General features: G+C 39.3%; 1 protein-coding gene and 1 non-coding gene across 2 annotated transcripts; both read left to right on the top strand.

The window, feature by feature from the left end:
• The first annotated feature begins 30,129 nt into the window (after positions 1-30,129).
• LOC122550239 (cysteine-rich hydrophobic domain-containing protein 2) lies at positions 30,130-92,255 on the top strand. The gene is made up of 6 exons (XM_043690998.2): positions 30,130-30,290; positions 53,211-53,265; positions 66,367-66,522; positions 84,466-84,522; positions 84,701-84,760; positions 89,744-92,255. The coding sequence occupies exons 1-6, from the start codon at positions 30,145-30,147 to the stop codon at positions 89,792-89,794; spliced, it is 525 nt and encodes a 174-aa protein (XP_043546933.1). The 5' UTR covers positions 30,130-30,144; the 3' UTR covers positions 89,795-92,255.
• Positions 92,256-98,180: 5,925 nt separating this feature from the next.
• LOC122556016 (U6 spliceosomal RNA) lies at positions 98,181-98,284 on the top strand. Its single transcript, XR_015758831.1, has one exon. It is a non-coding gene; the product is annotated as a U6 spliceosomal RNA (small nuclear RNA).
• The last annotated feature ends 45,895 nt before the right edge of the window (positions 98,285-144,179 follow it).

The following is a 144,179-nucleotide window of genomic DNA, read 5'->3' as shown; positions in this document are numbered from 1 at the left end:
CGCTGTACAACTTTAGTCTATTCGATTGACAGCAAACACTCAATACAAATTGTCATTTGTAATCTTAACTAGTGACTTTAACATTTATTATAACACAGCTTTTCAAATAATCGAGTTAATATTAAAGCTGACAACGGTGATACTTTAAATAGTTATAATTTATTTCAACAAGAAGAACACACACCATATAGGAACTTCATTTATGGTCGACAATTCACTTTTTATGAATTAGCAGTGTAAATGATGATTGCACTATTTGTTTGTGATTATCATTCAATTAATAAGTGTTTATCAGGCCCCGGATTAGTGTATGTTAACAAGCAATTAAATATCCTAGCAATGCGTTAATCCTAGATCTTGTGACAATAATTAACGATTTTGGTCTGCGCCAGGGACCTCACGGGTCAACCTGGGGCTTTACACGGCTTTTCTGAAAGGACCTTCAGACTGAAATTCTGCGATTGGCTAAAATGTAGGTCTACAATCTGAAAGTCATCATGGTCGAAATCAGGTTCTTGCTCGATTACATTTAAATCGATGTGCTAATTGCATTTTGGAGCTCACTACAAAATGATGTACTCATTTTGTAATGTTTTCATTTTAATCAGGTTCACACTTTTGTGTATCCCAAGCCCTTAAGTGCAACCTCACAGCTTCACAACATTCAATAATGCTGCTTTAAACACGTTCTTAATTCTCAAACTAGTTTTAAGATGTTGTCATAATCCGTGCGTAACATATTCATGGCAATAATTTAACATTACCACCACTTGCTACCATTTCAATCCTGTCACTAAGATCCGATTTAGTCAATGCATCTTTCAAACCTCCCACCTCCCTGAGACAAGGTCCATGTGATTTCTCGCCGGTTTGAACGCCCCAAAGTATTGTTCAGCGTTTCCTCAAAAGAAGTCAACAGCAGGCAGGTTTGTTCTCGGGTCAATTTCATTCATTGCCCTTGACATCAAAGTAAGACCAGAAGGTACCTCATCCAGGTATAAATAGTAGATCTGGGCTTTGGTATACCTCGAAGCAGAATTAGCTCGGCCTAGTTATGCCTCCTTAAACATGTACTACTTTATTCCTCAGGTATGATAAGCATAATGTGTGTTAATATTTATTTCCATCTCAGATTACCTGAACTCCTTAAAGGGGTGGTGTGGTGTGGGGTGGGGGCAGGGAGCAGCAGAAAAAGTCACTCAAAAGGGCCCGGAGCCTGTGCAATAAAACGTAAAGCTGGAAAGTTCTTCAGCCTTTGAGCTGAACGGAGGTCAGGCAGCCTCAATCACATCACCAAGCAGCTTTGTAATTGTACTAATAAAGCGAGTGAACGATATTACAGAAGCAGGGAGCCAGGAAAAAAAGGAGCCAGTGATTCCAATGAAACAAAATGAAAGAATGTCTCAGCCAAGCGGAATGATGCAAGGCGCGCGCCCACATCGCATGGCCCTCGTTACAATATGATTTTCGATAATTATGACCAATAAAATTTCATTGTTCATGTAGTAATCCTGGGAATGAGAGTGGTTATGAGCCTATAATGAGGTCAAATTGCTTCGACTAGCCGAGGCACGTGTAAGGATTTAAGAGGTATTAAGCGGCTGGGTACAGAGCGCCGACTGTTACCTGAACATTACTTTCATAATTCAAGTATAAAATCAGTCCATTGAAGGGAAATCATTGGAATCCGTTTATTCTACTCGGGTGACAAAGTGCCTTGTCTATGTTGCTTAAGTCCGTGTAAAAAAATGCGAATGTAACAAAATTGCTCTTTTGTGATTCCAGTTTCTAAAGAGCAACAGACAACAATAGTGTGCGACACTGGCCTCGTCTGCCGGCTATTTTGGAGAACCATTTTCCTTGTTTTCTATGCATTCTAAATAATCGGTCCAAAACCAGGAAAACAACTCACGCAATCTTGGATAATCTCTCTTGAAGGAGAGATTTAGAACACATCCATATGCTAGTGCAAAGTGTTGCGTGTGACTCCCATTCGGAATCAAATGCATTACATTGAAGTAAAATCGTAATACAAATTATTTTTGCTCCAAGAGATCACTGATGTTTGCCCTGCTTGTAATTCCAACTCCTGATTCGGGGATGAAGCTGCCAGATAGAAACTAGGATGATGGGGAGTTTTCTTTTTCCCTCGTTTAAGTTTGCACTTAATTGTGATTTTTTTTAAAAAAAGTCTCTACAGGATTTTGGAAACATTTGCCAAAAAGAAAAACAAAACAAGATACTTGTGGGAGACCTGATAGTTTGGTATCTCCCCATTCTGCACATTGCCACCGTGATCTATTACCACAGTAGAAGTATATAATGGAATACTCAGTTAAAGCCATTGTATATGACACCAAGACTAGTCTGTTGACTTTGTAATAGCCTATCAGAGTCACAGTTTATAAAAAGAACTTAGTTTAATATGAACATGATACTAAGAAAAACACAACGCTATTCGGTGAAATTTCTGTTTGGAATGATTGAATGCACTAACACGTGTAATTTAATGAAACTGTCTCCAATCACTAATTTGTCTTGTTCAGTATACGTTGCTCGAGCTGAACAGAGGAATGGACGTCATTAATTTGTATCGGACTATTAAAAAAAGTTCTCAATGATACACTGGAATATTCCCGATTAACGCAAATTACACTTGTGATTTGTCGAGTATTTGTTACCAGGCAACAGTCCTTGAATAACAAAAAGTGAAAAGGACCGCTCTGTCTGCTGTCCTTTAAACTTCAAAAAAGTCTTCAATAATAGTGGAAAAGGACAATGATGGAAGAGACAACAAAATGCCACTGGGGTGACTTTTCACAAGCAATTATTCTTCATTTACCCATTCAGAAAAAGCAGCTCCCATATTATTATTTTTGTTTTATTTATTATGTTCTCCACTAGTCATCTGCGTGAAGAAAATGGTGTTTGGGTAATAAAGTTTCAGATTTGCACATCAACATACTAGTACGGGCAGAATATGGGCATTAAGGCTTGTTTGAAGTGTAATTAAGATCGAAAATATGAAGTCAGGCGTTATGGGATCTGTCCTGAAGTGTCAACGTTGGGCGGATCGTCCATTGAAACTTTTCAAAAGAATCACGAAACAAACGAAGTGGAGAGCGCGTGACACAGGGAACGGTTGTAAATGTGTTAATTTCAGACAGCTCATTTTTGGAAAGAAGTGAGATCTCTTTCCCTTCCCCCATGAAATGTGTTTGTAAACCATACTTAATTGCTTTAAAAAGGAACGTGGATAACGAAACGTGTGAAATCATAATCTCCCTGTTTTGTAGACATCAATTGCAGTGTTAAATTTGGTTGCATCTTATTTCAACTACCAGAATGTTTCCATAGGTTCAGAATAAACTGTCGCTTTATTTGGCATTGCCGAGACCAGCAAAACCAAAACATTAACTCCAACACCAGCTCACAATTGTTAAGAGCATATCCACAGCAATATCATCACAATGTCAAATGTCCTGCATGAGAAACGATATACACACTTTGATTCCATGGGAGTTTAATTCACTTGCCGTCATTCCTCCTGATATAGTTGCTTCAAAATCATTGCTTATATATTACATCTAAATAAGTTCAAAGATTAAAGTCCGAAATTTTGTACAACCGTGCTCAACAGAGCGGAAACTTAGATATCCAACAACAATTTAAACTCATATTCGATTTGAACCAGAATTTAATGGAATCTTGCAGTTTGATGGGGTTTGTCCAACCTATTCGCTATATTCATGATTAAGTTCCAAACGCTATGTGTTCTTCATTATCTTTGCAGTAGATAAGAAGCAGCTGACCAATTTCATAGACACCCTCTTATTCACGGCTGCCTTTATATTTGACATTGGGAGGTGGGAAATGTTACTTCGAATTCATCCTTCCACGAGTAAATCAGCTGCAGACTGATGATGGATTCACAGCTGTAGTGCAATCGATGGTAAAGTGACCGTGAAGTCTGCTTTTAAAATCGGTTTCACGTAAAAAGACAATGAGGGATGAGATCACACCCTTCCCGTGCACCTGGTGGAGTCCGTGCTTTACTGATGCACAAAGTCAGGGAGAGGAGCTCAGACCATTTTGGAGCGATACCAGACAGATCGACTCATTTAGTTTACAATAGAGAAAATTTCCATTTGTTTGATTCGAGTATTTCAAATTCTGAAACAGGACCGTGGCGCCGCTCGCTTTGTGTTACGTACAGGGAGAAAGTGAGGACTGCAGATGCTGGAGATGAGTTTAAAAATGTGTTGCTGGAAAAGCGCAGCAGGTCAGGCAGCATCAAAGGAACAGGACAATCGACGTTTCGGGCATAAGCCCTTCTTCAGGAATGTTACGTACAGTGTGGTTAGATTTCCAGTGATGAGAAACTAAAGGTGCATTACTATTAAAGTTGCTGCCTTCCGGCAAAGCAGTTGATTTTATATCCAAGTTATAATATACAGTACATTTAGCATTAGAGTCGGCGTAGAAGCATAATGGGCAGTGTGAAGCAAACTTTATAATTGTAGTTTGAAAAAAAGTTTCAAAGAGATCTGCTGGAATTCTTAAAATTTTGAATATTTGTGAAATATTGACAGGAAAGTATGATTTTACACACAGAAAATCTGGGGCATGCATACAAAAAGCAGGGAGAAAAAAAGCAGTTGGTGTTCTTTGCCTGTACCACTCTAACGTTGCTTTACTATGCTAAAAATCACAGAACACCAGGTTATAGTCCAAAAGGTTTATTTGGAATCACTAATTTTGGAATCACTAACTTTGGAAGCGCTGCTTCTTCATCAGGTGGTTGTGGAGCAGAATCACAAGACACAGACTTTATAGCAACAGGATTAGAGTGTCATGGAATGTCATATTACATAAATTTAGCTTAAGTCTTTCATCTTTTAGAAGGTGGGGGTGTGAGTGTAATGGAGCATACATATGTGAGAGAGTGTGAGTGTGGGATGTGTGAGCATATGAGAGAGGGTCTGTGTGAATGTGTGTGTGTGCGAGAGAGTGTATAGTGTAGTGGGGTCACCTGTAGTGTGACATGAACCCAAGGTCCCAGTTGAAGCCATCCCCATGGGTACTGAACTTGGCTATCAGCCTCGGAGACTTTGCATTGTTGTCTGTCCTGAAGTCTGTCTTGGAGGATGGTCACCCAAAAGTCCAAGGCCAAATGTCCTGAACCGCTGACTTGTTCTCCAACTGGGAGGGAACATTCCTGTCTGGTGATTGTTGTGTGGTGTCCATTCACCTGTTGCCATAGCCTCTGCTCAGTCTCACCAATGTACCATACCAGTGTATGAGATAGATAATGTTGGCAACATTGCAACTCCGCTAACTGGCATCTCTTGTAACAGCAATAGTTTGTGAAAATGAAACTCAAGTCAACTCTTATTATTTGTTACAAGAAAGTAGGGGCTGCAGATGCTGGAGGTCAGAGTCGCGAGTGTGATGCTGGAAAAGCACAGTAAGTCAGGCAGCGACCGTGGAGCAGGAAAATCAACGGGAAAAATGTGAATTCTCCTGCTCCTTGGATGCTGGCTGACCTGCTGTGCTTTTCAGCACCACAGTCTCGACTCTTATTATTTGTTCTCAGGATAAGCACTCTGTAAATTGCAGAATTGCACTGGTAGCATTTATTTTTCAATACAAATGAATGACCTTCTAGATCGCCGCAGGTTGCTTATGTGTTATGCACATTGGAGGCATACATAGGCCACATGAGGTAATAGTGACACATTTTCTTCTCTAAAGGATATTAAGGAAATAGCCTGGTGGTATATTTCTCAAATAACCAATGTAAATTAATTATTTGACAATATTTCACTTTTTAAGACTATTACTGTAAAAACAACATATTAAACCAGCATGGATCAAACATGATCTAACAGACAACTAATACATTGTCTTTAAAGGAATGGTAAGTTTTGTGTTTACTAACTAATCAATTGAAACATGTCTTAAGAAACACATTCCTGCAACACCACATTTCTTACCAAGATGTAGTGATATATGAGTAAGCCCACTGTTCCTCCCAGCCAACTGGACGAGGTTCACTTCTCCCTACCATGCCAAGTCAAAGTTTTGACATGCTTGAAAAATCATTCCACTCAGTCTGAATCTCTAGGACACAAAGGACATGACTGACATCACTTTGGCAATTCTCCATTTCCTAAGTCTTCATGAGCCCAATCTGTTCTGTACTCTCCCTTTTCTTAAAAAAAGGTCTTAATAACATTCCTGGAAGACACTTTCAAAGACTCATGATCCCCTCTGTTGGGGGGATCTTCACATCTCTCTCTTAAATGGGTAACTGCTCATTTTTAAATGGTGACCCTTGGTTCTCAATTCTCTCTTGAGAGAAAACATCCTTTCCACATCCACGAGGTCAAGAACTCTCAGAGTTGGACATGTTTTGATCAAGTTACCTCTTATTCCTGTAAATTTGAAGGGATCCAAGTTTAGCCTCTCCAACCTTTTTTCATAAGAGCACCCATCTATTTCAGTTATCAGAGTAGTAAATTTGCTATGAGCTGCTTCTAACATATTCACATCCTTCCTAAAATACGGACATCAACACTATGTACAGTATTTCTGATATTGTCTCATAAATGCCCTATATAACTGAAATATAATCTCCTAACATTTGTGTATAATTCAACTTACAGTAAACAATAACATGCTATAGCTTGTCTAACTGATTGCTGTATCTGTATACTAACCTTTTTGTGATTAATAAACACAGACACCAGGACTCTGCATCTGAGCGCTTTGCAATCTGTCACCATTGCTTTCTCTTAATTCTTCCTGCCAAAATTGAGAATTTTACATTATCACACATTAAACCTCATTGAACATAAGACCATAAGACTTACGAGTAGGAGTAGGACATTCGATCCATCATGTCTGGTCTGCCTGATAATCTTCATTTTCCACTTTCCTGCCTTTTTCCAATAACCCTTTATTCCCTTTCTGATTAAAAATGTCTTTCTCAGGCCTGAATATACTCAAAGACTCAACCTGTACAGCCTTCTATGTTAATCCATTCCACAAATTTACCATTCTCTCAAGAGAAAGAGACCTCCTCATCTCTGTCACAACTGGGTGACTCCCCTACTCTCAATTTATGCCCCCGGTCCTAAACTCCCACAAGGGTATATAACCTCTCAGCATCTACCTTGTCAAGTCTCCTAAGAATCTTACATGTTTCAATATGTTCACCTCTCATTCTTTTAACTCTAATAAGCACAGTCCCAACCTATTCAGCCTTTCCTCACACAAATGCTTGGGATCAATGTAGTGAACCTCCCTGGACTGCCTCCAATGCCAGTTTACCTTTCCTTATATTAGGGGACCAAATCCTTTTACAGTATTCTATGTGTGATCTAACCGATCTAAATGTGTGATCTAAATTTGCATAATTTTAGAAGACTTCCCTATTTTGTACTCCATTCCTTTTGGAATAAAGGCCAATATTTAATTTGTCCTCCCTATTACCTGCTGAACTTAGATGCTTGTTTTTTATGATTTATACATGGGAACCTCAAATCCCTTTGTGCTGTCACTTTTTGCAGTATTTCTTCACTTAAATGATATTTGGCTCCTCTATTCTTCCTGCCAAAGTGCATAACCTCACATTTCTCTAAATTATATTCCATCTTCTGCCAACTCATTTCACCTGTCTATATCCATTTGCAAATATTTTGTGTCATCCTTACTATTTGCTATCCTACCTATATTGTGTCATTGGTAAACATGGCAATAGTACATTCACTTCCTTCATCCAAGTCATTAAAACATATTGGTAATAATTGTGGCACCAGTGGTATTCCTGTGACATTCCACTATGTACAACTTGCTATCCTGAAAATACATGGCTTCTTATTGAAATTCTCTGTCTTCTGTTAGATAGCCAAAACTCTATCCATGCTAATTTACTACCTTCAACCCCATTAGCTCTAAATTTGCTAGGTTAGCCTAATGTGCCTTACTTTATTGAACATCTTTTGGAAATCCAAATATGTTACATTTACTGGCTGCCCTTTATTGGTCCTACTTGTTACCTCCTGACAGAATTCTAATAAATTTGCCAGGTTTGATTTCCCCTGCATGAAGCCATGTTGACTTTGCCTTCATTATGTTATTTATTTCCAAGTGCTCTGCTCTTATATAGAGTCATAGAGATGTACAGCATGGAAACAGACTTCGGTCCAACCCGTCCATGCTGACCAGATATCCCTACCATTATAGTAGACGCCAACACTTTCCCAACGACCAATGATAAGCTAATTGGCCTTTAGTTGTCTGTGTAATGTTTCTCTCCCTTTTTTAAATAAGGTGCCAAATTGGCAGTTTCCAATCTGCTGGGACTTTTCCAGAACCTGAGGGTTCTTGGAAGATAAACTACAAAAATTCTATTTGCTTTGCTATTGTATTTCTGCACTAAAGTTAACTTTTTGCCCACTAATAAAGATTTCAACATATTACTGTCATGTGTCTCTTCATGGGCCTAAGTTTATAATTGTTGACATGCCCCATCTAAAATCAGGTCAATGTATGTTCAATCTCAAACAGTGTCTTTATACCTTTTAACAAGTACTTGTATTACAGACAGAACAAAGAAAAATACATTTGCACTCTCTATGTTGTCTCAACCCCTCCACTGGGACTAAATTGCCAGATTACTATCCAACATCTAACACTGGATAAGCAGAACTTTCCTCCAATTAAATATTGGGAACATAGAAGTCATGGGGCTGAATTTGTTCATTTGTTTGGCAAAGTATATTATCAACTGATTTTCATGGCACCCGACCTGCCATGGCCATGTAAGTTCTCCCTACAATTTTCTGCTCTTCATCTCATTAAATGTGCGACTGGCCTCAATGGCATCTGTCTCACAGAATTGCATGGCAGGAGAGGCAGAAATTCTCACACCAGCTGGGACACTGCTGTGTATGTATAACCACTGCTCCACAGAACTTCAGACACTGCAAACCAGGAACTGCTGTTAACAGTGTGGTCCTGCATCATTATCCTCCAGCAAATGGCCCAGAAAGGCAAGTTAGCTCCTTTGTTTGATGACGGGGTCTGGGGTGCTGTAGATGGGGTCATGGAGAAGATGCCAATGTTGTTTCCTGCTGATTGGCAAAGGAGGCCATGCCATCAGAACCAGCCAGCCTGGACCATGGTAGCGACGAACGTCAGTACAATGCCCTGGGTGAAATACAATGCTTAGCAGAGCAGAAGAAGCTTAGTATCTTCAGTGTTCCATGAGGGTAGTGCCACTATCTTCTCTCTGCTACCTTATAGTTACAAGTTCACCACTCACACTAACACTGCCACTGTACGTGTTTCTCACCAAAGCTGATGGACTACAACTCTCAACTCGACAGCTCTCAACTATCTTATCCTCCAGAACAACAAAACTACTTTTCTTGCTTTCTCCGCTTCCTAGTCATTCTCTGCCGACAGCTCTTCAACTCTTCTTCTCCATTATTCCTAAGGCTTTTCCATCCACTTCCATTATACTTACTCCCTCGCTTTGTCACAGTACAGGAATAATTTGCCCACCCTCAGACAGATCACTCCACAGCATGCCTCTGACAAACATATCTATAATCTCCATACTGGCTGCACTTTATCTGAAAGACTGCCTGTGGTCCAATTCCTGGACTATAAAGATTTTGATCCTCAGACTCTGGGAGGACTAAGCACCTGACTGACCATGACCAACTATCTGGAGTGGAATCTGATGAGCCCATAGTCTGACAGTAGCAATGCCCGTTGGCTCACTATAATCCACTTTGACCCCATTAAGGACTGATCCCCTTTGACTTTCAAACATGGTTGTTTGCTTGAAGAATATGTCATGTGTTTGCTAATTTTCCTGCTGACACATACTGCAGTTGTGACCTTGACATAACATGGTGCTGTAGAGCAACACATCCATCCCCTTGACTATAGGTGCTCCAAACCATGAAAAGCTGTTTGCCTTTTCCTTTGCACCAAAAAGTAACACGAATCACAGAGGTTGAAAATCTCTAAGTAAGAGCATAGTGAGTGAGTACTGGAAAAACCAAGCTAAGAGACAAAAGATGCATCTTGTGTCAATGTATAAGATGCATGTGCATCCCTTTGTGCTAAGTAACTTGGCAGAAACACACAAGGTGTAGGTGTCCCTAAGCTCCAAAGTAAAGTACTAAAGGCTGAAGTGGTGCATGAGTTGGTCCAAAAGGAGGCCTGAATATGCAATGAAAGTGAGGGTTCATTGATGCTGACTTGTTTGAATGAAGGCTGGAGGAAGATGGTGTGCATGGATCACCAGGGATGTTGTGGTGAAGACAGAGTGATCTGGAGGTCCAGAGCAGGAACCAACAAGCCATTGCCACTTGGTAAGGGCTCTGACGTCCACATTAGGATATGGTGCTGGCTAATATCTCAGGGAAGGAGAGGAGAATTGGAAGCTGCATAGAAATAAGGTGAGGTAGGCCACTAATGAAATGCAAATGCATGGAAATAAAGTAATCATTGTTCATAGATTTCAAATGTGCTGTTCAATCCCTAAAGAGAAAGCCAAAAATCTTTTTCCTCAATATTCAGATTCTGATTTTTTACTTTTCATTTTGGCCTTTTTTTCTCACAGTCTGTAGCATTGCCGATACTGTTCAAAGGAATGGTAAAATTCCTCCCAATGACTTTGGCTGCTGTTATAAACCATGCTCACTTGCATTCCTCCATCTGGCAAACGACTGAAACTGATTATTCACAATCTGGGCATCCTATTTGACCAGGAGACAATTTTTAACTATATAGCTGCTTCATCACTGAGAGAGACTATTTCCATCTTTATAATTTCGCCCATACCTCACCTCATCTGCTCTTGAAACTCTCGCCCATGTTTTTATTACTCTAACATATGCTGGTTAGCTTCTGATTTTCTAGGAGAAAGTGAGGACTGCAGATACTGGAGATCAGAGTCAAAAAGTGTAGCGTTGGAAAAACACAGCAGACTCAGGCAGCATCCGAAGAGCAGGAGAGTTGATATTTCGGACATAAGCCCTTCATCTGATTTTCCACCCTTTGTAAAATTTAGGTACCTAAAACTTTGTGGCCTGTGCCTGATATTGCATCAAATGCTGCTCACATATCACTCCTGTGCTCATTTACTCCTCCTAAATTTTCTCTTCAACCAGCTGTCCAGAAGATAGGGTGAATGTGAAACAAATGTAACAGTCCTTTTTTCCCCAATTGCGTTGTCTTTTTCGAAGACATTTTTAATGACAACATCAAGTTAAAACAAATTTAGATTTTAGTGTTGAGGGAAAAAAACATTTTTAAAAAATTGATTTTTTCCCTTGTGATCCAAAACCCTATAACCCACTGAAACATCTGTATTCTAATTCCAGACACTTGCGCATCCCCATTTGCATCGTAACACTATAACTATCTGAGTGTTCAATTGTCTGGGCCAAAACGTTGAAGTTTTTTCCCTAAAAATGTATCCTTTTTATTATGCTCTCTCCCTTTATAATGCTCCCTCACCTAAGGAGACCAAACATTTGGTCATCTACGTTATTATCTCCTTCAGTAACTTGACGTCATGTTCTGTTTTGAAAGACCTTAGTGAAGTACCGTGGAACTTTATATTGTGTCAAAGGTCCTATATAAATACAAGTTGTTGCAGGCAAATAAAATGGAACATAAAAATAAGAAGGTTTTATGACAGTTGTTCAGGTCTTTGATGAGAATATGCATAGTCTTAGCCTCTTTATTTAAGAAAGGACATAATTGCATCAGAAGCAGTTCAGAGAAATTCATGTGACTAATTCTGTGGATGAGGGGATTATCCTATAATGAAAGGTTGGACAAGTTGAGCCTATGTCCATTGGGGTTTGGAAGAATAAGAGCTGATCTCAATGAAACTTCAGGGGACTTTGCAGGGAGATGCTGAAAGGATGTTTCCTCTGGTAAGAGAGACTAGAATAAGGAGGCAAGACTAATAAATAAGGGGTATCCAATTAGCAGAAATTCTTTTTTTTCAGAGGATCATGAATATTTGGAAATCTCTTCCCTTCAGAGCAGTAGCGATGAGATCATTGAATGTTTTTAAGACAGAGATAAATAGATTGTTGACTAATAAAGGCTTCAAAGAATATCAGGGGTCTTCTTTTCTTTAGCAGTCCCTCAGGGTGAAAGATGACTTATTTCTAATCGAGAGAAAGATGGGTTCCTTGGTGGCTGAACAGTCCAATCCTGGAGCCACAGACTCTGCCACGAGAAAGGAAGGTAGTGTTTGATGAAGGTGGAATATTCTGGATTCTGTGCGCTCTTTCTGCTGTTTGCACTTGGCCTGCACGTGCTCCACTCAGTGATGCTCCAAGTGGTTGGTGCCTTCACGGATGCTTCTTCTCCAGTTTGTGGGTCCCAAGACAAATTATTCCCATGGGTTAGTGGGGATGTTGCATTTGTTTAGTGAGGCTTTCAGAGCATCCATGTATTGTTTCCCCTGCTCTCCCAGTGATGGCTAACCATTGCTGAGATCAGGGGAGTCTTATGACTGGCATGCAGACAATGTGCATCCTCCCCTCCCCATTGTTGTTGGTCATGTGTAGGTAGTGCCTGAATAATGGGGATACTGGTCTGGGAGAGGGCAATCACATTGGTACATCTGTCCTGCTGGTGGATTTACAAGATTTTGTGAAGGCAGCACAGGTCATTAGTTTCCAGGGATTTGATATATCTACTTTACATGGTCCATGTTTCAAATGTATGCAGGAGCATGGGGACCACTTGTAGATCATGAGCTTGGTGCTGGGTTGGGGGTTTTGGACTTTGAACAGTCTGTCTCTCTGATGTTCCAAGTCTGCACAGGTGCATTAGACTGGATATTAGATTTCATTGTCATTGTCTGCTGAAAACTGAGAGGAAGCTCCTGAGATATGAGAAATGATCCATGTTGTCCAGCAGCTCACTGTGGAGTTTGGTTGTCAGAGGGTACTGTTGTGTAGCAGGAGTGGGCTAATACAGAAGCTTTGTTTTTCAGGTCCTGTGTGTACAGACTAAACAAGTAGAGACTAAACTACAAGCTATCATTGACAAAATCATCAGTGTGGATGAGAGAATGGGTCTCAGATTAAACATACCAGAGGGTAGGCAGTTAAGGAAAGTTGAAGCACCAATCTGCTTGGCTATGATCTTATCAAATGATGGCACAGGCTCAAAAGGCTGTTAATTTATATGTTTGTGTGTTGATTGTGGTAGTAGTAATAGTGGTAGTTAGATAATGTAGGTGTATCTCTGCATGTTGAAATAATAGAACTTTACTCAATACCTCATTACAAGATGATTACAAGGACAAACTAAAATATTTTTTACAAAAACACTGATCTACTTTTTGCCCTGACACTGAAATCAATCTTTATTTAATTTGTTTTCTTTATTGAATGACCCTAGAAATACATCAAGAAACACATTTGCTTCATATTCATTCTATCCAGCCGTTTGAAGAAAACATTGTTAGTAAGGACAAAGACTTGCTCTTTTCCTGCATATTTCCTCCCATTGTTTCAGTCTGCTTAGATTGACGTGAGGTGAATTGGTGTGTCCATGATTTGAAATGCTGTGTACTTGAGTGGGAGTTTTGTTCAGGTTAGAGTTCACAGAGGGTGCTTCAGATGTTGTGACATGATCAAATGCATCATGCAAATTTCACACTACTGCAAGGAGGATCTTGCTGTGTAATTGTAGACATTCTAAAGAATTGACCTTCTCCAGATGTTGACTGTGGAGAGGAGACTATAGCTATGTGGTGTAGGTGGATGGTTTGTTTTGCATCAGCAACTACAGAAGTTACAGCCACAGAGCCACACAACATGCTTACATAGCAAAGGATGGGCTGACACTTGGCACAAGATAATATAACCCCTTTTTGGTCACAGCTAAAGACTTGACAAAGGCAACAACTATATAAATAAGAAAAGTTTTGTATATTATTCAAGTTTCAATTAAAAATTGGATTACGAGATAGACTGAGAAGATTCTATCTACGGTAAGTATAGAGAATAACCTAAAGACTACTCCTTTACACCATGCAGCCACTGTTATAGATTGCAAAGCTGCTGCTTCCACTACCTTACCACAAAGGCCTATCCAAATGTTAAATATGGTTTTAAGTGAAGAATTTCTTGACTGCATAAGAAGGCACATCAGTTTTGCAGATGGGAAGAGGAAGTTACAGAGACATAACCAGATTAAATGAGTTGCAAAACCATGGCAGATACAGCTTCATGTGAAAACCTTTGAAATGTACAGCCTTGTGGGTAGTGGGTAGTGTATAGTGATCCTGCCTCCCAGACAGAAACCCTGGATTCAAGTTCCAGGACCTGATGGTTAAGAAGGTAAGTTCATAATGCAGCTAAAAAGGTTGAGTAGTACTCTGTAAATCCTTCCAACCTACACCAATGACAGGCAATAAGAATGGGAAGATTTCTGTACAGCCATGTAATGAAAATTGTAACCTCGGATACAACTATTCATTGCCCTGGACCATGATGTGCATGTGGCCACAGTGACTTAGATTTCTTGTGTGGCCAGCAGATGGGTGCTAAATTAAACAGTATTAGAACTGATTCCTGTTTTCGTTGTGGTTTATATAGAACCCGCCTCCTTGCCTTGTGGAGATTGAGGTATTGTAGGTCAGACCTGCCTTAAGCCAAATAACTGACGAAGAATTTTGAAATCATTCACTTTGAATTCAAGAAGGAGAAATTGAAGTATTTTCTTAAAGGGAAGAGAGTATGATTTCTGGAGAAATAAAGGGATTGTAGGTTTCCATTTTTTAAACAATCACAAAAGGTTTGTGCATGCAGCGAAAAGTAATCAAAAAGGGGAAGAAAATGGTGTTTTTTTTGTTTCAAGGAAAGGGTAAGTCAAAAATGTAGCAATGTTGCTTCATTTGTACACAGCCCCATCTGGAGAACTACCTTCATTTCTCATGAAGATTTATTGAGCTTGGCGAGCAGTCAACACAACTTCAACAGAATATTGCCATGGTTTAAAAGGTTAAGTCATGAATACAATTTGAATAAACAAGGCACCATCCTTCTCCAGGACTCCTCTGTTGCCTAACTAAGTAAAACTGTTCTCGCCTGGTTCTACTGTTACCTATCGAATGTCAGTTATATAATCTTCCGAAAGCCTAGCCAATGATGCCCTCATCCCATGAATGAATAAATTTTAAAAAAGCTTCTCTTCTCACCTCACATGATTAGCTCGGAGTTTCCTAAGGATACAGCTTCAGCTCTTTCCTATTTCAATTTTGCATACTACATGTTAAAAATAAAAACACAATATCAGATCCTATATGTACATTGACAGCACCGAGATTTTTCTTACCACCATCACCATATCTGATCCCAACACTGCTTCCATTTGGCCGACAAACTTCCTTCAATTTAGTATTGAGAAAAACAATGTTTTGTCTTCAGTTCTAAAAATTATCAGTAATTCCATCTCTCTCCTTGATTATACTCTTAATTTCAATACTGGCATCTGATTTGATCCTGAAATGGTCTTCTGATCCCACTTTCTCTCTATTAAATAAAATTATCAATTTCCACCTATGCTTCACTCCATCTGCCACTGAAGTCTTTTTTCAAATACTTATTACTTCTGAATCTGACTATTCCAATCATCTCTGAATGACCATCTATCTTCTATCCTCCATAGGGTTTAGCTCATCCAAAACTTTCCAGCCCAATTGTCAAGGTGCACCAAATCCGTGACCTGCATTGGTTCCAGTCTGCTAACATCTCAATTGCAACATTTTCAACTTTTTTTTCAAATAACATTGTGATCTCACACCACCTTTTGCTTGAACCCTCCTTCAGCCCTACCAGGAATCTTCCAAGAATTCTGTGTTCCTCCAATTCTAGCATCTTGTATATTGCAGTAACTTCACCTGAATTGGCAGCCGTATCATCAGTTATTACAAACTTTGGAATTTGCTCCTTAAAATGCTCAGTTTCTCCACTTCTGTGACCTCCTTTAAGACTTGACTTAAAACCTATCTCTTTGATCTTTGTCTTGATGTCAATTTTGTTTGAATGTATTCCTGTGTAGAATCTTGAAGAAGTTTATTAATTAAAGATGCCCCAAAATGCAAATTGTCCTATTCATTGAATTTAAGTAGTAGAGGAGTAACTTAATCAGGATGTATAACTGATAAGGGAATTCAACAGAACAATTAAAGACTAATTATTTTCTCTTGTGGGATGATTCAGAACAAGGGTGCATATTCTGAATATCAGACCTGGGTGCTCTAGCAGTGAAAGCAAGAAATACTTTGTCATACAAAGGCACTGGGCTCTTGAATCTTCTCTCTCAAAAAGAAGGGGATATTGACTCAATTTAAAAATTCCATTTAATAAATTTTCATTTGGGTAAACAGTGTAGGGATATGGAATAGAGCTAGGCAAATGAAGTATATGGTAGAAAGTGAGGACTGCGGATACTGGAGATAGAGTTGAGAGTGTGGTGCTGGAAAAGCACAGCAGGTCAGACAGCATCTGAGGAGCAGGAGAGTTGATATTTCGGGCATAAGCCCTTCATCAGAAATAAAGTATATGTGCAGATCAGCTATCAATTGAAAACAGAATGGACTTAGATGATTAATTTAGGTTCCTCTGTCACAGACATTGGTCTTAAATTCCATATTTTGTTCTTGGGCTGCAGAAACGTAATTTGATCTCAATCTGTAACCTGCTGTTCTGATATATCCCTCACACAGACATGATTATCAAGTTCAGATTAGAGTGGCGCTGGAAAGGCACAGCAGGTCAGGCAGCATCCGAGGAGCAGGACAATCAACGTTACAGCAAAAGCCCTTCATCAGGAATCAAGAATCAGGAATCAACTTTAGTTCAATGAAGAGTGCAGGTGGGCAACTCAGTAACAGCACCAGGCACAATTCTGTGGCTAAAGGAGTAAGCCAGTAGAACTATCAACAAGGTATAAGTCAGTATGATGAAATACTGTACACTTGTGCAGTTGGGTGCAATTCTACCAACCCTCATGATGCTCAATACCACCCAGGACAACAGAGTCTGCTTGAGTGACATCCCAACCACTATCTTCAGTATTCATTTTTTGCAATTGATGAATAGTGGCAGCAGTTTGGATTTCCATCTAGAACAGCATGATAGTTATGTACCAAGGCTCCTTAGACTGGACTTTGTAAACACATGATGACTACTACCATCTAGCAAGATAAAGGCAGCACATACATGGAACATCACCACTTGCAAGTTCCCTTCCAGCAACCCACCATCCTGACTTCAAAATATATCATTGTCACTGTCACTGGGTCAAAATCTGGTCATTTCTTTCCTAACCACACCATGGTCGTCCCAAACTCCAAGCTGATTCAAGAAGGTAACTCACCATCAGCTTCTCCAGAGCAGAGAGAGTTTTGCAATAAGTGCTGTCCTAGGCAGCGATATCACAATACCTGTAAATGGAAAAATAAATATTGTAGTGGTTTAACCTGAGGATGTTTTTTGTGTACTTTGTTTTAGCCATAAGTTATCTAATTGCCCTTTGTGAGGTACTATCTTTCATGCCTTTTAGGATGCTGTTAAACACATTTTACTTTCTAATCCATTCTCATAACGCAAGACTCCAAATATCATCCTAGTAATTGTCTCAGAATCCATTCTAGCACTTTAATATTAGTGATCAATACCAGATGCAGTACTCATGGCCTGGGCTGACCTATATGGGGAAAGGTAACAGTCTGAAACTAGGAAGAGACATGTGATCTCATTAAAGAGGATTCCATGAAGGCTGGAATTTATTTCTGAGGTTGGGAGGTGCATTCCTTTTCTTTTTGGACCCAGAATAATAACAAATGAAGAACACTTTAACCCCAAAACTCCAGCTATGCCCTTAGGACTTCCAATAAGGGCATTTGGTTCTGGTTCCCAATAGGCAAAGTGTACATTATACCCCAAGACTGCAATCAGCATCTGATATCTATTTTAGGACCTTGTTGTACATTTTAAATTAATCTGCCATCAGAAACAGAAGTCCACTCTGAAAACCCATCTGAAGACTTCACCAAGATGATGGCAGATGAAACATCAGCTTAAATGGAACTCTAAATGACTCACTGCTGTGTTTAGGAGACTGCACTCCTGTTTGTCTCAGGCAGAGAAGTTAAAATTGGCCCCACAATGTTCACTCTTTCCAGAGTTGAGCATAAGGTTGTGTGTGACTAATCCATGTGAAGTGAATGTTCCCACCTGCCTGTTAAGCTAAATTACTGTCTACTGAAGGGAGTACCTTGCTGTATCAATTTAGATCAAATGCTCTCAAAAATACATCATGAATCAATTTGCCATTGCTAAGTTTTCACCCGGTGACAAAATCTAAAATTGTGAGGCATAAACTGGGTACAGGATGGTTCAGTCGTGAGGAGTTAAGGTGAAAGGTGAACAGTTCATCTGGTGGTGTTGATAAATATTGTTGTTCTGGAATGTATGCATGTTCTTCAAGCTCCTGATCCTTTTTTCATTCATATATGCAACTGAAAAAGGCCAGCCTTTGTTGCCCATCACTAAATGCCCTTGACCAGATGGTGGGGTGTAGGTACTCCCATAAAGCTGTGCTGTTGGACTTTCCAGGATTTGGTCCACAGCCCCCTCAATGAAACAATGTCAGTATATTTCCCAATCAGGATGCAGCATGACTTGGATGCGAGCTTCTCAGTGGTTGTGTGTCCATGTGTTTGCAAACCTTGTTAAGATACAGAAGTCCCATGTTTATTTAGGGGATGGTTTGAAGAAACCTTGGTGAGTTTCTGCAATGCCTTTGGTACATGGAATGCACCACAGCTGCTGGTGAAAGAGGGAATGGATGATTATAGCTTTGGATTAGATGCAAAAGGACTGTTTTTCTCTGAGGTGGTGCCAATCTTCCTAAGTACCATTGGAGCCATATTCCACTGGCAAATCAAGGGAATTTCTTCATTCTTCTGGCTGTTATAATTTTTTGGAGAAGGGGTTCACACATGCAGAACACAACTTTTGATTTGTTATTGCAGCCACAGTATTTATGTGACTGGTCTGGGATGCATAACAGGATGTTGATGGGGGTATTCAGCAATGAAACTGTATTAATGTCAAAGGGAAGTTGCCAGACTTTCTCCTTTTGGAAATGGTTGCTGCCTGGCACTTGAATATTATTTGCTAGTTATCGACCTAAGTTTGACTTGTGTCCAAATTTTTCTGCATGCAAGCATGGACTGTTTTATGAGTTGAGGTGTTCCGATTGACCTGACCATTGTACAATTATCAGCAGCACCACCATGTGGAAATCCTGCAATGGTGTCCTGGAGCTGAGACAATTGGCCTTCAACAATCACAAATTCAACTCTTTTCTTCATGTTTGGACTAGGGTTTTAATCAGATCTTCAGTACTACAGCCAGGATGTTGCCTATCAGCTTTGCTCTAACCAGTGCACTTCTGGATATCACATTGAGTGGATCAAATCAGCTGGAAGCTGGTTCCTGTGAGAGTTGGGCTCTCAGTATGTAAGATAGTAGCATAGTGGTAATACCACTAGGCTAGTAATCGAACAACCAGGCTAAATCTCTGGGGGCATGGGAACAAATCACACTACAGCACCTGGTGGAATGAAAAGGCAATTGTAAAAACAAAAGTCTGAATTGAAACATAGGGTTAGTAATGATAACTATGAAACTATCAATCATTGCAGTTAAAAACCCATCTCATTCACTAGTATGGTTTAGGAAAGCGAATCTGCTGTCTTTACCTGAACTACAGTCTCAGTAATGCAATTGGCTCTTAATTGTCTTCTGAAACAGCCTAGTTAGCTACTCAGTTCAAGGGGACACCCATTTCCCCATGAAAGACTGAAGGGAAAAAAACAGGCGGAGATAGATCATCCACTTAGAACTTTTGGCTAAAGATGTTTTCAAATGTTTTTTATACTCACTTGTTGATAGGATCCCCCATCTTTGTGAATAGGGATGTTAATAGAGACTTCAGTTCCCATTGTTGAATGTCTAGCACTGCCCAGGAATGGATCCATTAGGACTATAAAGCTTTGAAGCAATGCGTTGTTGCAAGATTGCTGAACTCTGTGTAAAACAAAGTTAAATATCACACAACACCAGGTTGTAGTCCAACAGGTCTAATTGGAAGCATACTAGCTTTTGGAGCGCTGCTCCTTCATTCGGTGGTTGTGGAGGACACAATTGCAAGACACAGAATTTATAGCAAAAGTTTGCAATGTGTTGTAACTGAAATTATACATTGAAAAATACCTTGATTGTTTGTTGAGTCTTTCATCTGTTCGAATACCATGATAGTTTCACTTCTTTCATGTGTAAATCACAAAGTTTTTTTTTAAAGAAGTTGCATTCTCAGGTTAATTGTAACAATTGGTGTTAGTTAGACACTATGTTGAAGGTGTTAGCCCCGTGTATTCTGTCTGTGCCATAATGTTTAGACTGATTCTAACCTAAAAAGTGAGATAACAGAGTCTTACATGAATTCATGCAGTTTTTGAGTAATGTATAATTTCAGTTACATCACACTGTAAACATTTGTTATAAATTCTGTGCCTTACAATTGTGTCCTCCACAACCACCTGATGAAGGAGCGTCGCTCCGAAAGCTAGTGCTTTCAATTAAACCTGTTGGACTATAACCTGTCGTTGTGTGATTTTTAATTTTGTACACCCCAGTCCAACACCAGCATCTCCAAATCTGTGAAAAACATGCTGCTTTCCCAATTATGCAAACATGTAGTCTTGTATTGTAAGTTCACCAAGTTGTCATTTTATTCTTTGTTTGGCTTGATGTGTCTCCTGGCAAGTCCTTCTATAATCCCCAAAGAACTAGGGCTCATTCCTTGGTTTAAAGATAACAGTTGAATGAGGGACTTACCCGACTATGAATTTACAGCTGTAGTTTGACTCACAATGGCTCACAATGCCTTATGGATGTAGCTAGTTCTGTTCTGAATCTATCCTATTTAAAATAGTGGTGGTCTCAAACAACCTGATTGGCCCTGTTCATAGTATGAAGATGGAAAATCTTCTCGACAAAGCCTATGAAGTGATCACTCCTGAGAATGCTGCCATGGATGGATGCATCTCAATAGGCGATGATGAGGTCAGACAGAGCTTTTCCTTTTACTCATTCTCTCAACATATGATGTAGGTTCAGTCCTCCAAAATCATGGCAAGTTCATTTCATATTCATGCCACGAAGCCACTCCTGATGATGGCTATTTAAATCCCTCATCCAGAGTGCATTGGGTGTCCTTACCACCTTCATGGTCTTTCCCAAAGGGTGTTTGAAATGGAGGAGTTCAACATGAGAATTCATTGCTTGCAAAAAGGGGTAGGGGTGATTAATCTGCTGCTGCTTCTTTCCTCATCAGACTTCATGGGGTCAGGAATCAATATTGAGAATTCCCAGAGCCAATCCTTTCTTACTATGTACCAATGCACTGCCAAAGAAGGTGGACTTTTTCTGCTGGTAAGATGAGGCATATCCAGTGATAATAATCAAAGAGTGTAGATTAATGACTGATTGATTGATTTTATTGCTGTCATATATACCGAAACACAGTGAAAATTTTGTTTTGCATGCTATACAGGCAGATTGTACCGCACAATGCATCAGGGTGGTAGAACAGTGTGTAGAATACAGCTGCAGAGAAGGTAGAAAGAGAGAAGTGACAACATTTGAGAGGTCCATTTAGAAGTCTGATAACAGCAGGAAGAAGCTGTTCTTAAACCTGATCGTAAGTGTATTCAAATTTTTATATCTTCTTCCCATCGTATAACAGGGGTGGGAGGGGTCTTTGTTTATGTTGATTGCCTTCCTGCGGCAGTAGAAAATATAGATGGAGTCAATGGATGGTAGGCCGGTTTGCTTGGTGGGACTGGGCTATGTTCACGACTCTGTAGTTTCTTGTGGTCTTGGGAAGAGCAGTTGCCATACCACGCTGTGATGCATCTAGACAGGATGCTTTTTATGCTACATCTATAAAACATTGTCAGGATCCTTGTGGATATATCAAATTTCCTTAGCATCCTGAGGAAGTAGAGGTGTTGTTGTGCTTTCATGACCATTGTGTTGATATGGGTAGACGAGGAAAGATTGTTGATGATCATCACTCCAAGGAACTTGATGCTCTTGACCATCTCCACCTCAGCACCATCGATGCAGACAGTGGCATGCCCTCTATTCAACTTCTTGAAATTAGTGACCAATTCCTTAGTTTTGTTGACATTGATGGACAGATTGTCATCTTTCCACCATGCCACTAAGCACTCAATCTCTATCCTGCACTCTGTCTCATCATTGTTTAAGATCTGACCTACAATGGAGGCATCAGAAGCAAACTTGTAAATGGAGTTGGGACTGAATTTGGCCACACAGTCATGACTGTACAAGGAGTATAGTAGGGGGCTGAGTACTCTACAATTATGAAACATATGTTAAATGAAGTAAGAGCAGAGTAGACCATTCCATAGCCTGTGCCACCATTCAATAAAATCATAGCTATATTGTTTTTAAATTGCTTATTTCCATCTGTCCCTGATAAATTTCAATTCCTTTGCCTAACAGGAGTCTATCCACATCTGCCTTAAAAATAGTCAATGACCCCATTTAGACTACCTTTTGAGGCAAAGAGCTCCAAAGTTAGCAAGTCTTGAGAAGATTATGTAGCTCAGGTTGAGGTTCTGGATGTAAGTTTGCTCGCTGAGCTGGAAGGTTTGCTTTCAGATGTTTTGTCACCATACTAGTTAACATAATCAGTGAGCATCTGTTGTTATGTCCCACTTTCTATTTATGTGCTTAGGTTTCCTTGGGTTGGTGATGTCATTTCCTGGGGATATCATTGTCTGTGTTGATGTTGTCTTTTCTTGTTCTTTGTGATTGAACCTCAGGGTAGATGGGGTCCAAGTCGATGTGTTTGTTGATAGCGTTCCAGTTGGAATACCTTGCTTCTAGGAATTCTCATGCAACCTTTGTATGGAATGAAGGGCTTATCTCCAAAACATTGACTCTCCTGCATCTCAGATGCTGCCTGATCTGCTGTGTTTTTCCAGCACCACATTTTTTTACTTTAATCTTCTGAGAAAAGCTTCTCCTCATCTTTGTCCTAAAAGGGTCTGCCCTTTTTAATTTTAAAACACTGCCTCCCAAAAGGGAACATCTTTTAGAAAAAACAAAGATGATAACTATGTCTGGATGTTGTATAACAAGTCTATGGGACTGGTCTCCCATTTTTTGGCACATTTCCTCAGATGTTAGTAAGAAGGATTTTGCAGGGTCAACTGGGCTCATTGCACTTTTGCTGAGTGCTCCATCTGATTAATATTCTTAGTACTGTTTTGTGTAGTGTTTGATACAATGAGTGGCTTACTAAGTCATTTCAGAAGAAAGTTAAGATTAAGAAAAAAAAAATCACTTTGTACTTGGCCTAGAGTCATATATGGGCCAAAATAAGGACAGCCATTTCCTGAAGGAAGTTAATGAAGTAGGTTTTTTTGACAATAACAACTGATACTCGTTTTTAATTCCAGAGTTATTTCATTTATTGAAGTTAAAAAAATTAAGGCTTCAGGTCTTTAATCCATATTTCTGGATTCCAGTCCAGTAATATAATAACTCTATTACCATATTAGCATGGCTTCTCAATAATGTGTTAATAAGTACAAAGTTATCATGTTCTAGAAATAATAAAATGGATACTTACTTCCAGCAAGGTAATAGGATTCTGTCAACACACCCTTGAAATAAAGTTCACACCTATCCTTTAACTAGAAAGTGGTCTTGAACTCCAATTAATGTTACTGTGGTTCTGTTCGCCGAGCTGGAAGTTTTTGTTGCAAACGTTTCGTCCCCTGGGTAGGCGACATCATCAGTTCTTGGGAGCCTCCTGCGAAGCCTTTTCTCTGGCTAGGGTTTTGTCAATCGAAGTGAACAGTGCCGTCACGTCGAATGATATCATGGTTTCTTCTTTGTCTATGTGTATATTTCTGATGATGTCCAAGAATTCCTATGTTGATTGTATAGAGTGTTTGGATCCGCTGACCAGGTGTTTCAGTTTCTGTTGTAGTTCTTTGGCCAGTTTGTATGATGGTGTCCCTGGTAGTGATACTATGGGTCTGAGTGGGATGTCTGGTTTGTGTACTTTAGGTAATCCATAGAATCTGGGGGTGTTGTTGCTTTCCGGTTTCATTCTTTGTAGGTCAGCTCTGGTTATCTGTCCGTTTTTTTGTAGATTCCTTAGTGTGTTATTTATCCTATTGGTGAGTTGTGGTGTGGGGTCAAATTCCTTCATTTGGTAGGTGTTGATATCTGCAAGTAGTTGTTGTGCTTTTTGGATGTAATCAGATTTATCTAGGATGACCATCATTCTGCCTTTATCTGCTGGTAGTATGATTATGTTCTTATCATTTCTTAGTGATTTCAGTGCTTCCCTCTCCTTGGTGTTGAGGTTATGTGTTTGTCTTTTCCTTATTATCATAGGTACAACAGTTTATCTCACTGTTTGTTGTGTCTCTTCTGTCAGTCCATTGTTCCTGAGTGTGCATTCTAGTGCTGCTAGGAAGTCTGTTGTCTTCGCAGGAGGCTCCCAAGCACTGATGATGTCGCCTAGCCAGGGGACGAAACGTTTGCAACAAAAACTTCCAGCTCGGCGAACAGAACCACAGCAACGAGCACCCAAGCTACAAACTTTGAACACTTACGGGCGAGAGACGCTGAGACAAGCCAGGAAATGGGAATCCTGCGCTAACTGACTAAGCGCCACATACATCCAATTAATGTTGTTACCCTTTGGAGCACATGCTGCAGCAGGACTTCCACCTCTTCAACTAGTTGAAGCTACAATCTGGAACTAGTTGCCAAAAGAAAACCAAAGACCTGCAGATGCTGGAAATCTGGCACAGGAACAGAAATTGTCTGATAAACTCAGCAGATCTGGCAGCATCTGTGGAAAGAAAGCAGAGTTAATGTTTTGGGTCCAGTGGCCCTTATTCATAACTGGAATGTCCGATCCATAAAGAGCAGGACAAATCCAACCCAGGCAAATAGCACCATACCAGTCCATTCTCAAATATCAGCAAAGCGCTGAAAGATGTGGTTGACAGTCCTAACAAATGGCAGTTCCACAGTTATAACCTGCTCACTGATGCTCAGCTTGGGTGCCAGAAGGGCTAGTTAGCTATTTAACTTATTAAAATCTTGGTCCAAATGTGGACAGAATAGCTGAAGTCCAGAGGGAAAGTGTGAGTAACGGTTCGTGACCATGAAGCATTTTGACCAATCATGACATTATGGAGCCATAGAAATATAGGAGTCAATGGGAATCAGAAAACACTCTGCCAGTTGGAATCACACCTAAGTCAAAGGAAAATTGTTGTGGCTATTGTAAGTGAATTACCTCAGCTCCAGGATGTCAGTCCTGAGTTTCTCAAGGTAGTGTCTTAGGCCCAACCATTTTCAGTTACTGTACTTTATCAATGACCTTTTGCTATATCATAAGGTCAGAAGTGAAAATATTCACTTGTGTTCAGTGCCACTCAATTGACTCCTCAGATTCTGAAACAGTCTGTGTCCACATATAGCAAAACCGGGACAATATTCAGGCATAAGCTAACAAGCGTTAAGTAAATTTTGTACACAAGTGCCAGGCAATGACCATTTCTATTAAGAGAGAATCTAGCCATGCTTTCTCCATATTCAATGGCATCACCATCACTGGGTCCCCCTCTATCAACAAGTTGAAAGTGAGGACTGCAAATGCTGGAGATTAGAGTCGAGAGTGTGGTGCTGGAAAAGTACAACAGGTCAGGCAGCATCTGAGGAGCAGGAGACTCGACCTTTCAGGCAAAAGGCTTTCATCAGGAATGAGGCTGTGAGCCGAGGGGGTGGTGAGAGAGAGGAGGAGAACTTCGTCAGTGGGTGAGAGAGAGGATCATTTACCAAAATATGAACTAGATTGGCCCATTTAGCTACAACAACAGGGTAAATATTGAGAAAGATGTGGCAAGTAACTCACCTCCTGACTTTCAAAATCTGCCCATCCTCTTCAAAGCACAAGTCAAGCTTGCAATGGAATCCTGTGCACTTTCCTTAATGAGTGGTACTTCGACAACACTCAAGAAGCTGCACATTATCCACAAAAATAATTCCATTTGATTCGCATTGCATATATCACCTTAAACATTCATTCCCACCACTACAAAATTCAATACAGCCATCTATTTTGAGTTACATATTTCCAACCAATGTAGAAAACTGGTTGGTAAACCTGGCTTGGCTGCACATCAAATGACAGGTGATACATTGTAAGGCATTAAATTGAAAATATAAGCTTTGATAACCAATTTGTATTTTAAATTTTTCCAGAAAGCCTGATAATAACTCAAGCACAGTGTTTCTAGTACATTAAATATCAGGCATGCATTGCTAATTGGGAATCTACATGTGAAAAACTATATTTTGAATAGGAAATAAAAATGAGCAATAGATGTATGAGCATGTGATCTTATTACTCATTCAAATGGTGCATGTACTTTAGCTAATTTGTGCATTTGTCAGTAAAAGGGAAAGGCAAAAAACAGGGTCGTAAATGTTTTTGATGTGTTTATTGGGGATAGTATACTTTATGGTTTCTGATTATTGATTATCTCCTAAAATGGGTGCAGCATGTTAAAAACTACTAATGCCATGAAGTCACTAACAATATGGAGGGCAAGGGGTGAATCAGCTCCATCCAGCTGTGGAATTGACTTTCAGAGTAATCACTCTGATAAAATCATAGAACCACTTAGATCTGTTGGCAAAAAACTTAATATACAGTAGCATAGTGGTTATGTTGCTGAATCAGCAATCTAGAGAAGACAGCTTAAATCCCACCATAACAGCTGGGAAATTCAAACTCAGTTAAGTTAGTAAATCTTAAGTTACTAAGAAAAAGACATTTCCAGTAATGGCCACCATAAAAAAGACCAGATTGTCATAAAAAAAAACACGTCTGGTTCACTGACACCCTTTAGGGGAAGGATATTCACATCCTTACTTGGTCTGACTTGCATGTAATTCCAGACCATAGCAATATACTTGACTTTAAACTACTCTCTCAAATGACCTCAAGTTGTATCAAAGCTCCATTAAATATTTTAACAAGATTAAAAGCAGATGACAAACTTGCTTCAACCGAGACACTAATTGTGAAAAAGACATATGCTGCCATGTTGGTCCTGAGAAGACCTCCTCAGTAAAGTATAGGCCTCACACCAAGATTTGAAAGAGCTGTCTCAGAGACCAATTAAGCAACAGCTAAGCATACTCATGCTCATTGAATCACACCTTTCAGACAATATTTTAGACACCTCCTGTTTTCCAACAACTTCAATGTTGGAATCTACCCAATAAAGAGAAACATTTTCCAGGTATGTCCTATGTACAAAAATCAGGACAACTCCACTACCCTCAATCATTAACCAAGTGATGAAGAATGTAGCTGACCTTTTCATCCAGCAGTACTTACTCACCAAAGATCTGTTCAGTTTTGGTTTTGGGCCACTAGGCTCCAAACCCCATTACAGCCTTGATTAAAATGTGCACAAAATAAATAAATTTCAGAGAGGAAATAAGAATGAGTGATATTGACATCAAAACACCATTTAACAGTGTGACAACAGAGAGCTCAAATAAAATTGAACTCAATGGGGTTCAGGTGAAAATCTCCATTAACTGTACATATGAACATAAGAACTGGCCCTCTCTCTGGACTGAGAGACCTGGGTTCAAATCCCACCTGCTTCAATGGAGTGTAATAACATCTCTGAACAGGTTGATTAGAAAAATACGAATATAAGAAATAGGAGCAAGAGTAGACTATTCAGTCCCATGCACCCACTCCACCATTCAACACTATCATGGTTGATTTTATCTTGGCCTCAAATCCACTTTCCTGCCTGCTCCCCAATACTAATTAAAAATCTTCTCTCTCCTCCTTAACTTTACTCAGTGTCCCAGCATCCATTATACTTTGGGATAGTGAACTCCTCAAATTCTCAACACTTTGAGAAAAATTATACCTCTTTATCTCTTGTTTAAATCTGTTTCAAAGTGTTACTTTAACTGTTTCATGATTGAAACATTTGAATCTGATTTGCATTAATGGTGGGGCTTATTGTAAGGTTTTCAATAGGTCACTCAGGAAAGGTTGAGGGGTACCTGAGGAGGAATTCACTCACTGAAAAAAATCAGGGAATATGGGTTGAATAAGACTTCATATGAGATAAAATTTCATATTAGGACTATATATATTTATGCTGCTGATGAAGGAGCAGGACTCCGAAAGCTAGTACTTCAAAATAAACCTGTTGGACTATAACCTGGTGTTATGGGATTTTTAACTTTGTACACCCCAGTACAACACCAGCATCTCCAAATCATTAAGTATAAAAGTTACTCATTCATTGACAGATGGTAGCAAAATATGACTGTCTGGTCCAGAATTATCTTAGGCTAATAAATGGCAAGTACTATCCTTGCAAAGGCTCAGGCAATGACCATCTCCAAAGGAGATTCTCATCTCCTAACCGGATGTCAATAGATGAGAATTTCTATATTCCCTGGAGATCATCTTTGACCAGAAGTTTAACTGGGTAAAAACAATGACTGCAGATGCTGGAAACCAGAGTCTAGATTAGAGTGGTGCTGGAAAAGCACAGCAGTTCAGGCAGACATCCGAGAAGCAGTAAAATCGATGTTTCGGGCAAAAGCCCTTCCTGATAACAATCTGTATTATCTGCTGGATACAGTGCAGAAACTTGTCAAGGTTTCTTCAACATCATCTAAACCTGCAATCTCTGCTATGTAGAAGGACCCGGGTAGGTAACACTAAAACTGCAAGTTTGCCTCCAGGTTATGTACCATCCTGACTAGGAATTATTTACCATTCCCACTGTCACTGGATCAAAAATCCTGATTCCCTTTCTGTAACAGCATTACGGTGTATCCACTCGATGATTTGCATTGGCTCAAGAAAGAGTTTAGTACCACCTCTCAAGGGTAATTAGGGATGGGCAATAAAATTGCTCCAGCCAGTGGCACCCCTATCACCCGAAAAATGAAGATGTTTGTTGAATTTATACCAGAATACTAAATGTTACTGAAAGAGTGAACTTGCAATGTTTGGCACTAAATTATGGCAATTGTAGGTTAAATAAGCATAGAAATAATAAAGTATTTGTATTTTATGTAATGAGATTTGTATTAATATTTCCAAATTTTCCAACATCAGTGGTAGAGAAAATATTGGTAAAAAAATTTAATATACAATTAAGCTCCACATGGACAGACAAGATTAATCAGAAATAGTCAGTATGGCTTTGTCAAGGGAGATTATCTTGACAGGTTTGATTGAACTTTTTGGTGAAATTACTAGATATATGGATGAGGTAGTGCACTGAAGGTAGTCTGCATCGACTTCAATAAGGCTTTTGGCAAGGTCATACTTGGAGATTGTTTAAGAATGTAAGAGCCCGTGGTCTAGGTCAATTGACAAATTGGATTCAAAACTGCGTAAGCATCAGGAGGCAGAGGATTATGGTCTAAAGTTGTTTTTATGACTGAAAACTTGCGTCCAATGGCGTAAGCAGGGTTCGGTGCTCGGTCCCTTGCTGTTTGCAAGATTTAAGATTAAGAGCAGGAGGTTTAACTAGGATTTAATGAAGATATTTTTCCATTATCTCTAACTCACTACCTGACAGGATGGTAGAGACGGAAACTCTCACACCATTGAATAAGTATTTAGACTGGCACTTAAAGCACCACAGCAATGGTCCAGGAGGACTGGAACAGATAGGTGCAATCGCGATGGGGCTGCAAGCTGGCTGATGGTCAGTGCTGTGGCCTAGACAGGGACCAAGCTGTCACTCTCAGAAATGTAACAAGCCGCTGAAACGTTTCTTAGGAGACTGGCCGCGCGACGTTTACGTCACTTCCCAGGCGGCGAGGAAGTGGGGAGCTCTCGCGAGGTTTGAGGGCGGGCCGCTGGCCAGCGCGCGGTGTCTCTATGGAGCTTGCGGCCTCCGGGATGATCATGGCGGATTTTGATGCGATCTATGAAGAAGAGGAAGACGAGGAGCGAGCGCTGGAGGAGCAGCTTCTGAAATACGTACCCGACCCGGTGGTGGTGCGAGGATCGGGACACGTCACTGTGTAAGAACGACCGAACAATCGCGGCGGGGGATAAAGCGGAGAGCGACGGGAGGGAGCGGCAAAGGGGGGGGGATGGTTTAGCTCCTGTGGCCGGGTGACACTGTGTTGACGGGCAGTGACAGTGACTGACCGCTCGGGATGACTGACATGTTTTCCGGTCCCTCGCCCGGATAAATTTTTGTTGCTAGTCAATCCGATTTTGCCTCGTTGTGATTAGCAGTCTGACTCCGTTAAAGTCAGCTGCGAGCAGAGGATTTTTTTTACACTGATCTGCAGATGATGGGAACAGTAGATCAGCACCATTTAAAATAAATGAAGAAAGAAAGAGAAAAACGCCCTTTAAAGTGATGTTCAGTGTAATGCATCTCACCTCTTGGACCTATGTGGGACAGCTGAGTAAAGATGTAGATTCCTTACCAGGTTGTAGTGGATCATGGTGTTGTGCTCTTTGCATGTTTCCTTTTTGGTTTCGTTTTGATTTATGTCCTGTGTATTCTTACGAAGTGTTACTCACTGTAAAGTAATCATTTATGGATATTATCATAATGTGCATAAAGGTAACATTGTTAATTGTATTGGATATATATTATCTTCAGGTATGGGAGAAGCATAGACATTTCAGCAAATTTTAGTGCCTCATTTGCATTGTCTGCTTATTTGAAGACCTGCATGTTTTTAGAATCTTAAAATGGCTAAGAACAAAACATATCCTACTCCCCTGCCCTTTCCCTGTAGCCTAGTGAATTTAGAGTCATAGAGATGTACAGCATGGAAACAGACCCTTCGGTCTAACCTGTCCATGCCGACCAGATATCCCAACCCAATCTAGTCCCACCTGCCAACACCTGGCCCATATGCCTCCAAACCCCTCCTATTCATATACCCATCCAAAAGCCTCTTAAATGTTGCAATTGTACCAGCCTTCACTTCCTCTGGCAGCTCATTACATACACGTACCACTCTCTGTGTGAAAAAGTTGCCCCTTATGTCTCTTTCATATCTTTCCCCTCTCACCCAATACTTATTCCCTCTAGTTCTGGACTCCCCAACCCCAGGGAAAAGACTTTGTCTATTTACTCTATCCATGCCCTTCATAATTTTGTAAACCTCTGAGATCACCCCTCAGCTTCCGACGCTCCAGGGAAAACAGCCCAAGCCTGTTCAGCTTCTCCCTATAGCTCAAATTCTCCAATCCTGGCAACATCCTTGTAAATCTTTTCTGAACCCTTTCAAGTTTCACAACATCTTTCTGATAGGAAGGAAACCAGAATTGCATGCAATATTCCAATGTCCTGTACAGCCGCAACATGACCTCCCAATTCCTACAGTCAATACTCTGACCAATAAAACAAAGCATACCAAATGCCTTCTTCACTATCCTATCTACCTGCAACTCCACTTTCGAGGAGGTATGAACCTGCACTCTTTGTTCAGCAACACTCCCATGGACCTTATCATGAAGTGTATACGTCCTGCTAAGATTTGCTTTCCAAAAATGCAGCACCTCGCATTTATCTGAATTAAACTCCACCTTTCACTTCTCTGTGCATTGGCCCATCTGGTCAAGATCCTGTTGTAATCTGAGGTAACCCTCTTTGCTGTCCACTACACCTCCAATTTTGGTATCATCTGCAAACTTACTAACTCTACCTCTTATGCTCGCATCCGAATCATTTATGTAAATGACAAAAAGTAGAGGGCCCAGCACCGATCCTTGTGGCACTCCACTGGTCACAGGCCTCCAGTCTGAAAAACTACCCTCCACCACCACCCTCTGTCTTCTACCTTTGAGCCAGTTCTGTATCCAAATGGCTAGTTCTCCCTGTATTCCGTGAAATCTAACCTTGCTAATCAATCTCCCATGGGGAACCTTGTCGAATGCCTTACTGAAATCCATATAGATCACATCTACAGCTCTGCCCTCATCAATCTTCTTTGTTACTTCTTCAAAAAACTCAAAAAAAATGTTCACTTTGAAATGTGTCCAAGAAGAATATTTTGGAAGGCTATGACTGAGTATGCCTCCAGACTCATTGCAGTTTATAGATACTGTCTGAATTAAAAAAAAGATTTTCTTCAAATTAGTTTTGCTACCTTTGCTATTCACACTAAAAATCTGTCCTGTTATTCTCAATCTTTTAATTAGAGAACAACTTTTCTTTATTCTGCCCAGACTGTTGGCGTTTTGAACACCCTTATTGAATACCCTTCCAAGGTTCTTGAATGAGAATAAACCCAATTTCTCCAATCTGAAATTCCTCAATTCTGGAGCCATTCCTATTTTTTCTGCACCCTTTTTAAAGCTTTCATATCCTTCCAAAAGTGCAGTGCAGATTGGATTCCATATTCTTGTTGAAAGATTTACCACTTAATAAATAAACCTGTTTTTATACCTGGTGCCTGTGTTTATAAAGCCCAGGATCCAGAATGCTTTAGTTTATAACCATTTTCTCAACCTGTCGAGCCAGCATCAATGATGTGTTCATATCTCTCCATTTCTTTGTTTTTGCAAAGGATGACATGCTTTAATTTATATTGCTTCTCTTTGTTCTTCTGTTCCAAAAGCATTACTTCACACTGTTCTAATTTAAATGTTCTCTATGCTATGTCTGCTAATTCCCCCCAGCCTATCTGTGTCCGCTTCCTCCTCACAGTTCTCTTCTAGGTTTTGTCATTTGTAAATTTTGATACCCTGTATCCTGTTAGGTCATTGATATATGCTAAACCAAGCAGTCATTCTTGTACTGACACTTGCAATTCCCAGTCCAAAAAACATCATTTTCCTCTGTTTTCTGTTATTTGGCCAATTTCACATCCATACTATTACTGTCTTTTATTCCGTCAGTTCCAACTGCTCGGCCAAACCAATTGTGTAGTACTTTATCAAATGCCTTTTAGAAGACTGTACAGACCACATCAACTAGTTTACTGTCATCAAAAAAGCTCAATCGATTTTCTTGAAGTTTTAAAAGAAATGCTCTTGGATGTGTGCATTGCTTGTGAGGCCAACATTTACTACAGACCTACTTACTGCTCCTTTTGAATATTGCAGTTCATTAGTTTAGTTACATTCGCAGTACTATTAGGAAAGGAGTTCCAGGATTTTAGACCAAGTGACAGTGAAGGAATGGAAATATAGTTCCATGTTAGGGTGAATTGACTCCCATCCAGCATTGCACAATTCCTTGTTGGACTGGAAATATACTGGCCAAGTAGATTCTCTGAAACGTGTTTCAGAATCTTCTGACTCTCAATGTGCTTTAGACAGTTATTCATCTATAACAAACTAATTAAAGCCTTTCATTATGATAACTCTGGATTCTCGATTAACTTAGAGTGAAAAACAAATGGGGGACTGAGAGTAGTATGAATCCTGTAGCTGCTCCTGAGATTGCAAGCTTGCTTCTAGATTTAATATAGCTATTACAGTTCAGTAGTATAAGATTTTTGCAGTTACAGCATTTAAAAGATACTTGGACTAGTCTGTGAACAAGAATTGTTTGGAGGGGTGGGGACCAAGTGCATGCAGGTGGAACTATTTTAGTTTAGGATTATGTTCGGCATGGACTGGTTGGACTAAAGAGTCTGTTTCTATGCTGTATGACAGTAACACTCTATGACTGTTCAGAAAGAAGATCAGTTGGTATTTCATGCAATGTGGGTGGCATGGTGCCTCAGTGGTTAGCACTGCTGCCTCATAGCGCCAGGGAACCAGGTTTGATTCCAACCATAGGTGACTGTCTGTGTGAAGTCTGCACATTTTCCCCATGTGGATTTTCTCCAGGTGCTCTGGTTTCCTCCCACAGTCCATAATGTTCAGCAACATGCAGGCTGGGTAGAATAACCATGACAATGCAGGGTTACAGAGATAGGTTAGGGGAGTGGGTCTAGGTGGATGCTCCTCAGAGGGGTGCTGTGGCCTGCTTCCATACTGTAGGGATTCTATGATTAGACCAAATCTTGATTTGCAGATCTGATTGCAACTATAATACTAGGAGAAAGTGAGGACTGCAGATGCTGGAGATCAGAGCTGAAGAAGGGCTTATGCCCGAAACGTCGATTCTTCTGCTCCTTTGATGCTGCCTGACCTGCTGCACTTTTCCAGCAACACATTTTTCAGCTGCAACTATAATACGTCAAGTTTCTGTTGCGGGGATGGGTGAAGGCGCTGGCTTTAATGCATGTTTGCTCGTCACATATGGATCTGATACTATTCTCCTTACCTTTTGAAATTGCTTGATGACAGGTCTGGGATTATTTGTTTCCTCAATGTATCATTGTTCTATATTATTTTATGTATAAGGTGGGCATTCACTGGCAAAGCCAGCATTTAGTGTCCTTCCCAAATGCCCTTGAGAAGGTGAAGGTAAACTGTCATTGTCTTGAATGTAAGGAAGTAGCAAGCTAAGCTACAGAGGGCAGTTAAGTGTCGGCCAAAGTGCTATGGATCTGGAATCACTTCGGGCAGATTTCTCTCCCTGAAAAGCCAAAGCAAATCACATAGAATTTAATGATATTCTAGTAGTTTCATAGTCCTTGTTGTGGCTAGCTTTGTAATTTGTTTATTCAATCTGAATTTTCTAGCTGCTGTGGATTATCTGCATGTCTTTAGATAACTAGCTGAGAGCTCTAGATTGCAAGTAGAGAATTGTAACTCCAGTATTGCAATACCCTTTCAGTTCTCTGTTATTTCCCTGCAAATTTGTTCCTCTACCTTTCTCAGTCATTGTTGTCTGTTGTTTCTTAATTAAAACCAAGTATGTCCTTGAGTCCTCCAGGACATCTGAGCTCTAAATGCTGTCATCTTTTCCCCTTTCATTCCTTCCTAATCATTCCTATCTTTCTAAACAACTTGTGTCCATTAATGCTTAGTATGCAACTTGGCTCTTTTCTGAGCCAAGATCCTGTTGTCGCAAAGCTTCATATTCTCAAGCTAGTGTGACTCCTATCAAATAGCACCATATTTACTGTGGCTAGCATGTTTATTGGCATTCATTGTAAACTTAAATTGGATCTTTCTTTATTTTCTCTTAATTTTATTCTACATGATGCCATACCATTTATTAATCTGATGTTGCCTGCAACTTCCAATGCTATGTTTATCTATTAACTGTCTGGTTTCCATTCCTCCAACAAACTATTTTAAACCCTCTCTCTCAGCACTTACAAACATGAGGATATTGGGTCATGCCATATTAAAGTGCAGCCTGCCTGACCAGTACCGATATCACTTGCCCCAGAAGTCAAAAACCCTCTCTCCTGTGTCATGTCTACATCCATGCATTCATTGGTGCTATTCTATTTCTATACTCTCAGGAGTGTAGTGCTGGGACTGATCTGTGGAGTAGATTATTACCTATCAGATGCTGGCTCTTAAGACTGTTATCTAGCTTCTTAAAATCTACCTATAGTATCTTCTCCTGTCTACCCATGCTGTCAGTACTAATATTTACTACAACCCCTAGTTGTTCTGCCTTCCCCTAACTGCCAGCATTTTGAGCAGCTGCTGAGTGACATGCTGCATTCTGACATCAAGGGAGATAATATACCATCTTGGCATCATGCTTGCCGTTGCACAAACATCTGACTGCTCCCCTATCAGAATTGCTTTCCAAGTATCCTTATTGTTGTTTGCAAATCCCTGTATGATGTTCTTCCTCAACCTCTTCAATGAATATTGAGTTTCAAGTAGTTTAAGCATTTTCACACACTCTTCATCAATGACTTAGCTTTGTTACTCATTTGAAGTAATTATAGAGCCATACAGTGCAGAAACCGGCTGTTTGGCCTAACTCATCCACGTTGAACCAAATTTCCTAAACTGAACTAGTCCCATTTTCCAGTGTTTGGCCCGTATCACTCTAAACCTTTTCTATCTATGTACCTTCCAAATATCTTTTAAATGTTGTTTTTGTACTCGCTCCACCACTTCCTCTGACAGCTCATTCGATATACACATCACTCTCCGTCGAAGAAGTTCCTCCTCTAAGTCCCTTTTAAATCTTTCCCCTCTCTCCTTAAACCTATACCTTGTAGTTCTTGATTCCCCTTGACTTGGAGGAAATGACCTTGGATATTCATCCTATCCGTGCCCCTCATGATTTAATAAATCTTCATAAGGTCACCTTAGCCCCAACACTCCAGGGAAGAAAAGTTCCATCCTCTCCTTATAACTGAAACCATCTAGTCACAGTAGCATTCTTGTAAATCTTTTTTGCACCCTTTCTAATTTATTAATATCCTTCCTGTAGCAGGGATACCAGGATTGTGTGCACTACTCCAAATGTGGCCCCACCAATGTCTTGTACAGCTATAAGATGACAGCCCAACTCCTGTACTCAATCCTCTGACCGATGAAAGCAAGCATGCCAAATGCTGACTTTACCACTCTGAATATCTGTGATACCACTTTCAAGGAACCAAGTATCTGCATCCCTATGTCTGTCTGTTCAACAACAATTTCCTGGGCCCTACCATTAATTATGTAAGATCTGCCCTGGTTTATCTTACCAAAATGCAACACATTACATTTATCTGAATTAAACTCTATCTGCCATTCATAGGCCTACTGGCACAGTTGATCAAGATCCTGTTGTACTCTTAGCCTCCTTCGCTGTCCACTGTACCGCCAATTTTGGTGTCATTCCCAATTTACTTACTAATCTTGCCTCCTGTATTAGAATATCTACAGTGTGGCAACAAGGCTTTCGGCCCAACAAGTCCACATTGGCCCTCCAAAGAGTAACCCATTCACACCTATTCCTCTACCCTATATTTACACCTGACTAATGCACTGAACCTAGACATCTCTGAATACTATGGGCAATTTAGCATGGTCAATTCACCTAATCTGCACATCTTTGGATTGTGGGAGGAAACCCATGCAGACACGGGGAGAACGTGCAAATTCCACATTTGCAGTTCCCTGAGGCTGGGATTGAGCTTGGATCCCTGGTGCTGTGAAGCAGCTAACCACTGAGCCACCATGCTGCTGCTGTTCAGACAAATTATGAAATACCTCCAGATCTTCTAGCCCAGTTCACTGTGCTGCAAGATTCAAATAGTGAATAATCCATGGCACATTGCTGGGAGTTGGTTTCAAACCCATACTTGCAGTGCAAAATGGATTGTGATCCAATGCCTTAACAGCTCAACCACCAAGACATCTGACAATAAGTTATTTTTAACTAACCTGTTCAAACGTGTTTTTATATATTTCATTAATTGGATGTTTTTGCTTAATCGGACAGTAAGCTTCAGTGATTATGCCCTGCAAAATTTTAATCAGTTCATCATTGCATTCTTGTTTTAGCATTGTTAGGCCAACACCAAACAGCTAGATTTTCTAATTAGCCACAGTTGTGATTGTGTTGTGTGGCAATCATTTTCCCACTCTTCAGTTGGTTAAGCTTTTATTTTTCTTGGTTGTTGCTTTGTTGACTAACATAAGATAGTGTTCCAATCTCTGGGTCAGAAGGTCACACTTGCCACAGACTTGCGCCATCCCGTGCCTGAAAATCTTTTTTATATAAAGAGCAACAACTGCAGAATCCAGCCAGCGACTTCAATGCTGTATTGAGAGGGTGCTACATTGTCAGAGGTGTTATCTTTAGAATGAATTGTTGAATTATGGACTTCCTGCTTAGGTTGACACAAATGTTCAATGCACTATTCGATGAAGAGGTTGTATCCCAACCAAGTCACTTGCCATATTTATGATTTGTGGCATCTGATTGTCTTCAAATTGGCTGTGTTTTGGCTCCATGGCAATGATTTATGCTTCAAGATAATCCATTGTTTGTCAAAACATTTATTGATGACCGTAAGACAGAAATGATACCATGCAAGTGCTAGCTGAAATTCATTTTTTCAGTTTCACATCACAATAATGACTACACTTCAAGTACTTCTTTTGTTGTAAAACATTTTGAGATGTCCAGTGACTATGATATATACTGTATAAATTGCAAATTGGTTTAGCTTTGTCTGTCAAACCGTAGATAAGATAATTGCCTTGTAACTGCAATTTTGTGTGCAAGTTGTTTTAACATATTGTGACCTGCTTATCTTAGGTTCATATTCTTGAGATTCTTACACACTTGATGCAACTGCAATATGCCAACTTTGGTGAACAGCCAAAATTTATTAATCAAGTACAAGCTTTGGAGGAACCCTCAACACGGCTTTGCAATGCCCTCAAAATAACCTCAGCCACTCTCTTCTCTCTCCCCTCCCCCCCCCCCCCCCCCCCCCCCCCCCCCCATAGCCGCATACCACTTAAGACACAATGCAGTGACTTGACCATTTCCAGAAATAATGTAATTCAGATCATTCCTTAATGGCAAGATCTGGTGTAAATCATTTTTTTGACTGCAGGGCGTAATTAAAGTTTTAACTGTAATGTTCTTATTGATTCTGAATAGGAGATGATAACATAAATTTACTCTGAATAGTAGGAGATGGCGATGTAAATGTTTTACAGTTTCTCTGCAAGACAGAGAAACATACTACCCTACCCCTGGGACATCAATTTATTTTGCAGGTCTGCAGAACAAATTAATCCCTTAACATCTCACTTAAGTGTAATGGTGAATGGTGAGTTCTTTGTAGTCAGGATATGTGTTTAATTATTATATGCAATCCATGAGACTGCACAGTTGGCTATTGAAGAATATTAGTGAATGGAGAATGGAAAATAGTGGATAGGAGTGATGATCTGATTCTAACAAAACTTGAGCATTTTGTCATCAATACCTTAAGGTTAAATTATTTTCACTGTGCTCAATATTTCACAGCTATTTTTACATTTTTTGTAATTGTTCATATAAATTTCGTTGGCAAAGACCAATATTTATTGCCCTACCCTAATTGCCCTTGAGGTGGTGGTGAACTATTTTTAAAAAACCATTTAAGCCCATTTGGGGCAGCAACAATCACAGTAATGTTAAAAAGAGTCTTCCAGGAATTTGACCCAGTGACAGTGAAGGAAATGTGATACTTGGTCCAAGACAGGATCCTTAGTGGCTTAGAGGGGAAACTTTCAAGTGCTGTGATTCCCATTAAATCTACGGCCTTTGCCCTTCTTGATAGAGGTTGCAAGTTTGCAAGAGGCTGTTGAAGGAGCCTTGGTGAATTGCTGCAGTACGTCTTCTAAACATTACAAACTGTCACTGTGTGCATTGTAATATAAAATCAAATGAGTATATGTTAAATGGCATTTTTAATAGTGAGGGTCATTAATTATGATGCTTCATGTAGTTCCAAAGGATCTTGATCGGAAAAATTAAATTTGTGATCAAGAGTTTAATCTGCACTGTTTTACTGGAAAATTGTCTTATCATTGAAGAATAATGAAAAAGAACAAATGCAGAAAGTAAAACCAAAGAATGTAAATTGTAAAGCGAAATGATTGTAAACACATGCCTTATTGAAATATTCCAAATTGAGGTAGATTCCTGGCAGTGTTGTTTTAAAAACTCTAGAAGTGCAGTTTACACCCTTAAAATATTTCTGAAGCTTAACTGTCTCACCTTATTGTCATCAACTATAAAACACGGTAATAACTGCTGGCAGGAAGTCACTACTGTGTAGATGAACTAGCATTGCCAAAAAGGAAAGGACTATTCCTATAAAGGCCTTTATTTCTAATGCCAATGTTGTATGTTGTAGAGGCTATGAATGCATTTTTTTTTCTAGTTTCACTGGAAATTATTTCCTTTGTGCTGTTGAATTTGATGACATTAAAGCTAAAGCCCATTATCTAATCGTGATTTAATTAACAGCGATTAATTTGTTAACAGAACAATATTCTTAGGAGTTTTAAAAATATTTCATTTTGTGGGATGAGTTTGTTGCTAGCATGGCCAGCTTTTGTTGCCTGTTCCTAGTTTCTCATGAGAGGATGCATGAACTATAGTCAGTTTTATAATGTGTTGGTTGCAATCTTGTGCAACTCCGCTTTATAAAAAAATCTCGCTTTAGAAACAGCGCTTAAACTGTTGGCAATGTAATTGTGTTACAGCCAACACACTTTTTAAAAGTTCGCACTTTACAAATAAAGTCCCCAATTCATCAGTCGTGTTACAGGAAATGTATGTCATAGCAGACAGACCTGTACTGCATTTCACCCTGAATACGTACACTCAATGGTATTAGGGAAAAAAAGTTCCAAGTTTTGGCCCAGTGATGGTACAGCAACATAGTTTCAAGTTAAAATGTTTTGTGGTTGGGAGGGACTGTGCAGGTGGTGTTCCCAAGAATCTGCTGGCCTTATCTTTGCAGATGATGTAGGTTACAAATCTACAATAAAGAGGCTGCTAAGGAGGGAAGAGTTGCTTCAGTCTGTCTTGTACAATGCGCACACTGCTGCACTTTGTGCTGTTGCTTCAGGTGATGGATAGGGTGCCTGTTCATCTAGCTACTTATTTCCTTTTGAGATATGGAGCTGCTTGTGTGCTTTTGGCACTGCATGAGTCCCGGCGTATAGAGAGTAATCTGTCAATTCCTGACTTGTGCCTTGAGGACAATAGCCAAACTTTAGGGAATTAGAGGAATTTAGAACTTCCAGTCTCTGATCTGCTCTTATAATCACAGTTCTGACTCTGTGACTATTATATGGCCAGTTCAATTTCAGGTCTGTGGTGCCTCCAAGGATGTTGATAGTGAGGGATTCTGTAATGGTAATGCGATTGAATGAAATGGGGAGATGGTCTGATTCTCTGCTGTTAGAATAGGGCATTGTCTGGCACTTGTGTGGTATGAATGTTTCTCACCACTTGTCAGCCCAATCCTGAATAATGTTTGGTCTTGTTGCACAGGGTACGACTTCTTCAGTACTGAAAGCATTTGAATGGCAGTGAACACGCTGACTTCTGACTTCATGACGTTGGGATGTTCATTGAAGGTGGTTAGTCTCAGGACACCAGCCTGAGAAATCCTGTATCGAGGTACTGGGATTGAGATGCTTGGGTTCCAGTAACCACAACCAACTTGTGCTAGATATGATCCGACCGTTAGAGTTTCCCCCTAATTGCCATGGGCCTTCATTTTGCTAGGGCTGTTAATTCTACACTTGATCAGAAGGTGCTTTGATGTCAAGGATACTCACTTTCACCTTCCCTCTTGAATTTGGTGCTTTTATCAATGCTTAATAAGGTCAGGGCACAGTGGTCGTGGCAGAAACCAAACTCATCATTGTTGAGCAGGCTATTACTGTCTTGTACTGCATTATATTTGTCAACTATACAATGAATTGCGTTAATCTATTCTTGATCATTAATTAAAGAGATTGCAAATAACTGGATTGCATCCGTCTTGTTCTTTGTGGACAAGATGTACCTGAGCAATTTTATACATTTGTTCACTGTACTGAAATAACTGACAGGACCTTGTTGTGGACTGGAGGTCTTCAGTACTACTGCCAGAATGTTATCACAGACAATAGTCCTTGCTATGCCTAATGCCTTCTGCTGTTTTTTTTAAATTATTTAGAGTGAATTGTATTAGCTGAATTCCAGCATCATTAATGCTGGGTACCTCAAATGGCATGCAAGATGTATCATCAAACTCTGCTGAAAATGGATCCCACTATTTCAGACAGATGTGTTTGGCTTTCTCATAATTGACGATGGGTGTGTTTATTGAACCTTCTCCTCTGCTTAGGTATTTTATTGTTCACCACATCTATTTGAGATTTGTGCGGGGCTGCAGAGCTCTGATCTGATCACTTGTTTGTGGGATTACTTAGCTCTGTCTATTGTATCGCTGTTTCAACCCTTTAGAGTACATGCAAGTCTTGTTGCTTCAACAGGTTGGCATCTCACTTTTTTGAGTTTTGCTCGTGGCTTGCTCTCCACACTTCATTCAACCACTGATCTATGGCTTGATGTTGGGACACCTGTCAGACCATGAGGATACAGATCGAGATTATACTCATAGTGTTTCATTACACAACAATGTTACTGACTAGTAAAGGTGTAATGATATTTGTCCTTTGTGGAGTTAAGCCTTACCCTTCCAAACTAATATTATTGTAAAGGATAATAATGCTTACCTTTCAAAAATGTAGATACTGAGAAGAAGAAGAGGACTATAGACTGTTTTCTCTCACACTTTATATTTCTGACCTATGAGCTTTCATCCTTTTAATCTTTGGTACAACAAAGCTGTGTAAAACTTCAATTCACCAATTAAGCAGCCATCTAATACAAAAGTATTAAGGTAGCTAATCAGTAACTGATGAGTGCTTACTCAAGGGCATTTAAATATAAACTCAAAAGTTGTTGCAACTTTGTGTCCACCCAATATCTATCTTCAACTGTACCTGTCATATTAAAACTGATTCTGGGACTCCTGGGCTTTAAGCTATAAGCAATTAAATATTTAAATGAAAGAAATGATTGAGAGAAGACGTTATTTAGGGCTTTAAAGTGTTCAGGGATTAGATCACATAGACTTGGTTTGAGCAACAATGTTGTTGGCACAAAAGTTAAAAGGGACAAGCCACAATTGAGTTTAGAATTCTTCTCTCATCCGTGCCCTAAGCCCTAGATCATGAATGTTGGGAAGAAACTTCCAAAAAAAGGAACTGATGTTGAATTAATTAATATATCCAAAAAGAAAACTAGTAAGTATTTTGCTAATAACACAATTGAGGGTTGAACAGTGTGACATGAACAGAGATGTTTAAAATTTTCTATGGGAATATTATTTGTTCTTGTATAGCAGTAGGCTTCAGTTAAATAATAGACATATGAAGAGAGAAAGGGATTGTATTATCAGTCTAATTGTCACAAGGATACTTTTTCTTTTGACGCAAACAATTCTTTTTAAAATCTGATTTTATTTTGTGGCTGTCTCTGAAAACCTAATAACGTGGTGTTTTATTTTGCACAACAGTTGGTTACAGTTGTACCAAACTTAAAACAATGCAATCGTTTCAAGTCTCGTTTTGTTGCCTGTGAGGTCAAACAGAGCAGTTCATTCTTTGTGTTTGAAATATATCCAAGCTTTTAAGTTTATTTATGTCTATGACCGCTGAGAACTTTTGAATGCAGATCTCATTTATTAAAATCAAACAAGCCTAGGTTACCAACCAAACACAATTTAAGTAGCAGGAACTGTTTACTAAGGGAGTTAGTAAATCTTTACTCAATGATTTGGAAGTTTCATAGATTTAGTTATTAAATCAGAGTTTTTAAAAAGGTTCAGGTACAAAAATACCACAGTAGAGTAACTTAGTTTATAAGTAATACATTTCTTCGATTTGAGGGTTTGGATATTTAAATTACCACAACTGTTATGGAATTTTGGCTGTTATTCTTTTACAACATAAATTAACATAATATAGTTTAACAAAAAGGCTGAAGAAATGAATCTCATCTTGGATGAATGCGATCTTCTGTGGATGCTCAAAATAATTATAGTAAATAAAGCATCTTTGATGGAAATATCCTTCTCAATTATTCTGGTCAAAAGTTTATAGCGATATCTGTAGTGAAAGAAAGTGATGAAGATTTGCATTTGTTTAACATTCGTCATGACCTTGAGATGCTCAAGAATGCTTTACAGTGAATTAAGTACTTTGGAAGTCACTTACTGTAATAATGTAGGCACTGGAGCATAGGGATTGGGGCTCGCCTAGACAAAAGACCTAGCATACAAAAGAAGGAAACCCTTCAATAAAGTTAAATATAACAACTTCTCTGATCACCTGAAGTAGTTGTTACCATTATTATTTGGCACCACCTTAGTACCTTGCTCAAATGACCACCGTTTATACTAAGTTTAGAAAGTGAACTTTGGTAGGCTGTCCACACTGGAGAGGAGAGATATCATGACCAAGCCAAACTTGTTTTTGTCTGAATATTCATAATTACTGGCTTTGTGCTGAAAGTTCTGGATATTAACAACAAATACGCTTATTAAAGTCTTCCTTCAATAATACAGAAGAATAGCATATTTATATGTTAGAGTTTGCTGTCATAATGTCCTGTATCTTTGTCAATCTTTATGCTGCTTTTGCTTAAGTCTGTTTTTGCTGATGTGTTTAATTTCAAATGTTCCATGCTGAAAAGATATTTTATAGATATTGAAGTTTATTTCTATCAAAGAACTTCTGCATTACTTTGGAAGCATATTTTGACCTATTTCAGAAAGAAAAATATGTGATCACTGAAACAACCAACTAAGTTAGAGCAAACATTAATTCAGTTCCTTTTAGATGCTACATTGACCTGCCAAGATTTCATGGTTAAACAAAATACATCTTACGACATACCACAAGTCACCTTCCAACATCTAAATGGGGAATAGCCAAAGAGGCAAGAGAGTTCAAGTACACACATTGTACACAAAGCAGATTTTTGTGAAAGAAAATTGCATTATCTTGGACACATACTATATTTATTGTGGAGGTCAAGTAAGGAATTGATTGCATGTCCACATGAACAAAAAGTAGTGGCATTCAAGTCACATCATTGACTACTTGGTTCATATAATACTATTTAAGTGCAAGTAGATTAAAGTTTTTATGGGATTGTTAAAATGTATTTGACCATCCTCTGTGATTCTAATGCTTCATGTTGCCAGATAATCTTAAGACCATAAGACATAGGAGCGGAAGTCAGGCCATTCGGCCCATCGAGTCCACTCCACCATCCAATCATGGCTGATGGGCATTTCAACTTCACTTACCCGCATTCTCCCCGTAGCCCTTAATTCCTTGTGACATCAAGATTTATCAATTTCTGCCTTGAAGACATTTAGCGTCCCAGCCTCCACTGCACTCTGTGGCAATGAATTCCACAAGCCCACCACTCTCTGGCTGAAGAAATGTCTCCGTATTTCTGTTCTAAATTTGCCCCCTCTAATTCTAAGGCTGTGTCCACGGGTCCTAGTCTCCTCGCCTAAAGGAAACAATTTCCTAGCGTCCACCCTCTCCAAGCCATGTATTATCTTGTAAGTTTCTATTAGATCTCCCCTTAATCTTCTAAACTCCAATGAATACAATCCCAGGATCCTCAGCCGTTCCTCATATGTTAGACCAAGCATTCCAGGGATCATCCGTGTGAATCTCCGCTGGACACACTCCAGTGCCAGTATGTCCTTCCTGAGATGTGGGGACCAAAACTGGACACAGTACTCCAAATGGGGCCTAACCAGAGTTTTATAAAGTCTCAGTAGCACATCAGTGCTTTTATATTCCAACCCTCTTGAGATAATTGACAACATTGCATTCACTTTCTTAATCACGGACTCAACCTGCATGTTTACCTTTAGAGAATCCTCAACTAGCACTCCCAGATCCCTCTGTACTTTGGCTTTACGAATTTTCTCACCGTTTAGAAAGTAATCCATGCTTGTATTCTTTTTTCCAAAGTGCAAGACCTCGCATTTGCTCACATTGAATTCCATCAGCCATTTCCTCCAAACTGTCTAGATCCTTCTGCAACCTCCCCACTTCCTCAGTACTACCTGCCTGTCCACCTAACTTTGTATCATCGGCAAACTTCGCTAGAATGCCCCCAGTCCCTTCATCCAGATCATTAATATATAATGCAAACAGCTGCGGCCCCAACACTGAACCCTGCGGGACACCGCTTGTCACCGGCTGCCATTCCGAAAAAGAACCTTTTATCCCAACTCTCTGCCTTCTGTCAGACAGCCAATCCTCAATCCATACCAGTAGCTCACCTCGAGCACCATGGGCCCTCACCTTGCTCAGCAGCCTCCCGTGTGGCACCTTATCAAAGGCCTTTTGGAAGTCTAGGTAGACCACATCCACTGGGTTTCCCCTGTCTGACCTACTTGTCACCTCTTCAAAGAACTCCAACAGGTTTGTCAGGCACGACCTCCCCTTACTAAATCCATGTTGACTTGTTCTAATCTGACCCTGCTCTTCCAAGAATTTAGAAACCTCATCCTTAATGATGGATTCCAGAATTTTACCAACAACCAAGGTTAGGCTAATTGGCCTATAATTTTCCATCTTTTGCTTTGATCCTTTCTTGAACAAGGGGGTTACAACAGCGATCTTCCAATCATCCGGGACTTTCCCTGACTCCAGTGACTTTTGAAAGATCTCAACCAATGCCTCTGCTATTTCCTCAGCCACCTCCCTCAGAACTCTAGGATGTAACCCATCAGGGCCAGGAGATTTATCAATTTTAAGACCTTTTAGCTTTTCTAGCACTTTCTCTTGTGTAATGGCAACCATACTCAACTCAGCCCTCTGACTCCCTTTTAATTGTTGGGATATTACTCATGTCTTCCACTGTGAAGACTGACGAATAGTACTTGTTAAGTTCTCCAGCTATTTCCTTATCTCCCATCACTAGGCTTCCAGCTCTTATTCCTACTTACCTTGCAATATTGACAAGGTTAGTATTGTACAGTCTTAATGCTCCAAGTTTAGTAAATTTGTATGCTTGTAAAGTTTTTCAAGGAGGAATGTTGAGGAAATATGTGCCAGCTTATCTTACAGGCAAACGTGGTGAATAGATCAGAAATAACAATTTCCTTGTACAGTCTCTTTGACAATTGGGTGATGTTTAAAAAGCTGAAATTGAAATCATAACTATAGGAAACAATTTTTTATATTTTCCTTTTGTTCTTCTTTACAGGTTTATGTTTGTGCATATAATCAGAGAATCTTACTCCACAAAAATAGACCATTCAGCCCATCAAGCTTACTACTGATCTTTGAAAGAGCTGTCAAATTAATTCCACCCCCTCTTCTTTCACCAAAAGCTTTGAGAACGACTCCATTAATTATATACCCAGTTCCCTTTTGGGAGTTGCTAAGTGGTGTATACATCACATCATAGTCCCTTGTACTTATTTTTTAACGGATCATCTTCTCTTGTTCTTCTGCAATTATGTTCAATCTGTGCCCTCTGGTTATTGACCCTCCTGCCAGTGAAAGTTTCTTCTGTACTCTAACATAACCCACACAATCTTTAGCACCTCTATTAAATTTTCCCTTAACTGTTTTGACACTAGCAACTGTAACAACAGTGATTGCAGCTCTTCTAGTCTGCCAAGTTAATTGAAGTCTCTCACTCCTGGTACCATTCTAGCATAATCTCTATGCCCACTCCAAGATACCAACATCCCTACCAGAGCGTGAAGCCCAGAATGCACACCATACTTTGACTAAGAAGTGAATTAAAATGGTTCAGCATAATTTCCGAGCATTCACACACTGCCTCTAAGCCAAGGATCTGTATTTTCTTATGAAGAATGCTTAATGTCTCAAAATACTGTATAATCAATGTAGTAATTTTTAACAATAGTGTATGGAAATGCAGCAACCACTTGTCATTTAGCAAATGCCTACAAATAGCAATGTAGTAATAAAAGTCAAATCAATTTGTCTTGCACCATCATCAATGTGTTAACTTGAACTCTCTTGCCTCTTTGGCTATTCCCCATTTAGATGTTGGAAGGTTACTTGTGGTATGTCGTAAGATGTATTTTGTTTAACCATGAAATCTTGGCAGGTCAATGTAGCATCTAAAAGGAATTGAATTAGTGTTTGCTCTAACTTAGTTGGTTGTTTCAGTGATCACATATTTTTCTTTCTGAAATAGGTCAAAGTTGGAAGTTACCACATACCTTGTTCATTCATCTGTAAGAAGTGATGTTTCTCCTCAAACATGTAATAAGCTTTAAGGTCATAAAGTTGTATTTCACAACTCTCACTAGCTAATAAAGGAACCGTAATGGTGAGAGTTGTGAAAAAAATCTGATTATCGTTTCTTCCTCTGAGTTTTAGTGCTGGAGGGAGTAATGCAAATTATGGTATTGTTGAATCAGTTCTTTTGTTTTGATGTAGTTGCTAGTGGGGCTGCTGTTGCTAACATTATTATTTGCCCGTTATGTGGGAGAAGGAAGAAATGACATTGCTAGGAATTGATACTAAAACCTATAACTAAGACGCAAGTCATTTTTAAATCTTCCAATCTCACTTTTTTTCCAAAAATGAATGAAAATCATCTGGATTTACAAGGTTCTCTTTTTAAAAGATGAACTTTTAGAGAAGTGCATGTATGAGAAATGTTGGGTAATTGCATCAACTGATTAAGATAATGAAACCTTTAATAAAAAATACGCAAACCGCTTTTCCTGGTTTCTAACTAAAATTTTTTAAATTTACACTGCAAATTAATTCCAGTCAATCTTTTGATTAATCATAAAATACACTATATGTTAAGAAATTTGATAGAGTACTGGTATTGTATAATTAAGTCCACTTAACTGACGTGGATTGGAATAAACAAGTATCATTTCAGTGGATGTTAATAAATGCGCATAACATGAAACCAGGTTCCCTTTATTTCATGCAAATGGTAGAAAGAGATGTGCGAAATATTTATTTGGTTTTTATGCTGTCTTTTTTTTTAAAAGAAAGCAAGACAATATAAAACAGGGGTTGGCAGAAAGAACCACATGAGTTTTTATCTTAGTACTGTTGATATACAGTAAAGAAAATAGCTTGATCACTTACAGTTTAAGCATTACTAAGCCTTTCTGATCTGTAAATCTCATGTAGAACTTGATTTTCTTTAGTGGCGGTGGAACTCTCTTCACGAGCAATTATCCAGAAGCATCATAATACATTGATCTTGCCAAGCATGGTAGACGTGATTGTCATTGCTTTTTATTAAAGGAATGAAAAATGACTAAACCACTGAATTAAAAATCTGTTATCCCAGGTGACTGACCCTTAGATGCTGGAAGCTGTGTGCACTTTAATCTAGTGTGTAGTTACCAAAACCGTTGAAAATTGTTAATAGACCAAAGATTTACTAAAATAATTGATTCTGGAGAGGGTAATAATTGAGTATGTTCCTGTACTAACTTGTCAATGAACTGTTGCTTCAATTGTATGGAGCACTGCTGAAACTTCAAGTATTGTTTGCAATCTGGTCCCCTTTGTGAATGAAGGTATATGCCATAGAAGGAGTGTAGTTGAGATTCACCAGACCAGTTCCAAGGATAGTGTTGTATGAGGAGAGATTGAGGAGACTGTATTCTTTGGAGTTAGAAGATGAGAGACAATCTCATAGAAATTTACAAATTTATAGGTATAGACTGAGTAATTGCAGAAAGGGTAGTTGCTTTGGAAGGGCTTAGAACAAGGAGAGACTATCTCAGAATAAAAGGCAAACAAGCCATTTGGGACCATTTTAGGGCGGTGAATCTTTAGAATTCTAATGTTTGCTATATGCAACTTCTGACATATTCTGATGGCTTTCAAGATAAATAGCCAATGATATTAATTTCAGTTGACGCATGGAATTGTTGGACTGTTATAGAAAAATAATCAATCCTGAGATTCCTATTTGCTGTATTGTGTGACCTTTGGAAATAAAGACATTGGTTGAGAACAAGTTCTGTATCAACTTTGAAGCATGTTGATTGAGGTGAGAAGGTATGGTTAATGTTTATTACCCTGATTCATAGAGGAAATAACTACTTGGCTGAGCTGCGACAAGATAATTGGTGACCATAGCATGAACTACTTCAAATTTTAGAATAATGCATTTTTTTTAGGACGAGGTAGTGAGGGAGAAGACTATTTTTCCAGTATCTGAGAACCTCATCTATAAATTAACCTGAATTTTAGAAGTTCATTGTAAAGCAGATGTCTTTGTTTGCATTAGCAGATGCATCTAAACTATAATCTATTCATGCTGAGGAAAGGTGAAAGCTAATGAGAAAAAAAATAAGTAGCCTGAAGCCTGGAGGTTTGTGCAAGTAAAAAACTTGTTTAAAAGAAAACAAAATCAGACTGATTTTCAAAGTGTATCATTTGACCACTGTCTCTATTTTTAGTATTTAATTTCCCTACATCTTTCACTTACATTTGCCTTGTTCTACTTATTTGTTCTGATTTTTTTCTTTATTTTATTTAAAAGATAATGTAATGTACTGGAAATAAATATTGTTCAATATGTTTTTTTTGCCTTCTATGCTGATTTAAAGCCAGATCTTTTGTGAAAATATTTTGTTGCTGGTAGCAACTTTAAATAAAAATGTAGAATCCCTGCATTGCAGAGAGAGGCCCTTCAGCCCATTGAGTCTGCACAAACCCTCCATAGAGCATCATACCCGATCCAACGTCCCCCACTCAATCCCTGTAACCCTGCATTTACCATGACTAATCCCCCTGACCTACACATCGCTGGATTCTACAGGGCAGTTTAGCATGGCCAATCTACCTAACCTGTACATCTTTGCGGAAACTAGAGCAGTCAGTAGAAACATCATGCAGACACTGGGAGAACGTGCAAACTCCCCACAGTCACCAGAGACTGGAATGGAACCTTCGTCCCTGGCGCATTGAGCCACTGGGTCGTGCTTTTTGCTACCCTTTCTCTATGCAACTTAGTTAGAAACTGCAGAGTGGGTCTGGTACGTGACCTCCATGTTGCATTTGAGTTCAATTTGGGGGCTTCTGGCAATGTACAGAATCACACCTGCCCCAAATATTGATCTGTTTGGGGTAGACGTCCCCTTGTTTTGAATTATTTAATTTGCCTAAATATGAATGTTTCCACCTTTTGAGGTAGGCCAAAAGCCTATATTTAATAAAAATAGATTTCACTGCCCTAATTGATTATATTCCATGTAATTAGAAACTGCAAAGTTCATTGACAGTGAGGGGCTCTAAATGTTCATTGAGTTTATGATTAAGTTTTAGATCAAGATAGAATAGCAACATTATTAGTTTGAGTGCGCATAGGTCATCTTGAATGTGTGAGATTTGCTTAAATGCACAGCTCTTCTTTGCAAGGCGATGCCTGCACTATAATTTGAAGGGACCAACTCGTGTGCGGCCTGTGGATGAACTTTCAGGTTGCTGTGCAGCTGCAGAGTTACAAGGGAACTTTGGTGCTAGTCCATTTAAATGCAGATTTAGCTGTAAAATTCTGAGATTCATGGATAACACATTACAATCTGTTAATTATAGGACAAAAACAACTCTATGCAACGGTGGTCATATGAAATTTTCACTGTGCACTGTAATTCTTTTTCCAACAGCTAGTACTAATGTAATGTTCCCGACATAAAACATTCCAAGATATTATGCAACAGATGTCAAACAAAAATTCATGTTTAGCCATATAATAAGATATTAGGACAGATGGCCAAAGCCATATTCTTAAAGGAAAAGAGGGAAATGTTGAGATGGAGAGGCTTTGGGAGTGAATTCCAGAACTTGGAATCTTGGTAATTATGAAAATACAGTTGCTTATGGAGTTATTTAAAATTGAGGATGTGCAAGTGCTGAAATTCAGAAACGCAGATAGCTTGAAGGGGTGTGGGGCTAATGGAGATTATGAAGACAGGCAGGCATAAGGCAATTGAGGGATTTTTAAAAATTATTTGTTTAGCAATGTGTATTATGTGGTGAGGAATGTCACTTCCCGTCTACAACACAAGACAAAATCTGCAAAATGACTCTTCTACGCTTAAATTAGAAAAGCGCCCTGGACCACCATGTGCTGTGTCATGGTAAAACGCCAGTTATTTCCCAAAGCTTTTTGTCTGGTCAGTTATTAATAATAATGGTGCCTTCAGAGGAATGGTGTGCCCCATTGCTTGTGAAGCAATTGTTGTCCTTCAGTTCACTAGTTGATCTGGTGGACCCACATCTCTTGTTATAATTCTTTTATTTAGTATTTTGTCACTTGTACTGGAGAAGAGGAGAGAGACATGCTTTCAGTTGGCCAGCTCTGGAGGTATCTGTTCTGAGATTCGTCGCAAACTGTTGCATGGTCCATTCAAGGGCTGTCATCAGACTGCCTTTCTTTAATTCACAGACTCTTGGTGTCACTTTATTTCAGAGTATCCCTGTCACACCTTTGAAAAGCAATATTGTCTTACATAGCTGAAATATGCACCAGTTGATTTTTTCCAAGTTGCAAAACTTTGGTAATTCTGCTATAGAGTAGTCTGATTTCCATTCCAGTTTGTAGTTCAAGAAGGAAAGGTTGTTTTAAAAACAAAAACATTCATAGGATGAAGGCACTGCTGCCTGGACAGTGTTTATTACCTATCCCTAGTTGCCCTTAAGGAGGTGGTGTGAGCTGCCTTCTTGGATTGCAGTAGTCCATCTGCTGTGGAATGACCCACCATGCCATTAGGGAGACAATTCGAGAATTTTGAACCAGCGAGATAGAGAGGAGCTGTTCCTGTTAGCAGAAGGGTTGAGAACTGGTGCACATGATTTCAGTTGAAAGAATCAAAGACAACATAAAGTAAAGATTTTTTCCTGCAGCGAGTGATTATGAGCTTGAATGTATTGCTTCAAAAGATGATAGAGGCAGATTCAATCATCTTTCAAGGAATTTGATAGTTAGCTAAAAGGGAAATAGTTGCCAAGAAAAAAGGTTGGAGATTGCTCAGGCAGTATTGTTTCAGAGACCGGTGTGGACCCAGCTAGTGAAATGGACTTTAGTACTCCTATTATGTGATTGTATAAATATACCCTTTTCACTGTGATGGCTTCTTCAAGTTTGAACATTCTTAGCAGAGGATCACTTCTTAGCGGAGCAGCTTCTAAATCACAAAATGCTGTACTTCAACATTACTTGGATAGTACCACTCAGGGATTACAAGACAAAAGTACCAATTGGTGAAACTGGATTTGATCTTAGCGATGCAGTAGATCAGCTTTTCAGAGATTGGGTGAATCTTTGCTGTGCTGTTCAAAGATTTCTTGATACTAACCAATAACCAATTTTTTGCACAATATAAAATTTATTCTACACATATTTCTTCCTCTCATTGTAAAGAATGTCTTACAGATGTGAAATATTTCATTGTTAATTTATTTACAAAGTAAAATTTACTTTTTGAACGGTATTTCAGAGTTGTGTAGATTCTATATTCTTTGTTCTGCAATTTCAGGTTTGGATTAAGCAACAAATTTGAATCAGAATTCCCTTCATCGTTAACAGGAAAGGTAAATCATTAATTTATTTTCTTGAGTCACGGTTTCAATTGTTGGCGATTGAGGTACAGTTTGTAACTGAATAATTTTTCAAAGCTAGGAGTATTTGAAGTACATTAAATGGGACTATCGTCAATTTTTTAAATTAGGTCTGTCGATTTTTACAGGGGTAGAAATCACTTTTAGTAGCGTGATGTACTCTTCCTGTCCGATGTGGAAGATCAGGGAGAATTTTTAATGTTCCTGGAGACTGGCTGCCGGAATATGTTTTGTTTGTGAATGTTTCCGCAGTGAGACGTCAGGATGATGTGTTCCCTCCCTGGTGCCAGGGTCAAGGATGTCTCCGAGGCTGCAGAATATTCTGAAAGGAGAGAGTGACCAGCAGGAGGTACCAACGACATAGGTAGGGAAAGGGATGAGGGTCTGCAGAGACTATATAGAAAACTAGGCAGGAGGTCAAAAAGTAGGTCCTCGAGGTCCTCTGAACTACTAATTGTATCTCATGCTGGTGAGAGTGGGACTAGGAGGATAGAGCAGATGAGTACGTGGCTGAGGAGCTGGGGGTAAGCATTCACAATTTGGATCATTTGGATCTCTTCAGTGATAGAAATGACCTATAAAAGAGGGACAGGTTCCACCTGAATTGGAAGGAGACCAATATCCTTGCAGGGAGATTTGCAAGTGCTACTCGGGCAATATTAAACTTGTAAGAGGGAAGAGAACCAAAACGATAGAAAAGGTTGAGGCTGGTACAGTAGACAAGGGGAGCGAATCAAATAGTCAAGGCAGACGAGAGCTTGACAGAAAAATGAGATAAGACTAATAAATTAAGCTGCATTTACTTCAATGCAAGAGGCCTGACAGGTAAGAGAGACGAATTTATGACATGGTTGTGAACATGGGACTGGGATGTCATAGCTATTAAGAAACGTGGCTCTGGGATGGACAGGACTGGCAGCTTAATCTTCCAGGGTAAATATGCTATTAGAAGGTTAGAAAGGGAGTCAAGAGAGGAGGGGGAGTAGCGAATTTGGTTAGGAATAACATTACAGCAGTACTTGGGGAGGATATTCCTGTCAGATCATCCACTGAATTTATACGGGTGGAACTGAGAAATAAGAAAGGGATGATCACCTTGGTGGGGTTGTATTATAAACCCCCCAGGAGTCAGTGGGAAATTGAGAAGCAAATGAACAAGAAGATCTAAGATATCTGTAAAAATAATAGAGTCATAATGGTAAGGCATTTTAACTTTCCAAACACAGACTGGGATTGTCATAGTGTTAAATGGTTGAATGGGAAGGAATTTAAGTGCATACAAGAAAATTTTCTTATTCAATATGTTGATGTACCTAATGGAGAAGGAGCAATACTGACCTTCTATTGGCAAAATAAGGCAGGGCAAATGACTGAGGTGTCATGGGGAGAACCCTGGGGCAAATGATCACAATTCTGTTCATTTTAAATGGATAGGACTGATCAAAAAGTTAAAGTTCTAACTTGGAGTAAGGCCAATTTTAGCGAAATGAGGGACTTTCAAAATTTGTTTGGGAGAGGCTCTTTGCAGGTAAAAGAATGGTTAGGAAGTGGGAGGCTACAAAACGTGAGATAACAAGAGGTCAGAGACTATTCGTTTCTGTTAGTGTGAAGGGCAAGGCTGGTAGATGTAGTGAATGCCAGATGACTATAGAAATTGAGGTTCTAATTTAGAAAAAGAAAAGGAGGTACGTGTCAGGTATACAGCTGGTATCGAGTGAATCCTTAGGAGTATAAGGGCAGCAGGTGTATACTTAAGAAGGAAATTAGGAGGGCAAAAAGGGGACTTGAGATAACTTTGGCAAATAGAGTTAAGGAGAATCCAAAGAGATTTTAAAAGTATTTTAAGAGCATAAGCGAAGCTAGGGACGGAATAGAGCTACTTAAAGATCAATGTGGCTGTGTGTGTGTGGAACCGCAAGAGATGGGTGAGATACTAAATGAATGTTTTGTGCCAGTATTTACTGTGAAGAAGGACAAGGAAGCTAGAGAACTTGGGGAAATCAAAGTGATATCTTGAAAAGAGTTAATATTACAAAAGAGGAGTGCTTGAGTTCTTAAGATGCATAAAGGTAGATAAATCCCCAGGACCTGATCAGGTATTTCCCAGAACTTTATGGGATGCTAGGGAAGAGATTGCTGGGATCCTTGCTGAGATATTTGTGTCACTGGCAGCTACAGGTGAGTTGCTGGAAGACTGGAGATTGGCTAAACTGGTACCATTATTTAAGAAAGACTATAAGGGAAAGCCAGGGAGCTATAAACTGGTGAGCCTGACACTGATGAATGGTAAGTTGTTGGAAGGATTCTGAGGGACAGGATTTAAATACATTTGGAAAAGCACGGACTGATTAGGGATAGTAAACATGGCTTTGTACATTGGAAATCATGACCCACTAACTTGATTGAGTTTTTTTGAAGAGGCGAGAAAGAGGTTTGAGGGCAGAGCAGTAGATGTTGCCTATATGGACTTCAGCAAAACATTTCCACATGGTAGACTGGTTAGTAAGATTCGATGACATAGAATCCAGTGGGAGTTAGCCAAGGTAGGAGACAGACGGTGGTGATAGAGGTTGCTTTTCAAACTGGAGGACTGTCACCAGTGGCGTACCACAAGGATTGGTGCTGGGACCCCATTTTGTCAGTTATGTAAATGTTTTAGATATGAGTATAGGAGGCATGGTTAATAAATTTATAGAAGACCCCAAAATAGGTGGTGTACTGGACAGTGAGGAAGATTAACTCAGTACAATGGGACCTTGATCAAATTGGCCAGTGGGCTGAGGAGTGGCAGATGGAGTTTAATTTAGATAAATGTTGCATTTTGGTAAAGCAAAGCAGAGCAAGATTTGTACAATTAATGATACAGCCCTGAGAAGAGTTGCCGAACAAAGATACCGAGGGGTGCAGGTTCATAGTTTCTTGAAAGTACATTTGCAGGTAGATAGGGTGGTGACGAAGGCATTTGGCATGTTTGCCTTCATTAGTCAGAACATGAAGTTTAGGAGTTGGAGCGTCACGTTATGGCTGGACAGGAATTGTTAAGACCACTTTTAGAATACTGTGTACAATTCTGGTAACCCTTCTATAGAAAGGGTGTTGTTAAACTTTGAGAAGGTGCAGAAAAAATTTATAAGGATATTGCTGGGAATGAAGTGTTTGAGTTATAGGGAGAGGCTGAATAGGCTGGGGCTTTTTTTTCCCTGTAACATCGGAGACTGAGGGTGACCGTAGAAGTTTATCAAATCATGAGGTGCATGGATAAGCTGAAAAACCAAGGTCTTTTTCCAGGACGGCGAGGATCTAAAACTAGAGGGGGACAAAGATTTCAGGTGAGAATAGAAAGAATTAAAAAAAAAAAACCTGAAAGGTAACTTTTTCGTGCAGAAGGTGGTATGTGTATAGAATGAGCTGCCAGAGGAAGTGGTGGAGGGGGGTAGAATTATAAGACGTCTGGTTGAGTATATGAATATGAAGTGTTTAGAGAGATATGAGTCAAATGCTGGCAAATGGGACTAGATTAGATTAGCGCAGACGAAGGGTTTGAAGCATCTGTTTCTGTGCTGTACGACTGTATAACTCTATAACAGGAGTCTTAAAGTTACAACAATACCATGTATTTTGAACAGACATGAGACAGCTTGCCCAAGTGCAAGAATCAAACCTTTCTGATTAGTAGATCATAGAAAATGGCACTGCTTGTACATATTTTTATGGTTGTGGATAATTTCATCATATATAAAAATAAGGTTATGATTGTGTCTGTCACAACACTTAAGACATCAATTCTGACCAAACTGATTGAAATACACATGCCAACATCTTGGATGATTTGTTTTCTGTTCCAGGGCACTGACACCTTTTCAATACATTTCACTCGGTAGATCATTAACAAGTTGAGGGCATGCAGCATTTTCACAACTGTGCTTGGATTGTTGACGCATAATTGGCCAGTATCTAGAAAATTCTAAAATTTAAGTTTGCTTTGTCCACTGTCTTGCTCAACTTTGTCATTTTTCTTTGCAACTTTAACTCTTAAAAGTGCTCTTTTATCCATCTGATTTAAGCATGAGCAAAATAAAATGTTGTGTCAGTTGTATAATGTGTGTACATGCACTTGAGTTGAGCTCTTGTGCCTAAACAGAAGGGTGGATAAAGTATTGGTCTTCATTTGAATGTGAGAACATTTTGTAGCAAGGTAGATGAATTAATAATATAATTCGAGATAAACTGACTTGGTCTAATAGCCGTTATGCTGATGGGTCTTGTGTTAAAGTGGCAGTATACCTACCTTTGAGCCAGGAGGCATGGGCTCAAGTCCCACCTGCTCCAGCTGTGTTTACTAACATTTTGGTTAAAAATAAATAGCAATTAGTTTATTACAGCCGTGTGCATTTATGGTGACCACGACTGGGAGTTAAAAATTAAGCTACTCGAAGTATCTTTAAAAAATGCATAATTGCCATGATAAGAAATGATGGGATAAAGATAGTGGTGTGATTAGGTTTGGAGAGCAGGAAGTAGACTCAGTATAGGTAAGAATGAGACATAGCCGGGGTAAGAAACACTAAGTAAGTGTAATTTATGGGTCTCCAGAACAGTTACTGTTATGTGATAATAATCAAACAATAAAAGTAGCTTGTGAAAGATGTGGTGTGATAGACATGGCAACTGTAATCTTCATGTAGACTGTCTAAATGTGAGTGAGATAAAGCATTCAGGCCGAAGTAGGAAGTTAAAGGTAATATAAAGACAAAAACTGGACATACCAAATTGCAAAGATCAGGGGCAAGTTGAAGGATTGGGAAATTTATGAAGACCAACAAAAGGTTACTAAAAAGGTAATTAAAAAGAACAAAGACAAATTATAAAAGAAAACTAGATCAAAATATAAAAAATTGATGGCAAACGTTTCTATAAGCGTATTAAAAAAGAAGAGAGTAGCTAAAGTGAATCTTGGTCTTTTCCAGGACAAGGTACAAGAGTTCATAATAGTGAACATAAAAGTAACAAAGACACTAAATCGATATTTTGCCTTAGTCTTCACCATGGGGGACTCTGAAACTATTCCAGTAGAAACAGGTAATGCGGAGGCTACAGAGGAGAAGGAACTTATACAATTGCCATCACGTGAAAAAGTACTGAGTGAACTATTGGGATTAAATGCAGACAAGTCCCCAGGGCCTGATGGACTACATCCTAGGGTGCGAAAGGAAATGGCCACTGAAATAGTGGGTGTATTGGTTATAATACTCTAACATTCCCTGGATTCTGTAAAGTTTCCAGTTGGTCAAAAAAATAATAAATCAAAAAGGGAGGGACGCAGAAAGTAGAAAACTGTAGACTAGTTAGTTTAATGCCTGTCAATGGGAAATTGTTGTAATCCAGTAAGGAAATAGTAGAAGGATATTTGGAAAATCAAAGCACAACCCATCAGAGTGAGCATGGTTTTTATGATGGGTACATCGTGGTTGACTAATTTATTAGAGTTCTTTGAAGATGCAACAGTCAATGTGGATATTGGGAGTCCTGTAGTTATAGTATACCTGGACTTTCAAAAGGGGTTTGATAAGGTAAGATCACACAGAGTTGAGGGAAATATAAATTAGGGCTTTGATAGAGGATTGGCTACCCAACAGAAAACAGAGTCAGGATAATTTTTTCCTGGTTAGCAAGCTATAATTAATAGGGTATTAGAGTTTGGTCCCCACCCCCAACTATATTATTGATTTGGATGCAGGGTCAGATTTGCAGATGACATTAAAATAAGGGGAAAATAATTTGCAATGAAGAAATAAGAAATTTGCAAATGGAAACAAATATGTTTGGTGAATGGGCCATAATTTGGCAGATGGAATTTAAAATGAATAAGTGTGAGATTATCCAGTCTAGTTAGAAGAATAAAAAGGCCACTTATCTAAACAGAGAGGATCTTCACAATGCCTTGGTGTAAAGGGATCTGGGTGTCCTCGTGCATGAATCGCAGCAAGTTAATATGCAGTACAGCAAGTAAGAATTTTGGCATTTATTGCTAAATGAATGAAATGTAAAAATAGGGAGGTATTGACGCAACTGTACAATGGTGAGATCACATCTGGTGTACTGCATGCAGTTTTAGTCCCCTTACGAGAGGAGTGATTTAATTGCATTGTAGGCAGTTCAGAGAAGATTTGATTCCAGAGATAAAAGGCTCTTCTCTTAAGGAGAGATTGAGTAGTTTAGGCCCATACTCGTGTTTAGAAGTAGAGTTTGAAAGAGTTTAGAAGAATGAGAGGAGATCTACTTGAGGTAAATAAATGTGACGGGATTAACCAAGTATATGTAGAGTGGATATTTTGCCTTGTGTGTCAATCTAGAACGATAGGTCATAGTTTTTGGCTAAGGGGTAGTAGATTTAAATCCGAGATAAAGAAGGTTTACTTCTCTCAAAGGATCACGAATCTGTGGAATTTATTACCCCTGTGTGTGGTGAATGCTGGGAGACTGAACAAACCTCAGGACAAGATAGATTTTTAATTTGTAACAAGTTGGAGGGGTATGGGGAGCAACAGAAGGTGGCATTGAGGCAAAGATGAGATCTGCCATGATCTTAAATGTTGGAGCAAGCTGATCTGGCTGAATTACATACTCATGGAGTCATACAGCATGCAAACAGACCGTTTGGTCCCACTTGTCCGTGCTAACCAGGTTTCCCAAACAAAACTAGTTCCGATTTGGAGATGCTGGTGTTGGACTGGGGTACAAAGTTAAAAATCACACAACACCAGGTTATAGTTCAACAGGTTTAATTGGAAGCACTAGTTTTCGGAGTGCCGCTCCTTCACCACCTGATGAAGGAGCGATGCTCGGAGAGCTAGTGCTTCCAAGTAAACCTGTTGGACTATAACCTGGTGTTGTGTGATTTTAAATTAGTTCCATTTGCCTGTATTTGGCCCATATCCATCTAAACTTTTCCTATTCATGTACCTGCCCAAATGTCTTTTAAATGTTGTAACTGTACCTGCACCTACCACTCTCTATGGCAGTTTGTTCCATATACGCACCACTGTGTGTGAAAAAGTTGTCCCTCTGGTCCCTTCAAATCTTTCTCTTCTCACCTTAAAATTATGCCCTCTATTTTTGAACTCCCCAACCCTAGGGGGAAAAAAACCTATGCTATTCACCTTATGTATGAGTCTCATGATTTTATAAACCTCAACCTCCTATTCGTTCAATGCAAATGATCCCAGCTTTTCCAGACTTTCCAGTCTATCCTTATAACTCAAACCCTCCAGTTCTGGTAACGTTCTTGTAAATCTTTTCTATACCCTTTCCAATTTAATTGTTTCCTTCTTATAGCCTGCTCCTAGTTCTTAAGTTCTTACGAAAATCAAATCTGCAAAACTACTTTGTAAGACAAGTTCTTGGAATGCATCTGAGAGTGTTTCCTTGAACAATATGGTGTTGAAATGATCAGCGAAGAGGCTGTTAGATCTTGTTTGTGTGCAATGAAACAAATGTGAGAGTCACATTATTTGGAAAGCAGTAATCAATCGAACAGCAAGTATCAGTGAGAAAGAAATGAACAGTAAGATAGAATTTCACAGCAGCTTCACTGTAATATATGTAAGTATGAAACTGGGGTATTGAATTTAAATAAAACCAAGTACGTAGTTATGAATGGTAAATTGGAGCAGAGAGATTGGATATCTATCAACATTCCTTTTAAATAGCCACTAAGGAATATTTCAAGGAATATTTCATAATTCTAAATGAAGCAACATTCTACAGAGAAATAAAAAATCCAGAAGTGATCCATTTCCTGGCAAACTAAGTAAGTTAAGAATAGCATTAGTTTAAAAGAAGAGAACTAATATCGCAAGAAGAGTGTTAAGCCTGTGGATTGGGAGAATTTCAGATACTAATAAAAGATGACCAAAAAATGTTAAGTGGAGAAAATATGATTGAAGAATGTTTATGTACATAAAATAGATACAAAAGTAAATCACCTCCTGATGTTCCCAGTATCACAGATACCTGCCATCAGTCGATTCAGTACACTGAATACCATACCAAAAATGGCTCTAGGTAAGGCCATCTGACTTGCAGCATTTTACCAATATTACTGTAAGCTTGTTAACTTCCAGAGCTAATGTGCACTGTTCTCGTACTGCTGGACTGATGCAGGACACTGTTCCAGTTAGTTATAATACTGGAATCCATCTGGCAATGTGGGAAATTTCCCAGATAAGTCCAAGCCACGAAAAGCAAGCCAAACCCAAATTGGCCTTCATTCCGTCATCAGCCCACTCCCAATTATCGGAAACACCAATTGAAATACTATCCAGTGGCCTATGCTCAGCAATAACCTTCTCACTGATGCTTAGGTCGAGTTCTGTCAGGGCAGCTTGGTTCTGACTTCATTACAGCCTGGGTCCAGTCATGAGCAAAAGACCTGGCCTCCAGATACGGTCTGCTGCGTCTTGAAATTAATGCAGTATTTGGCTGTGGCATCGAAGATCCCTAGCAAAACTGGAGTTGTTGGGAATCATTGGAAAGCATCTCTATGGGTTGAAGTTATACCGAGCACAAAGGAAGATGGTTGTTAATGTGGAGCTCATAGAGTCGTAGAGATGTACAGCACGGAAACAGACCCTCAGTCCAACTCACCCATGCTGACCAGATATCCTAAATTAATCTAGTCCCATTTGCCAGCACTTGGCCCATATCCCTCTAAACACCTCTTATTCATGTAACCCTTCAGATGTCTTTTAAATATTGTAATTGTACCAGTCTCCACCGCTTCCTCTGGCAGCTCATTCCATTCACACAGCCCCCTTTTTGTGAAAAGGTTGCACCTTAGGTCCTGTTTAAATCTTTCCCCTCCCCCCTTGCCCTACACATATGCCCTGTAGTTCTGGACTCTCCTGAACCCAGGGAAAATACCCTTGTCTTTTTACCTATCCACACCCCTCATGATTTTATAAACCTCTACAAGGTCACCCCTCAGCCTCTGACACTCCAAGGAAAACAGCCCCAACCTATTTAGCCTCTCCTTATAGCTCAAACACTCCAACCCTGGCAATATCCTTGTAAATCTTTTCTGAGCCCTTTCAAGTTTCACAACATTCTTCTTCTAGGAGGGAGATCAGAATTGCACACAATATTCCAAAAGTGGCCTAACCAATGTCCTGTACAGTCACAACATGACCTCCGAACCCCTAAACTCAATGCTCTGACCAATAAAGGAAAGCATACCAAACACCACCTTCACTAGGATATAGCTGCAGGAGTTCCTCAGAGTAGTGTTCGAGGTCCAGCCATCTTCAGCCAATGCATCTATGACTTTCTCTATCAGGATCAGAGGTGGGGATGCTGATTTGCTGATGAATACACAATTTTCAGCAACATTTGTGAGTCCTCTGACATTGACACTGTCCTTATCAACCTGTAGCAAGGTGTGGAGAAACACAGTTTTGGGCTGATATCTGAAAAGTAGCAGTTGTTTTATGTAAGTGCTAGGCAATGACCATCTTCCAAAGAGACAATTCAATGGCATTACCATTGCTGAATTCCCCCACTATCAATATCTGGGGGTGGGGTGAGGGAGGAGAGGAGTGGGGGTATTTAGTGGCTTCCATCAGCTGGAAACGGAACTGGACTAGCCCAATATAAAATGCACACAAGTAGGTCAGAGCTTGGAATCCTATGGTGAGTAACTTGCCTCCTACATCTCCAGAGCCTGTTCATCATCTACCAGGACATGTCACGGGTGTAACTTTCACTTGTCTTGATGGTTGCAGTTCCAACAAAGCTTGACCTTCACGTTATTCAGGACAAAATGCCAACTTGTTTGATACCTGTCCACCACCTATCACATTCACTCCGTCGACCACTGTCAGCAATGTGTACGATCTATGAAATGCGCTGCAGTAACTTTTACAGCACTTCCTATACTCTAGACGTTTATCAGCAGATGGCTGGGAACACCACTATCTGTAAGTTTCCCTCCAAGCTGAACACCATCCTAACTTGGAACAATATCACCATCCCTTCAGTGCCGCTGAGCCAAAATCCTAGAAGTCCCTTCCTCACAGATCTGTAAATGTCCCTACACCTCAAGGACTGCAGCAGTTCAAGAAGATGAATCATCGCTACCTTCTCAATGGTAATCAGAGATCAATAAATGCTGGCCGAGCCAGTGATGCCCACATCTCCTGAATTAATGTTTGAAAATGGAGGTTGAGATGGGAGCAATTACAATGGGAAATATGGAGATCAGAGACATTTACTTTGTCTTGGCTCAAAATTACTTTAGATCACTTTCAGAATTTGTGCCCATCTTTCCCAGAATTCCATGATTGAATCCTTCCAATCATGTTTCTACTTCAGCCTCAATACTGAAGCGTCTCTTGTCAAAGTCAGAAATAGCATCCTATGTGGCTGTGACAATTCCCATGATCTTAATGAAACATTTGACAGAGTTGATCACACCATCCTGCTGCAGCACAATTTATGCCACCTTCTGATTGTCTAGGATTACATTCATCTCATTGCTTTATGAAACTTAATGTTTTCCAAAGTGGTCATAACAATCATCTGAAATTTCCTCCAATTAAATGAGAGAAAATGTCATTGTTTTCTGTTCCTGCTTCAAATTCCATCTAGCCATCTAGCATTCCTCTTCCTGTCACATGTCTGGTGCTGAATGAGATTGTGTCATATTTGAACCCCAGTTGCTCCCGCGATGAGCTTCCAACCATACATCACAGAGACTGAAGGGAGGCGGTGGCACTATTGCTGGATTAGTCATCCAGGTGCCCAGATCTGGGAACCATGGTATAAATCTCACCATGACAATGGTGTGTTTTAAATTCAATAAATATCTGCAATTAAAAGTCTAATGATGACCATAAAGCCATTGCCAAATGTCATTAAAACCCATCTGGGTTTAGGGAAGAAAAACTGCTATCCTTACCTTGTCTGGTCGACGTGACTGCAGGCCCACAGCAGTATATTTGGCTCTGAACTATCCTTTGAAATAGCCTCACAAGTTATTCATTTGTATGAAGCTATCAAAAAAGAATGAAACTGTACAGACTGCTTGGTACTATAAACAACACTGGCAAATACTAGGCAAACTTTGTCAATCCTGCATATACCTTTTTACTGACATCTGTGGTCTGTGCGAAAGTTGGGAGAGCTGTCTCTCAGATTAGCCAAACAATAGCCTTACCGTGGCAGCAAGAACAAGGTCAGAGGCTAAAAATCCTAAATAAATAACTCCCCTCCAAGTCTGACCACCATGAGCAAGACACAAGGTAGGAATCTCATGGAATACTCCCCACCTGGATGAATGCAGCTCCAACAACACTCGCAAAGTTTCGTACGTCATGGGTGAAAGCAGCCTGCTTTATTGGCTCCATATCCTCAAAAGGCAGAGTAGCAGCAGTGTCTAATCTGCAAGATGCACTGAAATTCACCTCGGCCTCTTACGCAGCACTTCCCAAACACATGACCACTACCACCTGGGAGGACAGGGGCAGCCGATTATATTAAAAAAATCACTATCTGCAAGTTCACCTTCAAGTGACTTAACACACTAATTTGGAAATATGTCATTGTTGTTTTATGTCACTGGCTCAAAATCCTGGAAATCCTTTCCCAACTGCATTGTGGGTTGACCAATGCTAAATGGATAGCAGCAGTTGGAAAAGGCAGCTCAGCACCACCTTCTCATGAACAACTAGAGATGGGCAATAAATGTTGACCTCGGTAGCAACACCCACATCCTGTGAATGAACTTTTTAAAAAAAAGTGTACCTATTTCCACATTCTCCGCATTGCCTAATTCTGTCCCTGCCCAAAGCACATGATGCTGAATTCCTAATTCCCATCTATGATACCTGCTGTATTGTCTTTAAGCATGAGCGCATCAAAAACCCTGTTGTCCTTTTCTTTACTCTCATCTAGTTTTATTCATCTGTTAATGCTGTGATTATTTGCCACCATTCACTTCTTGTTAAATGATGCTTCAGTTTTTAAAATTCCTATTCTTTTTCCATGCACTCAGTAACATTGTTTCTCTGATCTCCTTCAGCTCTCTACCCTCCAAGATACTCTCCACTCCCACACTTCTGACCTCTTGACTATTCCATTATTTGTGGCAATGCCATAGCTGCTGGAGTCACAAGCTCCAGCATTTTCCCCCTCTAAACATCTTCATCTCTCTACCTTCTTTTCCATTAAGATGATCCTTAAAACCTATTTGACCAAGCTTTTGATCATCTACCATAATATCTCCTTATATAGCTTGATGTCAAATGTTTTTGGGTAACATCCTTAATCTCTTGAAATAGTTATTCTGTTAATAACATTACAAGTTGCCACTGTTACCATACAATTCTCCGAAGAATTTTGCATGCCTTTCTCTACCATCTTGTGCACCCTCCTCTACATTGGTGACTGTGTTGTATGGTACTCTGAAGTTGGGCTTTTAAGTGTTTACTTGCATGTATTCCCTCCCATCTTCCTTTTTAATACATTCTTCAAAGACCAACTCTTTGGCCTAGCTTTTGGCCCCTGCCTCAGCAGCATCCCTCAGTACACCTTTGAATAATTTCTCCACGGCTTGGCATTTATTTTAATCTGATTATGATTCTACGAAGTAGTGCCTAGGCTTATTTCTTTTCTACTCTGAGGTTAGTATACATTTTGCAGCATTTCTAACAAGATTAATGGTCGGAATTATTTGATTCTGTGACTGCTGACAATAGGAAAACTTTCTGGAATGAGACAAATATATTTTAATTTTGCTGTCCGATGTTTTACTTTTGAGTTGGTGTTTAAAATTCATTTTACAGTAATAAAGGTATTCTCTCGTTTGAGTGATCCTATTAGTGTAGGTCATTCAGTATTAACCAATATGAACTGAAATCTTACAAAACTGTCTTACTCAGGAAGATGTAATTTCCTTAATCTTGCCAGGTGCCCAAGGGTTAACAACTAGCAAGTATAATGCAATAATTGCTACCATTTGTGGTACGTGGAAAGCGTTTGAATCGGTCCATTATGTTTTCAACTGTTTCACTTTAACAGGTTGCACCAGAGGAATTCAAGGCCAGCATTAGTCGAGTTAACAGCTGTTTAAAGAAGAATCTTCCTGTCAACGTGCGATGGCTGCTGTGTGGGTGCTTGTGCTGTTGTTGTACCTTGGGCTGCAGCATGTGGCCAGTAATTTGTCTCAGTAAAAGAGTAAGTTTTGTAAAATCTTTAATATAATCTTCAACCTACTTGATCAGTGTTAAATTTTATGCTTCCCCTAGGTGCATAATGTTAGTAACTAAGTGGAACTGATCTCATGAGTCAGCATCATGTACTTCCAGTTCTGTTATAACATAATAAAATGTGGAGAAAAGCCTCCTGTAATCTATTCCAACTTTGTCTCAAACTTCTACTTGCATCATCTTTCACAATTAATTATCCTGTATGAAATTAATTTTGTGCTTTTTTTTACTGCCAATTTAAGTGTAGGTGTGCAGCGTTGCCCACCAGCATCACAGCACACCACCACCAGCATTCTTAAATCATTTCAAAACCCTTGTAGTGAGCAAAATGATACTCTTTTTCACTTAATTGGACTGATTTCAAATTACAATGAATATTTGAAAGACCATTATTTGTGACACTGTATTTTGAAAATTATGGAATCTTTTTCTCATTCTGTTCCAAATTACAGTTTTGTAAAATACTTATGACCTTAACTGTGGTGAAATAATCAAACATCGATATATCAACACTTGGAACTGAGTTATGTTTACTGTATAAATCAATTTTCAATCATCTGTTCAGGTTGGGAAATGATTCGTTTTCAGTGAAATCTGCTGTTGAACATAGGATTTGATGAATTCCAGAATTCAAAGTGATTGAATTTAATTTATGAGGATACTCTTAAGTTTTAGACAATTTTCTGTTTTAGATTTTTGAAGCAAAGTGTATATGGTTACCTCAAAATCCCTCAGCAGAAAGTCTCTCTATCCAAATACCCCTTAAACTAATGGCACCATTCTTTGGGTATAACCACACACAGCAGATCAAAAAACACATTTTGGGGCAGATGTTTGGACTTGAAACGTTTGCTGTAGTTTAAATTGTGTGGTTTTATATGTTCATACTGATCTTTGTGGTCCATAAAAATATGTATTAATACACTAGTTCTGATTATTTTTTACTTTTGAGCAATTGTGATAATGCAGAATAATGTTGTCCTACATATCAGTAATTTAATGTCTTCAGATTCACTATCTGAATTGTATAGTTAATCCAAATTATAAATGATTTTGATTGTAAAGATATTCTGGTCATTTAATATACTGGTGTATATGATGATTATAAGATTAGCATTGAAAGTTATGAAATTATAAGTGTAAAAATTATTTTGAAAGAAAGGGTATTCTTAACCTTTTAAAAAGTTTAATTGGCATGTTTGACTAAGCTAGTTTGAAAATTTGGGGAAAAATCTTTTTGAAATCTTTGACCCCAGGTAGTAAAGCTGAAAACTTAGGTTTCTCCACACACTGTGGGATAGGGACAACGTAGAGGTAAAATTCTTTCGTTTAGAAAGGTGTCATGTGTTGACGCAGTCTTGGTGGGCTAAAGGGCCTATTCCTGTGCTGCACTGCTCTTTGTTCTGTGGAGTTTAGATTCTGTAGCATGGATGTACTTGAATTTATAAAAATCCACACTGGGAAGTCAGCCTGATTCGGTTTGGCTTGCAGTTGGCACGGAACGCAAGTTGTAACCACAGATGTTACCAAAGGAGTGAAGTTATCTGATCTCTGACCCTCAAGGGAAAAGTTCTGATTCTTATCTCTGGGAGATGGAGAGAAGGAGTAGGTAGTGTTTTTATCCAAGTAAGAAATAAACTTGGGACTCGAGGGAGAAGACCCTCTCTTTCATGCAATGTTATAAATGTACATCCCTTATCTTTGAAGCTGTCCTCACCATCCTGCAGCTGCTGGGTTTCTGGAAACATAACTGACCCAAAGTTAAATTTGCATACGAGACAAAAATCTCTAAAATAATGACCTCAGTTCCTGAGGGCGTGTTAGTTGTTGCTTCCCTTTCTCAGCAAAATCCAGAGTTAAATGGGGTGGAGTTGATTTTGAATTTTTTTTAACTCACCTCTGATTATTATTTAAAATAAGCATGTTCAGTTCCCAGAACTGAATTGTATGTTTGTGAGATGCCTTGAGGAATTTCTTTGGCAAAGTGCCCAGCAAGGTTTCAGAAGTTTGAAATATCCTATGCTGAAGTCTCAGCTTCGCAGATGTTCCAGTAACTTACTGAGATGAGAGCTGTTTTTAAAAAAAACTTGTCTAAAGGCCATATATAAAAATACAAAAGTTGTGTTGATTCTTTTTTTCACAACTTTCCTAGATTGCTTTTTTAAATAAATTGTGTTAAGTCTTTGCATTTGTAACTGGCTGTAATTTCACAAATAAGACCAAATGAACAACTTCAGTAGCTGCAATAACACCTTTGACATGGCACTGCATATAATGCACTCTTAATGCAATTGATTGTAGATTTATTTGGGAAGGTAATTTCAGGCAACGTGAATGAATAACATTGCTAAATAAGCAATATTTTATTTCATGCTTCATTTATGAGGTGTATCCTTCTCATAAGTAAGTTAATATATTCTGTGACTAATTAGCAATTCATAAGACTAAACATTTAATTTGTTTAAAGGTTGGTGGCAGGGGGAGCAGAATAGTTGGAGTGTGTGGGAATTTGAAAGCTCTCCAATAGCTGTAACTAACACTAAGATAGTTGAGGTTATTGAATGCTTTTCTTGTCAACTCAAGACAATGCTGCAAGTGTTACTAAGGTTGATGTTATAGATCCAAAGATCTTCAGCTGCTTCAGATTGAGCAGAACCAGATTGGTGGATTGCAGTTTCCAGCAAATCTGTAAGTACAGAGCAGCTATAGCTATCCTGAGCTTGTGAATATAAAACATATTTTTCTTCAATCACGAGGGGAGGATAAAAATAGCAAAAACAAGGAAGCTTAAAAGAGAGAATTCTAATAAGAAAATACCTAAGTGCATCAGATTAACTATCAAAGGGAAGGGCCATTCTTGAAGTCAAAAAGAGCAAGTGGAACTTGAAGGCAGGTCTCCTGACTCAGAGCTAGGAATGCTAGCACTAACAAGAACCCTGGATATCCTTGTATCTGAAGTAGCAAGTGAGTATACTTGTGCAACAAATAATTAGGAAGGCAAATGAAAAGCTGCCTTTTATTGCATGGACAACAAAATATAAAGTTGGAGAGTTTTGTAAAAATTGTACAGGGTATTAGTGAGACCACAACTGGAGTACTGTGTATGGTTCTGATTTAAGGAGCGTATGCATTTATTCACTTATCTACCTGGCCAAATGTCCTCACTCTTTCTTCCTTTTTTGACCCTAAATTCTCACTTTAATCTAATTTCTCTCTAAGTAACTTCCTGGCCCTCTCTGAGCTCATCCTGACCACGAAACCCACCTCTATTAATCCTGTTCCTATTAAACTGTTGACCATTCAACTTATTTACCTGGCCCCATGTTAGCTGATATTGTTGATGGGTCCTGCTTTTGTTAACTGTTATCCCCCTCTTGTATCGTTCTTTCAATGGCTTTCAAATAAGAATAGCCATTAATTGGATCTTTCTTGCCATCTACTGCCCCATTTCCATCCTTGGATGTGCTATAAATTTCTAAATCCGTGCCTGTATTTTCTGGAACTCATTGTTTAAATCCATTCACCAGCATCTACCTAAAGTTATGAAGTTTTAGTCTAAAATTCTGACAGCACCTTTTAAGTGCAATATAACCTGCTTGTCAGGATATATTGGCTTAATAAATGAACAATTTTATTTGGTCATCAATTAATCTTTGTGTAAACTAGCCAGCATGAGAATGTCATTGAATTATTTTACATGTTTGATTCAGTTCATAAAATCCTGCTGCCTAGAAGACTGAGAATAATCTTAATATAAAATAAATAGTGACTAAAAATGTTTTAATTATATTAGCATTGTAATTGACATATTGGCTCGTAGCCAACATTCATTTTGCAATACACACTTAGCCAAGAAGCTGTAGTATTGTAAGTTACTTCTATTTCAGAGCCAGTAAGTGCCTTTATAACTGGAAGAAGCTGTTGCTTTACAATTCTTAATGACTCATAGAATAGCTCATATATATAATGCTGCTGTGATCCTGCAACTATCATAACAGCTTTGGATGTACCTACACTACATGGACTGCAGCATAGGGTCAATGAGATCTACAATATGGAAACGGACCCTTCGGTCCAACTCATCCATATCGACTAGGTACCCTAAATTAATCTAGTCCCATTTACCAGCATTCAAGACCCATATTCCTCTAAACCTTTCCTATTCGTATATCCATCCAGATGCCTTTTTAAATGTAATTGTACCACCCTCCACCACTTTCTCTGGTAGCTCATTCCATACGCGCACCACCTTCTGTGCGAAAAGGTTTCCTCTTAAGACTCTTTTTTTATATCTTTCCCTTCTCACCTTTAAACCTATGCCTTCTAGGTTTTGACTCCCCCATTCCAGGGAAAATATCTTGTGTATTTATTCTGCACATGCCCCTCATGATTTTATAAATCTCTACGCAGTTGCCTCTTGGCCTGCGACACTCCAGGGAAAATAGCCCCAGCCTATTCAGTCTCGCTATAGCTCAAACCCTCCAACCCTGGTAACAGCCTTGTAAATCTTTTCTGATCCCTTTCAAGTTTCACAACATCCTTTCTCTAAGCAGGGAGAGCAGAATTGCACACAGTATTCCCCTAGTGGCTTGATTAATGTTCTATACAGCTGCAACGTAACCTCCCAACTCAAATAGTCAAGACTCTGACCAATAAAGGAAGGCATACCAAACACCCCCTTCACTATCCTATCTACCTGCGACTCTACTTTCAAGAAACAATGAAACTGCACTCCAAGGTCTCTTTGTTCAGCAACAGTTGCAAAGACTTTACCATTAAGTGTTTAAGTCCCTTCTTGAGGACAGTTAGGGATGAACAATAAACACTAATCTAGGCAGTGATGCTGACATTCAATGGAAGAATTTTTTTTTGAAAAAGCAGACTGTCTGAGTCCTGTTTGTAGTGCATTGTCCTTTAACTGTCATATCATTTCCTCTACATTTTTTACCTCCCTTTTCTTTTAATTATTTGTCCTCCCTTTAGCAGCTTCCTCCCAACCATGTTATTGTTCATAGTGATACCTGCCTTACAGCTGGCCAAGTTGGTCTTATGCTCAATATTGCATCATTGTTTTCCCTCCTTTCTCCTTCTGATTCTCATCAGTGGAATCTTTTCAGGCTATTGAAGTCTTCAATCTCTAAGTCTCAGGGCTCTGTCTGCCTATTCCACATTGAGAAGAAATGATAAAGAGAAGTTTAAATTTCTTCAAATGCTTTAAAAGCTTTGAAGCCCTCCACGTGTTTTGAAAGCACTGAAAAAACTTGAAACCAATCCTTGTGACAGCTAGGATTGACGCTTGTTTTACTGTCTCTGGGTACTTTGGCAGGATTCACAAAAGGATTTCACTGTTTATAGCTTGGATAACCTCTCATTGAAGTACATTAACTATTGTTTTTAACAGCTAAGATTTTCTGAGCCAAGTGCTCATTCTCATAACCGTTGGCATCATTCATGTTTTACCCTTTCAGGGCATTTAGGTAATGTTTATTTTAGAAGTGGAATTGATCGGAGTGTCCAAAGTGTGAATTAATTAATGTGATACCTTATTATGTAGACCTGTACAGTTCTCTATTTATACTGAATCTTTCATTATTGTTTTATTGTCTATACCCAGTATATTGCCTTCTGCTCTAAAATTACCTGTTTCGATTCGTTCAAATAACATGATTTTGCACTACAATAACCTATTTCTTAATTTTCAGATCTAGATGTGCATTATTACTACTGGCACTCTGACAATCTGCCAAATATGAAACAGTAAATTATTTTTGACATTTATTTTCCATTTTTATCATGAGCTTGGTTAGTTATGCTGAACTTAACACTTTATAAACAAAAAGATTAGGATAACCTTCATAAAAGAAAAACGCAATGGGTGCTGGACGTTTTAAAGTAAAAATAGAAAGCCCTAAATTTCAGGAGTGCCCTTAATTATTTTGGTGGATATTTACCTTTGTTGAGGTACTGATGTTGTTCTTGTGGAAGTGAGAACGGCTGTTTTCTGCTTTTGTTAATGGAATTCTTATAAATGGTAACTAATGTTCGCATCAATCATTCCCCCCTGTGTGTGCACACAGCAGTTGGATTTAATATCAAGCATGTTCTAGTCAATAACATCACTTTACAGTCCTAAAGGACTATATTAATGCTATTAATTTCTAAGATACACAAAGTAATGTCAATTTCTTTTTTAAACAGTTTCTTAATGCATTATAAATATATTCATAGAATAGTAATTTATTGACACTTGTATTGTTTGCAAAAAAAGTGTGAAGTTTGTTTAAAGTTGCCATACTCTAGTACCATTTTAATGACACATTATCTAGGTGTATTTAAAAAAAAATTAAGACAAAGTCCATCTTAGTTTGTTTCATAGCTCCAGGCTGCTGAGTTAGACGACAAAGCAGTTCCCAAATGTTTTTTTGAAAAAAAAAATTGAAGATTGAGATTGGTTTTTCTCTTGTTTTTCTCACCATGTATCATTCCTCAGTTCAGAAATTAACCAACTATTCTTACTTTTAAACTGATTTCCATATGTCTAATATCATCACGGTCACCTTCAGTCTCCCTCCATGTATATCTCAGACTAAAACCCTCACTATTTGGATAACTACAGGCATAAACTTCTAACAGGCATAATGTGCTGGAGTGTCAACTTAGCAGGGACAAGGACATGTCAAAAAACTTGTTTAGTGACTTTTCAAATATTTTCTGGGTAAACTATAATGAAGGTCAAGGTATTTGCTACTGATTGCACAATGTTCAGTACCATCTGCAGCTCCTCAGATATGTATCCGTAGCAGCTAGATCTGGACTTGGATATTTAGGGCTTGGGTTGATAAAGTGATAAGTGACATTAGTGCCATACAAATGCCACTGACCATCTCCAACAAGAAAAAATCTAATCATCTTACTTTGACATTCCGTAATGTCACCTTTGCTGAATTTCCTACTATCAACATGTCTAGCAACATAACTGGATCAACCATAAAAATACTGTGGCTGCAAGACCTGGTAGAGGCTAGGAATTCCAAGGTGATTAATTTGTCACCTGACACCCAGAAGCCTGATACACTAAGTTTGACATGATGGGCATAGGTAAGGTAAATAGACAAGGTCGTTTCCCAGAGGTGTGGGAGTCCAGAACTAGAGGGCATAGATTTAGGGTAAGAGGTGAAAAATTTGAAGGGGACCTAAGGGGCAACTTTTTCACTCAGAGAGTGGTGTGCGCATGGAATGAACTCCCAGAGGAAGTGGTGGAGGCTATTACAATTACAACATTTAAAAGGCATCTGGATGGGTATATGGATAGGAGGGATTTAGGGGTATGGGACAAGTGCTGGCAAATGGGACTAGATTAGATTAGACTATCTGGTTGGCATGGACAGGCTGGACCAAAGGGTCTGTTTCCCTTTGGAAATACATCTCGATGACTCTATGACACCATTCAAACCAAACACTGTTTGACCGATATATCTCCCAGCAATCTAAACATTTGTTCTCTCCACCAGCCATACAGTGATAGCAGTTTACAAGGTGCACTGCAGAAATTCTCCAATGCTCGTTCAACAAAACCTTCTAAATCCACCATGATCTCTACCTTCAAGAACAGCTGTTCCTTCATCATCACTGGCTAAAATCTTGGAATTCCTTAGCTGCACTGTGCATTTATCTAGGCCAAATGGACTGTAACAATTCAAAAAAGTGGCCCGCCATTAGCTTCTCAAGTACAGTTGGGGAAGGGTAGAAAATATTGGCTTGATAGCAATTCCCACGTATGAAAGTATTTTTAAAAGTTACTAACATAATCATCGAATCACTACAGTTTGGAAGCAGGTCATTTGGCCTATTGAGTCCACACTGGTCATCCAAAGAGCATCACACCCAGACCCATCCCCACTACCTTATTCCTGTAACTTTGCATTTCTCATGGCTAATCCAGCTGGACACTACAGCCAATTTAGTATGGTCGATTGACCAAACCTGCACATCTTTGGACAGTGGGAGGAAACCCAAGCAGACACTGAGAATGTGCAGACTCCAAGCAGACAGTGATTCAAAGGTGGAACCAAGTCCAGGTGCCTGGCATTAAGGCAGCAATGAGCCATCATGCCACCCATGCAATAAATGTGACATTTTATTCTGAAAACCATAAATCCATCTGCGCAAGATTTTACAAATTGTGGTGTTTAACGAAAGGTGAAATTTGTGTAAATGCTAATATTATGTAGTGTAGTTGTCCTTGCATGTACAAATTAGACATTCAGATTAAATTCTCAAGTTAAAATTGCAATTCTAACATTAGGAATTATTGCAATGGTTGAAATGTGCAACTGAGTGGATTACAGACCTTTCATCAAAAGCTTATGTTTTTGTTTTTAATAGCTTTGCTAAGAATCCTCGTGATTGATATAAAATCAAATATTGAGAGATTGTGTTATTGTCATTTTTCTGTTGATATCTATGGATAGAAATAGAAAAAAATGACAATTATTGTTGTGGCCATCTATATTCAAACAACTTTACAGAATTAAAAAATGGGATACTTTGCAAACCAATCTCATTCATGTTGTCTAGACCATAGTAGTATTGAATCAGCTTTTCAAGATTTCACTATTTTAGAAGAATAATGTAGTTTCATTATCTATTTTATAACTAAAATGTTTGAAGTTTTGTTTCTGTGTCATTTTAGAGTCTGGAGATTGTCTGTCTTTTAAATTCAATGCTCCATTTATTTTGGCTGTGATTTAATGCCGTTTCCCCCCATTGACTTGAAAAATCAAGTGTTTCCTATTTTGTTTTGTACTTTTCACCTGCTTCTCACTGTAAATCACTGAGGCATCAAGTGTAGTGATTAATTAGGCTGCACGTGCAAGTGCTTTATGTCACCTGTCTAGTTGCAAAAAAGATGCATTATTAGAGACTGCAACGCCTCTTCATTCATTGAATTTGAGTGGACGTGGGGAGCAACTTGCTCTCACTTTTCTGCTTTGCTTTTTGTACTTGAAGTTACAGGCTCAAATTCTAAGTTTGTAAAGAAAGAAATGTGGAATAAAAGTAAGCTTTTTAATTCAGTAAAGCTCTCATTTTAAAATGTTAAATGGTTGACTGCTGAGTAGTGTCAAATTATAGTGAAATTCGTCGTAAAAATATAGAGTAAGTCATTAAGTTGACTTATGTCAGTGTTAGGAACTTGAATTTCTTTTTGGGTCACTTAACTGGTAGTTGTCTAACTTTGGTTACTCGACATCCACTAGACCAACTTGAAAAGAATTAAGTGTTTGTTTTTGATGTCATTCCAACTGCTTAAATTATCATAAAATGTTGCACAACATTCATTATGTACTATCAAATGTTGCAGATCCTTACTAATATGCAAAGCTATTACATTAACCCTCTGAATTTGAGGACAAATGCATCCGAACCATATTTTGACAAGTAATGTTTGCTGTATATTGTCTGCAAAACAAATCTTGCCTCCAAACCTGAGCTGTGATTTGTTTTTCCCTTCATCTCTTCCCTACACAAGCCTTCCTTAAGGTCACTGAATGAGACTTCTGAGTTATGCCTAATCATTCAAATCTTGACTCCTAATCTTGCTTCTTCCATTGTCTTTGAGATAGAGATGTGCAGCACGGAAACTGACCCTTCAGTCTAACTTGTCCACCCTGACCAAATATCCTAAATTAAACTAGTCCCATTTGCCAGCATTTTGGCCCATATCTCTATAAATCCTTCTTATTCATATACCAAACCAGATGCCTTTACCTATGAGAACTTTCTTCCCATTAATGTCATCTGTTTTGAAATATGATTTGATTTTATTATTGTCGCATTTATTGAGATACAGTTAAGTATTTGTTTTTGTGCTGGCTGGACAAATCATAGCATATGTAAGTGCATCAGTGTAATAGCAGAGAATACAATGTTACAGCTACAAAGAAGGTGCAGAGGAAGATCAACTTAAATATGAGAGGTCCATTCAAAAGTCTGATAGTGTTTTTTTTAATTGGGTTATTGAATAAGGATGTTGCTGGCTAGGCTAGATTTTGTTCTTCCCTTTGTTAAGAGTCAACCCAGTGAGCCTGACCTCGGTGGTGGGCAAGTTGTTGGAGGGAATCCTGAGGGACATGTATTTGGAAAGGCAAGGACTGATTCGGGATAGTCAATATTGCTTTGTGCGTGAGAAATCATGTCTCACAAACTTGATTCCGTTTTTTGAAGAAGTAACAAAGAAGATTGATGAGGGCAGAGCAGTAGATGTGATCTATATGGACTTCAGTAAGGCGTTCGACAAGGTTCCCCATGGGAGACTGATTAGCAAGGTTAGATCTTATGGAATACAGGGAGAACTAGCCACTTGGATACAGAACTGGCTCAAAGGTAGAAGACAGAGGGTGGTGGTGGAGGGTTGTTTTTCAGACTGGAGGCCTGTGACCAGTGGAGTGCCACAAGGATCGGTGCTGGGCCCTCTACTTTTTGTCGTTTACATAAATGATTCGGATGTAAGCATAAGAGGTACAGTTATTAAGTTTGCAGATGACACCAAAATTGGAGGTGTAGTGGACAGCAAAGAGGGTTACCTCCGATTACAACACGATCTGGACCAGATGGGCCAATGGGCTGAGAAATGGCAGATGGAGTTTAATTCAGATAAATGCGAGGTGCTGCATTTTGGGAAAGCAAATCTTAGCAGGACTTATACACTTTAATGGTAAGGTCCTAGGGAGTGTTGCTGAACAAAGAGACCTTGGAGTGCAGGTTCATAGCTCCTTGAACGTGGAGTCGCAGGTGGATAGGATAGTGAAGAAGGCGTTTGGTATGCTTTCCTTTATTGGTCAGAGTATTGAGTACAGGAGTTGGGAGGTCATGTTGCGGCTGTACAGGACATTGGTTAGGCCACTGTTGGAATATCGCGTACAGTTCTGGTCTCCTTCCTATCGGAAAGATGTTGTGAAACTTGAAAGGGTTCAGAAAAGATTTACAATGATGTTGCCAGGGTTGGAGGATCTGAGCTACAGGGAGAGGCTGAACAGGCTGGGGCTGTTTTCCCTGGAGCATTGGAGGCTGAGGAGTGACCTTATAGAGGTTTACAAAATTATGAGGGGCATGGGGTTGGGGAGTCCAGAACTAGAGGACATAGGTTTAGGGTGAGAGGGGAAAGATATAAAAGAGACCTAAGGGGCAACTTTTTCAGAGAGGGTGGTACGTGTATGGAATGAGCTGCCAGAGGATGTGGTGGAGGCTGGTACAATTGCAACATTTCAGAAGTATTTGGATGGGTATATGAATCGGAAGGGTTTGGAGGGATATGGGCCGGGTGCTGGCAGGTGGGACTAGATTGGGTTGGGATATCTGGTCGGCATGGATGGGTTGGACCGAAGGGTCTGTTTCCAAGCTGTACATCTCTATGACTCTATAACCACATTGCTGTAGGTCACATCGCCATCGCCAGCCCAGGTAAAGATGGTAGATTTTCAATGAACAAGATAGATTTTTAATTAGCATTGACAGTAGTTAGTTGGTTACTATTGGGCTAATTTGTTTCATTCCAGATGTTTATTGAAATTTCCCACATTACTCTCTCATGCTGTGCATTCCAATTCTATCCACATTTTGTAAAAATGACTATCTTCACATCATTGCTGATGGTTTTGCCAATAAACTTTAAAATGTTTCCTGTTGTTCTTGACTCCTGCAGTGATGAGAACAGTTTCTTCTCACTTATTCAATCCAGACTGCTCAAGGTTTTGAATATGTCTATCAAATCACCTCTCAAAAGGGGAATAGCCTCTGTTTTCTAAATCTATTTAGAACGATTTCTGTAATCTTTTTTCTTATTCTTTCCAGTACTTTCCTACTTTTCCTAAAGTGTGGTGACCAGTTGAAGCCAGATCAATGTTTTATGAAGGTTCACCAAAAACTCTTTGTCTTATACTCTGGAGTGCTGCTTATAAAGCCCAGAATCTACAGCCATTATTAAACACTTTTTCATAGCATCATTAATCTGCCCTCCCATCTTCAACCATTTTTGCATACATGCCCCCTTCCCAACCTTTACTTCTGTATATCTATTAGAATTGTTTGTTTCCTTAATTTTTGTTCTACTGAAGGGTTACCATACTTGATTTGTTAACTCTGCTTTCTCCCCACAGATGCTACCAGACCTGCTGAGTTCCTCCAGCAATTTCTGTTTTAGTATCAGAACTCCAGCATAAACAGTTTGTTTTATTTCCTTAATTTTATATTGCCTTTTCTTGTATATTTTAGTAGAAAGTTTCACTTCACATTTTTTCTGTATTCAAATACTTTAGAGTATAAGAAATAGGAGGAGGAGTAGGCATTTCAGCCCATTAAACCTGCTTCACCATTCAATCAGATCGTGACCGATCCGATTGTGACTTTAACTCCACATTGCTCCCTCTCCCCATTACCCTTGACTTCCTCGTATATCAGAAATCTGTCTTAATTGGCCTTGAGTATATTAAATGACCTTCCATTGCTCTCTGCAGAAGAGATTTCCGACGAGTAACTGCTTCTCAAATTAGATTCTTTCCCGACTGCCTCTAATGGGGAGCCTTTATTTTTATGCTCTGTCTCCTGGTTCTCTTTCTCTGAATCTATCTTGTCAAACCAAGCCAAGCCCACCATCCACAAAAAATGTATTTCATTATGATATTCCTTCGTTCTTGTCAGCTCCAGTAAGTGTAAATCCTCAAAACTATCCCTTCATCCCATGAAAAAACCTAGTCTGTCCTCTATAAACTACCTCCAATTTTATATTTTTCTCAGGTAAGCAGACAAAACTGTAGACAGTACTGTAGGTATGGTCACACCAATGCTGTAGCAAAACTTCTTACACTCTATCATCGTTGAAATAAAGGCCGACCTTCAATTTACTTTCCTAATGACTTGCTATATCTACATGTTGACTTTTTGTGATTCACGTTCATGGACACCCAGGTCCTGTGTCCCGTAACATTCAGCTGTCCCTCTCCATTTAAATAATATGTTGTTATTCCTTTCTTCCTTGCAAAGTAGACAACTTTATGTTTTTCCACATTATATTCCATCTGCAAAATGTTTGCATGCTCAATGATCTGAGTTCCTTTGTAGACTCTTGCAAGCTCTGTTTTTCTTGCAACTTGCTTGCCTGGACTCACTAGAGTATACAAGGATTAGATATCTAATTGAGATATGTAAGATGATAAGGGATTGACAAAATAGATGTAGAGTGGATGTTTCCCCTTGAGGCAATCTAGATGCAGAGGAATGTATTCTTGCAAAGGATCCTGTATCTGTGGATTTCACTCTTCTAGAGTGCAGTGGACGCTGTGACAACGAATAACTTTGAGGATAGACAGATCTTTGATTACTAATTGGAGTGGGGGAGGGGAGTGGTCACGGTTGCCCTAAGAGGTCTTGATGTTGACTCCACATTCTATAGTCTTATGGCATCAGATGAAACATGAGTAAGGAAGCTGCCTCCTAATTACCATATCCTGATCATCTCTACTGATTCTCCAGAGAACGTGTACCATCTATAAGGCACAAATCAGGAGTGGGATGGAATACTGTTCCCTTGCCTGGATGAATACAACTCCAAAAATATTCAGGAGACTCTCTATCGTTCATGACAAAGCAGCTAACTTGATTGACACTGCATTCTCAAACATTCATTCCCTCTCCTGCTGATGCACAGCAGCAGCATGTTCAAGCTGCCCTAGAGAAATTCACTGGGACTCCTTTAACAGCACCTCCAACCTATAACCGCTGCCATCTAGAAGGTTAGGGCAACAAATACATGACAGGACCATAATCTGCAAGTTCCCCTCCAGCCACTCACCATTCTGACTTTGGAAACGTATCACTTCCTTCAGTGTCACTGAATCAAAATCTTGGAACTGTCTGTCTTAGAGCATCATGGGTCTACATACACCAAACGGACTGTAGTTGTTGAAGAAGACAGATCACCACCACCATCAGACAACAGCGGACGGGCAATAAATGCTCAGCCAGTCACTAACACTGACATCCCATGAATTAATGTAAAAAAAAAGATGGAAAGTAGCTGTGGCCCAGCACTGATTTCTGCACCACCCCTCATTATTGTATACAACTAATCCTCTGTCCATGCTAATATGTCATCTCTCAATATCATGAACTCTTAACTTGCAACCTTTTATTTTGCATCTTCATTGAGTATCTTTTGGAAATGCCTAGAACATAATTTGCTGTCAGAGAAGTTGCTTTGCACTTGGCAAATATCCCTGTGCGAGTTGATGATGTACTTCTGAGACTACAAACGTAATTTAAATGGGGTGAAGTGAATTTCCTTGATAACTTGCTGAATATATACAGCTACAGAAAATAAAGTCCCAGTCATCCTCTCTGGGGTGATTTTCTGATGTCAATTAGACCAACTTAAAAGTAATCCTTAGTACCCTCTCACTATTTGACAACTCCTTTTAAAATTGTAGATCTGTTGTGGTCTGCCTAGAATAAAGTTGGACTTTGCTGACAACTTGGAAAAGTATCAGAGTGCTGCTCAATATTTGCAGAAGTATTGCCTGTAAATGAACTAATGCTTTTTGAAAGGATGGGTAAAGCAGAAAATTACAAGTAAAATTAAGTGATGTGCATGCACTTATGGAATATTTCATTGTTTGAGAGTACAGAGTGTATCACTATATTTAGATTTGCTGGTTGTGAAAAGTCATCACATTTTTAGCAGTTTCTTCCTTGTTGAATCTTTAGATTCATAGAATATGTACTGGTGTGTTTGTTAGAAACAACATGAGGAAATTTGTAAATCTTCCTTCGCTGAGAGTCTGACATTGAAATTTGTGCAGCTTATGGAATTAAGCGTGAGCAGTTTTCCAGTTTGTGTTCAGAGTTTTTATTCTAGTCTGTAATGTGATTACACCCAGAGGTTCCATTGCTTTTGTTAAGAACAACACTGTAGAATGCAGCCAGCATTGGAAAACAAAGTAGAAATGAAGTATATCCTGTACTTCATGTCAGTACTGAAGGATATTGGGGAGTAAAATCCATAGTTTTGTATTAGTGTCACCTTCAGATCAGCAGCGGGTGGGCAGGCAGATGCCAGTTTGAAGTAGAAGAACGTAGTCCGTCTTTTTCCATTGATAAAGTAGCCTTTCAGAGTCAATGAGCTCTGTCAATGCAAGCTTGTCAAGGCTACAACTTCATAGACCTGAGAGGCGGTTTGAGAGGTCAGGCCTTTTCAAATCCGCTGTGATGCAAATGAACTTTGCTGCTTAAACAACTATTGGAATTTTTATGTCCGCTCCTTGTCTGTTTCACAAAGTCATTGACGAGACATTCAGTGCTTTTTAAATTGGGATAGCATTGTGATAAAGACCAAGTACAGATTTACGGAGGGCTGAAAGCAGTTAGATCATGTTCTTTTCATGGTACCATTAGAATCAAATCGATTTCCCTCAAGCCTTCAGAATGGCAAATTTTAACAAAGCTTTGGGGCTAGACAAGGGCCAAAATGACTGAACTGAATGTTAATTACACTCGGCAAACTTATTTTCTTTTTATTTCAGACTGAATAGCAAATAAAATTAAGAGGTGGGACTATAAACTGCTGTGTTGTTTACATGCAAAGGAGGGTTCATAGTTTTTTTCCACAAATAACACTGGGCAGCTTTCACAAAGTTTAGATTTGAACATATATTTAACAGATGTTTTTCACCAAATGTAAAACTTTTAACCCTGTTACTTCTATATTATGGTTATGTATCTGACAGGTCACAAGTAATAAATAGGGTTAGTTCAGCACATTATTAGAAGCTAGAAAGTGTTATATCTGGATGGCTGATGTAACCATTAAATAGGGAATTAAACCTCCCCCGAGGGTATTTTTACTTAAAGAAACTGCTGTTCTAATTCTTAAAATGCTACTGGCTTGCCAAGTAAAACTCACCATAACTTGTTAATGTAGCTGCACTATAATCTTAGCAAGAGATTTTATTTTATTAGGTTTTTTTCTACTTCAAATTGAAGTTAAACTGGAGATAAATTTTCAACCTTTTAAATGTATGTTTTATTTCTACAGTCTCTTAAAACTTTTGTTTTCTACAGTTCTGAGTAATTCATTTTTTAAAAAAAATGAAAATACTGATATTTTGGAGCTTGATTATATTCACTTGCTTAAATATATTGTTTGATTGTAATATACACAATGTGTTATACATTTTTTTATAGAAAACTCAGTTGCTAGGTGTCTAGAAGATATTCCACCCCACTTACCAAAATGTGAATTATCAATATATTTTTCATGTTATAGTTGTAATATCAAGCCAGTAACAGTCTTTAAAACAAATGGCTTATAACATCAACGGCAGTTTTAAGTTTCAGAATTTTATTTCAACAATGTAACTTCACATTTGAAGAATGAATTTTCTCACCTATTTTATCATTAAATTTGCAAAGTTTTTAATTTTCTGGTGAAGTTGCTACAGGCTTGACTCTTGCCTCATTAAATTAACAAGAATGGTTACCATACCCATAAAATTTCACTAGGTTGTCTAAACTCTCAGACTTTAAGGGGAAATTATTTCTCCCAAATTCCCATGGGAATATCTGTTCCCCGGTTATTTTGAAAAGTTGCAATTTTTTTAACCAACCTATGAAGCTTAAGTTGTAAGTTATAACAGAAAAGAACAAATGACTACCTCATACCTGTTTTTGCTTTGTTTTCTGACATCCTTTTAAACAGTGATGTACTTTGGTTTGTGAGCAGCAGCTGCATCAATGATGTAGTTGAACTGCAGGGCAATGTTTAATGGCTTTTCTGCACCTGCAGCTATAGAGGCTTATTTTGACACCTGGCTTCATCACTTATTTACCCGCTTCTTCCACCCCCCCCCACTCCAAACCTTTGTAAAAAGAACATTTTTTTTATCTGCTATCGGAGTCCAATTCCCGTTGATATATAGATATATGTTAGTGATATGAAAGGGGTAATCAGTAGGGATTCCTTTGTCTCTCTGGCTCCATTAAACGCAATATTGCTAGTAGTACATGTTCTATTTCTGATTCAAACAAATCACAAACTAGCTTCCAGTCATGGACATCCCCAAATATGCTGCACAGTAAACCATTCTTTTCATTTTTCACAATTAAATCTGATGAAGCAATGTGAACACTATAAGCAAATAGTAAAACATTTCACCAGCTGATGGTTTTACTTTACTGTATTTGGGAAAATAATTTTATCATTCAAGTAATAGTTTGCAGTGCCAGACTTCAAGAAAGGATGTAGCTCTCAACTTTCTGCATTTGCATTAAATCTAATTACTGATTATTCTTTCCAATTTCGATGAGCTGGATCAAGAAACTTAATCATTAAATACCAATAATAGCTTTTAACGAAAACCTCTACGCAACTGTTTTTTCAAGAATGTATAAAATTAATTTGACATTGGGCAGAGCCTTTGATTCACCATTTCAGAAATACTGTATCAAATATGGATATGCAAACACATTTTAAAATATTCTGACTATGTAGATTTTGACAGCGTTTCCTATATACATCTTGCTCTTTGTTTTATATATATCACATCTGTATTTGTTGCATGCATTATTTTGTAATTAACTTAATAACTAAAATGATATTAAAATTAAGTACTTTATAATAATAAATTTCTCCTTTGATTTGGGCACGGGGGAGTGGGGGTACACAAGAGAAATGAGCACCATTTTAGTTAACTATATAACACTAAAGGTGCTTTGGCAGAACACAGAGCCTGTGGTATAAGACCACCCTGTATTCAGTCACTGTCCCCACACCTCTTTGCTTCTTCCATTCATACAAGCAGCTGCACTGCAAAGTTTTTCAGAAGCCAGTCAAGAGTAAAATTCTACCTCATTTGTCTTCCAGACACGAAGATCGATCGAGAAGTTATTAGAATGGGAAAACAATAGGTTATACCACAAGGTGAGTGCCGCAGGGAGCAACTTTAGCATGGGGTTCAGACCATTGGGGTCTGAATTGCACAGTATGGAAACAGATGCTTTTGTTGGTAGAAAAATATGAAAGATGGATAAATGGGTTTGTCTGGATGTAGGAATAAAATGGAAGTCATTTTTCTTTCTTTTCTCCATTTCTTTTCCAGCTGTGCTTGCACTGGAGACTGAGCAAAAGGAAATGTGAAACCAATAACATGATGGAATATGTAAGTTAAAGGGCTGTTTTGTTACTTTCTCTATTAAATGATCATTTATTTTGCTTCTGATCTTATTCTTTCAACAGTTATTAATCAGAAAGGTGTCAGCCTACTTAGTCGCTTGAGTGGAAAAATTTATTACGGTCCACAGATGCACATATTCACGTGCAAGGCAGATTTATAAAGTTATGAATGGCCTGAAAACAAGGCTTGCACTGTGTTCTGAAAATAATAAATTAATTGCCAGAATGAATGAACTGAAATGAATTAAGGGGGTTGGTGTGTCTGTCCAAAGAGAAGAATCTTTATTAAAGTTCATCACAAAAATGTTTAAGCCTGTTTTAGTTTAACTATGCAAAGTAAAATGGTAATCTATCTTCCAAACACACACACTGCAATCTGAACAATAATCTAATGGGGAAGTGACGGGTCCCATGAGAACCAAGTACAATCATTGTTGTGGTCAATGAGTAGACAGAACGGCTATTTATTGAGTAGAAACCTCATAAAGCTGGAGTTAAATTTGTGACCAAAGCATGCATGCAGTTTCCTTGTTTGCTTTGAAATCGTTAAAGGAATACAGCTTGGGTCGTTGAATTTTGTATTGCATTTGTCAGAAGCTTCTGAAATGTTTTGAGTATTTTATAAACTTGATATTGTTCAGTCAAAAAAAAAATTGAGAGTTAGGGTTGATCACATTGTGACAGATTTGTAGAATAAAAATTTTGTCTTCCACAGTTCCTTCACCAATCTCACATCACTCACATTCAGATATGATAGTGAATTTCTTGCTATACCTACACACCAGGTCCCTATAAGATGAGGCACATCATTTGATGTCACTGTTGTGTGCCTGGTAATATGATCTCAGTTTAAGGGAAGAATTGAGGAGGGACAGACAAGAATGGACAACAGCTTAGGATAACTTGCTAATACTGAATACTGTAGACAGAGGGACAATACCTAAATGATGTCTGCTGTTAAAATGCATTACTTGTTTTTTTTAAAATGCAAGTAGAACGAAAATGTTCTGAGATTGGTATGTAAATTGCATTGCCCATTGCATATAGTTATATGGTCATTCTTCAGTTTCTGATCCTCAATTTGATTCAAATTGATTAATTGCATCATAACTTCTCCCAAAATATTTACATTAATTGATATTTTTCTTAGAGGATACAAATTAATTTTGGAGGATTCCCTTGTGTTAAGCGTCTGTATTCCGTGGAAACTTTTAAGATTGTGAAAGGATTAGATTTTAGTAGACTTTCACTCTTCATTTTATTGTTAGAAAGCATTATATCTCATATTCTTTCTTCTTGTGGAATTTCACACATGTTATTTAACATCTACTTAATGTCTAATTTAAATATAAGCTTTTCTTATCACCTTTCTTCTGTTAATGGTATTGAAAACCCTATTTGAAGCCAAAGTCTACAAGATAACAAAAGCCTTTCAAAATGCTTTTTTGTGTGGAACAGCACCCATTCGCTGAATTGATTGCTATAGATTATTTGTAACATCAGCAACTATATCAAACATGTTGATTTATGAGAATGTGAAAGGCACGTGAAGAGTTTTTTGTAATGCAAAGGAGGGAGGACCTGAGTGAGTTGTTAAAGATTTTTCTCTTCACAGATAGCAATGTCATGTTCCTCGTCTCCAAACAAACTTAGTGTTTGAATTAAGGTTCATTCTTTGCTGGTACAAACTTTCATTTATAGTTACAGCTAAAGATTAGCTGTATATTGATTTCTTTTTAAATTTAAGATAATTGGCTTGGAGCAAGATAAGCTAGCACAAATGTTGATATCAATTTTAAATTATTTTCAGTAAACAAATCAGTAGAATTTATTAAATACTAAATAAATTGTAGCATTAATGACAAAATAACAGAACTCATCATGTTGATCCTGTACTTCACCAGAGTTAACATCAGAATTTTGACTCTTATAAAGGATACATTATGTTTCACTTACATTATAATCTTATCAGCAATAGCACCCCAAACTTTGTCAGCAATATCTCAAGACACATAATTTCTTCAAGTGTTTTCTCCCAGCAGAGGCGCACACTAAATGGCTATTGTTAGTGGCATATTTCTAAATTTTTCTGGTTCTGCACAGCTTGCTTTAAAGAGCAAAAACATCTTCAATAAATATGGTGCCTTTAACACTGTATTGTATAATGAGGCATGTCTCAAAAGTAGTCAGAAGTTCAATTCCAAATCGGAATTGAGAATTGGAAAAAGTAACTGAAGGTGTGATTCAAGAATAATAACCTTGCCCAGCATGGGGAAGGCCATTTTGACATTGCCGCAATATTTTTAAAGTTCACTTCCCCTACTCCTCACGTCCTTCAATTTTTATTTTCCAAGTATTTATTCACTTCTGTTATTCACTTCACTTTTATTAGAGATTTCTGATGAGGCATTACATGTCATTTCAGCTCTGTACTTTCAAAAAGGAGCAGCTTCCTCTGAACCTCTTATTTCATTTTTGGCTATCTGAAATGTATACCCTCCAGTTATTAAACCACTATCCTGTGAAAATAATAATTCCCAATTTACGAAATGTCCCCATAATTTAAATACCCTATCAAATTCTATTTTAAATTCCATTGCATAATGAAATTAAATGAAATATTTTGAGCTCCTGTTTCTTTTCTTTCTCATAATTAAAATCTCACCCCTAATGTTATGGTGAATCTTCTCTGTAACCTTTCCACTGACTTGATACTATTCCCAAATAATGACACTAAACTGGGACAAAGCATTCTGACTGGACCCTGGTCTGGACTGGAATTTTTTGAGGTCTAATTCTTCCTCTCTGCTTTTGATTCCCCTATTTGGAAAACATTAGGTCCCATAAGCTTTATCAAGTTGACCATCCACTTCTAAAGATTTCACATGTTCCCCTGTGTCTTCACTGTAGGCTATGCCTTTTGAAGCTTTTACTTCTTCCTCTCAAATAGAATTTTCATTTTTCTGTGCTAATCTAATTTCACCCCTTTATGTGTAAACTATGAATTAACCTGTTTTCTTTCTTTTTAGTCAGTTGCAACCCACATCATATGAACTATAATTTGTATTTTGCTGATGCAAACTTTGATCTTTATGCAATCTTTATAACCAGTTGTTCCAGCCCTGGGCGACAGCACTTGCTCCAACCCTCATTGGTAAGAAAAATGTCCAGGTGTCAATTGTCCTTCTAACCAATTTCCTATCCATACTAGCACATGCTACTTTATATTGATTTTTAGCAACAAATCTCCAATACAGGACTTTGTAAAAGCCATTGTCCTTGAAAGTTGCTCATTTTCATTATCAATGTACTTTTATTTCTTCAAGTAACAAAGAAAAAGTTGGTTGACATTCACCTACCTTCTGTAAAACTATACTTGTTTTCTTTAATTAGATTTTATGGCCTTTAGTTGAGTAGTAATTCGTCCCATATGATGACCCTTAACTATGACCAACATTCAGCTCATTGGCTTAACCCTTTTCAAATAAAGACAACTTTTCAGTCCCCTTGTATAATTTACAAATTTAAGGGAACTTTTTGATAAGTTAAATTCCTATCCTCAGCTGTTTCTCACAATCCTTCCCTAACACTCTGCATCATAAAAGCCTAAAATCTCTTCCACCTAACACTTCAGAAACTGGTTGAACTTTTGAATGTAATTAAAATTGGTCTCTACCTTAGTTTCGTAAGCTATTGTTATTGAAGGTTTCCAAATATGTCAGGTTCATGGTGCTATATCTCTTCAGAACTTTACAGAAAAGGTATTTAAAATAATGATTGGTCAATTTTATTGACTGGTAATATTTTGCAAACAAAATTAATTGTGTTCAAGCATGCAACTTCTTAATTACTGTGCAATTTCTGTTTATATTAGCCAGGTATTTGTGCAGCACTAATTGTAATCTAAGAGTATTGTGATCGTCAGACATTGGTAGTTAGAATGCTGGAATCATAGTTGACTCATGACCATCAAATTTGAGAAAGGACATAATAGATGGTTTACATAGAAACATAGGACCAAAGTAGGCCTTTTGACCCCATTCAATGTGATCATTCAGTTGGCTGATTACCCAACTGAATAACTAGTTCCCCTTTTCCCTGTACCTTTTGATCCCTTTAACTCTAAGTCCTCTCTCCAATTCCATCTTGAAATCATTCAGTATTTTGGCATCAACTGCTTTCTATGGTGCCAAATTCCATCAGCTCACCACTCTCTGGATGAAGAAGTTTCTCCTCATCCCTAAATGGTTTATCCATGTCCATAGACTGTGACCCCTGGTTCTGGATTCCTGCATCAAGAAAATCCTTCCTGCGTCTACCTTGTCTAGTCCTGTTAGAAATGCTCGAAATCTAGCAATTTCCCCATTACTGACATCAGGCTGACTGGTCTATGGTTTCTGGATTTCTCCCTACTTTCCTCCTTAATTATGTGGGTTACATTAGTTACCCTCCAATCTGTAGGAATCTTTGAGGTTGATCAACAATGCATGCACTGTTTCTAAGGCCATTTCAGTAAGCACTCTTAAGATATAGATTATCAGGCCTTGAGGATTTATTGGCCTTCAATCCCATCAATTTCCCAATAAGTAGGGAATTGGTAGTTCCCTACTAATACTCATCTCCTTCAGTTTCTCCCTTTTACTAAACCCTATGTTCCCCTTTTACAAATATTATTTGTGTTTTCCTTCATGAAAGCAGAACCAAAGTATGTATTTAGTTGGTCAACCATTTCTTTGTTCCCTGTTACAAATTCCCCTATTTCAGGCTATAGAGGACCAACATTTTTCATCATCAATCTTTTTCTCTTCACATATCTATAGAAACAGATATGCCGTAAATTTTATGTTTCTCAAAATTTATGGCATATCTGTTGGCTGTCATTCCTCCGTATTAGTCTTATTGATACATTGTTTGGACATAATTGTTTTGTTTTTAATAACTATTTTGTTTTCAATTTCTTCCTTCTCAGGTCATCTTAATAGAGTTTTTACCGAAGACGCCAATATTTCGACCAGACTAGCAACAGACTTTGTTATCAGAGACTTGGTTCAAGTGTGTTGTCCTTCCAATGGTGCCTTGCTTGGTATTCCTAGTGAGGATTGTTTGTCTCAGAGATTCTTATTATTGTTATCCAATTTTTCATTCCTTGTTTGTCCATACATTTTTGCTCAAATTAACTTTTTCTATGTTTCTCAATTTGCATTCCATCTTTCCTTCTTAATAATTCACTTAGGATGTTTATCTTATTATTCCTCTTATTTGGTTCTCACCACCTTCTTTTAAAATGCTTCTAATAGTCATCATGATCCTTGATGCAGATTTCCTTTTGCATACAACAACTTTACAACACTCACCAAAGTAATGGCTGTACAGTTACTAAAATAATCAGTTTGGTAATAATGCCTGTGAATGGTTCCACATTTGTCTAGAGGCTTTTGATAAAGGAATAAAATTACTATTTTCTTTATTAGAAAAATCAAATTCTCTCCATATTCTCTACGCAGTACCTGCAGAACAAACAGATGTAGCTTCTTTGTGCTATGTTGTTCTCTCATTTCATTTTAATGCACCACGTTTTTTCATTTCTTTCCTTTTTCAAATTTGAACTTGAGACCAACAGTGCACACACACAGAAACACATTCTACTACGGCTATGGAAGTAACAACATTCATATGAAGAAAACAGAAGAAATAAGGTCAAATGGCTCTGCCTACATGTTAAGCATTGAACTCAAAACAAATGGACTGCAATACCTTGAAATAATACTGTAACAAAATGAGAAGAAGGCCTTTGCATGCATTGTATGGTCATTTGAAGCTGGGACCATGGAAAATGCAGCAGTATCACAGCCAGAAAATGGATACTTTGTTCAGGTAGCTGCCATAAATTGTGGCTTTTACAACTTCTGTTACTCTATTTGTTTACTTTTTTTCTGTACAAATTAGATTTGCATATAGATATGTTTATTTGCTGTATAGATGTTCACAAATTATAGTTCATTATTCAGACTTGTGTATATTGTATAGACTTTTAGATCAGGTCATTTAAAAAAATTTCTGCACCTCAGATAATGGGACTTTGAGTGCATTCAAAGAACTGCTCCTTTCCATTCAGTTGAATGCTACCAGGAGTCATGGTGCAGGTTGAAATTTTTTTTAGTTTTTTTTAATTATAGGTTTGCTCAGACTTTTAGAAAGTCAGTTATCTCTCTGAAATTGACCCTTGTTATTGAAAGGGTCAGTTTTTATTTTTAAATACAAAATCTGGAATATAGAGACAATCCTTAAAATTAAATTCCCATATGTTGGGTTAGTGTCTTTGCCTGCACCTTGGAAAAAAAACAATTACCTATCTCTTGCATTTGTTCAAAATATCCCACAATGAATTTCAATTTGTGAAATATATGAAGATTGTATTATTAAATTTGATCAGATGTGCCACTATTCAATTCACTTGCAACTTCTGAGTTATAAAAATCGACTTTATAATTAACTTGAGGCTTTTGCTCTAGATCATAATGTAATACTGTCCTGGATAATATGCTAGTACATCAACTTTATACCTAGTTCTGAAGCACAGAGAGTAAGGGAAAACATCAAGATTTCACATAACATTCCTTTTCATTTTGTGTTTTTAAAAAAGCTTTATCATTCTGCTGTGATAGAGAGGGGAAGATATTTTGTTTCTCATTTGTACAAATGTTATAATAACCTGACAGACCAAAGGAAGTAGAAGTTTTGTTTGATAGCAATTCGGTAATTTCTGATTTGTTCTCTTTATAGCGAAATATGTCATCCATTTATTGTAACCTAAGGATCAGTACTACCCAGTCAATTCATTAATTGTGTAGCCATTCTATAAGCAATAATGTTTCTGTGGACGTATGATCTGCCACCAGCTAATCAACTTTTTATTGCTGGCTAATTGTTTCAGTCAGGTCATATGCATGTTCAGATGTTATGTTTGTTGTTTATATTGCATTTGTATCTGCTTGTGCTCATGGTTTACTTCAAATTCATTTAGATTATCTGGCTGCAAGTGACTGTCCTAAGGGCAATGTACACAGAATTCCTACAAATGGCTAAATGAGAACGAGTTAATTCAGAAATAAAAGACACTGGTCAGAAATATTTAGCATTGTAATATTAATACAACTTTACTTTAAATATGAATACAAATTTCTTGTGATTTTATCAAAGCATTAGAACACATCTCCATTGGAAATCAAGCACTGCCTATTATTATAAACACATTGATCTTTGTGTTGGATTGAGTTTCATAATTTTATTTTGTGGGCCTATGGGTTGTTATCTCTGTGCTTGAATGTTATGCCTTGGGAAAAGGACAAAATGATTGAAAACACATCAGCTAAATCTTGGTACACATGTCAGTGGCGTGTATGGCGTGCTCATCCCTCTAATTCTCGTCCATCACTTTGCTAAAATGGACTAATTATTAATAAAAGAAATATATGTACTAATATCAAGTAATTTTCCTTTCACATTTTATCTTTAACTAGTCCCTAACAATCACTCATGATAGTGTTCTAAACTTGGTCGAGTAGCAGGATTTCTGTATAACTACCAGATGCACTTGAGTAATTATAAAGCGCAGTTTTCTTTCACGTTGGCCAAAATATCTTTCTTTGCTGTAAGTGATAATTTACTGAAAGTCTGTGAAACAATGGCTTTCTAGTTGTAGGTTAAATCTATTTAATCATCTTTACAGTACTGGCTTTATGTAACTGCAGCAAACTTTTAAATTCCTTAATGTACTGTACATTTGGAATTTTGGTGTGTAATTTTTTTTTGCTATAGGTTATCAGGAAACCTGACCCTAGATTGGAGTTTCTCTGCAATGAGTCTTGTATTAAATCATCTTTTGTGAATTAAAAGTTATTTTATCCACAACAGTATAATCCAGGTTTGTGTTAGAAAGGAAGTGATTTTCAAATTAGTAAGAAGTCATAACTTAAGTTTTGACTGAAACTCATTGTGTTCAGAGGTGAATGTAAAATTAGCAGATGTGAAAAATGCAATTGATGCTTTTTGAACAGTTTAGCAATACGAAAAATATAGAAACTTAGAAAATAAGATTAGGAGTAGGCCATTTGGCACTTCAAACCTGCTCCAACATTCAATATGATTATGGCTGAATGTTAACTTAGTACTCTGTTCCCAATACCCTTTGAGCCCTTCAGTCTTAAAAGCTATACCGAACTCCTGTTTGAAAACATTTGATGTTTTGGCCTCAACTGCTCTCTGTGGCAGAGAATTCCACAGGGTCACCACTGACTGGGTGAAGAACTTTCTCCGGCAAATAAATAGTAATGTCTTGAAAAGAGTCCACATTACAGAAGAGGAGGTGCTGGAGGTCTTAAAATAATAAAAGTAGATAGATCCCTGAGACCTGATCAAGTGTATCCTGGGATGTTGTAGGAAGGTAGGGAAGAAATTGGGGGGGCCCCAAGCAGAGATGGCCACGGATGAGTTGTTGTAAGACTGGAGGATAACTCATGTGCTACTATTTAATAATGGCAGCAAGGAAAAGCCAGGGGATTACAGACCAATGAATCTGACTTCAGTGGTGGTGATTGTTAGAGGGGATATGAGAGACAGGATCCACATGCATTTGGAAAGGCAAAGACTGATTAGGGATAGTTAGCATGGCTTCGTGCATGAGAAATGTCTCACAAACAGTTGAATTTTTTGAAGGGGTGGCAAAAAAGATTGATGAAGTCAGAGTGGTAAATATGGATTTCAGCAAAGTCTTTTGCAAGGTTCCACATGGTAGATTGGTTAGTAAGGTTAGATCACGTGGGATCCAAGGAGAACTAACCAGTTGGATACAAAATTGGCTTGATGTTAGGATGGTGATAGAGGTTATTATTCAGATTGGAGGCCTGTGACCAGTGGTATGCTGCAAGGATTGGTGCTGGGTCCATTATTGCTTTGGATGAGCATATAGGAGGCATGGTGAATAGGTTTGTGGTTAACACCAAAATTGGCAGTGTAGTGGACAACAAAGAAGGTTATCTAAGAGTACAAAGGGAGGGAAATGGCAGATAGAGTTTAATTTAGATAAATACAAAGTGTTACATTTTGATAAGAGAAACCAGATCGGGATTTATACTGCTAATGGTAGGGCCCTCGGGAGTGTGGTTGAACAGAGAGATCTAGAAATGCAGGTACATAGTTCCTTGAAAGTACTCACAAGTAGAGAGGATGGTGAAGATCCTTCATCAAGTCAGGAGTCAGAACATCATGTTGGGGCTGTACAAGACATTAGTGAGGCCACATTTGGAGTGCTGCATACAATTCTGGTTGCTGTAGGAAGGATGTTTTTAAACTGGAAAGGGTACAAAAAAAACTTACAAGAATGTTACTGAGACCAGAGAGTTTGAGTTAGGAGAGGCTGGATTGGCTGGGACTGTTTTCCCTGGAGTGTAGAAGGCTGAGGAGTGACCTTGTAGACATTTATAAACTCATGAGGCGCATCGATCAGGTGAAAAGCCAAGGTCTTTTCCCCAGCGTAGCGGAGTCCAAAATTAGGGGGCATGGGTTTAAGGAAAGAGGAAAAAGATTTAAAAGGGACATGAGAGGCAACTTTTTCCACACAGGATGGTGTGCACATAGAACGAGCTGCCAGAGGAAACTGGTGGAAGCGAGTACAATTACAAAATTTAGAAGACACTTGGACAGATACATGGGTTGGAATGGTTTAGAGGGATATGGGTCAAATGCAGGAAAATGGGACTAGTTCAGTTTAGGAAATCTGGTTGGCATGGACAAGTTGGGCCAAAAGGTCTGTTTCTATGCTGTGGCTCTAACCCGTGCATGATCTACCCTGTATCCCTTAGACTATGACCCCTGTTTCTGGACTCCCTGGTCATTGGGAACATCCTTACGATGTTTACTCTGTTTAGTCCTGTTAGAGCTTTATAGGTTTTGATATTGCTCCTCATTCTCCTGAACTCCTGTAGTCTTATATCCAGTCTGACATCAGAACATCAGTCTTGCCATCCTAGGAATCAGTCTGGTAAGCTTTGTGGCACTCCCTCCATAGGCAAGCATCCATCCCAAGGAGACCAAAAGTGCATGTCATACTCCAAGTGTGGTCTCCCCAAGGGTATTTAAAAAGGCAAGGATTGATTAGGGATAGTCAGCATGGCTTTGTGCATGGGAAATCATGTCTCACAAACTTGATTCCGTTTTTTTGAAGTAACAAAGAGGATTGATGAGGGCAGAATAGTAGACGTGATCTATATAGAATTCAGTAAGGCGTTCGGCAAGGTTCCCCATTGGAGACTGGATAGCAAGATTAGATCTCATGGAATACATGGAAAACTAGCCATTTGGATACAGAACTGACTCAAAGGTAGAAGACAGAGGGTAGTGGAGGAGGGTTGTTTTTCAGACTGGAGGCCTGAGACCAGTGGAGTGCCACAAGGATCTGTGATGGGTCCACTGCTTTTCAGCATTTATCCACATGATATGGATGTGAGCATAAGAGGTATAGTTAGTAAGTTTGCAGATGACACCAAAATTGGAGTTGTAGTACAAAAGTGAAGAAGGTTACCTCTGATTATAACAGGATCTTGATCAGATGGGCCAATGGGCTTAGAAGTGGCAGGTGGAGTTTAATTTAGATAAATGTGAGGTGCTGCATTTTGGGAAAGCAAATCTTAGCGGGACTTATATACTTAATGGTAAGATCCGAGGGAGTGTTGCTGAACAAAGGTACCTGCTCCTTGAAAGTAAGTCGCAGGTAGATAGGATAATGAAGAAAGCGTTTGGTATGCTTTCCTTTATTGGTCAGAGTATTGAATGCAGGAGTTGGGAGGTCATGTTGTGGCTGTACAGGACATTGGTTAGGCTACTTTTGAAATATTGCGTGCAATTCTGGTCTCCTTCCTATCGGAAGGATGTTGTGAAACTTGAAAGAGTTCAAAAAAGATCTACAAGGATGTTGCCAGGGTTGGAGGATTTGAGCTATAGGGAGAGGTTGAATAGGCTGGGGCTGTTTTCCCTGGAGCATCGGAGGCTGAGGGGTGACCTTATACAGGTGTATAAAATCATGAAGGGCATGGACAGGATAAATAAACAAGGTCTTTTCTTTGGAATGGAGGAGTCCTGAACAGAATGAGAGGGGAAAGATATGAAAGAGACCTAAGGGACAATTTTTTCACGCAGACGGTGGTGCGTGTGCGCAATGGGTTGCCAGAGGAAGTGGTGAAGGCTCATACAATTGCAACATTTAACAGATATCTGGATGGGTATATGAACAGGAAGGGTTTGGAGGGATATGGGCCAGATGCTGGTAAGTGCGACTAGATTGGGTTGGGATATCTGATCAGCATGGCCGAGTTGGACCAAAGGGTCTGTTTCCATGCTGTACATCTCTGACTCTATGACCCTGCGTAATTGCAGCCAGTCATCCCTGCTGCTGTACACCAGACCTCCCTCAGTGAAAGCCAGTATACCACTTATCTTTTTCACTGACTCCTGCACCTGAATGCTTACTCTCAGTGACTGGTGTATGAGGATATCCAGGTCTCATTGCACCACCACTTTTGCCATCTCTCGCCATTCAGGAAGGGTTTCTACTGTGAATCTTCAGAAATCATAAACATGTTTCTAAAGACCTTTTCTTAATATAATATGCAAATGTGCAGAAGAATTCATTGCTGAAAGAGCATTTGAAGAAATGTTTTTACTTAATGGAGTTAATGAAAATATTGCTGAAAAAGGACGCATTGTGTCAAAGTATTTTCTCTTGTGCTCATTGGGACATTTTACAAGAGGATCAATTCACGGGAAAACCAGCATTTATATTGCATGCCAAGAGGATGCTGATTGATTGGCAAGTAGATACTGTTTAGTAACGGTGTTGCCATGTAGAGTGCACCCACTAATGCTGTTAATTGCCAGGCTAGGTTAAGCAGGTTGACTCTGGAGCATTGCCCAGTGAAATGAGCTAGCTAATAGCTGTCAATAATTTTGGTGAGTTGAAATCAGTATGTGTGCATGCTATTTGTATTTGCAAAGAGTAGGGCTCTGTGTATTAATAGCTTCCAATACATACACATGTGCCATACCATCACTTTGACTGATGACTCTTAACTGGTTGTCAATGTAATTCTCTGACGTTCAGACTTATCCAACAAATGACTAGTTAGAGAATCATATGTAGGTTGGGGACTGTGTTGCATGCTTTGCAAGTGCAATCTGATTGGATTTGGCAAGTACCTTGATTTTCTTGAGAGATTTCAAACAATGAAGGAACTGAACTGTTTGACTGCAGTTTAAATGACTTGATTACAAGGATATGACCTGCCAGTCTTTGGGACAGCATCACACCAGCACTGAAATTCACATATCACATTACTCATTTGTGTGATAAGTCGAACATCTTTTTAGTTTGACAGCAGCATCCTGTTAGTGGCAAACACTACTCATCTGGCTTTTGGATGGAAACAGCATGAATGTGTACATGTATTATGCCTGTTTCAACTCAACAGTGACTGCTATTCTGTGGCCTATTTTTCGGGGCAATGTTCCAACCAATCAACCAACCTGTCTGGTTTAAGGGTTAAAGTTTTGACAGTGAACTATCAATCAGCATTAATGGATGCCTTCTCTATGGTAGCACCTCTACCAAACAGCATCTACTTGCCAATCAATCAGCATTCTCTCATGCAGTATAACGTTTTTCTTTTGAATTCATGTTCTTGTAAAATATCTTGGTGAATGTAAGACAAAAAACATTGATAGATGTTGTCCTCCAAGCAACGTACTAAACTACTATTAATTAAAATATTTATAGGCTATCCATTACATCTATTACAGAATTAATTAGATAATCAACAATATGTAAACCACTGCATTTGGAATTTACCTGAACACAACAGGACTTTTTTTATTATGAGAGATGAGTAGAAAAGACATAAGAAGAAATTGAACATTGTTGTGATACATGTTACTGGATGTATGGAAACATAAATTGGCTGAATTGTCCTGGGTGTTCTCATTATCTTTGCGCCTATTAGTTAGTAGTTAATTGTCATTTAATTCTTTGCTAAATCTCTTGGTTGGAGGAGCTACACGTCAGACTTTAACAGCATGATTAATAAAAATGATGTTCCTTAACAATTTGTCCATTTTTCAATTGTGATATCTCACAAAAACAGGAAGGTGACCAGATCATTTTGAACTTTTGCAACAAATCCACATTCCAAACAAAAGCTAGTTGCTTGTTGCAAATATCTATGAGCATTGCAAACAGACCAGGCCATCAGGCAACTAGGTGAAAGTGAGGACTGCAGATGCTGGAGATTAAAGTCAAGATTAGAGTGATGCTGGAAATGCACAGCAGGTCAGGCAGCATCTGAGGAACAGGAAAATTGATGTTTTGGGCAGCACACATACTAAAATTGAAACGATACAGAGAAAAGTAACATGGCCCCTGCGCAAGGCATCCGTTAACTGTCATCTGTTGACCTAAGAACTTAAGAAAATCAACCAGGTTGGGAAGACCACTTTTACCAGAAGTATTTTAGAGTTTTTAACCACTTCGATGTCCAAATGATTATATAGAGAGAGTGAAACCTTTAATTTGGCAATACCAGCTTCTGCTCAAAAATGGGCAATATGACAATGAAAATTGGTTACCAATCTTGTTTTGTGCATAACATTTACTTGTCTTCTGTTAGGTATCTTGTAGGCCCAATTGTTTAAGTATGCTAATTCAAATCCTACATTTTAAAGGCTCAACAGGTCTCTGTAGCTGTTCACTAACCTAAATCAGCAACAAAAATCAGCAAGATCAGCCTTGAGGGTATGGTTTCTAATGGTATTTAAAAGGGGTCATAAACTGCCCACAGTAAATCACAAGCTATTTATGTTTTTTTTTAATTTGACAGTAACTTTTTCTAGAACTCACTACTGTCATTGAAAGTAACCTGGTAATTCAGTGAGGGGTTTTGACATTTCTGTTTCGGCAAACCTATGCATGGTATCAGTGGATTTTCTAATTATGTTCTTACGGTGGTTGGAAAGGGAGGGTTAGCTGGCCAGAAACCAGGGAGTTGTAGCTATTGTTGGAAGGTGGGCAGCTTGTCTTAATACTGGTTACTGAGCATGCTTTGCTATAAGCTTATAGCTCATCTTTGATCCCAGTACCACATTCCGGTCCTATCCCATATGCTTTATTTGCCTTACCACCCAAAATTGATTTAACTTGGCAATGAATCTGCTCAACACTGAACATCTTCACAGCCCTATGGAGGGTGAATTTCAAAGGTTCAGATTGCTTGGTGTGAAGAACGGTTTCCTCACGTTGGAACCAACTGGTGCCAATTCTTTATCCTAAGAACGAGCCATAAGAAATCGCCTGTTGACATTTACCCCATCAAACTTTCTTGGAATCTTTCATATTTCATTTTTTTTATTCACTCATGGAATGTGGGGATCTCTGCCTAAACCAGCATTTATTGCCCATCCCTAAGTGCCAGAGGAGAGTTAATAGTCAACCACATTACTGGGAGACACATATAGGCCAGATCAGGTAAGGATGACACATTTCCTTGCCTAAAGGACGTTAGTGAACCAGATGGGGGTTTTTTCCTGACAATCAACGCTGGTTTCATGGTCATCATTACACTTTTAATTCCCAATTCTATGTTGAGTTTCTGGATTAATGGTCTAGTAATAATACCATTAGGCCATTGCTACCTCAGTGAGACCATCTTTCATTCCTCTAAGCAATAGAGAGTATTGATACACCCCACTCAATCTCTCCTCATAGCAGCGCCCTGTCATCCCAGGAAAGTATTTGTTGAACCTTTATGTACAGACTTTAAGATCCATCTTTTCCATAGAGAAAGCTGTTCATAGTAGTGCATGTATGAATTGATTGTGAACAAAGTAGTTAAGGGGATGAACAAGAAAGAAGTGGAGGAGTCTGAGCCTTTGCAAATTGTCAGCAGGTCTATGATGCCTTGCAGCCTGTATGAATGAAAGCAATGGGCTCCAAGTTGAATGAGCAAAGTGAACACAGCACAGTGGAATAGGAAGCTATTAGAACAAATAGGATGAAGTGGTAGGGGACGGTATAGTCAGGGTAATGGGCATAGTCTCCTGCAGCTGCGAGCAAGAGATGGCTGTGTTCCTTACTTGCTGCTAAGGGTTGGGACATTTGCTCTAGTTAGAGTGAACTTTGTAGTGAGAGATGGAGGACCCAATTGTCATGATCCATGTAAGTTTGAATGTCATGGGTAAGACTAGGAAAGAGGTTTTTCTTAGAGAGTGGGAGTAGCTGGATACCAAAGTAATAGCAGAATCTTAAAAATAATAATTTTTCAATTATTATCTGAGCCACAAGCAAATTAGTGTTGCCAAATGGGTTGCAATTCTGGGACTCTGTCATGAGCACAAGGGAAAGAATGGACTACCGTTAGGGTGGCCATCATTGGAACCATGCTGGGAATGGTGTTCTGCTTAGCCGTATAAAAACGGCATGCTACACAGGGCTTTAAACTAAATATTCGGGGTGGGGAAGATAACGTGAGGGAAGATTTCATAAATTTAAGAGATGAGATAAGAGACCAAGGTTGCAAGAAGGAAACTGTGATGTGTGACAGGAAAGAATAGAATAGCTAATGTAGCTGGAGTTTTGAAAATAAAAAAAATTAAGGGTACTCTGAATGTCATTTGCATACCAATGATTTGCTGGCAAAAATAGAGGTCAACAGATATGCTCTAGTTGTCATTAGGGAGACAGCTGCAGGCTGATCAATGCTCAATTCAAGGATATTTAGTGATTAGGATGGGTAAAACAGTAAAAAGAGAGGTGGGTACATTTCATAATATATTGAGATTAGTACATCAGTGAGAGGAGATCTTACATTTCAAAAAAAAACAAGATGTAGAATCATTTGGGTGAAGCTAAGAAACAACAAGATGCAACAAAGTTTGGTGGGAGATTTTTTTTTAAATAGGTCACCAAATAATAGTGGTAATGTACAGCATGTTATAAATCAAAATTAGAGGTATGTATAACTAGGGTAATAGATTATTTGTGGGATTGCAATTGATTATTCGACTAAATAAATCTAATTAGCACTAATGCTGTCAAGGAGAAATTCTTGAAATGTATAAAAGATGGTTTTCTGGACAGCATGTTAAGCAATTCACTAGAAACTGGCCTATTTTAGATCTAGATTGTGCTATGAGAAAGAACTAATTAAACTCATTCTGAAGGAACATCTAGGAAAAGGTGCCATAATGTAGTAGGGTTTTGTATTAAATTTGAAAATCATATGAATCTGTTTGAAGCTAGAGTCTTTAATCTAACTATAGGAAACTACAAAGTTATTAAGGTCAAATTGGTCAATTGGGAAGCTATATTAAACAGTATGACAGACAGGAAAAAGGCTAGCATTTTAAAAATTAATACATGGTTTACAAAAAATTTATCTTTGAGGCAACCGCATCCAGAGTAAAAGTGACTTAATCATGGCTAATGAGAAATTAAATTGGATTAAATAGTTGGATTAAATAGTTGCATTAGATCAAAACTTTAAAATTGCCTGATGATTGGCAGCATTTTACAATCAGCTAAGGAAGAACAAGAAAATGATAAAGAAGAAAAGATAGGTTGTGAAAGTAAAGTAATAAGAAACATGGTTAGCACTACTGTCTCATAGCGCCAGGGACCCAGGTTAGATTCCACCCTTTAGCGACTGTGGAGAGTTGTCATGTTCTCCCAAATGTTGTCATGGGTTTCCTTTGGGTGCTCTGGTTTCCTCCCACAGTCCAAAGATGTGCAGGTTAGATAGTTTGACCATGGGAAGTGCAGGGTTGCGGGGATAGCATGGGGGGGGGGGGGGGGGGAGGTGGGTGTGAGTGGACCTGAATGGCCTGCTTCCTGAATGTGGCTGAATGGCCTGCTTCCACACAGTAGAGATTCTAAAATTCTATATGTGGACAAAACCTTCAATAACAGTATAAAAAAGAAAACATTAGATAAATGAGTCCAATATAGAGAAGTTTTTTAAAAGCATTTTCCTTATTCTCCTATGTCAAAAAAAAATCAAGAACTGTGGATACTGGAAATCAGAAACAAAAACAGAAATAACTGGAAAACTCCACCCTCTGAAGAGGAAGCAGAGTTAACGTTACATGTTCAGTGACCCTTCAGAACTGTAACACAATTACTATGTGCCTGTCTTCGTAGAGGAGCATTAAAAAAAACTCTCATTTCAATTCTTCATTCTCATTAATCCCTACTTCTCTAGTATTTTTGAATGAGAATAAAAGAAATGGTTATTTAGAAAATATAGTCCTTGAGAAGTTAACAGGACTGAAATTTGATGAATTTTATCAACATTGCAGAATATTGAAAGAAGTAATTGTAGAGATAGTAGATGCAACTTCCAAATATTATATAATTTTTGGAATGGTTCTTATCAATTGAAAGGTAGCAAATTTAAGAAGGGAAGGAGAGAGAAAACTGAAAATGAGCCTGACATCAAAAGTACTGAAAATGCTAGAACCTGCTGAAAATGGTAAGATTGGACAGAGTTCATATGAATTTTGATATGAAAGGGAAATCATTGTTAAAAAAATGTTTTGAGGATGTAACTAGCTGTTTAGGTAGGAGAAGCCAGTGAATGTAGTGTATCTAGATGTACAGGAGGCTTTCAATAATGCCTCACACACGGCACGAGTGAGGAAAGTTAGAGGGTATAGTAGATTACTTTCAATCTTGGCACATTCAGAATTGGTTAACAAACTAGTGAAAATAAATGGGTTATTCTCAGATTGGCTTACTGTGACTAGTTGGGTGCCACAAGATTCTTAAGCTTTTTTTACGATCCTGATCAGTGATTTGGATGGGAGGGTGGGGGTGTCAATGCCTAATGTCCAATCTTGTATTTGGCACAAAGTTAAGTGTGAATGTGAGTAGGAATGAAAGGGACTACAAGGAAATTTGGAAAAGTTAAATTGACAAGAACATAACATTTGGAATATAATGTGGAAAAATATATTTGTTTTGGTATGGAATTCAAAATTGTATTTCTTAAAGGGTGAGGGATTGGGAACTTTTGATGTCCAAAAGGACTAGGGTATGCTGAAAGCTAACGTGCAGATGCAGAAAGCAATGACAAAGGAAAATAGATTGTTGACCTTTGTAAAAGTGAGGAGCAGGTGTAGGCAATACAGCCCCTCAAGCTTACTCCATTATTCAATATGATCTCATCTTGGCCTCAACTCCACTCCAAGTGAAGTATTACCAAAGCTTTATTCCTCAACCCCACTTTCCCATCTGCTCTGCATAACCGTTCATCCTACTATTAATTTCATCCTTCTCCCCTGTAAATTTACTCAATGTCCAGGCATCCACCACATTCTTTGAATTCCATAGAATTTGCAAGAACGTTTTGGATGCAAGAGGAAATAACTCTTGCTGCAATTGGTATAAAGCTTTGGTGAGACCGCATTTGGAGTAGTGTGTACAGTTTTGGTCTCCTTACCCAAGGAAACATATAATTGCCATTGAGGGAATGCAGCCGAAAATGTGTTGCCGGAAAAGCGCAGCAGGTCAGGCAGCATCCAAGGAACAGGAGAATTGATGTTTTGGGCCTTCTTCTGAAGAAGGGCTTATGCTCAAAACGTTGATTCTCCTGTTCCTTGATGCTGCCTGACCTGCTGCGCTTTTCCGGCAACACATTTTCTGCTCTGATCTCCAGCATCTGCAAACCTCATTTTCTCCATTGAGGGACTGCAACAAAGTTTCACCAGGCTGATCCTTGGGATGGCAGCTTGACCTTTGAAAAGAATGGGTGTAATCTTGAGTTTAGAATAGTGAGGGATGATCTCACTCAAGCATTCCAAATTCTCACCAGGCTCTACAAAGTCATTCCTGATGAACGGCTCCTGCTCAAAATGTTGATTTTCCTGCTCATATGCTGCCTTGACCTGCTGTGCTTTTGCAGCATCACTCTAATCTTGACTCTATCTGCAGCATTTGCAGTCCTCACTTTCGCCTCTACAAAGTCTTTGCTGAAAGGAACTTTATGGCTGGGTATGTCTAGTACTGGCAACAGCATCAGAATGATGCGTAGAACTGAGATGCATAGAGATTGTTTTTCACTCTAATGGTGGTGAATCTTTGGAATTCTATGACACAAAGGACTGTGGAGGATCAGTCATTGATCAATAGATTCCTCAATATTAAAGACATCAACGTAAGAGATTAGAAAGAAAATAGCACGTACCAGATCAGTTCATGTTCTAGTTGAATGGGACAGCAGGCTAATGGGACCAAATCCTCTCTTTCTTCCCTACATTTCTATTAGTCTCTGTACTGTCAGTAAACTTAAATTAAGGAGATGGAGTACAATATTTAAATCACTTGTGGATTGTAATAGCTGATTGCCAATGCTTATTCTTGTGATACCTGATAATTTACAAACTGCAAATAACCTGTTCTTTCCTGCTCTGTTGTATGCCTTTTAAGCAGTCAACCATCTATGTTAATACTTCACTCCTAACCCCACCACAAGCTTGCATTTAGAGACTGAACAGAGGTATTCCAGTGTTCATCCAATCTCCATTTAGTGTTGTTAGTAAGGAAACTGCTGCATTATGAGTAGCAAATGCAATGTACTAAACTAAAAAAAACTGTACTAAGAGTTACAACTGGAAGGAGTGTTGAGTATCCATGTCCATGGGAAGAGAGGAGATAAAAGGGCAAATATTGCATCTCCTACCCTTACAAAGAAAATGTTGTAATACAAGTGCAAGTGCGGCAGTTCTAGAGTGTGTCAGAGTGTTAGAGGAAATTATTCCTGTGCAATATTAATGATGTGCTTAATACCATATGGTGGAGATGAAAAACATGATGGAAGAGGATTTATTGAATGTGGGGTTTAATGAAATGGAAGGTGAAAACATAGGAATTCTTTTGAGCCATATCTCAAAGAATTCTCGTGCGTGTCTTTGTTTCGCCTGTCCTAAGATGTGTGTGTTGTCCCAGTCAAAGTGGTGTCCTTTGTCAATATGTATAAAAACTAGTGATAGTGGGTTGTGTCTTTTGGTGGCTAGTTGGTGTTGGTGTATCCTGGCAGCATGTTTCCTGCTTATTTGTCCGATGTAGTGTTTTTTACAATTCGTGTATGGTGCCGAAACATCTGAAAACAAATCTTCATGCTTAGTGAGCTAACTTACATACTTATCATCAACCTGAGCTACAAATCTTCTCAAAAGTCGCTAATGCTCATGATTGATATACCTCAAATGCAGGTTCCTGCCCTGTCCTCACCTCCCTAAACCTTCTTACAACTAAAAAAATATTTTGACCACTGCCTTGAATGTGCTGTATGACTGAACATCTACAATTTGCTGATGAAGTAAATTTTAAAGGCTTTAAAGCAATTCATCCTGTTCTCAATTGGAAATGAAAGATCCTTTTCTTCGAGGTTATCATTCAATTTAGTTGAATCTCCCGCCAGGGGTATTTTTGCTGCAGTTTCATCTTGCCAGTTAGCCAGATTGCTTTATTTTACCCCTCTCTTGTGTCTAGATATTTACAAGGCTTACTCTTAGTTCTCATCATTCAAGCCCGTTTTTCCCACTGCTGAAATTTTTACTGGCAATAGACGCAAAGTTGCAGGTGCCAACATGCTTGAGGTTCCGTTGCATTCAGACACTTCCAGCAATTACTGCTCGCTTCAGGCTGTGATTCTTGGGTGTTATGTTGTCTCCTTAATGTGGTATGGGCTAGCCGCTCCCGTGGCCCAATGGCAGTCTACTTGGTTAAATTTTCATGCGGCACATTTGTGAACACGGATGTACATTAAAGTTGGACTTTGAACGACTGGGGAAATTACGTTGCTTTCTGTATTCGAAAATAATGTTTTCTTGTGAATTCCTTTGATCCTTTTCAGTCTATCATTGCAACTTTGCCCCTACTCTGGGTGGGGGGGCTCATTATTAATGCAAACTTACTTGTTTAAAGATGTGGTTCTCAAAATTGAGAGATCTCGGAAAAAGCGAAGGGACCTAAAATCGCAGAAAAGTAACTGAATCTGGGCACTGGTATTTCCAGTGTAATCTGTGAGAAATGCTTTCTTCGAACACCGCTACTCTTCAGTCAAGCGTGACTTTTAAGAGGAAATAGGGCACGGTTTAAGGAGCTTTTGCAGAGTAGACTGGGTTTTGAAAGTGCAGCGTTTTGTGAAACGAGCCATGTTTTAGTTTCGGTCCTTACGGTATCTAGTAAAGCACCGGCTAATATAAAGGTCTCAACCAATGTAACGGAGCACAGAAACCAAAATAAAATCAAAGGAATCAAGTTTGTTATTGGCGTTCAAGTATAAAATGTAAAGTGGGCTCTTTTTGTTTGAGGTGTGTGGAAGGTTTTGCCCTTCATATAAATATCCTGAAGGCGGCTGCTGCTGGAAATCAAACGCTAGGAAGCAAAGGCAGTTGTGGCACATTCATTAGTAGCTTAGCTCCCAGTTAGGCCGGGGTGTGGTACAATGTTGCTGAGAAGAAAAGTAGCACGATCGATTTAATATAGCCGATTGTCTAACGTGTGAAAAAGAGTAACAATTCTGTGAGTTAATTTTGAATTTTTCATAGTCTGTCTGCCTGCTAGGTATTGTGCTGCATTCTCATAGATAAATGCCCATTCCATGTGGGCTGTTGGATCCTAAATGCTCTCGCCGTGACACTGGGCTCTCCTTTTGCAATCAAGATTATGTTGCTAAGGAGATTTGCTTTACTGTTACCACTGATTTGTGTTAATACGTATTGAATACCTCTTAGTATTCTTTCAGACAAGGGCGAAGGAAAACTTTCCTAAGTTTCGGAATTTACATTACAAATGAATCGGTCGTGTAATGAAGCCGATATAAAGTGCGAAAGAGAAAAGAGGCTAAAGAAGGGCACTCATGTGAGAAATGAAGTGAGCTGCAGGCTGCTGTTGTTGAGTTGAGAGCGCGCAGAATCAGCTGGAAGAGGGGGGAGAAAGGAGGAGCAACTCTATCTGCCCCGACCACCCACTCACTAAAACTCTGCACACAATCATTACTATCGGCCTGACAATGTACGGGAAAATCTAACAACCACTTTCGTTCACCTATACTCTGTTTATATACATATTATTTTCAGGAATGAAGTGAAATGGTGTTAAGGTAATAACGAAACTCACTTTTGTAGAATTGAACAGAACCAGTCCATTATACTCGACATGTTTCCAAGAGTAAATATTACTGCGACTAAGAATGGGCTTTGATTTCTTTCGGGTCATTTCAATTGGGTTTCTTGTAAATTATTGTGAGAAATGTGTTAATGGGTCTGGAATAGGCTTTCTTTGTAAGACAGCAGTAACCTATGTTCACTAAAGGGGGAACGATGTCGAATTTCTAATATCTGGCTCAGTACAAGCACAGTAGTTCAAAGTGGCAACAACAGTCTACCAAGGCACTCTTTTTCTAGATAATACGTAGTAATCCCACCGGTTATAATTACAGTTCACAGCAACAAGAAAAGCCTGTTCTCGTCTGCAGTTATTCCATGCTGCTGGTATGTTACTGTGCCTTCTTTCTGAAAAAAGTAAATCTTAACTCCAAAAAAAAAAGCGGAACTAGATTAATATAATTCCTATGTTATGGAAAACTCCAGCCACATGCCACTAACCTTGCCCAACTCCTTGGTTGTGAAACCCTGAACTCAAAATTCATGCAATCCTTGGCGTTGCAAGATGTTTTAAAAATGTACCAAGATTGGCTTCTAAATAGATATTTAGTAAAGACAGCATTAACCAGCATACCCGTAATTTACCAAACTGACACAAACTTGAATGAGATCTCGGAGAAAGAATGAGATCTGTCTACTATGGGAGATATAGTATTATCATAAAGAAGTTAGACTTGTTTAAGTGAATTTTGTTTCTTGTCGCGAGTACTTTTGAGATTTCAATTATTTATAAATGCAAGTTGTTGTTTGTCTGTTTATCTCGAGTATTATCACTGAGACATGAATTTGCCAGAGGCCAGCCAAAGAAAAAGAGATTAGGTGAACCCAAGAATTTTATTTTAAAAGGCAGCTTTTAAGGATTAAAATTAAAGCAAACTATAGTGAATGCCTGTGATCTGAAATTTAAAAGAACGTCCAGGAGAAGCTCTACAGGTCTGGCAGCATCTTTGGAGAGAGAAAAACAGGGAGCTGAATTTTACCAGAAATCAGCAGTGTCAATTTTAGTGAGTTTCATGAAGGGTTTATTTCTTTGAGTCTGAGTGAGATATCTTACACAGTTCTCTGAAACACACCTCACCGCCTATGCATACACCTACTGGGTCTCACACTTGTTCTGTCTTCCCTCCCCCCAGAGAGGAAAGTATGCACTACTATCTGGACCTCCCGGGATTCCGAGTGTCAGCACCATATTTGAAATGCAGTTCTGCACCAGTTCAGACACTGTATATAACAAATTGCCCAGGCCATTGTGGATAGCAGCTAGTTGCCACTGCAGTTTTCTGATAGGGACTTCCAGATACTGATTGCTAAGGTGGTCTAGAGGGTGAGCTATCCTCTTCCTTTGGGACTGATGGAAGAGACCAGGCCATCAGACCCTGCCACACTAGTCTGAAGATGCCATCAGAGTCTGCTGTGAGTGATCTGGAAAATGCCGTGAAGTGATGCAAGAAGAGCAATGACCTTTGCTGCTCCATGAGGACAACTGCCATTGCCTTCACTCTGCTACCTCACACTCACTCTGTTTCAGCTACAGACCCAACTTCCATCAGTGCTCGTGGTCTATCACGCTTATTACAGCATGCAGCATCTTCCTTCACCCACTCTCATCCACCCAGGCTACTAACCCTGCATGATCTTTGCTGTCAACTCACTCCCTCAGGAAATCTTTTCTCCACGTGTACCAGCATTAACAGCTGTGTCAGCTACTTTCATCTCAATCGATCTCTCCCTTTGTCTAGTTGCAGTAGAAAATGGTGCCCAGTAAGGCTGAATAAGCCAAGACAAGTGGTCGGAGCCTGACATTTGTCTCCTCAACCTCTATAAGGAGGAGACCCTTGCCCTAAGCTGGAGAGTACCTGGACCTGTGGTTCTGCTCTTGTTGTAAGTGAGATTAGTTGTCTGTTACTGTGCTGCTCCTCCATTGCCCACACTCTGAATGTCTTCTTAACCTGGTTGAACCTCTGCACCATTTCATGACTCATGCTCCCTATTGTCTGCTGCAGGCAGAATCTGCACATTTGCGGTTCTCAAAAGGGTAGTCCTGCAAGACTTCTCCACTTCCACCTCTAAAAGAATCCACAAATCCCTCAAAACGATGCACCAGGAAAGCTGCCTGCTGCATCCTGCACCAACTGAGATACAGACACCTCAGTGGGTAATTTAATTAGATTAGAATCAAGAACATATGCTGGTGGGCAGTTCACTTCTATGTCTCTGCAGCTGATCATAAATGAAACTCCCCACGTTGTAGGACTGCCAAAGACCAGCATCTACTCAACCCCAGGCAGAACAGGACCCAATACCATGACCAAATAATGTCATATGACTGTAAGCAGTGACAAAGAGCAACATGCAATCTTGTCAGAGGCATAGGACAAACTGGTTTGTAGTTCAGAGGACTCCACCAACACTGTTTATACCATTCTGCCTCTGGCTATTCCCCTGGACAGATTGGCAACTGCCATGCAAAGCTAGGTCCAGCATGGACACTGCGTACTGGTTTGCTAGCTATTAAACAGACGTGCATTCCACCCTTCTAGCCATTGGTGCTCAGCATCAACACAAAGCAAACGGGTGGGGGGGGGGGGGTGAAGGACTTTAAAATCACTCCTCTTCCTCACAAAGAGACAGGGCATTGCCAATTGGCACTCAGCCAGAGAAGCAACCACATGCAGGGCTTCCAGAAGACCCTTCTCAAAACACACCAGAAGCAGCAGGACTTGTTAGCTCCACCATGCCCACCACTCTCAATCCAGTGGGAGCTCAAGCTTGGGGGTTGGGGTGGTGGTGAACCCTGCTTCTGGAGAGAATGAACTCAGCAGGTCTGGGCCTTCTTGTGGCAAATGTTCCTCATCAGTGCACTGCTGCGCTGTCACAGATCCTAACATCCATCCCATAATCTCAGTGTGTCCTCCAGAATCTCTGCTCCAAAGTACTGAAGAACAAGTGATGACCTCTGCCTAACAATACTGGTACAGTCAGAAATCACACAACATCAAGCTAAAGACCAACAGGCTTATTTGAACTCACAAGCTTTCAGAGCATAGCTGTTTTGTCAGTCCAAAACTGGTACCTCCACATCATTACTGGTACAAAGCCACAGATGTGATTTTTGTGGAAATCTGATCTGATGGGGCTATCCTATAACCCCTGGTGGTTCCAGTGGAATAAAATGTTCCGTTGGAGAGTTGCTGGACATCATGACATAGCATAATAACCTGCACTTTTGGACTGAGTGACTTTGGACATGCATTCTCATTATCATAGTCAGTGGTTGCTTTGTGATCTTGCATGATGTGGTTGAGATTGCTTGAGGCTAGGATTTGTTCTGGACACAGTAGATTAGTGCAGTGCTGGAAGGTTCTACAGCATTTTGTGATTACAGGTATCTTTCACCTGTATTGTCGACATGTCAAAATAACACCATTGTACTTTGAAGGGCCTGAAATCGCACAAAAGTGGAAGCCCCTCCCTCATGGAATCATTTACTCCACCTACTCTAGATGCAGTGACAGCTATTTTCATCTCCTTTGCACATTGCAATTTTGATGAGAATGAAAAGAAATAGCAGTCATGCTTCACAAACTGAGTCATAGGCTCAGCCTCTCAGTCTCATTCTCTTCCTGTTGCTCTCCCTGTCAATTTCATCAGTTTTGATCTTCCCCATGCTCCCACTTATTGAACTGTTCAGCACCCCACGTCACCTCCTGGATCCCAGGCATACCGCATGATTGTGCCAAACATAATAATACACTGACCCCTATCAAAGCCAGTGTGGTGCTGAATGTCGATGTTCTCTTTTTCCCCTCCCCAACCCCCACCCCCGATGTTATCTCTTTCCCTCTATGTTCTAATATCACCCCATCCTTTCACAATTGGTATCCCCTCTGCATGTCAGCATGCTGCTTTCAGTCCCCACAACTGAGTTCAACGCAAGAACAGAAGTTGCTGGAAAAGCTTAGCAGTTCTGGCATTATCTGTGAAGAGAAACCAGAGTTAACACCAATAGTCCCAGTGACCCTTCTTCAGAACCACAGTTGATTTCCCCAACTTCCATACCAAAGGAATGGCCCATGATAAGTCTTGATTTATTGAGTCACACAGGATGGACACAGACTCTTTGGTCCAACCAGATGTCCTAGACTGGCCTAGTTTCATTTGCCAGCTTTTGGCACATATTCCTCTAAACCCTTCCTATTCATGTACCCATGCAGATACTTTTTAAATGTTGTACTCATACCAGCCTCCACACTTCCTCTGGCAGCTCATGCCATACATGCACCACCCTCTGCATGAAATGATTGCCCCTTAGGTCCCTTCTAAATCTTTCCCCTTTCACCTTGAACCTATGCCCTCTAGTTTTGGACTCCCCTACCCTGGGGAAAAGACCTTGACTATTCACTCTATCCATGCTTGTCATGGTTTTATAAACCCATTTAAGGTCTCCTCTCAGCCTCCACTGCTGCAGGGAAAACAGCCCCCCCTATTCAACCTCTCCCTAAAGCTCAAACCATCTAATTCCGGCTACATCTTTTCTGAACCCTTTCAAGTTTAACAACATCTTTCCTATATAAGGGAGACAGGAATTGCACACAGTATTCCAAAAATAGCCTCACCAATGTCTCGTATAGCTGTAACATCACCTCCCAACTCCTATACTCAGTGCACAGACCAATGAAGGAGAGCATGCCAATCATTTTCTTCACCACCCTGTCTACCTGCAACTCCACTTTCACGGAGCAATGCTCCAGCACTCTTAGGTCTGTTTGTACGGCAACACTCCCCAGGGCCCTACCATTAATTGTATAAGACCTGCTGTGGTTTGCCTTACCAAAATACAACACCTCACATTTATCAAAATTAAACATCATCTGCCACTCTTTAGCCCATTGGCCCATCTGATCAAGGTCGTCTTGTACTCTTAGATAACCTCCTTTGCTGTCCACTGCACCTCCAATTTTGGTGTCATCTGTAAACCTACTAACCATATCTCCTATATTCTCATCCAAATAATTTATATTAAAAGCAGTGGACCCAGCACTGATCTTGCAGCGCGCTGCTGGTCACAGGCCTCCAGTCTGATGAACAGCCCTCTACCATCACACTATTTTAGTGGATGTACACCCAAGACTGACCATGGTGCATTAATTTGGTCAGACAACCTCGATTGATGAGGGACCAGATTCCTGCATGCTCTTTCTGCAGCTTCCTGACTGACTCACTGTGGCAGCCTGGACTGGGTGCAGAGAACCTACACAGCTAACTGTGACCCACTCTCCAGAATGTTATTATATAGTCCACTCCAACTGACTGTCTGAGCTCCTGGACTGATAGCAGACACTGTGCTTCCCATATTGTGCTGGGACCACCTGACTCAAGACTTACTCCTTTGATTTGATTGATGACTAGCCCTCTTAGACTTTCAGGCATGGCTAGTTGGCTTATGCATTTATAATATGTTTTCCACATCAGTCGCTGGCACATGATGCAGATGTTAAATAAACCAACATGTCTGCCCCCAACTGATCACACAATTGTGACAAACTGCTTGGCTTTATATGTGTGCAATCCTTAAGGCAAGACAAGAGCACTATGAGCCTTTAAGGTCTGGCCAATGGAGAGAAATGCAAAAGGGGTAGAAGATGCTATGAACGTCCAAGTGAGTGCAAAGTGAACAAGCACTAAGAGAGCAAGCAGTGAACCTAGACGGACACAGTGGTCAATTAATTCCCTACCCCTACCCACTAGTTGTCCAAGCACAATATTACACATTGAAGAGCAGAGAAGTATTGTAAATGAATCAGACATGTGCCATGATGGGCATTGAGAGGCTAGTTCATGTTTGGTGCCACCATCTGTAGATTGGGACCGTGGGTGTTGCTGCCCATGGAGCATTCACTGAGATGTTGGGCACTGCTGTCCAGGATGGAGATCTGGAGGACAACCAGTATGTGTGAGTAGTCAGATACCTGCTCTGTTTTACATGTTGGGAATTGTTGACATCTAACTTTTATCTGAAAAATGGGAGAATGGGAAACTGCATATCCATGAAGTGAATTTAGGGAACATCAACATGCTAGTGTATGCTAATAGACTTCTTGCAGCTGATTAGTGAGATTGGAGTTTACTGTTCAAAACTTGATTGGAGAATTGGACTTTACTCTCTGAATATAGGGAATCTCATTACTGCTAATCTCACCTTATTTTCCCAATTGACACTAATTTTCATCATTTATATAAATGATTTGGATGTGAACGTAGAAGGTATAGTTAGTAGGTTTGCAGATGACCTCAAATTGAGGGTGCAGTGGAAAGTGAAGAAGGTCGCCTCAGAGTATGATGCGATCTTGATCAGATTGGTCAATGGGCTGAGGAATGACAGATGGAGTTTAATTCAGATAAACGCGAGGTGCTGCATTTTGGGAAAGCAAATCAGAGCAGGACGTATACACTTAATGGTAAGGTCCTAGGGAGTGTTGCTGAACAAAGAGACCTTGGAGTGCAGGTTCATAGCTCCTTAAAAGTAAAGTCGCAGGTAGATAGGATAGTGAAGAAGGCGCTTGGTATGCTTTCCTTTATTGGTCAGAGTATTGAGTACAGGAGTTGGGAGGTCATGTTGCAGCTGTACAGGACGTTGGGTTAGGCCACTTTTGGAAATTTATGTGCAATTCTGATCTCCTTCCTATTGGAAGGATATTGTGAAACTTGAAAGGGTTCAGAAAGATTTACAAGGATGTTGCCAGGATTGATGGATTTGAGCTATAAAGCGAGGTTGAATAGGCGGGGCTGTTTTCTCTGGAGCATCGACGGCTGAGGGGTGACCTTATGGAGGTTTATAAAATCATGAGGGGCATGGATAGGATAAATAGACAAAGTCAGGGTGGGGGAGTCCAGAACTAGAGGAAATAGTTTTAGGTTGAGAGGGGAAAGATATAAAAGAGACCTAAGGGCAACTTTTCCTGCAGAGGTGGTGCATGTATGGAATGAGCTGCAGAGGAATTGGTGGAGGCTGGTACAATTGCAACATTTAAAAGGCATCTGGATGTGTATATGAATCGGAAGGGTTTGGAGGGATATGGGCCAAATGCTGGCAAATGGGATTAGATTAGGTTGGGATATCCGGTCAGCACGGACAAGTTGGATCAAAGGGTATGTTTCCATACTGTACCTCTCTATGACTGTTTGACTCACTGATGCCAGTTATAGGCTGGGAAGATTCCGCCCAGAATTAACAGTTGAAGTTCAATTTGACTTCAGTACCAAACCCTTTACCAGCTCCTTCAGTCATGGGCTGACGGGAAACTTGTTTCTAAACCTTTGGTATCTGTGTCTCCAGCTGTCTCAGCATCTCTGGCTTTTGCTGTGAAAATGGTTTGTCTCTAAATTAATTTCTAATCCTTTACAAAACCTCTTTAATATCCACAGACCCAGAGATTCCTGACTCATAGACCCCAACCATGCACAGTTTGTAAAATGCACAAACAGGCCTGCCCGAGTAGATCCATCATTTCCACCTGCTGTAGCCCCATGAAGCTTATTTTTTTCTATCTTGACTATTTTTTTTCTCGCCTTGTCCAGTCTCTTCCAACTCTCATTTGTGATTCTTTTGATACTTTACATCAATTCCACAATTGTTAGGAATAATTAAATAACATTTTCATTTACTGCTATAAAGAAAGGAATGTTCTGTCGAAGCTTTTTGTCATGTTTAATGACATATAAATGCCTAAATGGATGATGTTGCCATGGGTTGCATTCTAGACACAGATCCTGCAAGCATTTTTGTTGGTTTCTACAAGAAGTGCATTTTAATGGAATGGCTTCTAACTTCTAACTCTTTACATATTCTGAAGAAGGGTCACTGGACCTGTACCATTAATGCAGCCTTCTCCCCACAGATGCTGCCTGACCTGCTGAGTTTCTTCAGCAACTTCTGCTTTTGTTTCTAATTTTAACAACATTCTCTCTTGTTTTGGGTTCCATCATCAGAAGAACTAGGCTAGATACAAGTGGTTAGAATAAGTCGTGAAGAACAGCTTAATACTTAGAATGTTTTCAGTGGAATAGGTGTGTTTAAGGGAAAATCTAAGAGGTGGTTTTAAACATTAAGCGATTCTTCTGGTAGAGTTTATCACGATTTAAACAAAGCATTAATTTCTGGCACTATATCCAGATTATTATGCATCATTCTCTCAGTGTCAGGAATTCTGAGACTTCAGTGTCGTCATTAAACACTATCAGCTCAAGTATAACACAGGCAGAATAGAAGACATTATTTCTTTAACAATATGCCTTAACCACAAACTATTATCTTTTGACTGATATTTCTGTTTTCACCATGAGATATCTTGTGGCTTTTAGTCGAAACTTCAATTTTTCTGAAAAAGAGACAGCTTTAGATGACATGCCATTTGCAACTGACATTAACTTACATAACCTCAGCTGGAAGAGGAATGTTTTATTCTGCAACAAAAGCAAAATGCTGGAGTTGTTGAAAATCTGGAAAAGAAACAGAAAACACTGGAAATACTCGGCATGTTTTGTAGATCTGTGCAGAAGGGGAAAGCTTTGATCTGTGATCATTCATTAAAATGTTGTTTTGCTAGTCTGGGTTGCATTAAAACTCAGTCAAAGAACTGTATGGACACTGTTCTAATTCTCTGCTACCCAGTCCAGAGGCAAATCTGCATGGACACTGTTTGAATTCTAATCTCTTCACTTGTTCTGCTTCATTTATTTAAACACTATAGTAGATTTGTACCTATTTCAAAGATGTTCAAAGATTTTAAGCTCTGTTTTGCAGTTTTACCTTACTTGGTTATTGGTGTCTGAACCATTGATGGTAACATATCAATTTTTAAAAAAGAGTGACTAAACTTAATATAGTTGTGCAACTCATTTATATTTACACTATCAATATTAAATTTATATAATAATTAATTTGCATACAAATCCAGATGTGTCATATCAAGGCTTTTCTAAAAGTTCTGTAAAAGTCATACAGTAGAAGCTATCTGTTCTGTCTCTCTCTCCTTCTCGCTCTCTCTCTCTCTCTCTCTCTGTCTCTCTCTGTTTCTGTCTCTTTCTTTGTTCTAACCATTTTACACTTCTCTCCTGTTATGGCCTCCCAACTTCTAACTCTTTGTATATTTCCAACACATAGATAATATGTACAGATTTAAATATAGAAAACATAAGAATTTCCTCACACCTCTTAATAGACTCCATCTCACCAGATGATATTCCTGCTGAGTTTTGGGAGTCGCTTGCTCCTGAGCAGCCAAAATGGAGGTTTCTTTTCGAAGGTCCTGGACAGACTGAGAGACAGGACTGGGAGCACATAAAGGCAAAATTCAGACAGTGGCACAAATGCACAAATCTCATCTTTAGAAACCTTCAGGCACCATCTGCTTTATATTTATTCAAGACTACAGATACCCCCATTGGCATTATCAGTTACCTCAGAGCCCCTCAAATCTGAACGGACGCAAGTCATCTTCAATCCCTTGGCATTACCACAGAAGAAGAGGGTAGCTAGCAGTGCAAGCTGCTCACCACACAATACGTTCAGCAATTTGTATTTCACATCAGCATATTAATGAGATTGCATCAATGTGTTACTTGCACATTTTTCCCTTTTTTAATTAAGGAAATTCTAGCCATTTAACTTGCTGGTATGTGGATCTATACTTGTTCCTTCTTAACTAGGAAGAGAAATGTCAAGAAAGAACTGGGGAAATATAATCTATTGCCAGGTCTTCCTCTGAAGAAAATACATAGCAATAATCATGCAAGTTAATTCTTTTAAAGGGACAAGAGCATGAGAAAAAACACTTTAGATTCTGTATTGCTTATTATGTTGCCAATTAAAATTCTTTTTGTCTTCCTTAATCCATCTAAAATAAATTAACTTGTTATTCAAATTAAACATGTAGATTATCTGTACCCTCATAACTTAGTTGACAAAGTTTTGGAAATGAAGGCTCCAGCCTGACCAAGCTTCTTGACTTCTTTGAGAAAGCAACACATTGAGTGAAGTGTCGAAAATGCTACAGTGTACTTCAGCTTCCAAAAGCTTTCTAATAAGATTTCATTTGAAATTGTTGAGCTTAACAAATAGCCTGCAAGGATTAACAGAAAATCTTAGAAATGGATGAGAAAAATGTTGACATTTTCAGAGCAGCCAAGGTTCAGATAAAGCAGCTTACTTGGTTGGTAGCCCATCTCCCACATTAAATATTTACTGCTTCCTTCAAAGATGCACAATGGTAGTAGGACAAAAAGCACTACAGCAATTTGCCAATACTTCTTTGACAGCACTTTCAAACCTATGATCTCTATTGTCCAGAAAAACTGGAATGCTATAGTATGCGAGCTCCACTTCAAGTCTCTTTCTGCCCATCCTAATTTCAATATGCCTCACCTTGCCTTCATTAGTGCTGGGTCAGGATCCTAGAACTTCCTACCTAACACTCCCATTGTTGTACATGGACTCAGTGGTTCTACACCACCTACTTAAAGGTAATTAGGGATGGGTGATAATGGTGGCATTGCCAGTGATGTCCCTATTCGATAAATGAAAAATTAGAATAAATTGAGCAGGTTATAGAATGGGGAAACCAGGAATTGGTTTTCAGAGTATTCCTGTTTCTACTAGATGTTAGTAATTTGGATTCAAAACGAAAGCACAAATTGTTAAAATTTTCAGAGGACTCCAAACTGTAAATGTCTCTAGAATAAAAGCAGGTGTCTTAAAATTATAGTTTCGTAGATTTGTAAGTGGCCAACAAAATGGCAGATGAAGCTTCATGAACAAAATGTGAGATGCTATGTACAGGAAGGAAAATGGTCTACATATATATTCTGTGAATGGTACCGAATAGTTTCCAGAAAATTGTCCAACATCGCCCTGTCTCAGATCATCTACTGGTGAAGCTGTTATTTATGTTTTAATTATCACTGACTTGACTAATCCAAAAAACTCCTGGCTGATTGCCAACATTGCACTTGAGGTCATCCAAAGCCTGCCACTTGTGTCTTAACTCACACAGCATCCTATTCACTTATCACCCCTCTGCTCGCTAAATTGTATTGATCTCATTCAAACATGGCTTGATTTTTAAATTCTCATCCTTGTTTTAAATATCGCAATAGTCTCACCTCTCCCCATCTCTATAACCTCCAACTCCATAACCCTCTGAGATACCTACCTCCTCTAATTTAGGCTTATTCAGTGTTAGTTTCTCCATTGATGGCTGCACCTTCAGTTGCATAGAACCACCAGTCCAAGTTCTGTGATACCTTTCTCCATCTAGCTGTTCACCTATAAGATACTCCATGAAATCATTTGGTAATCTGCACTTATATTTTCTTAGTTAGCTCATTGTCATGCTTTATTTTATTATATGATGTGCCTTGGTACATGTTACTGTGTTGAAGGTGCAATATAAATGTATGTTTGTGTTGGATAAAATTAAAAACACCTGCTAGATATATTAACATTCATTAAAAGTTCATCTGTACATGTTTTTAGGTGCAAGACAACCATTCACAAACTGTTCATGCCTATTCCCATTCCCATGGAGCCTGTTTCCTTATTTGATTGATTTTAGCATCTAATCCAGTATAACTTGTCCTGCTGGCTAGCTGCAAGCTCAATAAGGAAGGCCGAACAATGTGTAAGGTTACTACACATTTCTACGAGCCTCCACTCTTAAAGCAATGTGTCCATTTTGAAGGGAAGCTATTCTGAACTGGAAGATGCTGCTGAATGCTGTTATTCCAGTTCTATACATGTAAGTAAAACCAGGGCAGAGAGAGAGAGAGGATGACTAGATCTACTAATGTGACACTGGAGGTCCTAGTCATGGAAGTGGACAGAGGAGAGGCTGTGTTTCCTAAAGCATCATTAGACTCACAGCGCAGACCTCAAAAGCAATAGAAGAGAAGCATGGGAGATCAATGTACACAATCTGGCCTGAGGTTCTAGAAATAATACTGAAAGATGTTAATCACTTCAAAAGTAGTCAAGGTCACTGAATACATCATTGTGTAGAACCTCAAACCTGCTGCACTACCAAACTTGGCTCAATAGACTATGTCACCATCACTTACCCAGCAATGTCCTTGGAACTCAGCCAAGAATTCATATAGTTCACTCATCCTCTTATACCATACAATGATAGTTGCCTTGAACCCACCTCTTGCAGCATCCACATACCTCCAGCCATTTAATTGTGCTATCAATGCCATTTTCCCCACTCTTGTAGGACAAAGTGGTCCAGAATAGGAGGGAACAGCTGAGAAATTTTAATTAATAACATATAAAGATATTGCCAGGTATGAACAGAAAGTGGGAATTTTGCATTGACATAGAGGATCAGTAATTATCCTATTGAATCGTCAACTAGGTTCTAAGTATCAAACGACTTACTCCCACTCCTAACTCCTCTGTTTAGTGAACTGACAGCGAGCTGGCACACCTGAATCCACTGGAAATGCAAACTACTGCAGAATACTGGATATCTGAAACAAAATCAGAAAATGTTGGAAATACTCAGCACTTAAGACTTGTGAAAGATGATACAGAATTAATGGACAAAATTTTCACACACACTTTGGGATTCTGACTCAAAAGGTAACATCTGAACTCAGCTTCTCTCTCCATTGATAATGCAAGATTTATTGAGTACAGTAACTTTAGGACTAATGCAGAAGTTTATAGTGAAAACCATTCATAAGCTACATTGTTTAGCAGAAGTGATTGCAGTGAGATCATCTAAACATGGTGGTCTTGTACCAGGTTGTATAATGATCCAGTCAGATCATTAGGCCACAGATCTGAAATGTTAACTCTTTCTCTCTTTCCTTAGACACTGCTAACCTGATCAGTATTTCTAGTACTTACAGCTAGTGCTGGAATTCTAAAGTGAAACGGAATTTCGTTTAGCTCATCTGTCCTGATTTCCATATGTGTTTGGTGTTAAATTTTATTTTTGTGGAGCACCTGAGGACATTTTCCTGTTTCAAAGGCGCTATATAAATACAAGTTGCGTCAAAACCTTGAATCATGCTGCAGAACCCTTTTCAGTTAGGGAGCATCTGACTGACATTCAGCAAAATACTGTTCTTTCATGTAATGCAAAGTACGATCGTGCAATTGTACAATCATTTCAAAACACAGGTATGTTCATAAGTTCATACATTTGTTAATTTCTTTAACTACTGTAACAGAAAAACATATATAGAAGTAATTAATGGCAACAACTATGTGGATTATAAACAAGATTGGAGATTAGGACTAAAGATCCATTTGACTTAACATTGAGATGCCACAAATATTTGCTAAAGCTGCATTAAAATCTTAGCCATAAACTGCCATAAATTAGAAGAATGTTGTTTATTCAAAAAGAAAATGTGCAGATGTATTGCTCTTCAGTTAGTGTTCAATTATACTGAAGTTATATATTAGGTTCCTTACAATTTCATTAAATACTATCTGTATTTAGTACTAAACATAGACATATGTACATAGAATATTGGAGGAGTAGGCCCTTCGACCCTTTGAGGCTGCTCTGCCATTCAATATTATCATTGTTTATCATGCAACTCCCCATCACCCCCCACCTGTATCTACCTATCACCTTCCCAGCTACCTTACCCCGCAGCCACACCCCCACCCTCCTGTTTATCTTTCGCCCGCTTTCCCCCCATATTCCTGATGAATGGCTTACTGGTATATCCAAAAACATTGAATCTCCTACTCATTGAATGCTGCCTGACCTGCTGTGCTTTTCCAGTGCCACACTTTTCAAATCCAACTCAATAGCCAGTTCTTGCTAATGGGATCAAAGGACATTGGGAGAAAGCGGGAACAAGGTACTGAGTTGGATGATCAGCTACAATCATATTGAATGGTGGAGCAGGGCTGAATGGCCTCCTCCAGCTCCTATTTTCTACAATTCTGCTGCTGATGACAGCCTACAGAACTTTGTGAATGCTTAGTTTTGAGTTGGTTGATCTGTTGGAATCAATCCTGTGTATCATGGTGGTATTGCAATAAACTAGAGGGCATTTACTTACAGGACAAGCATTTCTTTCCCACCCCTAGTCTTTGCTTGTCCCTAGTTGCCTTTTAGAAGTTGGTGGTGAGCTGCCTTCTTGAACCAGTCCATGTGGGGTATGGGCACACCCACAATGCTGATGGGCAGGAAATTCTAGGATTTTGGCACAGTGACATTGAAGGAATGGTCCTTTATATGAAAACAAGACTCCGCCTCCACAAAGATTGTGCTGTGGTCACTCTAACCCACACTATCGTGAATTGGTGCAGGTGTGGCAGCTAGTTTGATGAAAATGAACATCAAGCATGTTTTTCCCTCTTCTTGTTTTTTCAACACCTGTCACAGACCCAACCTAGCAGCAATATCCTTGAGGATTTAGCCAGCTTGATCAGTTGTGCTGCTGAGCCACTCCTGGTGATGGAAATTGCCATCCCTGACCTAGAGTACATACAGTGCCCTTGCCATCAGTGCCTCCTCCTCGTCATATTCAATTTACTTAGCCACTCAACGTAGGACACTCCTCTCAGCCCAGGTACCAATCTACTGAACCTTCACAGTATTTCCTTTAATACAACAATGTCCTATCTTACGTCTAAATGGAAAAACCATATTCCACAAAGGATCTCTCTCTATATAAGAGAGACAAGTGGTTAAGTATAGCTTGAGAATGGTCACCCCAGAAGCTTGAGGTAACGTGAGCATGCAGGCCCCTATGAACTACTACCACAACCCGTATGGACATTGAACCCTGTCAGCTTTATTTGGCACTACACTCTATAGTAATCTAGTCAACGAGATTCCCCTCTTCCTTAAATAAGGTCATAACATACCAATTAACAGTGTATACTAGGTGTGGTCTCACCCAAACCATTACAGCAAGACTCCTTTACTTTTGCACTCCATTCCCTTTGAAATAAAGTCTACATGCCACTTACCTCTGCCTTCCCACCTCTGTTCCATCCCGATTTGGGACAGGAAAATACAGACTTAGAAATACTAGATCACTCTTGTTTGTTGATCTTGGGAAGGAAGTAATATCGGCATTGGAGGAAATCTGGACTATGTTGTTAGAGGCGAGAAAAGGAAGACTGCCAGAGGAGATGAGGCCAGTACCAGCAATGACAAATTGTGTTCTATAGTAAGCTCATGTTCTGGTGGACAAAGTATCAAAACATTTGCATTTAGTTTGTACACAATAGTATTCTTGTTTGCAGCTTAAGGAAAGTATTAGGGCTAGGCCTAAGAAGATAAAAGTACTGCAAGTTCATTGTGAGGTAGTCCGGTTTATATCTGCAGTTCTCAACCAAAAGGAAGGATAAGAAGACAGAAAAGTGGCTCCAGGTGGTGGGAGAAATCTGAAGTTAGGAGGAAAAGTCTGCTCAACAGGAGGAAGATTCCTGGCCGCAGAAGAATGCAAAGGCAATGACAATGAAGAAAAGCTCAGCAGGACTGAACATTGAGGAGCAGATGTAAATGGATGAAGCTAAGCCCTTTGCTAGGGACAGATCATTCAGAGTTATGAAGAGGAAAACAAGAGGCTATTGTGTGTACACAGCAGGGGGTTGGAATAAGGGATAGGGTGACATGAAAATGAGGGGAAGAAGGATCTGGATGGATATTGGTATGCATGAGTTGTTGAAGGTTATGATGTTTCTTACCTGAAAAGGAAGAAAAATGTATTTTGTTAAAGATTGGAATCAATAGGGATAACATGAAACTGCGGACCAAATCAGCTTTGAGATAGAATAAGTCATGCTACTGAACAGAGATGTTGAGAGTGTTTCAGTGTATGGCATTGTGAGCCTGGAACTCAAACTGAGAAGAGCAGCAATTTGAAAAGTGCTGAAGGTCATGCCTGGCTGATGTAAAAAGCCTGAAGGGTGAAATTTTAATTGGAATCCACAGACAATAATCGGATTCAAAGACAGTTTTGGAAGAAGATGTGGATAGCTACAGGATGGATTAAAATTAATATGTAGACTGTTAAGATGTGTCACAGTTACAAAGGCCAGGAAATTCCTCCTAGCTGCTCTGCCAACATTCCTGTTCTGGAAGTAAAGCATAAACCATAGTTGACATGCCACTGGAGGGGATCAGCTCTGAGAAACCATATGCTTTTATTTCTTCCTGTGTTTACTGAATGATAAATTTTAACAGTGCAATGTTTGTTAAGTTTTTATCTAAAATAATTAATACTACAATACATAGACAGCCATTATCTATTTCAATAACAGAGCACCTCAAAGAACTTGAATGGACCTTCCTATTTCTATGTTCCCATAAATGGTAATTAAACCAATACCTAAACTTACAGCAGACATGAATGAAAGAACACAGTGTAAACACACAATGAAAATAGAGGATAAAAGTTTAGATTAGATTAGAATAGATTACTTACAGTGTGGAAACAGGCCCTTCGGCCCAACAAGTCCACACCGACCCACCGAAGCGCAACCCACCCATACCCCTACATCTACCCCTTACCTAACACTACTGGCAATTTAGTGTGGCCAATTCACCTGACCTGCACATCTTTGGACTGTGGGAGGAAACCGGAACACCCGGAGGAAACCCACGCAGACACGGGGAGAACGTGCAAACTCCACACAGTCAGTCGCCTGAGGCGGAAATTGAACCCAGGTCTCTGGCGCTGTGAGCTGCATTTTCACAATGCAGTGAATACTGTTTGTCAAATATCAGCAAAACAATGCAAAGTTTTCTGGACATATCTTGTGACTTCATGCTGTTAGGCATGCAAGGCTAATAGATCTTGTTACCCTTAAATCAGCCAGTGTCATGTTTGTTAATGTTTTTAAAGTGAATTCTTAGACTAAGAAAGTAACTGAAAGTGTTTTGCGCACTAACAACAAAAAAAATGATATTGAAAACATATGATTGAGACTGTCCTGCATGTAGTAATGTTAGCAGTCATTACCACTAATCACAGTATGGAGATGTCTCCATGACAATGGACTCCTTTGGCTATAAATTCTGTGACCACAATCTTAACCTCCACAACCACCTGATGAAGGAGCAGAGCTCCGAAAGCTAGTGCTTCCAGATAAACCTGTTGGATTATAATCTGGTGTTGTGTGATTTTTAACTTTGTCACCTCAATCCAACCCTGGCACCTTCAAATAAGTTTGGGATTCATGTTGGAGGAAGTATAGTACTGTCTGAACACTCTGAATCACAGACTGTTACAGCACAGAAGGAGACCATTTGGCCCGTTATGTTTGCATTGGCTCTCCAGAGAGAAGTTAACTTAAGGAAAACAAAGAACTGCAGATGCTGGAAATCAGAAATAAAAACATAAATTGCTGGAAAAGTTCAACAGATCTGGCAGTACCTCTGAAGAGAAAGTAGGGTTAATGTTTCAGGTTGATTGCTGTCTATATTACCCTACATACAACACCAAATAAAGTCCAGATTGCTCTTAATCAACCCTTTGAATAACCTTGAGAATTATTTGTGTTATTTAGTTTGAGCTAGTTAAATACTGCACTTCATGCATTGAAAGATTCCAGCACATTTATGAGTTTAGATATGGAATGGAATATTCCCTTTGCTGATTGAAGCCGTACATTGTAGTTCAAATTATGTCAGAAACCACACGAACAAAGCTTGTGCAATTAATAGGCAAAAACATCAGACAAATCCCAAGAGGAGATATTAACTTTGAGCACATTCCCGGACATTTGTATACTTTATAATGTGCATAGTTTACCATGTTTCCATCAATGAGCTTTCCCTCTCCATGTTTTGTTATGCAGGATTGCATATTCCATTGTAACTGCCAGATATTCTCTTACAATCACTAACTGCCAGTAGTAGAGCTGCTAAGGTTTTCCATATGGCTTAACACTACAAGACAGAATATTTAAAAAAAAAGTAAGATGATGACGTTGACAGGAAGAGAATGTTTTTGTTTCTTTCTTGCTATGTGGAGATTGTTACCAGATGTGAAAGATAACTGGAGTAAAGAGGTTTCACTCGTTAAATCTACAATGAAAACTATATCAAATTTGGTACTTAGACAGTGCTTATATGTGAGGAAATATGCTTCTGACAACAGCACTAAACAGCACTGACATTCTTTCTCAACTTATATCTGCAGAGAATCATTGAAGTTTACAGCATTAAAAATGTCCGTTCAGCCCTTTGGTCTAAACATTGGACTGATGTCTCCATCTGCCAGTCTGTAGAAGCCAGAGACCTAGATTTTTCTGAATCACACTCATGCCTGCTTCTGGTAACCCGCTGAGTGGATGATAAATTTGCTGGCTGTCATGTAAGCCAGCTGGCAAATCAGGACTAGGGGAACAGCAAAGCAACTCCAGGGAAAGGCTGGCAGCAGTCTAAAGATTACTCATTGGTCCAGGGTGGAGCATTCCTACAAATGAAGAAAAATATTTTGCCCTTGTGAAGACAGAAATCAAAATCCTGCACATACTGGTGATATTCTGACACAGAAACAGCAAGTGTTGGAGTCACTCTTTTTTTATTTCTTTAGTGACCAGTGGGGAGGTGGCTCAATGCCCAGTGCAATAGGGAGAGTGTGCACAGCAGAAGTTCTGTCTTTTTGTAGGTAAATTTCAATCTCCGTCTTACATCTGGAGTAGGATAAAATTGCGCCTCAAGTGCACTGCTCCTGTTTCAAGGAGCAACTGCTGATTATTTATGAACCTACCAGAATATTAAAACCCACCGGAATATCACTTCTCCAACAGTGATTTTTAACTTCTTATGCTGCTTAAGCATAGAGCAGAAAGTAGTGTGTTGAAATGCTCAACTATTGTATCAATACACCTTTTCTAAGACAACCAAGCCAATAACCTTGTACTATTTCCTGTTTCAAATATTTATCTTCTCTTCAATGATGCAATGGTGTTTGTCTCAATTGCTCACTGCAACACAGTGCTGTGCTCCATGCTGCCATGCTCCAGCATTTCTATACATTAATAACTTTCTTCTAACCTTCCTCACAATGATAATTATAAATTGATGACTCAGGGTCAAATGTTTGCTTGCTATTGTACCTCTGTGAAGTTGAATATAGGGACAACCATAACAGTAGGGGTATGCAAGTATAAGGTATGCTTACCTATACATATCAGGATTCTCATTTCCAAGGAATGTCATCAGACTTGACTGCCCTACAGAAACTGTGAGGATTGAGAGGAAAGGGAAGAGGACAACAAATGCCCATGTTGGGACAGTGTCATCCATTTCACCATCTTGTCCCACTTCTGCCAAATTCATGCTTTGCAGATCCAAAATTTCCTTCTCCATCTGGAAGACACTTTGAGGAGCAGTGGGTTTTCCTGTGACAGCATTGCATTGTTTTTTATTCAAAGCCTCTTTGACTTGCAGACACATTGTCAGACCTTTATTACTAAAGAAAGAAAAGAATTCTTGACTTTATGTAGTGACTTGCATAATTTCAGGAAATTCCAAAATACTTTCCAGCCAATGATATATATCATCACAGATTCTATGAACAAAATTTATATATAATGAACAATATTCATACCCTGGGATTAATTATATTTTTGAGACATATTCCAACTTTAGTTTTGAGTGTGATATATAAAAGTAGTGCTAATGGAGCAAGTTTAATCTATTTTTAGCATGTTTTTTGTTTTGTCTGATTTGGGTGTCATAGCAAGACAACATTGGAAAAGGAGCTTCCAATCAGATCATGTGGTTTGAAGTCGAATCATATTTTACCATGTGATTTGAAGTGAAGTGGTATTGGTTTTTATTTTACTCAGTGCCAGAAGGGAATAGAAGAACCCTTATACATTTCAAATTAGTAACACATGTCATACAATGCTTCAAACTTTTATGAACTGCTTTGTATTGTTTTATAGCTTTATTGAGATGTTAGCTATTAAATTTTAAGTATTATACTATAAAGTATTTGTTAACTATTTGTTACAAAGTTAATATAACATCTTGCTAATATTAAGCATAGTGGAGTTTTCTCGTTTGGTAAGTGATGAAATCATTTTGGAATTATCTCCATGAGTTTATATGATTAATAACCTCAGAATCCTTCAATCCATTTTCTGTTCATAGAAACAAAACTTTTCCCTTCAAATATTTGGTGAAATCATTATCTGAGAGATGTTGTGGCCGTTGTGGTGAACTAACATCTGTGGTAAAAGTAACTGGATTTTTAAACTCCCTGAACAGAATTGATAAATCCACTACCTACGGTGTAACCTACACCACACAAATGGAAAGAATCACAGATCTGATTCTTCTTCTGTGCTCAGTTAACTGCTCTCACCCAATGCGATTGTTTGTATCTCACCATTCCTGGGCTAGAGAAGCTGAAACCAAACTGGATCCCACTTATGTCACTTCTGACTGAGTCAATTTGGCAAGTAGCCACGTGTGAATATCAGCTGAGGACAAAATCAGGGTCTGCTTTGATATGTTCAAATGACTGACCATTCAGTTTTCAGAGCAACAAAGGATAAATGAAGAGGTACCTAAGGCTTTCTGCTGTCCATGGAAGCACTGTATGTGTCAGTTCCTTCAGTTGAGGAGAAGGAAAAAATTGAGGATAAAATAAATGCTTTAGATGAATGGCTTGTACCTCTAATAGTCTAATCCAATGGAAGTCCAAACCTCAGAAAAAAAACAGGATGAGAGAAAAGATAGCCAGTCCTGAAGAAGGGTGACATCCAAAACGTCGACTTCTCCACCTCCTGATGCTGCCTGGCTTGCTGTGTTCTTCCAGCCTCCTGCCTGCCTACTCTGGAAAAGATAGCCAGATAGACAGCAACAAATCAGATGCTAATTCAGATCTCTCGAACTATCAGCCTCTATCAAGCTCACATGTAGTCAAATAGTTGTTATGTTACCAGCACTCCCAAGTTAAAAATAAATATGCAATAAAAACTGAACAGAGTTAGATAAAGAATTTTAATCATAATACGAATTTCTTGTAAGGATTTTGTTTTAAGAAGAGCTACCTATACTGCCAGCATCTCCTCAATTTGTAGTTTGTAGCATATACACAAACTGAAGGACCCGGTAACCATTATTGTGTGCTTCTCTTTTTCTTATGCATTGAAGATTGCTTGCCAGTGCAGTTCTATATTACTTCACTTCCATTTCTTCCTTTCATATTATAGTACTCACTTACACAGTTGAAATCTGTGGGTGTGGGTAAATGTTTTTTTTTCCAACCTTTCTTTGGCTAAGGAGGATTAATAATCCCTCTCACCCTTGGCAAAGAATGCTTCAAGCTAGTTTGTTTGACATTTAAATCCGAACAGAAGTATTTCTGCACTACATCAGCAAAATATTCTGAACATTATCAATTTATAAATTGTCAGATAAATAGGAAGAACACTTTATACACTTCTGCCTGCAGCACTTCCTAAGCTAAATGTGTTTGCTTAGAATATAAATGGATTTAAGATTTGCATCTATTGTAAACTGTTAAAGATAGAAAAAAAACTTTGAATGGATTGGGTGGATTTTGAGACAGCATTATGAAAGCTGAAAACTGTGGAATTTCTACTGACCTGTATAATTATTGCATTTGGATCTATAAAATGCTAAGTTTCACATTTTCCAGTAGGAACTTTGCCAATGCTAATAACCAATGCTAATATTCTTCCTCAATTTTTCATGATCATTTCAGGGCCAATTCACAACAGCATTTTGGCAATCAATAATTTCTGATGATTTTTCAGCCTGAAAGAGTGAAAAGCAAACACACCAAAATGGTGTTACACAGTGAAACAGCTAGTGGTGGAACTTTGTTTTAAGCAAACGCTGAACTGATTTGTTACCACAGCATATATATTAAGTTATGAGGCCATTTGGCATAGACAGTTCAGTCAACTGAGATTTTTTTCATGTCAGAGAAACATAAGAAGAGATAATTTGTTCCAAGTGACAAGCATAATAAATCTAAATATGATGATTTTGCAAAACTGAACCATTAAATCCTTCCCATAAATTGTCATGGAGAGCAAATTGTAAGCTTGCACACAATTGTATTATATGTTCTTGGCAATTTACCAGACTTAGTATCAAGTGTTCTCTGGGCTAGATTCATGTCTTCAAGTTCAGTGATCCCACATATGTTAAAACAAATTTGATCATTTTGAATAAAATACAGTCAATAGGTTCATTGTTTCCCTTAGATGGTTCAGGGGAGTCCAAAGGTGGAGGTAGTTCACCTAACCTGTTTCATAACATTTCCTCTACACATGCTGGAATAAAAATAGTGTTCTTTAGCATTGAATTTGTGTTCACTTCCAAACTAATTTTCAACCAGTTTAAAATTTGTAATGGGTCAAGATTAAATTGCTTAATCTATGTGCTCTGATAAAGTTACTAAAATAATAAAAGGCTTGCCAAAATAATTATTGTTTGATGATTGTGTGTGTAATATGTTTTCATATCTTCCCCTGTTCGACAAGTGTCTTACAGCACACTGATCTATATATAACTCTGGCAGTGAACTCAGAAATCAACTGGTGCACAACCATGCATTTCATGACATGTTTATCATTATTTTGCAGAATTGCAAACTGCTTCTTGAATGACTTTCCATTGGAAATAGCTTTAATTGTAACAATAATTGCAGAGACCTTTATTTGAACCATATTGTAAAGGAAAGAAAATTAAGCTAATTTTTAAATTTCCAGAAACTTTAGCTATTAAAATCATGTGATTATGTGCAAAGTAAAAGACGTAGGGAGAGTAAATTATACACCAACTTTATAAGTACTGAGTTTTTAAAGATTAATAAAAAATTTGTAGATTTTAACAGAGGAATGTTCATGTTAGAGGCATATAATTTAAGAAACTATAAGGGCAATCAAGGATGATCACCTTCTGTACATATAGTACTAAACCACATATTAACATATTGTTGTCTTGGGCTCATGTCTAGGGAGCCTCCTAGTCTTTAGCGCTGTTAGTCACTTCCTAAAGTAGTTTGAGTGTCTTATGTCTTCATAAGAGTTGACTCAGACTGGTACAGAGATAAATTCAGAGATATAATAACATTATTAGGATTTGGCAAGATATTTTTGACCTCTAGACTATATTATGTTGAAATTGCAGGTCAGAAACAGGCTGCTTCTTTCAACTGGTCTGTGCCAGTGATTTTACACCAGCAGATCAGCCCTTGCACTGTATCCAACTGGTAGTGTCTCTACCTTCAAGCCAGGTTGCCTGGGCTCAAGTTCCACCTACTGCAGTTATGTGTCATAACATCTCTGAACAGGTTCAATAGAAAATACCAAACATTTTGTACCTTTTACCCTCACAACTTTATTTAATTTGTCTTGAATATCTGACTATTTATTGTGTATTTCTTCAATCTTTCCAAACACAAACTAAATTGTCATTGGATGAGAGGACAGCAGATACAAGTCATTACATAATTTTTGTTGCATAAATAAAATGTACTTAAGTTATGATAGGGTTCACCTAGTTAATTACACAACTTTAATTTGTGGAAAACTGTAAAAATAATGAAGATCCTACCTGAGTCCAAGAGGTCAGAAAACAGCAAGTGCACTATGGGGAGGTGATGGCCCAGTAGTATTATTGTGAGACTGGTAATCCAGGGATTCATGTAATATTTTGGGGACCTGGGTTTGAATCCCACCAAAGGAGATGGTGGAATTTTAATTCAGTAAAATGTCTGGAATGATCATAAAACCACTGTTGACTGTCAGAGGGAAAACCCATCACTAATATCCTTTAAGGTAGGAAGCTGCTGTCCTTACCCGGTCTGACCTACACGTGATTCCAGACCCACAGCAATGTGGTTGACTGTTGTGGTTCTGTTCGCCGAGCTGGGAATTTGTGTTGCAGACGTTTCGTCCCCTGTCTAGGTGACATCCTCAGTGCTTGGGAGCCTCCTGTGAAGCGCTTTTGTGATCTTTCCTCCGGCATTTGTAGTGGTTTGAATCTGCCGCTTCCGGTTGTCAGTTCCAGCTATCCGTTGCAGTGGCCGGTATATTGGGTCCAGGTCGATGTGCTTATTGATTGAATCTGTGGATGAGTGCCATGCCTCTAGGAATTCCCTGGCTGTTCTCTGTTTGGCTTGTCCTATAATAGTAGTGTTGTCCCAGTTGAATTCATGTTGCTTTTGTCATCTGCATGTGTGGCTACTAAGGATAGCTGGTCGTGTCGTTTCGTGGCTAGTTGGTGTTCATGGATGCGGATTGTTAGCTGTCTTCCTGTTTGTCCTATGTTGTGTTTTGTGCAGTCCTTGCATGGGATTTTGTACACCACATTGGTTTTGCTCATGCTGGGTATCGGGTCCTTCGTTCTGGTGAGTTGTCTGAGAGGGGCTGTTGGTTTGTGTGCTGTTTTGAGTCCTAGTGGTCGCAGTAGTCTGGCTGTCAGTTTGGAAATGTTTTTGATGTATGGTCGTGTGGCTAGTCCTTTGGGTTGTGGCTTGTCCTCGTTCCGTTGTCTTTCCCTTAGGCATCTGTTGATGAAATTGCACGGGTATCCGTTTTTGGCGAATACATTGTATAGGTGTTCTTCTTCCTCTTTTTGCAGTTCTGGTGTACTGCAGTGTGTTGTGGCTCTTTTGAATAGTGTCTTGATGCAATTTCTTTTGTGTATGTTGGGGTGGTAGCACAAAACACAACATAGGACAAACAGGAAGACAGCTAACGATCTGCATCCATGAACACCAACTAGCCACAAAATGACACGACCAACTATCCTTAGTAGCCAGACACGCAGATGACAAGCAACATGAATTCGATGGGACAACACTACTATTATAGGACTAGCCAAACAGAGAACAGCCAGGGAATTCCTAGAGGCATGGCACTCATCCACAGATTCAATCAATAAGCACATCGACCTGGGCCCAATATACCGACCACTGCAACGGACAGCTGGAACTGACAACCGGAAGCGGCAGATTCAAACCACTACAAATGCCGGAGGAAAGATCACAGAAGTGCTTCACAGGAGGCTCCCAAGCACTGAGGATGTCACCTAGACAGGGAACGAAACATCTGCAACACAAATTCCCAGCTTGGCGAACAGAACCACAACAACGAGCACCCGAGCTACAAATCTTTTCACAAACTTTGAAGGTGGTTGACTCTTAACTGCTCTCTAGGCAATTAGGGATGGGAAATAAAAGCTGGCCTAGCCAGTGATGTCGTGTGAGCGTAAAAAAAAGTCTTTGATTGGCAGGATATGATTAGCTAGCCTTGCAAATGTCTGTCCTGGGCTTTCAATGTTCTACAAAGATAGATAGAAATGTGTGTTGTGAAGATGACATAACAAGGATACAGATTGATACAGATAGGTTGATGGAGTTAGCAAAATCTGGCGGATATATAATACAGAAAAATGTGAAGTTGTTTACTTTAGCAGGGAGAGTAAAAAGAATGTATTGTATGACAGAGAGTGACTACAGAATTCTGCAGATGGAACTTTGCAAAATACTTTGCAAAATGATGAAATAGGGCTGAGTCAGCTCGGCTTAGTAAAGGGGAGATCATACCTGACAAATCTGTTAGAAGTCTTTGAAGCGGTAACAAACAAGTTAGACACAGGAGAGCCAGTGGACATGAACTATTTGGATTTCCAGTAGGCCTTTGACAAGGAGCTGCTCAGGAAGCTGCTATATAAGATAAGAACCCATTATGTTCGGGGCAAAGTGCTGGCATGGATAAGGATTGGCTGACTGGCAGAAAACAAAGAGAGGATAAAGAGGTCTTCTTCAGGATATCAGCCAGTGATTAGTGGAATTCCACAGGGAATGTTGGGACCACAACTATTCACATTACAGTATACATTAACAATCTGGATAAAGGAACTGAGGGCATTGTTGCGAAGTTTGCAGATGTAACAAAGATTGTTGGAGAGAAAGGTGATTTTGAGGAAGTGAGGAGGCTGCAGAAGGACTTGGACAGACTAGGAGAGTGGGCAAAGAAGTGCCAGATGGAATACAACGTGTTAAAGTGTGAGGTTATGCACTTGTGAGAAAGAATAGAGGCTTAGACTATTTTCTAAGTGGGGAAAAGCTTTGGAAATCTGAAGCACAAAGGGATTTGGGAGTCCTAATTCAAGATTCTCTTAAAGTTAACATGTAAGTTCATTTGGCAGTTAGGAAGGCAAATGTTGGCATTCATTTCAAAAGACCTGGAAAACAAGAGCAGAGATGTACTGCTGAGGCTGTATAAGGCTCTGGTCAGACCACATTTGCAATATAATAAGTAGTTTTGGGCTCCGTATCAAAGGAAGGGCATGCTGGAGTTGGATGGGGCCAGAGGAGGTTTACACAAATGCTCCCAGGGATGAAGAGCTTCTCAAATGAGGCATGATTGAGGACCTTGGGTCTGTATTCGAGGGAGTTTAGAAGGATGGGAGGGTGGGATCTGATTGAAATTTACAGAATACTGAGAAGCCAGGATAGAGTGGATGTAGAGAAGATGTGTCCGCTCAGAGGAGAGATTAGAATTTGAGGCACAGCCTCAGAGTGAAGGGATGATCCTTTAGAACTGAGATGAGGAGGAAGGAGATAAGTAGCAAGAGAGTTGAAATGGCCATCAGCCATGATTGAATGGCAGAGTGGACTCGATGGGCCGAATGGCCTTACTTCCGGTCCTATGTCTTATGGTCTTATGGTCTTATAGAGTGGCAAACCAGAGGACTGTGGAAGCCATGTCATTGAGTGTATTTAAGTCAGAGATAGATAGTTTCTTGATTAATAAGGAGATCACAGGTTTTGGGGAGAAGGCAGAAGAATAGGGTTTAGAGACAGATCAGAATGATCGAAGGATGGAACAGACTTGATGGACCGAAAGGCCTAATTCTGCTCCTATATCTTATGGTCTTATGGTTCAAGAAACACCTTCAAGCAAGCTAGTGCTTTACATTCCTTTTAACTCAGTAGAAGAGACAAGAGGGTTCACCAACAGTTGAGGAACCATTTTGCACAGTCTTGTGCCCTGCAGCAGATACTCCAGTTTTTCTGCAGGGCTTTAACATTACGCAGGGGACATCAATTATGAGTGATAGGTGCAGCTCGACTGGCTCAGAGTATGCATGCCATTGGCTATCTCTAATGATGGGAGGGACCATAATGTCTCATTGGTCATCCACCTCCAGTCAGGCAGCCCCTGATTACATAGGTGTTGGTATGCCATATCCAGAAGATTCAATAAAACAAGGAATTGCAGATACTGGAGATCTGAAGGAAACAAAAATGGAAATTGATAGAGGAACTCGTTAGGTTTTGCACCTTCTGTGGAGACAAAGCAGAGTTATTATTTTAAGCTGAGTGACCCTTCTCTGCACTGATGCTGCCAGACCTATTAAGTTTCTCCAGAAGTTTCAATGGTTATTCAACAGGTTATTTCCAAAATGCATTCGATAAGGTGTCACACAAAAGGCTGCTGCATAAAATAAAGATGAAGGCGTTACGGCAATGTATTAGCATGGATAGAGGATTAGCAACAGGAAGCAAAGAGTGGGAATAAATGAGTACTATTCTTGTTGGCAATCAGTGACTAGTGGTGTGTCTCCAGGGTCGGCTTTGGGACCGCAATTATTCACAATTTACACAGATGATTTGGAGTTTGGGACCATTGGTAGTGTGCCAAAGTTTGCAGATGACACTAAGATGAGTGGTAGAGCAAAATGTGCAGAGGACTGTGAAACTTTGCATCGTGACACGGATAATTTAAGCGAGTGAGCAAAGGACTGGCAGATGGAGTACAATGTTAATACATGTGAAGTCACCCATTTCAGTAGGAATAACATAAAAAGGACTATTACTTGAATGGCAAGAAATTACAGCATGCTGCTGTGCAGAGGGCCCTGGGTGTCCTTGTGCATGAATCACACAAGGTCAGTCTGCAGGTCCAACAGATAATTAAGAAGGCAAATGGACTTTTGTCCTTCATTGCTAAAGGGATTGAATTTAAAAGTAGAGAGGTTATGTTGTAGCTGTATAGGGTACTGGTGAGGCCACACCTGGAGTACTGCATGCAGTTTTGGTCTCCTTACTTGAGAATGGATGTACTGGCACTAGAGGGGGTGCAGAGGAGGTTTACTTGGTTGAGGGGGTTGGCTTGTGAGGAAAGACTGAGTATATTCTATTATATTCATTGGAATTCAGAAGAATGGGGGGGAATCTTATAGAAACATATAAAATTGTGAGGGAATAGATAAGATGGAAGTAGAGAGGATGTTTCCACTGGCAGGAGGATAAAAGGGGATAGCCGCAAAATTAGGGGGAGCAGATTTAACACTGAATTGAGAAGGAACTTCATCACCTAGAGGATTGTGAATCTGTTGAATTCCCTGCCCAGTAAGATAGTTGAGGCTTAATCAGTAAATGCTTTTAAAACTAAGATAGATAATTTTTTGAACTGTAAAGCAATTAAGGGTTATGGTGAGAGGGCGGGTAAGTGGAGCTGAGGCCATGAAAAGATCAGCCATGATCTTATTGAATGGCAGAGTGGCAGGAAGGGCCAGATGGCCTACTCCTGCTCCTAGTTCTTATGGTCTTATGTTTTTATATTCTAGGTGGACAGAATCCATCACACCAGGATAAACGACTGAAACAAATAAGAAGAAAGAAGTTGTTGCCATTTTGATTACCAAGCTGGAATATCAGGACACTGCAGGGGACTGAGAGATAACTCACTGCTGGTCAATAATGTGTGCGAGATAGCTGTGATTGTTTCATAGTAATTGAAGCAGAAGTATGTCATTTGGCCCATTGAGCCTGCTCCGCCATTCATTACGATTATGACTGATTTATCCATCATCTCAGCTCCTCCTACATGCTTAACCTCATAACCTTTAATTCCCCTCTCTTGCAAAACCCATCCAACTGTGTCTTGAATATAGTTAATGAAGCTGCCTCTACTGTTTCCTTGGGCAGATAAGTCCATAGATTCACTACAGTCTGGGAAAAACAGTTCCTCCCAATCTCTGTCCTAAATGTATTCCCCCTAATCTTGACATGCAACTTGATTGGTTAAACATCAGCCATAGCATTCTACAAGGTGCTGAGAACACATCACTGAAAAATATATTTTGGACATTGTTTCATTACAAGGGAAAGAGTTCATAGGAAGCACATGACAAACATGTAAGCTTTGCTGTAGGGAACTCCTTACTCTTGATAATATAGTCCCTCTGGAAACAGTTCAGAAGGTGCTCTCTCCATCCACCTTTCAGCTCCAACAGGGCCAGTTAACTTATGAGTATCAATACTCCAAAGGAGTGTTTCAGTTCAGAGGCAAAAGACCAGTTCTATCCAGATTTTGATACTGATATCAGCAGCTTCCTTCAATCAGAACACCTACACCGACTGGGAACTTTTAACACAAGAAAAGATGCAGGGCCTTCTTGTCTCAGATACCCCGGCCTGAGAAAGTTAAATGAGAATAAACAGTGAATACTTGTGCTTTGCTGCTGTCATGGGTTTTGAGTACTTAACACTCTCTTTCAGATGGCTTAGAGACATCCTGGTGGCTCTGTCCCTTAGAACATTTCTCATTTTTTGGACTGTGCCTATTCTGCATTTTCTTTAATATTCCTATAAATATTTGCCATTACATCTCTATCGATCTTTCCCCAACCTACATTAACAGTTCATTTTAGCTAGCTCTGTTTTCTTGCCCTCATTAAATTCAAAACTCTATTCTTAGGCTCACATTTCTCTTCCTTGAACTATACGTAAAATTCAGTCATATTATGGTCCCTGTTATTCAGAGGCACTTTCACTATGAGATCTGATTTGCTCTTGGATCTACATTCTCTGTCTCTTCCTGTTATTGTCTGTTTATTATTTCCCACATTAATTCCTCCCTCTGTGATTCACCACGAATTCCCATGCATGGGTCCTTGCCCCATTACTTAGTTACTAGTCTCTCTAGTTATGCGGTTTACAAAAAACACTACTCCCAATATGGTTCAGCTGTATACCATCACACCAGTACAGATCCCACTTTAGTGCCAGTGGCCCAAGAACTAGAATCCACTTCACCCACTAGTCTTTCAGCTACACATTCATGGCTCTAACCTTGTATACCCTTTGCTAATTTGCATTTAATTCAGATAATAATCAGGAAATTACCTGTAAGGTTCTGTTACTTAATGTGGTGATGAGTTCCTCACACTGGCCATCGGAATCTCTTTGCTCATTTTAACTATGCCATTGGTGCCTACATGGACCACAACAATTAGATCCTCCACCTGACTTATCTGTCCAAACGTTTCCTCATAAAGCCACCCAAAATCACAAAATTATTACAGTGCAAAAGCAGCCCATTCAACCCATCATGTCATGACTGACTCACTGAGAATCGCTTTGTGTAAATTCTCGCCTTTACCCCATAACCATTGCGCAATGTTTCTGTTTAAATAACCATCTGTTGCCCTCTTGAATGCCCCACTTCCAGGCAGTGCTTCCCACATTGAAAGCACTCACTGCATGTGAAAAGCCTCCTCTCCTCTCACAATTGTTTCATTTACAAAACTTTGCAGATTGTGCCCTCTGGCTTTCAATCCTTTTATAGTTGGGGACAGTTTTTCCCCTTCTACTCTGCCCTGACATGATTTTGAAAATTTCTAACAAATCACCCCTCAGTCTTCTTCTCTCCAAGGAGAAAATCCCTGTTTCTGCAATCTATCCTCATAAATGAAGTTTACCATCCTTGGGGGAACCAATCTCAGAAACCTCTTCTGCATTTGTTTCACTGCATTCTCATTCTTCCAAAAAGGTGGAACCCAGAACTGTGCACAATGCTCTGGCTGGGGTCTAACCAGTGTCCACTATAGTTTCAGCACAACCTCACTGCTCTTGAACCTTATGCCCCTATTAATGAGATATAGAATAGTGTATGCATTTTAACTGTCTACCTGTCCTGCTACTTTCCATGACTTAGCATACCAAGTGTCTCTGCTCCTTCATATACTTTCATACATAAGGTCTAGGCGACTGAAGACAGACAAAGCCTTGGAAGGATATCAGCAATGTAGGACCAATCTGAAATGAGGAATTAAGAGGGATAAAAGGGGTCATGAGATATCTTTAGCAAATGGGGTTAATGAAAATCCCAAAGCCTTTCTTCATATATTAGGAGCAAGAAGGTAACTAGAGAAAGGGCTAGCCCACTCAAGGACAAAGGAGGAAAGTTATGCATGGAGTGAGAGAAAATGGGTGAGATTCTTAATGAGTTCTTTGCATCGGTATTCACTGAAGAGAGGGACACGACGGCTGTTGAGGTTGGGGATAGAGGTTGATTACGCTAGTTTAGATTAGAGTGGTGCTGGAAAAGCACAGCAGGTCAGGCAGCATCCGAGGAGCAGGAAAATTGACATTTCAGGCAAGAGCCCTTCATCAGGAAGACTAGATTGATTACGCTAGATCAAGTCAGCCATAAGGTGGGAGGAAGTGTTAGGTATTCTAAAAGGCATTAAGGTGGACAAGTCCCCAGTTCCGGATGGAATCTATCCCAGGTTACTGAGGGAAGCGAGAGAGGAAATAGCTGGGTCCTTAGCAGATATCTTTGCTGCATCCTTGAACAGGGAAGGTTTTGTGCAGGGAAGGTTATGTCTTACCAACTTAGTGGAATTTTTTGAGTAAGTGACAAAGTTGATTGATGAGGGAAGGAATGTAGATGTCATATACGTAGACTTAAGTAAGGCATGATAAGGTTCCCCATGGGAGGATGATGGAAAAAGTGAAGTTGCATGGGGTCCAGGGTGCACTAGATAGATGGAGAAAGAACTGGCTGGGCAACAGGAGACAGAGAGAGTAGTGGAAGGGTGTTTCTTAAAATGGAGAACTGTGACTAGTGGCGCTCCACAGGAATCCATGCTGGGACCACTATTATTTGTGATATACATAAATGATTTGGAGGAAGGTACAGGTGATCTGATTAGCAAGTTTGCAGATGACATTAAGATTGGTAGAATAGCAGATAATGAAGGAGACTGTCAGAGAATACAGCAGAATATAGATACATTGGAGAGTTGGGCAGAGAAATGACAGATAGAGTTCAATCCGCGAGGTGATGCGTTTTGGAAGATCCAATTCAAGAGCGAATTATACAATAAATGGGAAGGTCCTCGGGAAAATTGATGTATAGAGAGGTGGGTGTTCAGGTCCATTGTACTCTGAAGGTGGCAATGCAAGTCGATAGAGTGATCAAGAAGGCATATGGCATGCTTTCCTTCATCGGATAAGGTATTGAGTACAAGAGTTGGCAGTTCATGTTACAGTTGGAAAGACTTTGGTTTGGCCACATTAGGAATAATACCTCTAGTCACCACATTACCAAAAGCATGTGGATACTTTGGAGAGGGTGCAGAGGAGGTTCAGGATGTTGCACAGTATGGAGGGTGCTAGCTATGAAGAGAAGTTGAGTAGATTAGGATTATTTTCATTAGAATGATGGAGATTGGGGGGGGGGGGGGGCTGTCTGAGATCTACAAAATCATGAGAGGTACAGACAGGGTGGATAGCAAGAAGCTTTTTCCCAGAGTGCGGGACTCAATTACTAGAGGTCACAATTTCAAGGTGAGAGGGGAAAAGTTAAAGGGAGATATGCGTGGAAAGTTCTTTACGCAGAGGGTGGTGGGTGCCTGTAACGCACTGCCAGCAGAGGTGGTAGAGGCAGACATGATAGCATCTTTTAAGGTGTATCTAGACAGATACATGAATGAGCAGGGAGCAGAGGGATACAGATCCTTAGAAAATAGACGACAGGTTTAGATAAAGGATGTGGATCGATGCAGGCTTGGAGGGCTGAAGGACCTGTTCTGTACTGTTATTTTCTTTTTCTTTTTTCTGCTTTGTTCATTCCATATTGACTCTCTATATTCTATGTGCTAAAATGTGTCACCTGACGCTTTATCTGTCACCTATCTGTACACCCTACCAACGTGTTTTTTTCGTGCTGCGCGAATGCTTCCCAAACATTTTTTCAACCGTGATTCCATTTTCAGGCTTGAAGATTGTTGCAACACCTCAGCAAAAGCACAGAGGAATTAGTTGGGAACTGTGACAGCGGAGGCCTATACAATTGAGACAATAGTTATTACTCAATTAGAGCTCCACAAAGCTCACTGCTGTCTCAGAACCTAAGTTCAAACTTTGAGCTCGTGACTCACTTGGGGTCCCACCTGGCTTATTGAACTTGCATACTAGCCTTTTATGATTCACCAGAATACCCAGATCACTCTGCATCTTCAAGCTCTGTAGGTTTTTTTTGTCATTTAGATAATATGTTTGGGGAAAAAAGATCAAAACAGTGGCACCTTTAAGAACGAAGACAGACAAAAGTTAGTGACCACATGGTCAGTGAGGGAGAGAGAGAAGGAAACCTATACTGCTAACTGACACAGCAGTGAATCTGCACAGTTACTTCCTTTACTGTTTGAGTTATCTGGACATTGGAGTGTATCTAGGAAAAATTTACAAACAGCAAAATGTGCAGCTGACCGTGGAGGAACCTGTGTGGGAGAGCTCACCGTGCAGGAACATATAAGTGCATAGTTCTTAAGTTTAACCTTCAAAGTTTGTGAGAAGATTTGTAGCTTGGGTGCTCATTGTTGTGGTCCTGTTCGCCGAGCTGGGAATTTGTGTTGCAGACATTTCGTCCCCTGTCTAGGTGACATCCTCAGTGCTTGGGATGTCCTTGCTGTTTAACCTAGCTGTAGGTCTGCAGTGGGTAGAGTGGGTTCTTTCCTGATTATATGTTTTATTGAGATCTGTCTCTTGATTAAATTTTAAAAATATAAGCCTTATGGCTTAGTACTTATGTACTAAGATAGCCTGGAGCATTTTTTAAAGCAAAAAGATGGTGCTATTTTCTCGCTCTGTAGATTGTGAAGGAGCAAAGATGGCCTTTAGTAGAGTGATATGCTCTTCCTGTTGGATGTGGGAGTTTAGGAAGAGTTTCCATGTTACTGCCGCTGGAAATGTCTTTGGTGCGAATCCTATCAGATCGCACGGATTGATTAGAACGGTAGTTAGAGGCAATAAGGAATTTACAAGAGCTAGGGATGTGATGGCAGTTATAGGAAGGGAGGCAAGCCACAGATACAGTCAGGTAGATTAGATTCCCTACAGTGTGGAAACAGGCCCTTCGGCCCAACCAGTCCACACCAACCCTCCGAAGAGTAACCCACCAGGGTCCCAGGTTCAATTCCAGTCTCGGGCAATTGCCTGTTGGAATTTGCACATTCTCCCCGTGTCTGCGTGGGTTTACTCCGGGTGCTCCAGTTTTCTCCCACAATCCAAAAATGTGCAGATCAGGTGAATTGGCCTAGCTAAATTGCCCATAATGTTAGGGAAATGGAGCTAACTCCAGGAAAGGTAAGAGAGGGAGGCAGTGTAGGAGTCTTCTGTGGTTATCCCCATTTCAAATAATTATGCTGTTTTGGAAAATGTAGTGAGTGATGGGCTCTCAGGGGAATGTAGCATAAATAGCCAGGTTTCTGGTATCGAAACTGGTTCTACTGTAATGTTAGGTTCCAAGCAATCGATTGTGTTAGGAGACTCTCTAGTCAGAGCACAGACGGGCATTTCTGTGGCCAGCAGTGGGAAATCAGAATAATGTGTTGCCTCCCTGGTGCCAGGATTAAGGATATCTCAGAGAGGGTACAGAATGCAGGAGGTCATTGTACACATTGGAACTAACTACATAGGAAGGGAAAAGAATGAGATTCTGAAGAGAGAATATAGAAACTTAGGCAGGAATTCAAAAGGGAGATCCTCGAGGGGAGTAATATCTGGATTTCTCCTGGTGCTACGAGCTAGTAAGGATAGAAATAGGAGGATACAGCAAATGAATGTGTGGCTGAGGAGCAGGAAAGGTTCACATTTTTGGATCATTAGAATCTTTTCTGGGGTAGAAGTGACCTGAACAAGAAGGACGGATTGCAGCTGAATTGGAAGGAGACAAATATACTGGCAGGAAGATTTGCTACAGCTGCTCAGGAGGATTTAAACTAGTAAGGTGGTTGGGACCCAGGGAAATTGTGAGTAGAGCGATCAATCTGAGACCAATACAGTTGGGAAAAGGAGTGAGTCAAAGAGTCAGGATGGGCACAAACAAAGCAGAGGGTGGCACGGTGGCACAGTGGTTAGCACTGCTGCCTCACAGCACCTGGGACCCGGGTTCAATTCCCACCTCGGGCAATTGTCTGTGTAGAGTTTGTACATTCTCCCTGTGTCTGTGTGTGTTTCCTCTGGGAGGTCCAGTTTCCTCCCACAGTCCAGAAATGTGCAGGTTAGGTGAGTTGGCCATGCTAAATTGCCCGTAGTGTTAGGTGAAATGGTAAATGTAAGGGAATGGGTCTGGGTGGGTTGCTCTTCAGAGGGTCGATGTGGACTTGTTGGGCCGAAGGGCCTGTTTCCACACTGTAAGTAATCTAATCTAGTCAAAACAAGGTGGGACTGATAAGTTAAACTGCATTTACTTCAATGCAAGGGGCCTAACGGGGAAGGCAGATGAACTCAGGGCATGGTTAGGAAGATGGGACTGGGATATCATAGCAATTATGGAAACATAGCTCAGGGATGGACAGAACTGGCAGTTAAATGTTCCAGTATACAAATGCTACGGGAAGGATAGAAAGGGAGGCAAGAGAGGAGGGAGAGTGGCATTTTTGATAAGGGATAACATTACACCTGTACTTAGTGAGGATATTCCTGGAAATACATACAGGGAAGTTTATTGGGAGGAATTGAGAAATAAGAAAGGGATGATCACCTTATTGGGATTGTATTATAGACCCCCTAACAGTCAGCAGGAAATTGAGAAACAAATTTGTAAGGAGATCTCAGCTATCTGTAAAAATAATAGGGTGATTATGGTAGGAAATTTTAACTTTCCAAATGTATACTGGGATTGCCATAGTGTTAAGGGTTTAGATAGAGAGGAATTTATTAAGTGTGTACAAGAAAAGTTTCTGATTCAATATGTGCATGTACAAGAGAAGGTGCAAAATTTGACCTAATCTTGGGAAATAAGGCAGGGCAGGTGACTGAGGTGTCAGTGGGGGAGCACTTTGGAGCCAGCGACCATAATTTTATGAGTTCTAAAATAGCAATGGAAAAGGATAGACCAGATCTAAAAGTTGAAGTTCTAAATTGGAGAAAGGCTAATTTTGACGGTATTAGGCAAGAACTTTCAAAAGCTGATTGGGGCAGATGTTTGCAGGTAAAGGGACGGCTGGAAAATGGGAAGCCTTCAGGAATGAGATAACTAGAATCCAGAGAAAGTACATTCCTGTTAGAGTGAAAGGAAAGGCTGATAGATGTAGGGAAAGCTGGATAACTGGAGAAAATGAGGTTTTGGTTAAGAAAAAGAAGGAAGCATATGTCAGGTATAGACAGGAGAGATTGAATGAATCCTTAGAAAAGTATAAAGGCAGAAGGAGTACGCTTAAGAGGGAAATCAGGAAGGCAAAAATGGGACATGAGTTAGCTTTGGCAAATAGGGTTAAGGAGAATCCAAAGGGAACTTATAATTATACTAGGGTAACTACGGAGAGAATTAGGACAAAAGAGTAACTAGGGAGAGAATTGGGATAAAAGGGTAACTAGGGGGAGAATAGGGCTCCGCCAAGGTCAGCAAGGCAGCCTTTGTGTGGAGCCACAGGAGATGGGGGAGATACCAAACGAGTATTTTGTGTCAGTGTTTACTGTGGAGAAGGACATGGAAGATATAGAATGTGGGGAAATAGATGGTGACATCTTGCAAAATGTTCATATTACAGAGGAAGAGGTGCTCAATATCTTGAAACACATAAAAGTGGATAAATTTCCAGGACCTGATCAGGTGTACCATAGAACTCCGTGGGAAGCTAGAGAAGTGATAGTCACAGGTGAGGTGCCGGAAGACTGGAGGTTGGCTAACGTGGTGGCCACTGTTTAAGAAGGGTGGTAAGGACAAGCTAGGAAACTATAGACCAGGGAGCTTGATCATGATGGTGGGAAAGTTGTTGTAGGGAATCCTGAGGGACAGGATTTACATGTATTTGGAAAGGCAAGGACTGATTAGGGATAGTCAACATGGCTTTGTG

The sequence above is a fragment of the Chiloscyllium plagiosum genome, unplaced genomic scaffold (assembly GCF_037043375.1).
Source record: "Chiloscyllium plagiosum isolate Xiang-an unplaced genomic scaffold, Cpla_swu_hap1 HiC_scaffold_1, whole genome shotgun sequence".
Taxonomy (NCBI): domain Eukaryota; kingdom Metazoa; phylum Chordata; class Chondrichthyes; order Orectolobiformes; family Hemiscylliidae; genus Chiloscyllium; species Chiloscyllium plagiosum.
Note: the sequence above shows the minus strand (reverse complement) of the source record. Positions and strands in the feature narration are given on the sequence as shown.

Excerpts from the sequence above, each read along its gene's own strand:
- LOC122550239 (XM_043690998.2), top strand. The coding sequence starts at position 30,145 with ATGGAGCTTGCGGCCTCCGGGATGATCATGGCGGATTTTGATGCGATC. Across the intron at positions 30,291-53,210 it reads GGATCGGGACACGTCACTGT|GTTTGGATTAAGCAACAAAT; the intron begins GTAAGAACGACC and ends CTGCAATTTCAG. Across the intron at positions 66,523-84,465 it reads TAATTTGTCTCAGTAAAAGA|ACACGAAGATCGATCGAGAA; the intron begins GTAAGTTTTGTA and ends TTTGTCTTCCAG.